The following is a 144,179-nucleotide window of genomic DNA, read 5'->3' on the forward strand; positions in this document are numbered from 1 at the left end:
GAGAGGAACCAGACTCAAAAGGGAACCCATCCTCATTTGGGCAACAACAGACAGCCTGACTATAATATTAACAGTTTTAACAGGTATAACCATCAACTGTCCTCATGGGGCCGTCCTTCACAGGAGTGGGGCGATAAAACTCCGACCAGACACAGGGCACCAGGATGGATCAAGCAGGTCCGAGGGGCAGAAGAGGCCAGCATCTCAATCCCAGGATCAACATGTAACTCAGAGGGACAGATGGGGGGGAGTTCATAAATTGTTTCTTGTAAGGCACTTTAAATCCAGCAGAACATTGAGAGGGAGTCAGTATTAGTCTTTCACTCTAAACATATTTATTACTATTATATCAGTCTTTTTCCCCCAGTCCCTGTAGGTTTGTTCATTTATTCAGAATAGTGAATTGAGCTTCAGAGACTATTTATGAGTTTTAATTGTGCTCCAAAAAGCTTGACCTGTCAAAGAACTGTCAAGAGTACAGCAATATTCTTCAACTGTATACAACAGGAAGGAACGAAGAAAATAACCAAAGTAGGGTATGAGGTGGGTTTTTTTTTTTATGTTGCAATCCTTTCATCAGAACTTCTGGTATATACATTTACAGTGTGACACTTTGAGGGTCCTGAAACCTAAACTGTGATAACACCTATTTGCACTCAAGTTAAGCATTTATGTTATTAAGTATGAGCTAAAAGTAGATTTTAAAATTTCCTAAATCTACCCCTTTGTGGGCGGCACGGTGCTGTAGTGGTTAGTGCTGTCGCCTCACAGCAAGAGGGTCCGGGTTCGAGTCCTGTGGCCGGCGAGGGCCTTTCTGTGCGGAGTTTGCATGTTGTCCGTGTGGGTTTCCTCCGGGTGCTCCGGTTTCCCCCACAGTCCAAAGACATGCAGGTTAGGTTAACTGGTGACTCTAAATTGACTGTAGGTGTGAGTGTGAATGGTTGTCTGTGTCTATGTGTCAGCCCTGTGATGACCTGGCAACTTGTCCAGGGTGTACCCCGCCTTTCGCCCGTAGTCAGCTGGGATAGGCTCCAGCTTGCTTGCGACCCTGTAGAACAGGATAAAGTGGCTAGAGATAATAAGATGAGATACCCCTTTGCTTCAATCTGTACATATTTCCTTTCCTTCATATTTTTTGTACTAACCCTATAACCCTAACACTGCCATTGCTAAAGAATGATAAATTAATTAGTTAGTTCAAGTCCTTCCCGCGCCATGAGGCGCATCGGGTGGTGCTGATCTCCGTTTCCACAGCCCTCAGCCTCTCGCCTATTACATAGCTAGGGTTACAGTGGGGGGCTAGTCCTCTGGTAACCACGAGAGTTTAACTCCCCACTCGCATCTGTATTGCAACGTGCCTTGCCAGATGGTAGTAGGTACCATTTTTATGATGGTCTTTGGTATGACCCGGCCGTGAATAGAACTCACGATCTCCCGATCGAGAGGCGGACACGCTACCACTAGGCGGTCAAAGAATGATAAATTACTACAATAAAAAAGACTATAAAATGGCCAATGGAAAAAAAAATGATTAGAATATGATTTAGTTTTAAAAGTAAAGGGTTAAAGGTGCACTACACTGTTTTATTTTGCTACAAGGACAATAAAACAGGCGGCACGGTGGTGTAGTGGTTAGCACTGTCACCTCACAGCAAGAAGGTTCTGGGTTTGAGCCCAGCAGCCAACGGGGGTCTTCCTGTGTGGAGTTTGCATGTTCTCCCCGTGTCTGTGTGGGTTTCCTCTGGGTACTCCGGTTTCCCCTCAGTCCAAAGACGTGCAGTTAGGTTAACATGGAGGTGGCCTTAGGCTGAGGTGCCCTTGAGCAAGGCACCTAACCCCCAACTGCTCCCCGGGTGCTGTAGCATGGCTGCCTGCTGCTCTGGGTATGTGTGCGCTCATTGCTCACTTGTGTGTGCATGTGTGTGTTCACTGCTTCATATGGGTTAAATACAGAAAGGAATTTCACAAGTGTATGTGTAATGAATAAAGTTATTGTTGTTGTTACTGTTCTTCTTCTTCTTCAAACTTTACATACCCTTAAGGTTACCATAATATGTAGTGACAAGAAAAGGTCACATTTAGAATCCGTTTTCCAACTTCAAACCAAGTAGCATCTATATACACTCACCAGCCACTTTATTAGGAACACCTATACACCTGCTGTTATCTAATCAGCCAATCCCTTGACAGCAGTACAATACATAAAATCATGCGGATACAAATCAAGAGCTTCAGTTAATGTTCACTTCAAACATCAGAATCGGAAAAATTGTGATCTCAAAATGTGACTTTCACTGTGGCATGGGTGTTGGTTTGAGTATTTCAGAAACTGCTGATCTTCTGGGGTTTTCACACAACAGTCTCTAGAGTTTCCACAGAATGGTGCAAAAAAACAAAAAACATCGAGTTGAATGAGCTACAGTTTTGTGGGTGGAAGCAAATGCCTTGTTGATAAGAGAGGTCAGAGGAAAATGGCCATCTTGGTTCGAGCTGCCAGGAAGGATATAGAACTCATATAAACACTCTGTACAACTATGGTGAACAGAAAAGCATCTCAGCATGCAACAGCAGAATACCACATTGGGTTCCACTCCTGCAGCCAAGAACAGGAACCTTAGAATCAAGAACAAGTTCCTATTAAAGTGGCCGGTGAGTGTATAACTCATATCCTAGATTGTATTTTGCATGATATTTAAAATTCTGGACAAACTGACAATGCATAATATATTGCCTAAAGATAGTTGACAAAGCTCTTAGTTTTTTTTGTATTTTTGAAACATCTAATCCTATCGTGAGTTTTTTTTGTTTGTTTTTGTTTTTTTATACACCTGGCTTTAAAGGAGACAGACACATGGACAATGTCACTTATCATGTCATATAACATGAGCAATTTAAGAGCATTAGTCCACTGCCTACTTCCATGATTACACAAACAGGTAAGTGTATAATGTGATGATTAACTTCATGCTTGCATTTTTTTTTCATTTATTCATCTTCAGTAACACTATATCCTGGTCAGGGTCACAGTCAATCCAGGAGCTTATCCTGTCCAGCGTGAAGCAGGAATAACACACCCTGGATGGGATGCATAACCATTGCAGGGCTGCATATTTACTGGAAATTTTGATATTTCCTTTCATAAGATAAAGTATTATTTGTTCACCAGAATGTGTGTCCAATATTTAAACACTGGCCTTTGTATACAGGTCACATTTACTATGAAGATTAAGGGCCATATTCAGAGTTGAGCAAGGAATTAATACTAAAAAGGACACATCGTTATCCAGACCTCAGACATACAGTGAACACAGACTTAACCACTACTCAGAGAGTTGCATGGGAGTTGCTGTGCTGCAGAGTTATCAGTGTGCCTCTATTACATGCAGTTATTATCTTAGACTTAAGCTCAGTTTTCTTACTTGATATTAACTCAAGTGTTGACCAGTATTAAGTCCAGCGCTGCTGTCTGACAGTTTGATGTAATCCCAGTATGTCACATTGAAATTCATGTTTTGGACAGTAACTACTCTCAGAAAGCTATGGAATACCATTCAAGGACGAAATGAATGAATCACATTTTTGTCCTTATTTTATTAATATGACAACCCAAAATAGAGAATTAGAAGTGGGATAAAAATTACCCACATCCTGCATATAAATTATGAATATCAGTATGATTATTGTACTGTTGGAGCACAACATGAACAAATAAAATGCAAAAAATAATTGCATTTTAATAATATTTGCAAAAATGTATGTGCTGAATCAAGTGCTATTTTATAAACTGGAAGGAATTTGGTTTTATATATGATATAAAACCAAATTTGAAGTGATTATTGGCAATAAACTGGACGCTTTTTCAGTGTTTTATTTATTTGCTATGTTCTTTTCATACAGTATATCATTGAATTAGCCTTTTTTATTTTAACTTCATCTTTAAGTTGTTTCTTGCTTTTCTTTTTCTTTCCACTGCTTCCATACATTCGAGGTTGCCACAGTGGATCTGTTCCACACATTTGATTGGGCATAGGTTTTACACCGGATGCCCTTCCTGACGCAACTCTCCCCAATCTATCCAGGCTTGGGACTGGAACTAATTATGCACTGGCTTGTGCAACCCCAGTGGCTGGGTATTTTACCTAATCTGCATGTCTTTGAACTGTGGGAGAAACCACGGCACCCAGAAGAAACCCATGCAGACATGGGGAGAACATGCAAACTCTACACAAAAGGCCTCTGTTAGCCATGAGATTCGAAACCAGAACCTTCTTGCTGTGAGGTGACAGTAGTAACCATAACACCACTGTACCACCTGTTTCTTGCTTTTACTTTACATCATATCATCATATTACATTCGACAGCAAAGGAAAAAAGTGATCTGCTTTTTACCTCCGCCAGCTTTGTTGTTGGAGAAGGTTATGTTTTCACCTCCATTTGTTTACTGGTTCCCATGTAACTCAAAAAGTAATAAGCAGATGTTGATGAAATTTGTGCCATGGACCAAGGAACAATTTATTAATTTTTTTTTTTTTTTTGGGAGGGGGGGGGCTTTTTCACCTTTATTGGATAGGACAGTGTAGAGACAGGAAATGAGTGGGAGAGAGAGACGGGGAGGGATCGGGAAATGACCTCATGTCAGAATCAAACCCAGGTCCCTGGATTTATGGCATGGCACCTTATCCACCTGAGCCACGATGCCCCCAATTTATTAGCTTTTGATGCAAATCTGGATATGTACGTGAATCCAAGATCCAGATATATATGTGGATCCAGGATTTTTTTTTTTGCCTGTTCCTAATGCAACTCAAACATAAATGAATGGATTTTGATGAAATTTGGGTGAAAGGTGCCAAGAAACAATTGTTTAGATTTTGATGCAAATCCGGATATGTATGCAGATCCAGGATCCAGATATGTACAGTGGTGCTTGAAAGTTTGTGAACCCTTTAGAATTTTCTATATTTCTGCATAAATATGACCTAAAACATCATCAGATTTTCCCACAAGTCCTAAAAGTAGATAAAGGGAACCCAGTTAAACAAATGAGGCAAAAATATTATACTTGGTTATTTATTTATTGAGGAAAATGATCCAATATTACATATCTGTGAGTGGCAAAAGTATGTGAACCTCTAGGATTAGCAGTTAATTTGAAGGTGAAATCAGAGTCAGGTGTTTTCAATCAATGGGATGACAATCAGGTGTGAGTGGGCACCCTGTTTTATTCAAAGAACAGGGATCTATCAAAGTCTGATATTCACAACACATGTTTGTGGAAGTGTATCATGGCACGAACAAAGGAGATTTCTGAGGACCTCAGAAAAAGCGTTGTTGATGCTCATCAGGCTGGAAAAGGTTACAAAACCATCTCTAAAGAGTTTGGACTCCACCAATCCACAGTCAGACAGATTGTGTACAAATGGAGGAAATTCAAGACCATTGTTACCCTCCCCAGGAGTGGTCGACCAACAAAGATCACTCCTAGAGCAAGGCATGTAATGGTCGACGAGGTCACAAAGGACCCCAGGATAACTTCTAAGCAGCCGAAGGCCTCTTTCACATTGGCTAATGTTAATGTTCATGAGTCCACCATCAGGAGAACACTGAACAACAATAGTGTGCATGGCAGACTTGCAAGGAGAAAGCCACTGCTCTCCAAAAAGAACATTGCTGGTCATCTTGTTAGGACTTGGACTGTTTTGGCCTCTAGAGGCCGCTGTTATTTCCTTTTCGTGTCATATTTATTTTGGCCTCTAGAGGCCGCCACTGTTCCTGTGTTTTGTGGTTTTTTTTGTTAATTGCCTGTTAGTCCTAATTATCTTCACCTGTGTCCTTAATTAGTTTGTGTATTTATACCCCTGAGTTCAGTCCTCTTGTCACGGAGTCTTTGTGCTGTTATGTTTATCTCCAGTTTCCTTTGTACTGTGTTTTGTGGATCTTCTGAGCTTTTGCATTTTTGCCTTTTTCTTTTTGAATTATACTCTTTGTTTTTGTTTTTTTTTGTTTTGCCCTGGATTGTATATAGTGTACATAGTATAAATAAACCTTTTGTTACTTTTTCTACTTCCGCCTCACGCCTCTGCATTTGAGTCATTCCCCTGGTGGCCTAGTGGGGGTTTGCTGGATCATCACACCAACGAACCAGGTTTGAATCCCAGCAAAACCCTAACAGAAAGACTCTGTCATGACCGACTCAGCAGAGGCTGCTTCAACTGTCTACCCGGCCAACCTTCAGGGAATTATGGCAGCTTTGACACGCTTCGGAGCGACCATGGACGCTCATGGACGTACGCTCACCAGCCAACGTGAGGCCCTTGCTCGCCACGAGGAACTGCTTCAGCAAATTGGGAAAACCCTGGAACAGCTGACATCTCTGCCTGCATCTCCTGATCCAGTTCCTGCTCCTGATCCAGCTCCCACTCCTGCTCCAGTGCCTCCTGCCATGCTGCCTTCTTCACCTCGCGAACCCAGCCTTCCTGCACCACAGAGGTATGACGGCAAGCACAGTGAGTGCCGAGAGTTCCTTACCCAGTGTCAACTCACCTTTGAGCTTCAGCCTACCACCTACACTACGGATCGCCGCAAGATTGCCTTTGTGATCACCTTATTAGCTGGTAAGGCGCGAGCCTGGGCTACTGCTATCTGGCAAAGACAGGGACCTGAGTGCTTTGATTTCCAGCTGTTTTCTGAAGAGATGCTTCGGGTCTTCGATCAGGCAGACATCAGTACCGACGCAGCCCGAAAGCTCATGTCCATCCGGCAAGGAGGAAGCGTCGCAGATTACGCCATCTCGTTCCGAACACTCGCAGCAGTAAGTGGATGGAACGAGACTGCCCTGGTGTCAGCCTTCCACCATGGTCTGTCTGACCCCATCAAGGACGGTCTGGCCTCTATTGGATGCCCAAGTGACCTCGAAACCCTCATCTCACATGCTATTCGTCTGGACAACAGGATGAGAGAACGCCACCAAGCCTTGAGCCCCCCCAGCCTCCCTACCTCTACCTGGAGACCGTCTACCTCCTTCAGTGACTGTCCAGAACCCATGCAAGTGGGTCGTACTCGCCTCTCCGCATCTGAGAGGGAGCGCAGAAGGAGGGACAAGTGCTGCATCTACTGTGGCAAGCCTGGTCACTTCCGAGCATCATGTCCCGAACTCTTGGGAAAAGGACCGCCCCGTCCAGCTGAGGGAGGGTTGTGACGGGGCCTACCCTCTCTCCCGGACTCCCTGGCCAAGGAATCTACATCCCGGTCTCCTGGGGTGAGTCTGTCCACTCTTGTCAAGCTTTGATAGACTCAGGGGCGGCTGGGAACTTTATGGATATTCACTTCGCCCAAGGCATCAATATACCTACTGCACCTCTTGAAGTCCCTCTGTCTGTGTCTGCCCTCGATGGCCAAGCGTTAGGTGATGGAAGAGTCACTCAAGTTACTTCTCCAGTCTTCCTCCAGTCTCAAGGTCACAAGGAAGAAATATCCCTGCACCTGATTCCTTCACCTGAGTTCCCAGTTATTCTAGGCCTTCCTTGGCTTACTCGCCACAACCCTCGCATAGACTGGGTAACAAGCCAGGTTGTGGAATGGGGCCCTGCATGCCATGCCTCTTGTTTGCTCTCTAGCTCTCCTGTGTCTCCTGCCGAGCCCCCTGATCTCACCGAGTTATCTCAAGTTCCCACAGAGTACTGGGATCTCAAGGAGGTATTCAGCAAGAGCAGGGCCGCCGTTCTTCCTCCGCACCGGGCCTACGACTGTGCCATCGACTTGCTCCCTGGGACTACCCCTCCTCGTGGCAGACTGTTTTCCCTCTCTCAGCCAGAACGCAAGGCTATGGAGGAATACCTCAAAGACGCCCTGGTCTCTGGGTTCATTCGACCCTCCACCTCACCTCCTGGTGCCGGCTTCTTCTTTGTCGGCAAGAAGGATGGGGGGCTTCGACCATGTATTGACTACAGGGGCCTGAACAAGATCACTGTGCGCAACCGATATCCCCTTCCGCTGATGTCCACTGCTTTCGACCTGCTCCAAGGCGCCACCGTCTTCACCAAGTTGGACCTACGGAACGCATACCACCTCATCCGTATCCGACAGGGAGACGAGTGGAAGACTGCCTTTAACACCCCGTCTGGGCACTACGAATACCAGGTGATGCCCTTCGGACTCACCAACGCACCAGCTGTTTTTCAGGCCCTAATCAACGACGTCTTAAGGGACATGATTAACCTGTACGTCTTTGTCTACCTCGATGACATCCTTATCTTTTCCAAGACCATGCAGGAGCACCGCCACCATGTCCGCCAGATTCTCCAGAGGCTGCTACAGAACATTCTGTTCGCCAAGGCCCAGAAATGCGAATTTCATGTTCCCGAGGTCTCCTTTCTGGGATTTATTGTACGGACAGGCCAACTCCAAATGGACCCTGCCAAGACCCTGGCCATCCGGGACTGGCCTACTCCCAAGTCCGTTAAGGAGGTTCAGCGGTTCTTAGGATTCGCTAACTTCTACCGCAAGTTCATCAGGAACTTCAGTTCTGTGGCAGCACCCATGTCAGACCTCACCAAAGGGACAGGTGGATCTTATGGCTGGTCTCCTCAGGCAGAAAAGGCGTTCAAAGACCTCAAGGACCGCTTCTGCACGGCACCCATTCTGGTCCTCCCGGACACCTCCCAACCATTCATCGTGGAGGTGGACGCCTCGGACAGTGGTGTCGGCGCGGTGCTCTCTCAACGTTCGGAAGGAAAGCTGCACCCCTGCGCTTACTTCTCCCACCGCCTGAGTCCTGCGGAGTCCCGGTACGATGTGGGGGATCGAGAACTGCTAGCGGTCAAACTGGCCCTTGAGGAGTGGAGGCACTGGCTGGAGGGAGCGCAACATCCATTCCTGGTTTGGACTGACCACAAGAACCTGGAGTACCTCCAGCAAGCTAAGAGACTGAACCCTCGACAGGCTAGGTGGGCCCTGTTTTTCAGTCGGTTTGACTTCACCCTCTCGTACCGCCCTGGCTCCAAGAACACCAAACCTGACGCACTGTCCAGGCTATTCTCTGCCACTAACAGGAAGAATGAAGTCGGGCCTATTATCCCGGTGTCCCGGATTGTGGCCCCTGTCCGCTGGGGTATTGAGGAGGCTGTTCGACGAGCCCAACGCCAGGACCCCGGTCCTGGGACGGGGCCACCGGGCCTCTTGTACATCCCACATCAAGCCCGGGCCAAGGTTCTCCAGTGGGGTCACTCTTCCCCTCTCACCGCCCACCCGGGAGCTCGGAGGACCCTGGACTTTCTGAAAAGACGCTTCTGGTGGCCTAACATGGAGCAGGAAGTAAGGTCATTTGTCCTGTCCTGTGAGGTTTGCACCAGAACCAAGAACCCACGACAGCGTCCCCAGGGTCTCCTGCATCCTCTGACCATTCCCCGGCGTCCCTGGTCCCACGTGGCAGTCGACTTCATCACGGGTCTCCCTGAGTCACAAGGTAACATGGTCATTTTGGTCATTGTTGACAGATTCTCCAAGGCCTGCCGCTTCATACCTCTGTGCAAACTCCCCTCTGCTCTTGAAACAGCGAAACTTATATTTAATCATGTCTTCCGAGTCTTTGGTCTTCCACAGGACATCGTCTCAGACTGAGGGCCCCAGTTCTCCTCCCGAGTGTGGCACGGGTTCTGCAAGGTCATCGGAGCCACTGCCAGCCTCTCCTCTGGGTTTCACCCACAGTCCAATGGTCAGACGGAGAGGCTCAACCAGGACCTGGAAACCACCCTGCGAGGCCTGGCTATGGATAACCCGACATCATGGAGCACCTGGCTGCCATGGGCAGAGTACGCCCACAACACCCTGCAGTCATCGGCCACCAAGCTGTCGCCATTCCAGTGCCAATTCGGGTTCCAGCCACCTCTGTTCCCGGACCAGGAGGAGGACACGGGGGTGCCCTCGGTCAACCAATATGTGAGACAGTGTCGCAAGACCTGGAGCAAGGTCAGGAAGACCCTCATACAGAGCTCCAGAACCAACCAGACTCAGGCCAACCGCCATAGAAGACCTGCACACACTTTCCGCCCTGGGCAGCGGGTTTGGCTGTCCACTAAGGACCTTCCGCTGCGGGTGGAGAACCGCAAGCTTGCTCCTCGCTACATTGGCCCCTTCAAGGTGGTGCGCAGGGTGAACCCTGTCTCCTACCGGCTCCAGTTGCCCCGGACTCTGAGGATCAACCCCACTTTCCATGTTTCCCTGTTGCGGCCTGTACTGACGTCTACGTATGCCCCTGCCCCTAGGAACCCCCCACCCCCCCGCATCTTCCAGGGGCAGACTGTGTTCACTGTGCATCGCCTGCTTGACTCCCGCCGGGTCCGCGGCGGGTTGCAATATCTGGTGGACTGGGAGGGCTATGGTCCTGAGGAGCGCTGCTGGGTTCCTGCTCGGGATGTCCTAGATAAAGAACTGTGTCGGGACTTCCATTCGGCCCATCCGGATCGCCCTGGGAACGTCAGGAGACGCTCCTGGGGGGGGGGGGGGTCCTGTTAGGACTTGGACTGTTTTGGCCTCTAGAGGCCGCTGTTATTTCCTTTTCGTGTCATATTTATTTTGGCCTCTAGAGGCCGCCACTGTTCCTGTGTTTTGTGTTTTTTTTTGTTAATTGCCTGTTAGTCCTAATTATCTTCACCTGTGTCCTTAATTAGTTTGTGTATTTATACCCCTGAGTTCAGTCCTCTTGTCACGGAGTCTTTGTGCTGTTATGTTTATCTCCAGTTTCCTTTGTACTGTGTTTTGTGGATCTTCTGAGCTTTTGCATTTTTGCCTTTTTCTTTTTGAATTATACTCTTTGTTTTTGTTTTTTTTTTGTTTTGCCCTGGATTGTATATAGTGTACATAGTATAAATAAACCTTTTGTTACTTTTTCTACTTCCGCCTCACACCTCTGCATTTGAGTCATTCCCCTGGTGGCCTAGTGGGGGTTTGCTGGATCATCACACCAACGAACCAGGTTTGAATCCCAGCAAAACCCTAACACATCTGCAGTTTGCTAAAGATCACGTGGACAAGCCAGAAGGCTATTGGAAAAATGTTTGTGGACGGATGAGACCAAAATAGAACTTTTTGGTTTAAATGAGAAGCATTATGTTTGGAGAAAGGAAAACACTGCATTCCAGCACAAGAACCTTATCCCATCTGTGAAACATGGCGGTGGTAGTATCATGGTTTGGGCCTGTTTTGCTGCATCTGGGCCAGGACAGGTTGCCATCATTGATGGAACAATGAATTCTGAATTATACCAGCGAATTCTAAAGGAAAATGTCAGGACATCTGTCCATGAACTGAATCTCAAGAGAAGGTGGGTCATGCAGCAAGACAACGACCCTAAGCACACAAGTCGTTCTACCAAAGAATGGTTAAAGAAGAATAAAGTTAATGTATTGGAATGGCCAAGTCAAAGTCCTGACCTTAATCCAATCGAAATGTTGTGGAAAGACCTGAAGCGAGCAGTTCATGTGAGGAAACCCACCAACATCCCAGAGTTGAAGCTGTTCTGTACGGAGGAACGGGCTAAAATTCCTCCAAGCCGATGTGCAGGACTGATCAACAGTTACCGCAAACGTTTAGTTGCAGTTATTGCTGCACAAGGGGATCACACCAGATAGTGAAAGCAAAGGTTCACATACTTTTGCCACTCACAGATATGTAATATTGGATCATTTTCCTCAATAAATAAATGACCAAGTATAATATTTTTGTCTCATTGGTTTAACTGGGTTCCCTTTATCTACTTTTAGGAGTTGCGTGAAAATCTGATGATGTTTTAGGCCATATTTATGCAGAAATATAGAAAATTCTAAAGGGTTCACAAACTTTCAAGCACCACTGTATGTGGATCCAGGATTTTTCCAAGATTTTTTTGCCTGTTCCTAATGTAACTCAAAAAGTAGTGAATGGATTTTGATGAAATTTGGAGGAAAGGTGGGACATGGGCCAAGAAACAATTGCTTAGATTTTGATGCAAATCCAGATATGTATGCAGAGCCAGGATCCAGATTTGTATCCAGGATTTTTTGCCTGTTTCTGACGTAACTCAAAAAGTAGTGAATGGATTTTGATGAACAGTTGATTAGATTTTGATGCAAATCTGAAGCTGTGGCTTGGCGGAGGTATGCACTCTCCCGAGCCCCTTCTCGTTCAATTTGCATTTTCTTTTGCCTACTTTTTTTTTTTCAGGGGCATGTAGGCCTATAGTGCACATGGTTCAGCTTGACCTGAATGAGGTGCGGAGGAAGTAAACTTTCCCTGCATAAACACTGACGTAAGTTTTGAATTTTAGTCACTGACTCTGGATATAGCCCTTAAGTTATGAAGTTCTAATTAGGTAATTGTATACTATGAGTTATTTACTTTTTAAAAATCTAATCTACAACACCAAATCTAAACAGCTACAGTTAGTAGGTTTGTCTGATTTTTCCATAACGTGTTCCTGATCAATACATATCAAATGAGTGAAATGTATTGTTATGGCAACTAATTAAATAAAAACAGTTCTTGGAAATTGGCTCAGACTTTTGGACGTGCTTGTGTGTGCACCGCTAATTGAGATGACTGACAGGTTGCTACAATCGTCTGGTTTAAATTACACAAGATCAGATGGATTAAGATTGAAGAAGTAGATAATGGGAGCTAATTAGGAACTAATGGTGAATAATGAATTAGTTTTGGTATTTGAGACACTTGATAAGCTCAGTTTGTATGAAGGTTTAATTTATTATTATTAATTATTACATCAAGTATGGGGGCAGCACGGTGGTGTAGTGTTTAGCGCTGTCGCCTCACAGCAAGAAGGTCCGGGTTCAAGCCCCGTGGCCAGCGAGGGCCTTTCTGTGTGGAGTTTGCATGTTCTCCCCATGTCCGTGTGGGTTTCCTCCAGGTGCTCCGGTTTCCCCCAAAGACATGCAGGTTAGGTTAACTGGTGACTCTAAATTGACTGCGAGTGTGAATGGTTGTCTGTGTCTATGTGTCAGCCCTGTGATGACCTGGCAACTTGCCCAGGGTGTACCCCGCCTTTTGCCCGTAGTCAGCTGGGATAGGCTCCAGCTTGCCTGCAACCCTGTAGAACAGGATAAAGCAGCTAGAGATAATGAGATGAGATATCAAGTATGCTTGACAAAGATAAACAAAATTTTGTAGTCTTGATAATTTACATGCTTGCTGTAACATTCCTGGTGTGAGTTTTATGTGACATTCTTGTGCAGTCACCATCCACTCAAATAGCATGACATCATGCAACAAGGCCATGGTGCAAAGCCAGACAATCTGAATGGAGTTCAGCTTATACAAGGACATCAACTTCAACAAAGTCATACTGTATATTGAAAGAAAATGTGAGTCAAAGCTAGACAGCCTTTTGATTTCATAAAATCGGTCAAATTTAGTTCCCGGTCATTGTGATATGTTTATTTCTGTAATATCTCAAAAAAAAAACAACAGGCCATTCTGTGGCTGGGAAGTTATTTATTTTGAGGGGATTCCCTAGCAAATAATGTGCATGAAATCGCTCGCTTCACACAGTCAAGCAGACAGAGGAAGTCTGTTTGTGCATGTGCAGGTTTACCTTCTTCTTCTTTTGGGTTTTACGGCAGCTGACATCCACAGTGTTGCATTACTGCCATCTACAGGTTTATCTTTGACCATGCACTGACAGTTACATCATTCTGTCGCTAAACAAACAGCTGATCACACCGAGGTGCTCTCTGACTGCCAATATTTATTAGTTTGGTCCTACATTTCCTTTCCTTCACAACAATGTCTTTTCTTCTCACTTTCCATTACTGTAGTTGGTCTTTCACATTTCATTCACACTCTCACGTCCTCCATTTTTCCTCTCCTGTTTCAAATTTGTATCCCACAATGCCTTGCGCGAACAGGGAAAGCCCACCACATGATGCATGATGTAGTATCTTGAACTGGGTCATGGTGAAGAAGGAAAAAATAGCGGATAATTTAGGGCCGTGTGGCCTTAAATTCATTGTCCTATTAAAAAAAAAACCCTAATAAAATTGGAATTCTATGATTCGAATTCAGTAGCTTTTGGTCCAATAAACAAAAATAATTGGGTGTCAGGGAAAATTCATTTTATTACCTACACTTGAAAAATCTGAAAGGCAGTCTACCTTTAAGGCCTAGTAGAACCATCCATCCATCCATCCATCCATTATCTATAGCTGCTTATCCTGTCCTATAGGGTCGCAGGCAAGCTGGAGTCTACCCCAGCTGACTATGGGCGAGAGGCAGGGTATACCCTGGACAAGTCGCCAGGTTATTGCAGGGCTGACACAGAGACAAACAACCATTCACACCTATGGTCAATTTAGAGCCACCAATTAACCTAACCTGCATGTCTGACTGTGGGGGAAACCAGAGCACCCAGAGGAAACTCACGCAGACACGGGGAGAACATGCAAACTCCACACAGAAAGGTCCTCCTCGACCGCTGGGCTCGAACCCAGGACCTTCTTGCTGTAAGGCAACAGTGCTAACCACTACACCACCATGCCGCCCCCCTAATAGAACCAAACGTTCATTAAAAGGTTATTATTAGATAATTTGTTTTACAGTATTTTAGAGTATCTTGCTGTTTTATGGCTCTTGCCTTGCCTTGCTGAATATCCATTTTTAGGCTACCCTTAGATTCAAAATACATGGCAAATAGATTAATTTAGCACAAGCTGGTCTGATATGCTAAGCTTGAAAATTACTTCAGAATTGCAATTCCATGTCTAAATTAATACAGCCTGTCTCTGCCATTTGAAGGGACAACAAACCCATTTGTTTTTTACTATATGCTAATTTCATTTTGTGTCCTGAAATTGTCTTGTTTCTGAGATTATTAAAACCAGAAGTTGCCATGGTGACTAAGAACATAACAAAGAGCAGTATTTCATTTATTCATTAATTTGTCATCAGTAAGTGCTTTATCCTGATCAGGGTCATGATAAATCTGGAGCCTAACCTGTTAACACCATGTGTATGACTGGAGAATACACCTTTTTTGGGACACCACTCCATCACAGGGCACCATGCACACAAACATTCACACACTTATTGACACTTACGGGAAATTTAGTAGAAGCAAATCACCCAGAATTTATCAACTGCAAGACATCCACTAAGCACTCTAATTAAGGATGCCAATTAATCTTTATTTGGGGTCTTAATTTAATACATTAGTGGAGGCAGAGTCTAATAATAAACAACAAATCTTCAAAAATGTGCTAGAAATTGTGCTGAATTTGACTGAGCTTCATTCATGCATCTTCCTCTTCCACAGTTTGTCCTGATTTTAGTTTCAAAATCACCTAGGAAGACATATGAGAGCCAGAAAGAAAGACATGATGGTTAAAATCTTAATGAAACATAGTAAAGGAGTAGAAGTGTCATGAAATGTAGTAGAACAGACCTCTTTGAGTTGAGCAATCTCTTTGCTCTCCATGTTCCTCTGTGCATGATTGGTGATGGCCTTTACTCGGGAGGCATATCTGAGTTGGGAGTGAAATTATTTACTTATTTATTTATTTACATTACTTTACATTGTAAAACATTGTAAACCGTCTTACATTAATGTCAGTGATTCATAATGCAAGCTCCTTTTTATTTGTTTATAGCCGAGCATATATTCTGCCACTTTAAAGACTTGATAATGAGAAAAACAGTGTAACTAAAGAGTCAAATTCAGTGGTTCTCAAAGTGGAATCCGGGGACCCCTAGGGGTCCAAGAAAAGAAAAAAAATTCATCTAGTGCTTAAAAATCACAACCCAATTTATCAAGAGGTCTTTGTATTGTTTTGTTTTGGTATGTTCTCTAACAAATTCTGTGGCCTTTTAGGAACAAGTGTATTTGTACTGAGATCATAGACACTTCAATTACAGTACGTACAGGTGGACTCTATTTCCTGATGGAACTAAATTAGAGGTTTGACACCAATGGGGTGAATACTTATGCAATTTTTTTGTTTGTTTGTTTGCGTTTCCGGTTGAGAGTACGTCGTGCGCGTTCTGGCTGCCGCTTCTCACCGGAGCTTTTTTTGTTTTATTTTATTTATTTTTCTATTTTTTTTTCCTGTGTGTTTGTGTAGTTTGATGTTTGAGTGTTTTCTCCACCGGTGGTGGTGTAGCTCCGGACCTAGTTTTGGGCGTCGGTTCCCTCCAGGCCTTGGTTCACCGTGGGTGATGCCTGTGCTCCCAGCTGTGGACTGCAGTGAGCTCGTTGCTCATTTTACATCGTGGTTGTCCAGTGCTCTGCGCTTTAACGCTTGGCGTGATGTTCCGAACGATGTTGCTTGGTGGTGTCGCGGCGGCTGTGCAGGCGGTTTGGGACACACCAGCGCTTTGCGTGGCGGAGCTTCTCTGCTCGCTTTGTGGATCCATGGCGTGATGTTCTGAGCGATGTTGCTGATGGCGTTGCGGCGGCGGTGCTGGAGATGTGGGACTTGTTTTCGTGCGCCTTTTGGTGGGACTGTGGCTGCTACACCACAGGAATTACATCCTGACCCCTACTTGGTGGACTTTTTACTTTTTATTTTTTTTCTTATTATATTTTTTATTTTTTTTTCTTTCTTTGTCTACTATTGTAAAGCGTCCTTGGGTTTCTTGAAAGGTGCTATATAAATTTAACTTATTATTATTATTATTATTATTATTATTAATTTCATCTTTCACACAATCACAACTCAGTATTTCCTCTCTTCAATGTTATGGATTATTGTGTGTACATTCATAACATATACCCCCAATTAAGTTCATTTCCAGGTTGTAATACTAGAAAATGCAAGGTAGTTCCAAATAGAGCCCTCTTAGAAAGCTAAAAGCACCCAAAGAACCTTTGAGGAAGGGTAATTGGAAATACAGGCATATTTGTGTTTGTGTCTTACATGAGTGAGGTAAGGGTCTCATCCAGGTTGCAGTCAGAAGGAGAGATATTGAGAAACATCAGAGTCTTGGCATTGCCCCCCAGTGAGTCCTGCATAAGCTGTGTCAGCTTGTTGTTGCGGTAGGGAACATGAGCTTGCTCCATAGCTAGAGCTGAGATCACGTCACCCAGAGCACTCAAAGACTTATTAATAGAATTAGCCTCCTGCACAAAACACACACACACACAAAAACAATATTGCATAAATTACTGGCCATGACATACTCAGGAGTAGATCTACTCTGTATTAGAGCCCTGCACTCCCGTGGGACCCGAAGCAAAGCAGTGCGGCGCGGGACAAATTTTGAAAGCTCATTGCATGTGCGGGTGGGAGGGGGAGTGCACAATGCGGGAGCGGGCGGGAGAGGTGATAAGCTGCAGTTCCGCTAACTAAAAACATGTTTAAAATAAAATTTATAAATTATTAATTTATGTCTATCATATATAATTTGTGCTGGATATTTTATTTGGCATTAATAAAAACATTTTAAGATGCCTAAATTTGCGGATGTGGTCTAATGTCGCGTACGTTTCCGATTCCTTTCCGCTCTTCCGCGTTTGAGATCTCCGATCATGGCAGAAGAGCAGAGCTCCTCTAGTGAAGCTCACAGTGCTTAGTTTCACCTAACCAACTTTGTCTGAAGGTGTCAACTGCATTCAACATGGCGGACGGAATGTCTCAATGTTTAAATATCTCAGTTGTTTGACGGTGTATCGCACAGATTGTTCAATTTAAAGCGAGAAATAGACAGTGTATAATCTGAGGAGCTGGTTGTGGTTGCGCAACACTTCATATGAGAGGAGAATGAAATCGCGGTTGGAATCATAACGCCACAGACTCGGAAGTGGGAGTGCGAGTACGCAAAGCGAGAGCTGTCATGGTGGTGCAGTGGTTAGCACTGTTGCCTCATGGCAAGAAGGTTCCAGGTTCAAATCTCATGGCTAACTGGGGCCTTTCTGTGTGGAGTTTGCATGTTCTCCCTGTATCTATGTGGGCTTCCTCCCACAGTTCAAAGATATGCAGATTAGGTCAAAATACCCAGCCACTGGGGTTACATACTTGGTGCCGGTCCCAAGCCCGGATAGATTGGGGAGGGTTGTGTCGTGTCAGGACGGACTTGTAAAAACCTATGCCAAATCAAATATGCAGATCATAATGATCTACTGTGGTGACCCCTAATGGGAGCAGCTGAAAGAAGAAGAAGAAGATCTACAATAAGTGGACCAGTTGGCAGGCACTGTGTTATTCAGGGGTTTCTGCAACCAATTAATTGCATATGAAGTGACCAATAAATATCTTCCTACACTTTCAGAGATGCAAAATGAGGCACATAAACAAGAGTTAGCCAAGCCTGAGGGCCAAGGCCTGGCTGGGAGTCAAGGAGGCCATGTAGCTAAACCTGCAGAAGGCAAAAAGGATATAAATACACCAACCATTGGAGTAATCAAAACTGACAGTTAAAGGCCAAATGATATGATGGGTACCTCTGTGGAGTATGATATGACAAGAGATGAAACCCTGGAAACCAGCTATGATTCCTGGTCACAAGGTGAGGAAAGTCTTGACCACATTAATACAAGCAGAAAGATGTATGCTCCTCCAATGGTCAGTGCCTAAAGTTCCTTAGAAAAGTGCCTTTCCTTCTTCAAGGGTTAGTCACATCTGCAAGTGAGCAGCAAGAAGAACTCTTCTGTTTACTACTAAATTATCAGTCAATAGTTGGCACCAGTGACCTATCCACCCTCTTCTGCATACATGAACTCATTCATGAGTGTTGTTATTGAATAGGGTGTGGGCAGTCTGCCTATTGCCACAGGGAAGCCCAGCTTGCAGCCCAACGGCTCCCCATTAGCAAACTGCTGGAGTACCTGGACCTCAAACAATGGTCAGCCTTACCCTGGCTTGGCTTGGCATTTAGGACAGGTCAAAACACTGAATGAGAAAGGACTCAGAAAGAGCCACACCATAGTGTGCTCTATGATCAAAGGGAAAATGATGCTGGAACTCCTGCTTGGCTTCACCTGCCCAAAGACCTTGCAAGGGAGATTTCAGATTATTCTCACAGCCTATCCTTCCCTCTATGCCACTCAGTTTGGGGTTTCACAGGTATCTCTTACTGAGTTTGTGGAAACTTTGGTTAAAAAATTATTGCCAGACCTCATTTATGGACAGTGCAAATATGGCAGGAGAAATTATATGATCTCCTCAGGAGAAACAAACCTATAAGGGTGACAGATCTTGCCCATGTAAGGGATAACATGAAGAAAAGAAGACTGAGCCCCAAATTCCAAGCACAGTGGAAAGGTGCCAGCTTTGTATCTGAGCACTTGGGCCCAGTCCTATATCAGGTCAAAGAGCTTAGGAGCACTAAATCTATGACAACCATCTGCCTCATGGTCTGTGGCACACTGATGCCACCACAGTTCTACATCTGGGAAGGCATCATTCCAGTGCAAACCACCCAGAGAAGATGGGTGGTGAATAGGCTCTTACCCTATCCTATCCAAGACTTGAGACTCAAGAGTGTTAACAGTTTAAATTTAGTAATTTTGCTAAGATAGGTGTTTTTTTTCCCAGTTATAATTTATTACCATTTCACTTCTTGTTTAAATGCTTCCAGTCTTCATGTGAGCTGTTATTTTAACCTTAAGATCCATGCTAATATATATTTTTTAAATTATATTAATTCATTTAGCATCATCACCTTCAGCTGGTCATCTTTAGCTCCTGTCTTCGCTGCTCTCTCGCTTCCTGCCAGGTCAACAAGGCTCAGCTTGCCAAATGTCATGCTGCCATTGGCCAGGTTGCGACTTTCCAGCATGATGCTGATGATCAGATGAGAGCGAGAGCTTTCTATATTCATCTCTGTAAGGTCAACCACACAGCGAAGTCACCATTTAAAATTCATGACACTGTTGAGTTCATATAGTCAGTATGATCACAGCCTAGCAGAGTGTGATCAGGGGTGTTAGGGTAGCTAGTGTGCAGCTGTGTGATCACATTTCCATTAATTCAGGGTACCATAACTCTGCTATGCACAACACTCAGAACAATATTTATATTGTCATATTAACAATATTAAAGATGGAAAGCAGACAATACTGTATTGCACAAATAACAGAAAAAAACTTGCTGCTCTTAAGTTTTGTCATGAACACAATCAGTTTGTTTTAGATACAAGTTGTGAAAACAATACAAATGGAAAAATAAATGCCATAGAATACAACCCCGATTCCAAAAAAGTTGGGACAAAGTACAAATTGTAAATAAAAACGGAATGCAATGATGTGGAAGTTTCAAAATTCCATATTTTATTCAGAATAGAACATAGATGACATATCAAATGTTTAAACTGAGAAAATGTATAATTTAAAGAGAAAAATTAGGTGATTTTAAATTTCATGACAACAACATCTCAAAAAAGTTGGGACAAGGCCATGTTTACCACTGTGAGACATCCCCTTTTCTCTTTATAACAGTCTGTAAACGTCTGGGGACTGAGGAGACAAGTTGCTCAAGTTTAGGGATAGGAATGTTAACCCATTCTTGTCTAATGTAGGATTCTAGTTGCTCAACTGTCTTAGGTCTTTTTTGTCGTATCTTTCATTTATATGATGCGCCAAATGTTTTCTATGGGTGAAAGATCTGGACTGCAGGCTGGCCAGTTCAGTACCCGGACCCTTCTTCTACGCAGCCATGATGCTGTAATTGATGCAGTATGTGGTTTGGCATTGTCATGTTGGAAAATGCAAGGTCTTCCCTGAAAGAGACATCATCTGGGTGGGAGCATATGTTGCTCTAGAACCTGGATATACCTTTCAGCATTGATGGTGTCTTTCCAGATGTGTAAGCTGCCCATGCCACATGCACTAATGCAACCCCATACCATCAGAGATGCAGGCTTCTGAACTGAGCGCTGATAACAACTTGGGTCATCCTTCTCCTCTTTAGTCTGAATGACACGGCGTCCCTGATTTCCATAAAGAACTTCAATTTTTAATTTGTCTGACCACAGAACAGTTTTCCACTTTGCCACATTCCATTTTAAATGAGCCTTGGCCAAGAGAAGACGTCTGCGCTTCTGGATCATGTTTAGATACGGCTTCTTCTTTGAACTATAGAGGTTTAGCTGGCAACGGCAGATGGCACGGTGAATTGTGTTCATAGATAATGTTCTCTGGAAATATTCCTGAGCCCATTTTGTGATTTCCAATACAGACGCATGCCTGTATGTGATGCAGTGCTGTCTAAGGGCCCGAAGATCACGGGCACCCAGTATGGTTTTCTGGCCTTGACCCTTACACACAGAGATTCTTCCAGATTCTCTGAATCTTTTGATGATATTATGCACTGTAGATGATGATATGTTCAAACTCTTTGCAATTTTACATTGTCGAACTCCTTTCTGATATTGCGCCACTATTTGTTGGTGCAGAATTAGGGGGATTGGTGATCCTCTTCCCATCTTTACTTCTCAGAGCCACTGCCACTCCAAGATGCTCTTTTTATACCCAGTCATGTTAATGACCTATTGCCAATTGACCTAATGAGTTGCAATTTGGTCCTCCAGCTGTTCCTTTTTTGTACCTTTAACTTTTCCAGCCTCTTATTGCCCCTGTCCCAACTTTTTTGAGATGTGTTGCTGTCATGAAATTTCAAATGAGCCAATATTTGGCATGAAATTTCAAAATATCTCACTTTCGAAATTTGATATGTTGTCTATGTTCTATTGTGAATACAATATCAGTTTTTGAGATCTGTAAATTATTGCATTCCGTTTTTATTTACAATTTGTACTCTGTCCCAACTTTTTTGGAATCGGGGTTGTAGATTATCTTACTATGATTGGCCCACCAATGATTATATCATGCTATGTGGTGGCTAATGATGGAAAAAGATTTGTCCAGTAGCGTTTGACAAACTATAGGGTCCTATACATTTGTAGCAACTTTGACTAAAACATACTGGTAGCTGCAATATGGCGGTTGGCAGAGCCCAGTTCGAAGACAGCAAAGAGCTCGCCAGCACTAGTTACTTCTTTTGCCTCTGCTCCTTGAGCAAACATGAGTCCCTTTTTGTCCTTTTTAATCTCGATGCGTTTTGATAGTGCCTCAGATGGGCTCACAAAGAGGTCCTGGAGCCGATCATTATACAACTCCAACATAGAAGCCAAGACCTGGACAAGACATAGAAAGAGAAGAGAGTTGAGAATTATGATTATTTAAGTGCTATGATACTTCAAATGCATTAAAGCTTAAAAGAACAGATATTCCCAAACTCATGCCTTAAAACCCTGATTCACATTTTCTTCTAGTTTAGAGCTCTTTAATACATGCAAGTAAACAGACATCACATGAGAAGAGAAGAGAAGAGAAGAGAAGAGAAGAGAAGAGAAGAGAAGAGAAGAGAAGAGAAGAGAAGAGAAGAGAAGAGAAGAGAGGCAAATCCATGTTTCAGCCTGATGCTACTCAACTCTACCCTTAGAAGTGTACAGTGGTGCTTGAAAGTTTGTGAACCTTTTAGAATTTTCTATATTTCTGCATAAATATGACAGAAAACCTCAGATTTTCACTTAAGTCCTAAAAGTAGATAAAGAGAACCCAGTTAAACAAATGAGACAAAAATATTATACTTGGTCATTTATTTATTGAGGAAAATGATCCAATATTACATATCTGTGAGTGGCAAAAGTATGTGAATCTCTAGGATTAGCGGTTCATTTGAAGGTGAAATTAGAGTCAGGTGTTTTCAATCAATGGGATGACAATCAGGTGTGAGTGGGCACCCTGTTTTATTCTATCAAAGTCTGATCTTCACAACACATGTTTGTGGAAGTGTATCATGGCACGAGCAAAGGAGATTTCTGAGGACCTCAGAAAAAGCGTTGTTGATGCTCATCAGGCTGGAAAAGGTTACAAAACCATCTCTAAATAGTTTGGACTCCACCAATCTACAGTCAGACAGATTGTGTACAAATGGAGGAAATTCAAGACCATTGTTACCCTCCCCAGGAGTGGTCGACCAACAAAGATCACTCCAAGAGCAAGGCGTGTAATAGTCGGTGAGGTCACAAAGGAACCCAGGGTAACTTCTAAGCAACTGAAGGCCTCTCTCACGTTGGCTAATGTTAAAGGTCACAGGCAAGGGTCAGAGGTGGAACGTAGAATATCAACTTTATTTTCTAGATGAACAACCCAAAAAGCGAATTCAATCTTCCTGGTGTCTAATTTGCACCCTAAAATTGAATAAAACGGTTAAAATATACTGGTTTGCACAAGTTCCGAAGGTTTGTTTACATCTCACTTATGCACACTTTTACCGCTGGGGACAGTCGTCATGACATCATTCAAGGCAAACAGACTGGGAGCAGTCCTGTGTTTACTTGTGAACCGAGCACACGTGTACGGACTTTGGTCATGAAAGGTTGTGTAAAATGTCTGAAAGCGATAGCGATTTTGAAATAGGAAGTCTCCAAATTGAATATTGAGAAGTGAAACCATATTATGTATGAACCTATGGCCATTGCAAAGCAATCGGTGAATATGGCTCACTGCTTTGACTGTGCAGCCTCGGAATCGGACAGTGACTCAGCCGACTCTGATCGTAGTGACCCCGGACCTCAACAAGACTCACGCCCAAATGATTTATCCTGGTAGTTATGATAAATTCTTACTTTCCTCAGAATACTAAATAAGAGCCCTTTTGAAGAATAATTAAACTGTCCTCCCTAGTGGATATAGGTAACGATTACTTGACAGTGCGCCGGTAGGCCACATTAGCCTGCCATCCACGGCATTATACTATTTATAGCCTACTCTAAGTGAGGAAATATCCCTTTGTCTCATTTCCACAATGATTGTACAGGATCCCTCAGGATTCTTGACTTGTCAATTGCAAGCAAAGGTAAAAATATTTACCTCCAATCTTCTCCTTTTTGCTTGAGCATTGCTGGTCCATTTCTTCTTTGAATGCTTGATTTTGTGTTTGAATTTTGTTGGAACAGCATCAGGTTTGAGCCTTCTCTGTCCGACACTGACACCTAAACTCTCCAATAGATGGGGATTCTTCAAAAAGTGATTGGAGCACAGAGTGGCGTATTTACCCGGCTGCCAACCTTCTCGCTTCACGCGCACAATCTACTCTCTCTGCCTCTCCTCCTCTCTCAGAAAAATCCAATCCTCTCACTTCACGCACAAAATCCACTCTCTCCGCCTCTTCTCCTTTCTCAGAAAAAGCCAACCCTCTCACTTCATGCACACAATCCACTCTCTCCGCCTCTTCTCCTCTCTCGGAAAAAGCCAACCCTCTCGCTTCACACGCACAGTCCACTCTCTCTGCCTCTTCTCCTCTCTCGGAAAAAGCCAACCCTCTCGCTTCACACACACAGTCCACTCTCTCCGCCTCTTCACCTCTCTTGGAAAAAGGTAAAAACTTCTTCCTGAACCAGTCCTGTTGTTACAGTTCACTGCACAACCATAAGGCATGTTTTTTCTTTGGAAATTACCAAACGCACATCTGCACTCTAGCCGAACGGCAATGCAATTAAATGGAAGTGGACTCAACTCAAGCGATTTGTTTGTCTTGAATGACATCACGTGCTGAGTGGTCACGAAAATCGCCTAGCAGAAATTTGCCGCGATCCGCACTAACTTATTCTAATTTATTTTAATTATTACTTATTAACAATACTTCTTGGGACCAGAAGAAAATTACAGAGGGTTTTTTAACATATAAAGTTTCAAATGTGCATAAATTGAAAATGTTTGCCTATGACCTTTAATGTTTATGAGTCCACCATCAGGAGAACACTGAACAACAATGGTGTGCATGGCAGGGTTGCAAGGAGAAAGCCACTGCTCTCCAGAAAGAACATTGCTACTCATCTGCAGTTTGCCAAAGATCATGTGGACAAGCCAGAAAGCTATTGGAAAAATGTTTTGTTGATGGAGGAGACCAAAATAGAACTTTTTGGTTTAAATGAGAAGCATTATGTTTAGAGAAAGGAAAACACTGCATTTCAGCATAAGAACTTTATCCCATCTGTGAAACATGGAGGTGGTAGTATCATGGTTTGGGCCTGTTTTGCTGCATCTGGGCCAGGACAGCTTGCCATGATGGGCCAATAAATTCTGAATTATACCAGCGAATTCTAAAGGAAAATGTCAGGACATCTGTCCATGAACTGAATCTCAAGAGAAGGTAGGTCATGCAGCAAGACAACGACCCTAAGCACACAAGTCGTTCTACCAAAGAATGGTTAAAGAAGAATAAAGTTAATGTTTTGGAATGGCCAAGTCAAAGTCCTGACCTTAATCCAATCAAAATGTTGTGGAAGGACCTGAAGCGAGCAGTTCATGTGAGGAAACCCACCAACATCCCAGAGTTGAAGCTGTTCTGTATGGAGGAATGGGCTAAAATTCCTCCAAGCCAGTGTGCAGGACTGATCAACAGTTCCTGGAAACGTTTAGTTGCAGTTATTGCTGCACAAGGGGGTCACACCAGATACCGAAAGCAAAGGTTCACATACTTTTGCCACTCACAGATATGTACTATTGGATCATTTTCCTCAATGAATAAATGACCAAGTATATTTTTGTCTCATTTGTTTAACTGGGTTCTCTTTATCTACTTTTAGGACTTGTGTGAAAATCTGATGTTTCCGGTAATATTTATGCAGAAATATAGAAAATTCTAAAGTTTTCACAAACTTTCAAGCACCATTGTACATCCAATGCTCTGATTTGATTGATTATTAACAGCTGGCAGTGCTGGAGTGGTCACATCCCAAGACCATCCATAACTCCAGAGGTCCCTTTGATTCATTAATTCATTAATTACTCTTGGCAATTCAGCAGGAACCTCAGCACTGCAGCCTCACCTCTCACCTCTCTCCTTCACAACTCATTTACATTCATGGCATTTCACAAAATGTCCTTATCCAGACCGACTTACAGAATCGCATTGTAGTCTTCTTTCAGCTGATCCTGTTCATTTGGGGTCACCACAGCGGATCTGTTCCGCATATTTGATTTGGTATAGGTTTTACACCGGATACCCTTCCTGATGCAACCCTCCCCACTCTATCCAGGCTTGGGACTGGCACTAAGTACGCATTGTTTTGTACAACCCCAGTGGCTGGGTATTTTACCTAACCTGCATGTCTTTGAACTGTGGCGGAAACTGGAGCACCCAGAGGAAACCCATGCAGACACGGGGGGAAACATGCAAACTCCACACAGAAAGGCCCTGTCAGTTGTGAGGTTTGAACTCTTGCTGTCAGATGACAGTGCAAACCACTACACCACCGTGCCATCCACAGAATCACATTGTAGTCTCTATCGAAAACACATCCTTATGCCTCCAGTGTTCATTTGAAGTCAGAGATTAAAAGTACAATTATTCTTAAAATTCTGTTTGTGCGACAAGGATTTTTTTTTAAATAAAAAAGTTCAAAAAGTATTCGGGCTTCTAATTTAAGTCCTAGACCCAACTTAGTCTTCATTTGATGACACAGTGACTCAGATGTAGAAGTTCATTTCACCACCTGGGTTACCTGCTGCAGAAGAGGCATTCAACTCCCTCAATCATGGCTTACCTACCACACCTGTTTTCTAGTCGAATTCATCACTGCCCTTTCTTGTAGAGCTCAAGGGTGGGACCTTCTTACTTCTTTAAGAAGCTGCCCATCAAGTTGACCCTTGAGGTGTGACAAAATGTGTGTGTATTGGTCCCTGTATCCCTTTGTCATCTGCACTGACCACTAAAACCTGAAGTACATCAAAAGAGTCCAAGACTGGTCTCCTCAACCAAACCAGGTGGACTCACCCGCTTTTCTCTCAATATTTCCTTTTGGCATAGATCCAAGAACGTCAAAGCAGATGTCACAAGTTCACCATCAAGCCCCAGTTCACCCATTGCCAACACCCAACTTCAAGCCTGCCTGCTTGGTTGCTCATAACTCCTGGGAGACAAGATTGGGGATGCCAGGAGAGGCAGTTTATATTATTCCCTCATCCATGTCTTTACCTGCCCCTTGATCAACCTGCACAATGTGGGCATGGCCCAACAGTGACTTGTGTTGCTGTCATCTGAGGAGTGGCTACGAGGAAAAGGGCTTATGTAACAGTCTCCTAGCATGGCTCCACATTGACCCTGCCCTTGGCAATAAAGATCCAGCAGTCCGTTTCATATTTATTCATACCTGTAGCCTGTTTCCCAGCCAATTAAGACTCTATAAAAGCACTCTCTGTCTTTTCCAAGACTGATTGCTAGTATGCCACTTTATTATGGTGTTCTATGTTTGTATCTTTCAACTCCATAGTGTTACAGTTTGTGCTTGCTCTTGGTTGTGTACTCTTTTTGTTTTTCTATGTAAAATATTCCCAGTGCCTTTTTGTTACAAGCCATGAAAAGGAGTAAGAGAAAATTTACATGGTTAAGCATAGAAAAAAAGACTTGTAAAAATGAAGCTGAAGATGTGGAAAAATGTTTGCAAGTCAAACTGCAGATCACCTTGAACTCAAATTTGGTCTCATTCTCTTGGATGATCTCAAAGATCCTAGTAAAAGTCCTAGGAATGATTCCAGGGTTTTTCTGCTCTCTATCCCCCAACATAGTAAAAGTTTTTCCTGAGCCAGTCTGTCCATATGCAAAGATGCATACATTGAAGCCATCGATTGCTGATTGAATTAGCCTTTGGAGAGGGTAGACAATCTCAGAGCACAGAATATCCTTTTAATCACAACTTTTCTACATTCCTGAACCAGTAATCTGATTGATTCTGAATGTGATTTAAAAAAAATATTGTGGTATGTTTATGTGTTTGCTTGCCTACCTGCAGGACTCCTGAAACACATCGTCCTGTGTGTGCTCTTCAGTGAAGATCTTGTCAAATTGAAACTCTCGAGGTCCTCGTGGAGTTTCCAGGATCACCGAGTAATCATCCAAACATGACACAATGGTGCTGCTGCCCCTCTGCAACTCTGCCCGGGTCTGAGGCCTTATACGGCAGAACACCCGGATCTTGCCTGTTTAGAATGCATGCATATAAAGGCTTTAACTAATTTTAAGTTTACATATTATTACAGACTGCATGGTTTGGTATAAAAGCAAATTTGCTTCAAAGTAGAACTACACTGCCTGGCCAAAAATAGTAATAATAAAATGGAATTTTTTTTGTCCTGCCTTTAGCTTTGATTACAGTGCACATTCATAATGGCATTGTTTTGACAAACTTAAGCAACATCAAAACATTTATTTCTGTTCAGAGTTGCATTCACTGAAATCTTGTATTGACAACGGGAGAATCAAATCATTCCGTAAAGTTGTCTCCAGCACATCCCAAAGACTTTCAATGGGGTTACAGTCAGGACTCTGTGGTAGCCAATTCATGATTCTTCACACTTCACCACACTTTCACAATCTGAGCTTGATGAATCCTGCCATTGTCATCCTGGAATATGCCTGTGCCATTAGACAAGAAAAAAAATCCCATTAATGGGATAAACTGGCCATTCAGTACTTTCAGCTGACTTCATTTTATTGCCCCATAATGTTGTTGAGCCTCGACCTGATCAACTGAAGCAATCCCAGATCATAACACTGCTTCCAGAGGCTTGTACAATGGACACTATGCATGATGGGTGCACCGCTTCATGTGCTTCCCTTCTTACCCTGACATGCCCATTACTCATGAATAGGGTTAATCTGGACTCATCAGACCACATGACCTTTTTCAGTTGCTCCAGAGTCCCATCTTTATGCTCCATAGCAAATTGAAGCCTTTTCTCTTGATCAGTCTCACTAACAAGGGGTTTTCTTATGGACACACAGTGGTTTAGTCCCAATCCTGTGAGTTCTTGTTGCATTGTGTGTATGGAAATCCTCTGACTTTCACTATTAAACATAGCTGTGAGTTCTACTGTCAATTTTTTTTTTTTTTACAATTCAGTTTCACTAAGCATTTAATTGATCTCTGATCATGGTCAGTCAAGATTTTTTCCAAACACATTTCTTCCGTGAAGTTGATGGTTCACCACTATCCTGCCAGGTTTTAATAATGCCTTGGACAGTTTTTAACCAAATTCCAATCATTTCAGCAATCTCCTTAGTTGTTTTCTTTGCTTAATGCAGACCAATAATTTGACTCTTCCAGAACATAGTAACATCTTTTCCATGACCAGGGGATATATTTTCCGACATGTTTGTTTAAGAAATGAGAAGCTACTCACTGCATCAGTTCAGGTTAAAAGAATAGTTGCAGCTGAAAGATATTAATCACTGCAGTAATTATCCAATCAAGTGCTCTTAAATATTTGCTATAATCCAAACAGTGACTTTTTTTGGCCAGGCAGAGTATAATCTAGCCTTTATATTCACAAATATTATGTCTAAAATGTGCCTATAATGAAGTTTTACAGAATATTATGGTGAGCCATATTTCAAACAATCACAACAAGTTGTATCTAGTTCTTTTGAACCTTGTTGATCCAAAATGATAAGGAATGCATGAAAGTTTTCAATTTTTAGAAAGTTAAACAAAATTTCCAGTGAAAATGAACGTTCTTCTCACATTAGTCTGATGTTTATATGATATGTGCATCAAAAATTATGCCTTTCATATCCTCCACCATATTGTAGTATTTCTTTCTTAGGGTCCTCTCAGCTGTGTAGTGCTCAGTCATTTTCTTGTTCTCTTCTTTGACCTGTTTCAGCTGGAGAAAAACACAAAAGCAAATTAACAGGAGGAAATTAATCAGACTTGGTCATTCTTCTCTTAACTAAGTTTGCTACATTACAGTATATTAAAGTGACTGTGCATCATCATTCACAATGAACATTAGGCGTCAAGCCATTCATGCATTTACACACCTGACATAGCACATAAGCTAATGAACAACTCGTTGATGAAAATATGTTTAGAATAGGACAATAAAAATTTCACACAAATCCCTTGTGTTCATTGAATGCATACCATGGCAAATTAAATATTACAGCATTGAATTAACATGTGCAGTGTTTTAGTTGGGATGAAATAAAATATTGTAAGGGATAATTCAGTTTGGGGATTTTGGAAAACAATGTTCTTTTGGACGTTTTTGGTGTATCATGAATTTTACACTAACCAGCGTTCTCACCTCAGCTTGCAGGAGGAGCAGTTGCTGGCGCATGTGCTTCCCAAGCGCTGAGTTTAGGACATCACCATTTTTGAACTTTTCCTCAAAGTTCTGGGGAATCAAATGAAAATGTGTAACTGAAACAGAAGCTCCATCTAGATTGCTTCAAACTACACAATTTTCAATTGAATTATTAACTTGATACCATGATTGACTGACGTTTTAGAACAAGGGTTTACAAGTGTGCCAGTAAGGTCTACACGTTACAGTACTTACTTAAAATTTACATTATCAACATTCTAAGACAATTAGAAAGAGAATTTTGCACAGCATTATTCTCTCAGATCAAAAACTGCTGGTCAAAAGGTTCTGCATGATCATTTCTCATAAAGCAATCTCAGTCTCATTATATAATTGATATTATTCTATCCACATTCACTGGATATGAGCAATCGCATGCCCTGATTGGTTACTCTACTACTAGGATATCAGCTCATATACCTTGAGTAGAGAAAAACAAAATGGTGGAGCATGTTGCTGAACCAACCGAAGATGAAATAAAAACTCTACTTGAAAACACCCCCCCCCCCCCCCCAAAAAAAAAAAAAGCAACAAAATATGGAATGAAAGTATTTGATGGTAAGAACATATCTTTTTAATTTTTTTATTTTTCAAGAATTATAATTATAGCATTTTCACAAATTGCTCCTGTCATTTCACTGGTTTGTTTACATTTTAAGTGGAAATGATTTTGTCAGACATTTTGTATAAAGTTTTTATTTATTGAATTTGCAAAAAATAAAAATGCTTCATTTCTCAAAATCCAGTGAATGTGGATAGAATAAAAGTTATTCCACTCAATCTTGCCATACATGGCTTATAGTCAACTCTGTGCTACGCGCCTCATCAGCTATCTGCTCATGTGCAACTCTGTTTCGTGGAATATCTGTTAAATAAACTAGGCAAAGAAGACATTTTGAGTCTCATGGAGCCTGTGCAGAACCTCTATAGCTGAAAGTTGCTTTCTTCTCTTTATTAATGTTTGATGGCAGCACGTTCAGATGCAGTGGCCCAGTGCTCTTCATGTTTTGGCAGCTACTTTGTTTTTACTTTGTTATTTATCGTGTTTTTCTTGCGGGGTTTTTGTAACTATGTGCATACAGTACAGCAGAGCTGAGCTGTTTTCAGTTTTGAATGATATTCCCTGCAAGTTTGAGGCTGACAACTGGGATTTCATCTGTCCGGAGAGTCAGCGCTCTCCTGACAGTGAGGGCCTCAACATCCCCCTGCTGAGGTGGAGAAGACGGTGGTGACACAGAAAGCAGAAGAGATGGAAGAGAGGGGGGCTACAGGCAAAGCTAAAAGCTAACCCTCACAAACTGGTGGTCCCAAGTCTTTTTCTCGCTAACTCCTGGTCGCTAAACAACAAAGTGGATGAGCGATGACTACGCATCATGTTGCACAGCCTGAACTACTATGTGATGATAATTACAGAGACTTGGCTTGACCAAAACATCCCAGACACTGCTATTGAGTTAACGGACTACGCCATTGTCAAATCTGAGCAGGTAGGTGGAGCACAGAAGCACGGCAGGCCAGAACTGAGTTCTTATAAAACTCTTTATTTTCTCACTTTTCAGTGTTCAACATTCACTCTCCCAGCCACACACGCACGCACACCAGTGTTCGGGTTGGGGAAGAGCTCCCTTTCTCTGCTCTCCCTCTCCTCTTATAGGGCATGGTCACTGGGGAAGACACACAAACACAGGTTAATTCCCATCAGGTGCAGTGATTCTACCACTTACCTTCCCTGACTCTGCCCTCCATTCACAGACCGACGCTTGACCACGCCCCCGCTGCCACATACCCCCACCACCCGACTCAGGCAGGGGAGCCGTCCGGCCTGCAGCCGACCCCCCCCCAGGGGAAAGGAAACTCGCCACAACCATCTGCGTCCCCGGCTTGTGGACCACCTCGAACTTAAACGGCTGGAGTGCCAGATACCAACGGGTGATCCGCGCATTGGCATCCTTCATGTGGTGGAGCCACTGCAGGGGCGCGTGGTCTGAACAGAGGGTGAAAGGGCGCCCCAGCAGGTAGTAGCAGAGAGCGAGGACCGCCCACTTGATGGCGAGGCATTTCTTCTCTATTGTGCTGTACCTGCCCTCGCGCACTGACAGCTTCCGGCTGATGTACAGCACGGGATGTTCCTCCCCCTCCCGGGACAGAACCGCCCCCAGCCCTCTGTCCGACGCATCTGTCTGCAAAATAAAGGGGAGAGAAAAGTCAGGGGAGTGTAACAGTGGTCCCCCACACAGTGCAGCCTTTACCTCAGAGAAAATCCGCTGGCATTGCTCTGTCCACTGGATCAGATCTGGTGCTCCCTTTTTAGTGAGATCAGTCAGCGGGCTGGCGACGTCCGAATAATTAGGTATAAACCTATGAAAGTAGCCGGCCAGCCCCAGGAACTGTCTCACCTCCTTTTTGGTCTTGGGCCTCGGGCAGGCCGCAATCACTGCTGTCTTATTAATTTGGGGACGCACCTGCCCATTGCCCAAGTGGAAACCCAGATACCCGTACTTCCACCCGCCCAATGGCACACTTCTTCAGGTTGGCTGTGAGACCAGCTCGCCACAGCAACCTAAGGATGGCCCTTAGGTGTTCTAGGTGCCGCGGCCAGTCATTACTGTAAATAATGATATCGTTTAAGTAGGCGGCCGCGTAGGTGGTATGGGGGCGGAGGACCTTGTCCATAAGCTGCTGGAATGTAGTGGGCACCCCAAACAGCCCAAAAGGAAGTGTGATGAACTGGTGTAAGCCAAACGGTGTGGAAAAGGTGGTTTTCTCTCGGGATAGAGGAGTCAAGGGGATCTGCCAATATCCCTTTGTCAAATCCAGTGTCAAATAAAAACAAGCCGTGCCTAGTCGATTGAGCAACTCGTCAATACGAGGCATTGGGTACACGTCAAATTTAGACACTGTGTTGACTTTTCTATAGTCCACACAGAACCGGACCGACCCGTCGGCCTTGGGAACCAAGACCACCGGGCTGCTCCAGTCACTTTGGGACTCCTCGACGAAGCCCATTTCGAGCATGGCCTCGAGTTCTTCCCGAACTACCTTTTTTTTGTGTTCGGGCAGTCGGTAAGGGCGGCTGCGCACTACTACCCCCAGGGGCATCTCAATGTGGTGTTCTATGAGGTGGGTATGGCCAGGCAGGGGCGAGAACACATCAGAAAATTCTGTCTGCAACTGGGCGACCTCCGTGAGCTGAGTCGGGGAGAGGTGGTCTCCACAGGGGACCAGAGCGGTGGGCAATGTCAATTTTCTTTTTTGAACCTTCGGCCCTAGCTCCGCCTTCTCTGGAACCACCGACACCAACGCCACGGGGACCTACTTGTTCCAACGTTTTAGCAGATTGAGGTGGCAAATCTGTAATGCCCCACCCCTGTCTGTTTGCCTCACCTCATAGTCGACGTCCCTGACTTGCCATGTGACCTCAAAGGGTCCTTGCCACCTGGCGATCAATTTGGAGCTCGACGTGGGCAACAACACGAGTACCTTATCTCCTGGTGTGAACGTCCTAAGGCGCATGCCCCTGTCGTACAGATGGACTTGACATTCTTGGGCCTACCACAAATTCTCCTGGGTTAGGTGCGTGAGTGTGTGGAGTTTGGCGCGCAGGTCAAGAACGTATTGAATTTTGTTTTTACTGGTTGAAGGTCCCTCCTCCCAATTTTCACATAGCACATCCAAAATGCCACGCAACTTACGCCCGTATAATAATTCGAATGGGGAGAACCCCTTAGAGGCTTGCAGGACCTCTCGCATTACAAATAACAGGAGCTTGAGCCATTTATCCCAGTTACGTGCATCTTCACTTACAAATTTTCTAATTATATTCTTGAGGGTGCGATTAAACCGTTCAACTAAGCCATCCATTTGTGGGTGAAAAACGCTGGTGCGAATAGGCTTAATTCCCAGTAACCCATACAGTTCGCACAGTGTGCGTGACATAAATGTAGTGCCTTGATCAGTCAGAATCTCTTTGGGGATTCCAACTCGGGAGATGACATGGAAGAGCGCTTCTGCAATACTATGTGCTGAGATATTGCGAGGAGGCAGTGCTTCCAGATATCACGTTGCATAGTCCACCAGAACTAAAATAAAGCAATATCCTCATGCTGACCAATCTAATCGCCCGACGAGATCCATCCCAATTCTTTTGAATGGGGTCTCGATTAACGGCAGAGGGCGCAAAGGCGCTTTTGGAATGGCCACGGGATTTACTAACTGGCATTCGCAGCATGCCGTACACCACCTACGGACATCGCCGTGAATCCCTGGCCAATAAAACCAGGCCATTATTCGAGCTAGTGTCTTATCCTGCCCCAAGTGTCCGGCCATAGGATTAAAGTGAGCCACCTGGAATATGAATTCCCGGCGGCTCTTTGGGATTAAAAGCTGTGTTATTGGGTCCTTAATCTAAGTGTCCTGCGTCACTCGGTATAATCTATCCTTAATAATGGAAAAATAGGGGAAGGACGGTGTGGCATTTGGCTGGAGAGTTTGACCATCGATTATTCTCACTTGGTCAAACGCATGCCGCAGAGTCTCGTCTCGCGACTGCTCTAACGGGAAATCCGCAAAGGAATCCCAGAGAGAGGGAGGAGGAGCAAGCTGCTCCTCACTCTGACGTGGTGATGTAGACAGCTCTATGACAGCCGCTCCTGCCAATGCCACTCCAGGACCTCCCCTCACTAAACTATGGCAGGCCCCACTCTTCACTAAATGCGCCATTAATTCCCTAAAACCCAGCCAATCAGTCCCCAGAATTATCGAGTGGGTAAGGCGAGGATTAACCACCGCCTTTACTCTAAATTTTTCCCCTCAAAATAGAATGTGGACCGACACTAAAGGGTAGTTGAGAACATCCCCGTGCACACACAACACCTCATCAATTGTGCTCTCCCCAATGCCTCATCTTGCACCAGGCTTTGGTAGATTGAGGTCTGATTACAGCCAGAGTCCACCAAAGCCTGATACGTATCCCCTTGGATACTCACTGGTATGCGATACGCTCCAGCCCAATCGAGGGCGGTCTCTGGCGCATCGGGGATCTGGACCACCGCGCCCACCTCCATCGCTGAGCACTGATGCTGGAGGTGCCCTGGTTCCCTGCAGCACCAGCATACTGGCCCAGGCTCTCCCTCTGCACCGGTGTTCTAGACATCACTCACCTGAGGGGGAGAAGACACAGACAAGGAAGTAGGAAACAGTAGGGCACTGTGGATGCAGTGGGCCGGCTGGGGTGGAGCCGGCCCCCGCCTCCGCGGTGGGGGAATGGGGTGAGGACGGGGAGCAGAGGGAGAGAGAGAGAAGAGAGGGGAGAAGAGGAGACACGCTGTCCTGCCGTGGGAATGGCCGCCATATGGTCCTCTGCCAGCTCGGTTGCCTGATCCAGCGACGCCAGGCGATGGCACTGGACCCACTCCGCTGTTCCTTACAGAAGTCGGGCGGTGAATTGCTCCAGCGCCACCAGGTCGATGATTCCCTCGGCATTGCGGTTGTCGACCTTCAGCCCTGGCAGGCGTCCCGGAGTTGCTGGCCAAACGCGAATGGCTGGCTGACCTCCTCTAGGTGCAGCATGCGGAAGCATTGCCGTTGCTGTTCCGGGGTGCGACCAACACGTTGGAGGACGGCCCTGCGGAGGTCCGCGTAGACCAGCCGGCTGTCAGCGGGGAGCTGCAGCGCGGCCAGCTGCGCCTCACCCGTTAGCAGGGGGAGGAGGCACACCGCGCGCTGTTCCACCAGCCAACCCCACGCCTCTGCTGCCTGCTCAAAGAGAGCAAGGAAGGCCTCGGGGTCGTCATGCGGACCCATCTTCATTAGGGTGAGGTGGGGAGGGTCCGCGGCGGTGGTGGTGGACCCCGCCAACATGAGCAGGTGCCAGAATGCCTGGCGGACTTCCTGCTGCACCAGCACCAGGGCGTCGAACCATTGTTCCTGCTCCTTCCGGAGGGCGATCAACACCTGGTGCTAGCTCTGTTGGGCTGTGGCTAGGGCATGGGCCAGGTCCTTGAAGGGGGAGGAATCCATGGGGCTGTTCTCTTCTGCACTCCGAATCCTGGGTTTCGGCACCACTGTCAAATCTGAGCAGGTGGGTGGAGCACAGAAGCACAGCAGGCCAGAACTGAGTTCTTATAAAACTCTTTATTTTCTTACTTTTCAGCGTTCAACATTCACTCTCCCAGCCACACACGCACGCACACCAGTGTTCGGGTTGGGGGAGAGCTCCCTTTCTCTGCTCTCCCTCTCCTCTTATAGGGCGCGGTCACTGGGGAAGACACACAAACACAGGTTAATTCCCATCAGGTGCAGTGATTCTACCACTTATCTTCCCTGACTCCGCTCTCCATTCACAGACCAACACTTGACCACGCCCCCGCTGCCACAGCCATCTTCAAAGCGGATAGCACCATTCATTCCTGTAAGAGTAGAGGAGAAGGACTTTATATTTATTTAAACAACAGCTGGGGCACAAACGCTACAGTTAAAGACACTTACTGCTTGCTGGACATAGAGTATCTAATGCTGCTGTGTAGACCTTTCTACTTGCTGAGGGAGTTTACATCATTGTTATAATAGCTGTGTATGTGCTGCCACAAGCTAATGCTATGCTAGCTATGGAGAAGTTGTACCACTCCATTAGCCAGCATTTGTTGGCACAACCAGACAGCACTGTTATAGTGGCAGAAGACTTTAATCATGCCAACTTGAGGTCAGTTCTGCCCAAATTCCACAAGTATGTAAACTTCCCAACAAGAGAAAAGAAAACTTTAGATCAAGTCTACTGCAACATATCAGATGCTTTCAAAGCCAGCCCTCAGCCACACCTGGGACTCTCAGATCATCTCTCTCTGTCTCTGATCCCAACATATAAACCATTCAGCTGTAGACAGAAACCGTCCATAAAGACAGTCAAAGTGTGGACTAAGGAAGCCACCTCAGCCCTGCAGGACTGTTTTGAAGATACAGACTGGAGAGTTTTTGCTGAGGAGGCAGACCTGGAGAGATATGCAACAACTGTCCTCTCATACATTAACTTCTGTGCTGAGAGTGTGACTGAGACAAAAACTGTTAGAGTGTTCCCCAATCATAAACCGTGGCTCAACAGGAAGGTGCGAGCCCTGCTCAAAACATGTGACTCTGTGTTTAAATTTGGGGATCTGCAGACCTACAAAACAGCACAGAGAAATCTGAAGAGGGGCATTAGATAGGCCAAGCGCAGGTACAAGCAGCGCATAGAGGAACACTGACAGCAATAACTCCAAAGGTATGTGGCAAGGGATAAAAACTCTGACTGGCTACAAGGACGGCAACAGACTCACAAACCCCATGGACCACACTCTGCCGGACACCCTGAACCACTTCTTTTCTCACTTCGATCGATGAAACAGGGAGGCCAACATCCACGCAGCACCAGCAGGGAAGGATGACCCCATACAGCTGCATCAACACCAGATCAGATCCACCCTGCAGAGAGTCAACACGAGGAAAGCAGCTGGTCCAGATGGAGTCACTGGCAGGATCCTTAGAGACTGTGCAGATCAGCTAGCAGAGTTATTTACAACCATCTTTAACCTATCATTACAGCAGTCCACAGTTCCCATTTATTTGAAATCAGCTACCATCATTCCAGTACCGAAGAAAAGCACAGTGAATGGCCTTAATGACTATTGCCCAGTTGCCTTAACCCCCATCATCACAAACGCTACAGTTAAAGACACTTACTGCTTGCTGGACATAGAGTATCTAATGCTGCTGTGTAGACCTTTCTACTTGCTGAGGGAGTTTACATCATTGTTATAACAGCTGTGTATGTGCTGCCACAAGCTAATGCTATGCTAGCTATGGAGAAGTTGTACCACTCCATTAGCCAGCATTTGTTGGCACAACCAGACAGCACTGTTATAGCACTAAATGTTTCGAGAGACTCATCCTCTCTCACATTAAAACAGTCTTCCCTGCTGACCTCAACCAACATCAGTATGCTTACAGAGCAAATACTGTAGGTCAACAGAGGATACAATTATCACAGCTCTCCACACAGATCTCACACACCTGGATCAGAAAAACACCTACGTGAGAATGCTGTTTGTGGATTTCAGCTCTGCCTTTAATACAGTTATTCCCCACAGGTTGGTTCATAAACTGAGGGACTTGGGCTTAGGCAGTTCACTGTGCACTTGGATATTGGATTTCCTAAGTAACAGACCACAGAATGTCAGGATTGGACTTTACACATCGTCCACTCTCATCTTGAACACAGGCACACCACAGGGGTGTGTCCTCAGACCCCTCCTCTACTCCCTCTTCACCTATGACTGTTCCCCTATCCACACCTGTAACACCATTGTCAAATTTGCTGATGATACCACCATAGTGGGAATGATAAATAACAACAACGAGACAGCCTACAGGGAGGAGGTTCAGCATTTGAAAAAATGGTGTTCAGATAAAAGAACCAGACAGCACTGTTATAGCACTAAATGTTTCGAGAGACTCATCCTCTCTCACATTAAAACAGTCTTCCCTGCTGACCTCAACCAACATCAGTGCACAACTTTATTCATCACACACTTGTGAAATTTCCTCTCTGCATTTAACCCATCTGAAGCAGTGAACACACACATACAGAGCAGTGGGCAGCCATGCTAACAGTGCCCAGGGAGCAGTTGGGAGTTAGGTGCCTCACTCAAGGGCACCTCAGCCCAAGGCCATCCCATATTAACCTAACCGCATGTCTTTGAACTGTGGGGGAAACCAGAGCACCTGGAGGAAACCCACACAGACACGGGGAGAACATGCAAACTCCACACAGAAAGGCCTTCACTGGCCGCTGGGTTTGAACCCAGAACCTTCTTGCTGTGAGGCAACCATGCTAACCACTTACACCACTGTGCCACCCTGGACTTAAACATTTCAAAGACTAAGGAAATAATAGTGGACTTTAGGAGATCGAGGTGCACCAAACACTCTACTTTCTGCATATACAGTGAGGAAGTGGAGAGGGTGGAGACCTTCAAGTTTCTCGGCATCCATATCTCAGCTGATCTCACCTGGACCACAAACATCTCTTACCAGGTGGGGAAAACCAACAAAGGCTTTACTTCCTTAGGAAGTTAAAACAAGCTCACCTCCCTCACCACCTACTGATCGATTTTTATCGATCTGCAATAGAGAGCCTCCTGACCTACTGTTGTACAGTGTGGTTTTCCAGCTGCACTGCGGAGGACAGGAAGGATCTGCAGCGGGTGGTGAGGGTGGCAGAGCGCATAAATGATACACCACTACCTCCCCTCAAAGACATTTACACTGACCGACTACAAAAGAAGGTCAGCTGTATTTTAAAGGACCATACCCACCCTGGACATCATCTGTTCTCCCTACTGCCTTCTGGAGGGAGATAGAGACTTATCAGAACTGCATCAAACAGACTAAAAAACAGCTTCTACCCTCAAGCTGTCAGATGCGCAACCCCACCTCCCCTGCCTCAACTCCACCAGTGAGGGGCAACAAACACCCTCCCCCAAGGAAAATGCCTATTTATTGTTTTTATGTCTCTTTATTGTGTTTCTAATTTGTGTTATTTTGTTCGTATGTGTCTATTTTATTCCCTGTTCTTTGCACTGCCAGCACCAAGAGCTGATAAACTGTTTTGTTGTTTTTTAAAACAATGACCATAAAGTTCTATCTATCTATCTATCTATCTATCTATCTATCTATCTATCTATCTATCTATCTATCTATCTATCTATCTATCTTACATAATACTGTAATTAGCTGATTAGTTAGCTCAGATGTGTCAGAAGAATAGGAAACTTTAAACTTGTGCATGTCAGTGGATCCCCAAGTCTGGTGTGAAGAACACCTGAGGTAACATAAATACTGCTCAGTGTACAGGTGTCATTCTTTGAATTTCTTTTTGTCTAATGTGTTTGTGCGTGCATACTTTCACACTCTCATCCAATGCTGCCAAATCATCCTCGCTGAGAGGACCTGGAAATGTAATAGCAGATATTAAAGAAAATTCCAGCAAGACAAGTCATTTGCAAAGACATTTTCATGGATTGGTTAATTTGTTGTTGATTTGTTTACCAGTGATGGTGGGTGTAACCCCTGCTTTAATGCACTCCAGTGCTACCTGTAAAACTTTGTGCTTCTGCAGGTGAGTCTCAGCTTGAGTCACCTGATCACTCTGACTGATTTCTGATTGGTCCATTCTATTATGACACATGACACATTCTATTCAAGCTTATTTCATAAAGTAAGGCTGTATTTTATTCTGCGACATACTGCATGCTCTTCAGTCTTTGGATTTATGTATGTTTGTACTGTACCCCAGACGTCTCAGTTCTATGTTTTCCATATCTGTTTGGTTGTCCTGGAAGGCAGTCAGTCTGTCTCTAGCCTCAGCAACAGCTTTGTAGTTCTCCTCTGCCATCTGGTCAAACTGCTGCTTCACCTCAGTCACTTCTACATAGATGAGATGAGCCTGAGGAAGAGGTTTAATCATAAACTGCAGGTTTTCATAAATTGAGGTTTAAATCATAAATCTATTTTAATGATAGCGAGGTACCATTTTTCAAAATACCACCATGAACTGGCATGATGCAGGGTTCTACAACTCCGATTCCAAAAAAGTTGGGACAAAGTACAAATTGTAAATAAAAACGGAATGCAATAATTTACAAATCTCAAAAACTGATATTGTATTCACAATAGAACATAGACAACATATCAAATGTCGAAAGTGAGACATTTTGAAATTTCATGCCAAATATTGGCTCATTTGAAATTTCATGACAGCAACACATCTCAAAAAAGTTGGGACAGGGGCAATAAGAGGCTGGAAAAGTTAAAGATACAAAAAAGGAACAGCTGGAGGACCAAATTGCAACTCATTAGGTCAACTGGCAATAGGTCATTAACATGACTGGGTATAAAAAGAGCATCTTGGAGTGGCAGCGGCTCTCAGAAGTAAAGATGGGAAGAGGATCACCAATCCCCCTAATTCTGCGCCGACAAACAGTGGAGCAATATCAGAAAGGAGTTTGACAGTGTAAAATTGCAAAGAGTTTGAACATATCATCATCTACAGTGCATAATATCATCAAAAGATTCAGAAAATCTGGAAGAATCTCTGTGCGTAAGGGTCAAGGCCGGAAAACCATACTGGGTGCCCATGATCTTCAGGCCCTTAGACGGCACTGCATCACATACTGTACAGGCATGCTTCTGTATTGGAAATCACAAAATGGGCTCAGGAATATTTCCAGAGAACATTATCTGTGAACACAATTCACCGTGCCATCCGCCGTTGCCAGCTAAAACTCTATAGTTCAAAGAAGAAGCCGTATCTAAACATGATCCAGAAGCGCAGACGTCTTCTCTGGGCCAAGGCTCATTTAAAATGGACTGTGGCAAAGTGGAAAACTGTTCCGTGGTCAGACGAATCAAAATTTGAAGTTCTTTATGGAAATCAGGGACGCCGTGTCATTCGGACTAAAAAGGAGAAAGACGACCCAAGTTGTTATCAGCGCTCGGTTCAGAAGCCTGCATCTCTGATGGTATGGGGTTGCATTAGTGCGTGTGGCATGGGCAGCTTACACATCTGGAAAGACACCATCAATGCTGAAAGGTATATCCAGGTTCTAGAGCGACATATGCTCCCATCCAGACGACGTCTCTTTCAGGGAAGACCTTGTATTTTCCAACATGACAATGCCAAACCACATACTGCATCAATTACAGCATCATGACTGCGTAGAAGAAGGGTCCGGGTACTGAACTGGCCAGCCTGCAGTCCAGATCTTTCACCCATAGAAAACATTTGGCGCATCATAAAACAGAAGATACGACAAAAAAGACCTAAGACAGTTGAGCAACTAGAACCCTACATTAGACAAGAATGGGTTAACATTCCTATCCCTAAACTTGAGCAACTTGTCTCCTCAGTCCCCAGACGTTTACAGACTGTTGTAAAGAGAAAAGGGGATGTCTCACAGTAGTAAACATGGCCTTGTCCCAACTTTTTTGAGATGTGTTGTTGTCATGAAATTTAAGATCACCTAATTTTTCTCTTTAAATGATACATTTTCTCAGTTTAAACATTTGATATGTTATCTATGCTCTATTCTGAATAAAATCTGGAATTCTGAAACTTCCACATCATTGCATTCTGTTTTTATTTGCAATTTGTACTTTGTCCCAACAATTTTTTGGAATCGGGGTTGTACATAGAACCCGTAAGAGTTCTAGATTCAGCCTATTTTATAAGAATGTAGAGCATAACAATTTCCCAAACAGTGATTTCAGTATTTAACTCTTTGGTGCCTGCCCAAAATTCCCCTATTTTCACCAATGTCTATTCAAACAAAAATAGCTTGAGGTTGGACTTCAGGATACCCATCATGCTATGTACCAATTTAAAGCTTAATAAATAAGCTAAACAACTGCACTACATTTGGTAGCATTTATAGATATTTATTTATTCATACCTTGGTCCAAATCGAACTCTGCTTGAAAGACCGCCAATTTTACTATCTATGCTACTTTCATCACCACTACCATCATTCATAAGAAATTCCGCCACTTGTTCTGCTGAAATCATGCATGTGGTCACTTACTTGAAGACGTCATTTTGAATCTGACTGAGGTAGTTGCGTTACTTACAAATACAAAGCAGTAAAAGGCAACCAATTAAAAGAAAGGATTAATTCTTACCAGAATCTGATTGGTAATGATACAATAAATATTGTAAGACAATTTTTTTCAAGGTATTTTTATTTAGTCATAGCAACCGTTATGTCATCGTTCCTGGAGGAACAATATTTAAAGGGTCCGGCACTGAAGGGTTAAAATGGTTGACTGGGTATTTGAGTACTTGAATGCTATCTAACTGAGTAAAATTGGCATTGAACTTGTTTCTAGAAGTTAGGGTTAGGGTTTCTGTGCCAGGAAACATCAACCAGCTCTTTAGGATAAATGGATAATTTACAAATAGAGCAGCAGCTACAATCATCAACAGTCCATAATTGTCGACACCTTTTCAGATTTACCAATGAAAAACAATTTTACAAAGGTGAGTTTCAGTTACAACAATTATTGTTTAATTAATCAACCAACCAGAAGACCCCCCTCCCACCCTTTGATCTTGTCATCTGATGGCACAGCTCGTGACCTGAGACGGAATTTTTTTTAGCACGATCAGCAATTTGAGGAAAACCCAGATGTTATCGCAGATAAGCATGGTGGAAAGATCATGGACATTTTTACTGATCAAATTCACAGATATTTCATGATATCCTTGTCGAAACGTACTTTGTTTCTTACTCTGTCATTTGACAGTCACCATTTTGTATCTAAACACACATTTGAGAAGTCACGTGAGGTGTCAATAATAGTGATCACTTTCACTGGTGTCCACCATTATCGACACCCTGTAGAATTAAGTGACATTTACAACTGTTATGGATCGTTCTTTGTGCAAGATTATTGAAGGAGATGAAGTATTTTAAAAAAACCTGCTGTGATTTATAATAATTTTTCTGATTCATAACAGAATAGAATGCTTATAGAGTATTAGGAATCCTATTGCAATAAATAGAATTAGACCAAAATTAAATTCCTAGCATATAAAAAATTACATGCTTGAAATATTCAGATTTTTCTATTCCATTCAGAGAAATGTTTGCAGTTTGGTGTAAGTATCTACCACATATTACAATATCAGTCGACATTTTATATTTTGATTTGAAGAATGACATGCAACCATTTGACCTGGATTTTCATGTGGTTACAACATGAAATTGCCTGTTGACATTTATTGGTAAACTACAAAATTAGAAATTGTAATACAAACAACAACAAATGATTAACAAAATGTGATCTACGAAAATACTTAGAAAGTGGGTAGAAAGTGGAACAAAAAGATTTTCTGACAGAGGTTAAACATTATCAGTTCATTTGTTTACAAACATTAGAATTACTTCCTCATTTACGTAAACACCAACATCGATATATTTATATAAAATATATTTTGTACTAAATATAAGTTTATGTCAAACAAATTTTAAATAAAAACTGTTTTGTTAACTTAATACCACATACCGTTTTTTTAAAATAAATAATCAACTGGATGTCAGTAATTGTGAAATGGTGTCGATAATTCTGGACAAAGGTATCGATAATTGTGGAACAGTGTCACGTGATCTAATTCGCTAAGTAATCGGGAATCAACTCTTTTTTTTTTCCAGTGGAAGTTTGAGTAATTATTCATGCACAATTTATGTATTGAAAGTCTTTTCTACTTTTGCAACGGCCAAAAGATCATGAAGGTGTCGATAATTGTAGCCACCGCTCTAGTAATTCACTACAGATAATGACATTTATAACGACTCTAGTTAGTAAACAGTGTCATATGGCTGTGTTATTTGTGTGTTACTCTGCACTGGCTGACTCATGTTTGTGATGTTTACTGCCATCCCACCTGGCGCACTACAGCAGCGAGCAGACGAGCATAAGCTGATGGCACCACACCATTCTGCACTCCTCCATCAATCAGTATTGAGATCTCACGCTCTCGTTTATACAAACTCTCCCTCAACACCTCCAGACGTGCTTTGGCGCCATCTAAAGGTGCACCTGTGGCACTACTTTCCTGTAAGATAATGAAAGTACAGAAGATGCACAGATAGATAACTGTGATGAAAGGTAATAGCTATGCTTACTTAAATCATAATGGTGTACTTTACTTATCTGTCCCTATCCTGTTGATTTAACTCATGGAGTGTAAGTATGTACTCATTTTTCCTTAAAGGGATAGTTCGAGATTTTTGACATGAATCTGTATGGCATCCCCATCAATAGTGTCGTGCAAACACACTGACTTACCCCCGACAGCATCCTGTGAGTCCAGTTCTTGTCCAGTTTTGGTCCAGACGAAAGTAGTCCGGCAAGTTTGTTGGGGTCACGAAAGTAAAACGTTTTTCGTCTCAAAACAGTATATGTTCAAAAGAGTGATATATTTGCATCACAAAACCGTTGTCAAATAAAAAGTCAGACCTCGAAATCGCTTGGCACTATTTTCTCTCCCTTCTTATCACTGCGCGCTGCCGCCAGGTGACAGCGAAACGCAGACCCACTAAGCTGGTGGGAGACCAAGGCTGCACTCTATCCACGGCTTACACACGTGATGGCACGGAGGATGTGTATAGTGGCAGCATCTGTCCCCCCAGAGAGGATCTTTTCAAAAGCAGGACAGATTATAACAGAGGAGAAATAGAATCAGAATTAACTAGTTAATTGCAGCAATTAAAGGAATAGGTAGGAAAAGGAGGGCGGCACGGTGGTGTAGTGGTTAGCGCTGTCGCCTCACAGCAAGAAGGTCCTGGGTTCGAGCCCCGGGGCCGGCGAGGGCCTTTCTGTGTGGAGTTTGCATGTTCTCCCCGTGTCCGCGTGGGTTTCCTCCGGGTGCTCCGGTTTCCCCCACAGTCCAAAGACATGCAGGTTAGGTTAACTGGTGACTCTAAATTGACCGTAGGTGTGAATGTGAGTGTGAATGGTTGTCTGTGTCTATGTGTCAGCCCTGTGATGACCTGGCGACTTGTCCAGGGTGTACCCCGCCTTTCGCCCGTAGTCAGCTGGGATAGGCTCCAGCTTGCCTGCGACCCTGTAGAAGGATAAAGCGGCTAGAGATAATGAGATGAGATGAGGTAGGAAAAGGAAGGCGCAAAGACACCGCGCCGCGCCTGAAAACGGGTTTTCAGGCGCTGCGCACCTGTTTTCAGGCGCTGTGCGGTGTCTTTGCGCCTGCAGCGGTGCTTTGCCTGTGCTGTGGCTGAAAATAGTTCCAGATATAAATTGGTCTAGTAAATCCCTTCGTGTTAATTTGCATTGATATGTGTACTCGATGTGATTGTACAAGTCATGAGAAATAATTATAAACAATCTTGAGTTATTTAATTCACTTTTGCAACGACAATGCTAGCTGGACACGCCGGATTACAGCGACTACGCTAAACTAAGCTAACCGGGGCGTTTATAGATCAGGACAATGGCTGGGTCGGCTACAAAACGCTTTGGCTCACTTATCCAACTCTAGGGACTGACTCAATTTCATCTGGGGGTGGCGTATTCCTTTAAATCAAAAATAAAATCTCAGGAGCCGAAAGAGCCGGCTCCTTATAGTAAGAAGAGCCAAAAGAGCCGGCTCCTGAAAAAGAGCCGAAATTCCCATCACTAGTAAACAATGAATGAAACAGCCGTGGCTGTCACCTGGCGGCAGCGCGCAGTGATAAGAAGGGAGAGAAAATAGTGCCAAGCGATTTCGAGGTCTGACTTTTTATTTGACAACGGTTTTGTGATGCAAATATATCACTCTTTTGAACACATACTATTTTGAGATGAAAAACGTTTTACTTTCGTGACCCCAACAAACTTGCCAGACTACTTTCGTCTGGACCAAAACTGGACAAGAACTGGACTCACAGGATGCTGTCAGGGGTAAGTCAGTGTGTTTGCACGACACTATTGATGGGGATGCCATACAGATTCATGTCAAAAATCCCGAACTATCCTTTTAAATGCATAATGAATAGTCAGTGAGGGACACTCTTATTTTTGCAACAGTTATTAAAAACTTAACATTTAGTTTCAATTCAGAAGGTGTTTAGGCTTAGCTGATGAAATATTTTCAAACATGAACTTGCCTTTAAATCTGAAACACAGGTCTATAGGGCTACAGGAACATTGGCAGTCATCTGTAGTTTTCTAGTGTGGGGGCTTTTAAGCCAAAACTTGGTGCTTTTGTTGGCCACAAGCTGAAGGCCTGGCAAGTCAGGGTGTGTAAGAATGTAGGTATGGCACAGCAGGCCACTCCAGAAATCCACCAGAATGCAGGAACATCTACTAAATCCAAAATCTCAACACTTCCCCCCCATTGTCCATCTCCAGCTGGACGACCCACAAACAAAACACCAGAATGCAGGGGGACAAGTGAATATCAAACTGAATACAAAATTCCCACTTACTGCGTGGTGTGCGGAAAAATTTTGCCGTCGACCCCCCCCCAAAAAAAAAAAAAAAATCTCACTCCAAGGAATTTTGAAAAGTTGGCAGCCCTGATTATCATGTCATTCACATGATAATTTATACTGTTAGCTATAGTACATAAATGATGTGATCATGATGCAAATGCTAATTTGAAGCAAAATTACAAAATAAAAGAGGTTGATTAGGCTACTTTTAAAAGGAGTAATAAGTAATGTTAAAACAGTGACAGGGAAAGAAAAATGTAAAGGAGAGAAAAGCGGCGACAGTGAGTCAATGTGCCATGGCTTGTGCTAATTTATAAATTAATTGTAATGTACATTTAAATTATAATGCAACTTAAACATGATGCTGCAAATCATAATTGACTACCCCTCCCATAACTCTTTCATTTTGTTATTCTGCTTCAAAGTAGCATTTACAAATTTGGTAAATGAATTTGGGCAGAGTATGCAGGGCAGAATGGCCACAGCTAGAACCAACTGAGCAACAACCTGACTTACATGTGTATTGCTCAGAACTGTTTAGCTGTGGTCATTCTGGCTCTTAGAATGAGCAAAAATGCCAATAAGAGATGCCCTGCTTGATCTGCCAAAATTCATTGACCTGAAGTGTCTTCACTTAAAGTAGTTGCTGCCATTTTTGTGACTTTATTTATTTATTTTTACAGCTTGAAGACAGACAACCTTTCTTTATATCTGCAGGACACTGATACCATCGCAGATGTCACACAAGTTCCTGTTGGGGTATTGACTGTTATACCTGAAGACAGCCAGCAGCCAGGTCCACATGCCCTGCACCTTGAACCCTCCAGCATGGCTATCATACTGGAAGGTAATATCATCATGGATGACATTGGAAGCCACGCACAAGCATTTTGTGTTACATTTGGACTAATGTACGCTCTTCATTTGGATTATCCAAAAAGACTAAATGGCACCTTTGACTTCGGTGATGCTCAACCTGGGTGTAGGTAACCTGAGACCAAAACTTCAGAGCTTGAAAAATGCTCTTTTGCAGTAGGTGGGTGTACTGCCAGCAGGTCCTTAAAATAGCAAGGGATCCTGAAGCATAGATACTTAATTTGAGTGTTAAACTCATATATTTGCAACTAACCCCTGCAAAGTTCTTAGTAAGTTACAGTCAGTCACAGATGGATGATTTTGGTTACTTGTTATACTGAAGTTCCTATAGTGTCCCGGTCTGTGGGATATAGGTTGGAGGTTTAATCCCATCTTGATTAATCCAAACTAGTTTGTGAAATAAAAGCTTGATTGAGTGTAAGTGGCATTAGAAGTCTTTTGAAAATAGAGCAGAGTTGTTTTGAGAAGTCAGGGAATGAGTCAGATGATTGCAAAGAACCTCTTTGTGTACTTATCCAAATGTTTGTTTTAAAATGTTGGAACATACCACCCCTAAATGTTATAGATGTTACAGAAAGATTTGATGGCAGTCAACATGAAAATAGAAAAGTGAGAAGATATGTCTTTTCTCATGGAAAGTTTACTTCCACTTTCATATTACAACAGTGAACTAAACAACAGATTTCCTGGGTAACTGAATAGTACTAGTGTTATATTATGGCCATGGGTTAGGAGATATCTTTTGTGTCTTTGTTTTGGCATGGAGAATGGCTCTAAATACTGAGTGAGACTTAACTACCAATTAAGTTGTACTAGATGCACCACTTTTCTGTGTTTGTGAAAAATATACATTTGAAATTATTTGTTGAATTGGTTGGAGTTGCTTAAATTATCTTGCATTCTAGATAACTCAGACCATACCAGCATTAATACACCCAGTTTTAAATACTGGATTGTGACCACAAAATCTTAAGGGATACTTCTATAGTGGCCATGGAACATTGGGAAATTCAAATACCCAGATTGCCTGTATAAATCCACCTATTTTTGCATTTTGTTTTGTTTATTACAGTTCAAAGCATATGCATTGTTTGTGATTCATTTAACCTGAAAGCTGGCTAAAGCTTAATTGAATATTGGTATTGTGATAAAAGGAGCCTTGTTGAAGTCTTAAGTAATGTCAGAGAAAAAGATATGTTTCTACATTTGTTTAGAAAGATTTGCATATAAAAGATTATTTTACAAGGCTTACATATTTGTTTTTATTGTGTCATTTCATTTGTTTCCACAAACAGTGGCCTTGGCTTAAGATGCACAGAATTACATTTTGTTCTAATAATAAAATAAGCCTGCAAACTATCATTCTTTGTTCTGCTTACTTGATTTTTTTAGCGTAATCAGTTTCCTAGATTCTACTGAGTAAACACAACTGTTTAGTTAAGTCAGAACTTAAGACTATTAGTTATATTTACTTATCTTTTTTAGTGTAATCGGTTTCCTAGATTCTTTTAAGTAAGCTCAACTTGTCACATTTTAGAGTGTAGTTGTTTGCAGGTTTGAGATTTTTAGCCCAGATTTTGTAAATATACAAAATGTGGTTAACTAGCATCCAGTCTGAGGATAATAAGAAAATTCTAATGATTTACTTCATTTTCTTCTTATTATTATTATTACTTTATTAACAATAATTTACTTTCAATCTATACAGTTATTTGGGTAACAGCATACTTTCAGGGTATTTTGTACTTTCAAAGTGACAATCATAATATCATTGAAGATAGAGGGGGGGGGGGGGATTTAATTTCTTCTTCCCATAATCGTCAGGAAATTCAAAAGATGCCATTAAATGCAAATTACAAACTTCATCTGAAAAACTAAGTCTTGCGTTACTTTTAATCAAATATTTAAAACCACACAGGCAATAAAAGAGAGGTGAAAGACAGTCAGGAGGTGATTTTTACCGTTTCCTTTGCTTCAGGCTCTTTGGCGTCTTTTGAGGTCTGCAGCATTTCCTGCACCCGTCCCATCTCCATCCTGGCCATCTGCAGCTCCTGGAGTGCTAATCATGAATTTAATCAATTAAATAAGCAATATTATTTTCATTCCATTTCATACAATGAAATTGAATTTTATTCTTTAAGACTGCAAAAAAATTATGTAAAAGTATCACAACATAGGATAACAGTAAGGAATCAGGAAGAAATAAGTAGCAATATAACTAAAATTATTTTAATTTCTTTAGATCAATAAATACAAATTACTGGACACTTGGTGGTTGTGGAGCTGATCTAAACGTGAAGAGAAGATCTCCATCATCTTGCTCTGAAAGAGAGAGGAACATAGCTTTGACATTCATACTTTTATTTCAAATAATTTTCTGTTTTCTCCATCAAACATGCTCTGCCCATACTGAACAAAAGTGTACATACATACTATACTATATTTCCTACACTGCCTGGCCAAAAAAAAGTTTTTATTTGGATTCAAACAAGCAAATACTTAAGAGCCCCATGGAGTCCTCCCCGTTCAAGGGCCTGATCTATGGCCTCGCCACAGACCAGCAGAACCAGCACAAAGCGCTGGTCGCCCTCCGAAAGGAGCAAGAACAACAGTTCGAAGCCTTGGTGCTGGCCCAATAGGAAGACCGCCAGGCGTTCCGACACCTGCTCACGTCAGTGGGGTCCACGACTGCCACCGGAGCGGACCCTCCCCACCTCACCCTAACAAAGATGGGCCCACACAATGATCCGGAAGCCTTCCTCATGCTCTTTGAGCAAGCAGCGGAGGTATGGGGTTGGCCGGTCAACCAGCACACAGTGCGCCTCCTCCCCCTGTTGACGGGCGAGGCGCAGCTGGCCGCACTGCAGCTCCCTGCCGACAGCCGGCTCGTGTACGCAGACCTCCGATAAGCTATCCTCTCCAGAGCAACAACGGCAGCGCTTCCACTCGCTGCGCTTGGAGGAGGTCGGTCGACCATTCGCATTCGGGCAACAACTCCGGGACGCCTGCTGGTGGTAGCTGAGGGCAGACGACCACGACGTCAAGGGAGTGATCGACCTGGTGACAGTGGAGCAATTCGTTGCGCGATTTCCAGAAGGAACAGCGGAGTGGGTCCAGTGTCATTCCCCGGCGTTGCTGGACCAAGCTATCGAGCTGGCAGAGGACCACATGGCAGCAGTTCCAATGGCAGGAAGGCATGTCTCCTCTTCTCCTCTCTTCTCTCTCTCTCTCTCCCTCTGCTTCCCGTCCTCGCCCCATTCCCCCACCGTGGAGGTGGGGGCTGGCTCCCCCCCAGCTGGCCTGGCGCACCTGTGGTGTCCTCCCATTTTCCCCTTCCTTGTCTGTGTCTCCTCCCCCCAGGCAAGTGGTGTCCATAACACTGGTGCAGAGGGAGAGCCTGTGCTGGCACTGCGGGAAGCCGGGACATCTCCAACATCAGCGCTCCGCGATGGTGGGTGCAGTGGTCTGGGTCCCCGACGCACCGGAAACCACCCTCGAACGGGCCGGAGCGTATCATATAACGGTAAGTGTCCAAGGGGATACGTACCAGGCTTTGGTGGATTCCGGCTGTAACCAGACCTCAATCCACCAAAGCCTGGTGCAAGGTGAGGCACTGGAGAGAGCACAATTGGTGAAGATGTTGTGTGTGCACGGGGATGTTCACAACCACCCTTTAGTGTCGGTCCACATTCTATTTTGAGGGGAAAAGCATAGTGTAAAGGCGGCGGTTAACCCTCGTCTCACCCACTAGCTGATTTTGGGGACTGATTGGCTGGGTTTTAAGGAGTTAATGACACACATAGTAAGGAATGGGTCCTGCAGTAATCCATCTGGGGAAAGCCCCGGAGTAGCATTAGCGGGAGTAGCTGTCACAGAGCCATCTACGTCAGCACCACGTCAGGGCAATACGCGGAGTGAGGAGTGCCCCGCCCCTCCTCCCTCTCTCAGGGATTCCCTTGGGGATTTCCCATTAGACCAGTCACGAGACGGGGCTCTGTGGCATGCATTTGACCAAGTGAGAGTAATCGATGGTCAAATTCTCCAGCCAAATGCGATGCTGGCCTTCCCCTACCTTGCTATTACTCAGGATAGGTTATACCGAGTGATGCAGGACACTCAAACTGGCGAAAAGATAACACAGTTATTAATTCCAAAGAGCCGCTGGGAACTCATATTCCAGGTGGCTCACTTTAATCCCATGGCCAGACACTTAGGGCAGGATAAGACACTAGCCCGAATAATGGCCTGGTTCTATTGGCCAGGGATTCGCGGGGATGTCTGTCGGTGGTGTGCGGCGTGCCGCGAATGCCAATTAGTAAATCTCGCGGCCAATCCAAAAGTGCCTTTGCACCCTCTCCCCTTAATTGAGACCCCTTTTAAAGAATTGGGATGGATCTCATCGGGCCATTAGATCGGTCAGCATGGGGGTATCGCTTTATTTTAGTTCTGGTGGACTATGCAGTGCGATACCCAGAAGCAGTGCCTCTGCGCAATATCTCAGCACGCAGTATTGCAGAAGCGCTCTTCTGCTTTACTGTATTTCCCGGGTTGGGATTCCAAAAGAAATCCTGACAGACCAAGGCACTACATTCATGTCACACACACTGTGCGAGCTTTATGGGTTACTGGGGATTAAACATGTCCGCACTAGCATCTATCACCCACAAACTGATGGCTTAGTGGAACGTTTTAATCGAACTCTCAAAAATATAATTCGGAAGTCCGTAAGCGAAGATGCATGTAATTGGGATAAGTGGCTTCAGCCCCTGCTATTTGCAGTACAAGAGGTCCCACAAGCCTCCACAGGTTTTTCACCGTTTGAATTATTATATGTGCATAAGCCGCGTGGCATTTTGGACATGCTCCATGAAAATTGGGAGGAGGGACCTTCACCTAGTAAGAACAAAATTCAATACATTCTCAACCTGCACGCCAAACTCCACACATTCTTGCACTTAACCCAGGAGAATTTGAGGCAGGCTCAAGAACGTCAAGTCCGACTGTATGACAGGGGCACGCACCTTAGGGAGTTCACACTGGGAGACAAAGTACTCATATTATTGCCCATGTCGAGCTCCAAACTGATCGCCAAGTGACAAGGGCCCTTCGAGGTCACACAGCGAGTTGGGGACTTCGACTATGAGGTGAGGCGAACGGACAGGGGTGGGGCATTGTAAATTTACCACCTCAATCTATTAAAATGCTGGAATGAGGAGGTCACTGTGGCGTTGGCGTCAGTAATCCCGGAGAAGGCGGAGCTGTAGCCAGAGGTTCAAAAAAGAAAATTGACATTGCCCACCACTCTGGTCCCCTGTGGAGACCACCTCTCCCCAGCCCAACTCATGGAGGTAGCCCAGTTGCAGAAAGAATTTTCCGATGTGTTTTTGCCCCTGCCCGGCCACACCCACCTCATAGAACACCACATTGAGATGCCCCTGGGGGTGGTAGTGTGCAGAGACTCCATAGTTACCACCCTTACCACCTGCCTGAACACAAAAAAAGGTGGTCCAGGATGAACTCGAGGCAATGCTCGAAATGGGCATAATCGAGGAGTCCCACAGTGACTGGAGCAGCTCAGTGGTCCTGGTCCCCAAGACCAATGGGTCGCTCCGGTTCTGTGTGGACTATAGGAAAGTCAATGCGGTGTCTAAATTTGATGCATACCCAATGCCTTGCATTGACGAGCTGATTGATCGATGAGGCACTGCTCGTTTTTATTCAACACTGGATTTAACAAAGGGATATTGGCAGATCCCCTTGACTCCTCTGTCCTGAGAGAAAATGGCCTTTTCCACACCGTTTGGCTTACACCAATTCGTCACACTTCCTTTTGGGTTGTTTGGGGTGCCTGCTATGTTCCAGCGGCTTATGGACAGGGTCCTCCGCCCCCACACCACCTACGCAGCTGCATATCTCGATAATATTATCATCTACAGCAATGACTGGCCACGGCACCTCAAACACTTTAGGGCCTTCCTAAAGTCGTTGAGGCAGGTGGGTCTCACAGGTAACCCAAAGAAGTGTGCAATTGGGCAGGTGAGAGTATGGTATCTGGGTTTCCACTTAGGCCATGGGCAGGTGCGTCCCCAAATTAATAAGAAGGCAGGGATTGTGGCCTGCCTGAGGCCCAAGACCAAAAAGGAGGTGAGACGGTTCCTGGGGCTGGCTGGCTATTATCATAGGTTTATACCTAATTATTTGGATGTCACCAGCCCGCTGACTGATCTCATTAAAAAGGGAGCACCAAATCCAGTCCAGTGGATGGAGCAATGCCAACAGTCTTTCTCTAGGGTAAAGGCTGCACTGTGTGGGGGGCCACTGTTACAATCCCCTGACTTTTCTCTCCCCTTTATTTTACAGACAGACGTGTCGGACAGAGGGCTGGGGGCCGTTCTGTCCCAGAAGGTGTGGGGGGGGGTGTCCTGTGCTGTACCTTAGCTGAAAGCTGTCAATGTGGGAAGGCAGGTACAGCACGATAAAGAGTGCCTAGCCATCAAGTGGGCAGTCCTCGCCCTCCGGTACTACCTACTGGGATGCTCTTTCACCCTCTGTTCGGACCACGCGCCCCTCCAGTGGCTCCACCGCATGAAGGATGCCAACGCGCGGATCACCCTTTGGTATCTTGCCCTCCAGCCATTTAAATTTGAGGTGGTCCACAGGCCGGGGGCGCAGATGGTCGTGGCGGACTTCCTGTCCCATCAAGGGGGGGGAGTCCACTGCAGGCCAGATGGCTCCCCGGCCTGAGTCGGGCAGTGGGGGTATGTGGCAGCGGGGGCGTGGCCGAGCGTCAGTCTGTGGAGTCAGGGAAGATGAGTGGTCATATTGCTACACCTGTTGTCAATTAACGTGTGTTTGTGTGTCTCCTCCAGTGGCCGCGCCCTATAAAAGGAGAGTGAGAAGGGGAGGTTGGCGCCAAGGGCTTGATAGTAGCCTGTGTGTGTGTGTGAGAAGAGAGAGTTTTGAGTTGTGTGCTGAAAAGCAGCAATAAAGAAAATAATTAAGATGCAAACAACCGCTTGCTGTGCTTCTGTGCTTCACCCACATCAGGGTCTCTCTACAATTGGATAATTACTGCAGTGATTAATATGTTTCAACTGTGACAATTCTTTTAACTCGAACTGATGCAGTGAGTAGCTTCTCATTTCTTAAACAAACGTCAGAAGGTGTATCCCATATTCATGGAAAAGATGTTACTGTGTTCCAGAAGGGTCAAATTATTGGCCTGGATCAAGCAAAGAAAACAACTAAGGAGATTGCTGAAATGACTGAAATTGGGTTAAGAATTGTCCAAGGCATTATTAAAACCTGGAAGGATAGTGGTGAACTGTCAACTTCACCGAAGAAACGTGGTTGAAAAAAAAATTCCTGACTGACCATGATCAGAGATCATTTAAATGCTTGATGAAATCAAATAATTAAAAAAAAAAAACGACAGTAGAACTCACAGCTATGTTTAATAGTGAAAGTAAGATAATTTCTGTACTCACAATGTGATGAGAACTCACAGGATTGGGACTAAACAGTTGTGGGTCCATAAGAAAACCACTTGTTAGTGAGCCTGATCAGGAGAAAAGGCTTCAATTTGCTAGTTAGCATAAAGATTGGACTCTGGAGCAATGGAAAAGGTCATGTGGTCTGATGAGTCCAGATTGACCCTATTACTGAGTAGTGGATATGTCAAAGTAAGAAGGGAAGCTCATGAAGCAATGCATCCATCATGCATAGTGGTCACTGTACAAGCCTCTGGAGGCAGTATTATGATCTGGGGTTGATTCAGTTGGTCAGGTTGAGGCTCAGCAACATTATGGGGTAATAAAATGAAGTCACCTGAATGACCAGGTTATCATCACATCAATGGGATTTTTCTTCCCTGATGGCACAGGCATAAAATTAGGGCTCAGATTGTGAAAGAGTGGTTCAGGAAGCATGAGGACTCATTTTCACACATGAATTAACCACCACAGAGTGCTGATCTTGAAAGTCTTTGAGATGTGCTGGGGAAGACGAAGTGGTTCGACTCTCCCATTGTCAGTACAAGATCTCGGCGAAAAAAAATGAATGCAACTCTGGATAGAAATAAATATTGTGACATCATATAATGTTGATGAAACAACGCTACAGCGAGTGCACAACTTTTTTTTTTTGGCCAGCCAGCATATATAAACTTTAATAAAACTCCCTTACAATCCACCTATAACGACATTTTATCTTGAAATCTTGACAAATGTTACATACTGTACATTTTAGTGTCCTACATTTTAATTGTTCACTCAACCCCATTGCCTGAACCCATTAAACCTTGTGAAATATTTGGAACATTCCAATATTCATTTCTACATGTTCAATGGGGGCAGCACAATGGTGTAGTGGTGAGCACTGTCGTCTCACAGCAAGAAGGTTCTGGGTTCTAGCCCAGTGGCTGATGGGGGCCTTTCTGTGTGGAGTTTGCATTTTGTCCCCATGTCTGTGTGGGGGTGCTCCAGTTTCCTCCATAGTCCAAAGACATGCAGGTTAGGCTAATTGGTGGCTCTAAATTGACCGTGAGTGTGAATGGTTGTTTGTCTCTATGTGTCAGCCCTGCGATGATCTGGCGACTTATCCAGGGTATACCCCACCTCTCATCCATAGTCAGCTGGGATAGGCTCCAGCTTTCCTACAACCCTGCACAGGATAAGCGGTTACAGATAATGGATGGATGTTCAGTGGGAAGTTCCATCAGCCAAATTTCTTGAAGATCATTAAGAGAAGAAAATCAAATTCTCTCATCCTTTTGTTCCTTATCCACAGTGGTATTGTGATATTGTCTAATGAGGTCATTGAAAGTACAACACTATCAGGAAACGTCATAGAAAGTAACCTATTATTAAAAAAAAAACATTTTATTTAAATCATTATAATGGCATTAATTTCCTTTAAGGTTTACTAAAAATGCAAACCTGTTACTCAAGGTGTAAATCTTCCAGTATTTAAATAATGTTGGCTGGCTTTGAGTGGCATATCAGATATATTCCATTCAGCTAGCATGATATTGAACGAGTCGAAGCTGAGTAGCTGAATGGAATATATCTGATAGACCACAAAAAACCCAGCCAATATTATTATTATTATAGATACACATTCGATGGAACAATTATAGATTTTACAAAAAGTTAAGAACACAGGTGTAACTTACCAATATTGAATGCTGATTCTGATCGAATGTAATTCAATGTTCTGTCAATCCAATGTACAAAGTCAAAGTTCTAACAATAAAAATGGTATAAGTCCCAAAAGCCTGAACAACAACCCAACTTACATACAAGCTATATCCAGGTAGACAGTTCAAGTTCAAAGTTACTTTTGGTCGTAGTTCATTGTTACATTGCAGTTGTTCAAAACAAAAGGGCTTTGCTGAGTGAAGTCCACGAGTGAAGTCCTCTTGTAAAAGTCTTCATCACTTTTCCTCACCTCCAAGTAGAACTTTGACAATATTTCCACTATTACTCTCTTTTCCAGTTTTTTAATGTCCATTGGTATGTTTTTCTCTTGAAAATATGTGTGAAGGATTTGCAGTGAAGTTTTGTCAGCCTTTCGGGTGTCCAGAGTGTCTGCCTCTTTAAATCTTCCGCTTTTAATGAAGTAAACCTCACTGCCATGTTTGTCTACAAACTGTCACAGTCACTTGCTAGCTTGGAAGTTTTGCATCTCTGGCGTGTCTCTTTTCCAGTTTTTCGATGTCCGTTGATATGTTTTTCTCTTGAAAATATGTGTGAAGAATATACAGTGAAGTTTTGGTAGCCTTTCGGGTGTTCAGCATGTCTTCGGTTTCAGTTTTCATTTTATTTATTGCGTGCTTAAACCGAGTGCTGAATTAACCCCGTCTTCTCTCTTTCCCGGCTGACAAATAAATAATTGTACGCATGTGCAGCAGAAAAGTTTTGTCATTGGATATTCGCATGAGCTCTGACATTTGACGTTGTGTTGTCTTGACAACGTGCAATATCATAACAATATTGCATGCTCATTTTCCATTGGGGAGAGTGGCGTAATGCATGGAGGATAAGCGATATGATAATAATATTGCATGGCATCAATAAACCCACTAGAAGGGAATATAATACGTTTTTATTCTATGGAAAAAGTGGCCTGTATGTATAATAATGAATTATATTTAATATTGCGATATACTTCAATTTCAAAAATATATACCTTTTTTTGTAAAACCTAGTTTTATTTTGTCTTTAAGAGCAAAAATGACCTTGTATGCAAATGTAATACTTGCCCTTCATTTGTATTCATTTGTGTATGTGACTGCCATCCCTGAAGTGACTTTCTGGTTGCAGTGAATCACGAAATTAACTCGTTAAATCTTTTTACAATGCTGTCTCCCTGCCATGGCCTAATGGTTAGAGAAGCAGCTTTGGGACCAAAAGGTTGCCGGTTTGATTCCCTGAACCAGCAGGAATGGCTAAAGTGTCCTTGAGCAAGGCACCTAACCCCCCCCAACTGATCTCCAGGCTGCTCTGGGTACATTGTACGTCGATCTGGATAAGAGCATCTGCTAAATACCTGTAATGTAATGTTTTTTCCTGATGCAGATCAGAGTCACGGGGTTTAGTTTGAGCCCTCACACTAGCTTCAGAAGCCTCTGAGGTTTACCCAATCTGTGCTGGATTATGATGGTTACAGAATCAGAATCAGAGGTTAAAGGTCACTGGTGCATGTTGTTTAACATAGTCTTACCTTCTCTCTCTGCCATGTTGCTGAGTCATGTCTGTTTCTCTCCTGTAAGGCCTTCTGCTCATCTTGTAGTCTCTCGTTCACACTTTGCAGACTCTGAGATGAAACACAGCAGGTAATTATATTGATGAATAAGGTCATATTGCCCAAGAGATAGACTATTGCAATGAATTTAAATATCCATCCAATGTACTAATATCAAGAAATTATAAAGGAGCCATGTTTAAACCCACCTTGAGCTTCTCCTCCCACAGGGCACTTCTCCTCTCCACCTTCTCCTGATAGATATCCAAGACCCTCTTCAGAGCATTCAGCTTGTTCTGGTAATAGTTTCTGATTTTGTTCACTGTCCGTTCCTACTCAGGAACAGACAGGTACGCTATAACCACACAGCAGACCTGTGTGCTTAAACATGTTCATGTGCGGTACATGTTCTTGCTATGACGGTGCGAGCATTGTATAACAACCTAGTAAACATTATTTAAATTAGAGAGAAATCAGAACTGAGATTTCCACCAAGGTTTCACTGTTCAGATTTAATACTGAAGCAATAGCATTTACAGTCATTTCTCATGGATACATTTGCTCTGACATTGAACAATGTATATTTGTATGTAATTTAATCCTAATCCTAATTCAGGCACAGAAAATTCTGATAGATAGTTTTGACATTCAGAAGAAATGAAAATGTAGACTTGTGTATTATTATGCTGTGAAGTAATTGTTTCTCCAAGTTGAATGAAATAATTAGAAATCATTGCTTTGTAATTTTTTTTTTAAAAACAAATTATGATTTTTACAAAAGTTCCAATCATTAGATCCTTTGTTCTGAAAGTGGCGTCTGGGGACCTGCAGGGGTTTGTAAAGCATAACAAGGGGGTCTGCGAATTTGTCTTTGGCAGTAGTAGACATAAAAAAAAATCCAACATTATTAAAATTAAAACATAATTATCATTGTAATGGGTAGAAATTTTATATATATATATATATATATATATATATATGAGTGATTCCACGCTTATGGGTACTGAAATGGGGACATGAACTTATTTTTAAAAATTCACCTAAAACCATTTCTTTTTTTTTACCATCAGGTCACAAAACATGTAATCTTTAATGAATGATATGTTAAAAGATAACTTTAATTTTCTGAGATGTAATAAAAACATATTTATATGCCAAAGTCAGAACGTAACAGAAGTGTTGTGGACATATATATTCTCAATTTTAACAATGTAGAATTACTTTTTGAAACATAGGAAGGTGATGTTTTAGCAAATATAATTAATAAACATGTGTAGCAGAATAAACATACACATTCTTTCAATAAGATTAACATGGTATATAGCTAGATTGTAATTAATTTGTAACAGACGCGAGATGGACAATCGTAACAGAAGTAATGTAACAGACATCATTTTGGAACTCATAGGCTTGACTTTGGCATATAAATATGTTTTTATTACATCTCAGAAAATTAAAGTTATCTTTTAACATATCATTCATTAAAGATTACATGTTTTGTGACCTGATGGTAAAAAAAGAAATGGTTTTAGGTGAATAAGTTCATGTCCCCATTTCAGTACCCATAAGCGTGGAATCACTCTCTATATATATATCCAGCACCCTCCACAGTTATTGGCACCCCTTGTTAAGATATGTTCCTAGGCTTCTAATAATTTTTTTTTTCAAATAATATAGGACAACAATGCAAAGAAAGAGAAAAATCCAGCCTTTAATTCAAGTGCATTTATTCAGTGGGAAAAAAAATCCCACATTAAGAAATAATTCTTTTACATGAAATCATGTGTGCCATAATTATTGGCACCCCTGATGTTAATACTTTGTACAACTCCCTTTTGCCAACAAGACAGCACTTAATATTCTCCTATAACATTTCACAAGATGGGAGAATGCAGAAAGAGGGATATTTGACCATTCCTCTTTGCACAATCTCTCTAAATCATCCAGAGTCCTGGGTCCTCTACTATGTACTCTCCTCTTCAGCTTACCCCACAGGTTTTCAATTGGGTTGAGGTCTGGGGACTGAGATGGCCATGGGAGGAGCTTGATTTTGTGTCTGGTGAACCATTTTTGTGTAGATTTGGCCACATGTTTAGGGTCATTATCTTGCTGAAAGACCCAGTGACGACCCATCTTCAGCTTTCGGGCAGAGGCCACCAGATTTTGATTTGAAATGTCCTGGTATTTCAGAGTTCATGATGCCATGCACCCTAACAAGGTTCCCGGGGCCTTTGGAAGAGAAACAGGTCCACAGCATCACCGATCCTCCCCCATACTTCACAGTGGGCATGAGGTGCTTTTCCGCATACTCATCTTTTGTGATGTATTTGAATGTTTTTTGCCAAAAAGCTCTATCTTGGTCTCATCTGACCAAAGCACACAGTCCCAGTTGAAGTCCCAGTACCGCTTAGCGAACTCCAGACATTTACGTTTATGCTTGTAAGTGAGAAAAGGCTTTTTGCATGCATGCCTCCCAAACAGCCTGTTGGCATGTAGATAGCACCTGATAGTTGTTATGGAGACTTTGTGACCCCAAGATGCTACTCTTTGATGCAATTTTCTAAAAGTGAGCTTTGGAGAACTTTTTACTTTTCTTACCATCCTCCTCACTGTGCGTGATGGCAAGATAAACTTGCATCCTTGTCCAGGCTTGTTTGCCACTGTTCCAGTTGTTTTAAACTTCTTGATGATTCCTCTGACTGTAGATATGGGCAGGTGTAGGCGAGTGGCTATTTTCTTGTAGCCATTGCCTGACTTATGAAGGTCGACACACATCTGCCTTACTTGAATGGTGTGTTCTCTTGTCTTTCCCATGTTGAAGAGTGGATAAGAGAAATAGGTCTCTGTGTAACATCATATTTATACCCCAGGGAAACAGGATGTGATGAATTACTAATTAAAGGTTCCTAGATAGTCTGATCAACTTTATAAACTACAGTAGAAATGACAGAAATGCTTCAATTACATAATTTTCTAGGAATTGTTATGGGTGCCAATAATTGTGGAACATGTGATTTTATGAAAAATAATTATTTCTTACTCAGGGATTTTTTATTTTTATTTTTTAATTCACTTGAGTTAAGGGTTACATTTTTCTACAATTTTCAGTGTGAGATTATGCTTCTGCAATAAAAATTGAATTTATTTTAAGGCTTTTAACACATCTTAACCAGGGGTGCCAATAATTGTGGAGGGCGCTGTATATACTGTACATTAGTGTGTATATATATATATATATATATATATATATATATATATATATATATATATATAATGTGTATGTATAGTGGTGCTTGAAAGTTTGTGAACCCATTAGAATTTTCTATATTTCTGCATAAATATGACCTAAAACATCATCAGATTTTCACACAAGTCCTAAAAGTAGATAAAGAGAACCCAGTTAAACAAATGAGACAAAAATATTATACTTGTTCATTTATTTATTGAGGAAAATGATCCAATATTACATATCTTTGAGTGGCAAAAGTATGTGAACCTCTAGGATTAGCAGTTAATTTGAAGGTGAAATTAGAGTCAGGTGTTTTCAATCAATGGGATGACAATCAGGTGTGAGTGAGCACCCTGTTTTATTTAAAGAACAGGGATCTATCAAAGTCTGATCTTCACAACACATGTTTGTGGAAGTGTATCATGGAACGAACAAAGGAGATTTCTGAAGACCTCAGAAAAACCGTTGCTGATACTCATCAGGCTGGAAAAGGTTACAGAACCATCTCTAAAGAGTTTGGACTCCACCAATCCACAGTCAGACAGATTGTGTACAAATGGAGGAAATTTAAGACCACTGTTACCCTCCCCAGAAATGGTTGACCAACAAAGATCACTCCAAGAGCAAGGCATGTAATAGTCGGCGAGGTCACAAAGGACCCCAGGGTAACTTCTGAGCAACTGGAGGCTTCTCTCACATTGGCTAATGCTACTGTTCATGAGTCCACCATCAGGAGAACACTGAACAACAAGTGTGCACGGCAGGGTTGCAAGGAGAAAGCCACTGCTCTCCAAAAAGAACACTGCTGCTCATCTGCAGTTTGCTAAAGATCATGTGGACAAGCCAGAAGGCTATTGGAAAAATGTTTCATGGACAGATGAGACCAAAATAGAACTTTTTGGTTTAAATGAGAAGCGTTATGTTTGGAGAAAGGAAAACACTGCATTCCAGCATAAGAACCTTATCCCATCTGTGAAACATGGTGGTGGTATCATCATGGTTTGGGCCTGTTTTGCTGCATCTGGGCCAGGACGGCTTGCCATCATTGATGAAACAATGAATTCTGAATTACACCAGCAAATTCTAAAGGAAAACGTCAGGACCTCTGTCCATGAACTGAATCTCAAGAGAAGGTGGGTCATGCAGCAAGACAATGACCCTAAGCACACAAGTCGTTCTACCAAAGAATGGTTAAAAAAGAATAAAGTTAATGTTTTAGAATGACCAAGTCAATGTCCTGACCTTAATCCAATCAAAATGTTGTGGAAGGACCTGAAGCGAGCAGTTCATGTGAGGAAACCCACCAACATCCCAGAGTTGAAGCTGTTTTCTACGGAGGAATGGGCTAAAATTCCTCCAAGCTGGTGTGCAGGACTGATCAACAGTTACCGGAAACGTTTAGTTGCAGTTATTGCTGCACAAGGGGGTCACACCAGATACTGACAGCAAAGGTTCACATACTTTTGCCACTCACAGATATGTAATATTGGAACATTTTCCTCAATAAATAAATGACCAAATATAATATTTTTGTCTCATTTGTTTAACTGGGTTTTCTTTATCTACTTTTAGGACTTGTGTGAAAATCTGATGATGTTTTAGGTCATATTTATGCAGAAATATAGAAAATTCTAAAGGGTTCACAAACTTTCAAGCACCACTGTATGTGTGTGTGTGTGTGTGTGTGTGTGTGTGTGTGTGTGTGTGTGTGTACAACCCTGATTCCAAAAAAGTTGGGATAAAGTACAAATTGTAAATAAAAACGGAATGCAATAATTTACAAATCTCAAAAACTGATATTGTATTCACAACAGAACATAGACAACATACAGTATGTTCTATTCTGAATAAAATATGGAATTTTGAAATTTCCACATCATTGCATTCCGTTTTTATTTACAATTTGTACTTTGTCCAAACTTTTTTGGAATCAGGGTTGTATATACAGTGCCTTGCAAAAGTATTCATACCCCTTGAACTTTTTCACATTTTTCCACCTTACAACCACAAACTTAAAAGTTTTTTATTGAGATTTTATGTGATAGACCAACACAGAGTAGCCCATAATTGTGAAGTGAAATGAAAATGATAAATGGTCTTCAAAATTTTAAACAAACAAAAATCTGAAAAATGTGGTGTGCGTTAGTGTTCAGCCCCCTGTACTCTGATACCTCTCAATACAATCCAGTGCAATCAATTGCCTTCAGAAGTCATCTAATTAGTTAATAGAGTCCTACTGTGTGAAATTTACTCTCAGCATAAATACACTTGTTCTGTGAAGGCCTCAGTGGTTTGTTAGAGAACACTGAAGAACAAACAGCATCATGAAGACCAAAGAACTCACCAGACAGGTATGAATACTTTTGCAAGGCACTGTATATGTATGTATGTGTATGTATATACAGTATACACACACAGATAGATAGATAGATAGATAGATAGATAGATAGATAGATAGATAGATAGATAGATAGATAGATAGATAGATAATTAACAGTTATTCCATGAAATCGAATTGTACATGAGCTGATATGGCTATAAGCCATGTACGACGAGATTGAGTGGAATAACTGTTTTATCCTATCCACATTCACTGGATTTTGAGAAACACAGCATTTTTATTTTTTGCAAATTTGATCAAAACTTTTTACAAAATGTCCGACAAAATAATTTTTGCTTTGACGGACTTCTTAAAAACCCATCGATGGCTGCACAAATTGACTTTAGTGTTGTGTTTTTGTAGAAATTGCCTTCTTGCTGTCATGCTGAGGTATAGAATAGCTTTAGATATTTATTTCATTCTTCCTTGGACATTTCAGTTATGTCATTTTCAAACTTCTTTGAGCTTTTGAACCAGTCTAAAAAATTCAACAAATTTTAATGCATAAAGATGAAGAATGTAAACAAACCGGCAAAATGACAAGAACAATTTTTGAAAAATGCTATAATAATAATTTTTGAAAAATAAAAAAGTTACGTTCTTACCATCCAATACTTTTATTTGTTGTTCCACTCTATGTAAAGGGTCATTGTGTTACCTGGTTCTCTTGTGATGCAATAAGGAAGTTCTCCTCCAGTTCCTGAACCATGTCAAGATGCCTGCTCTTCATAGCCACCATGTCATCAGCTATCTGGCAGAGCAGTAGAGAATAGTGGTTGGCCTGGGCTATTTCTGAACTACACTGACTACTGGTTTACCAAAAACATACAGTATAATGCTGTAGACATCACTGAATATCTAATTTGTCTGTCTAAAGTCTGTGTTGACACTCATTCCATGAAAGATTGTGTAGTACATACTGCTTAATAACTTTGAGTCATACATTAAACTGCATCTTAGCACAGAAATTTGGGATCAATGGAGAAAGTCTGACACTTCTTAATTTTAGGAGTAAAATAATATTGAAAACAATTATTTTGTTTATAAATGAACACTTTCAAAGGTTTTATCTTTTTATTTGAAGGCTATTGAGTAAAATATCTGGGTACATGTGGGTATATCTCTGTTTACTTTTATTTTCACATAAAATGCTACATTTAGAAAGCATGAAACATCAGGATTATCATCCACCCATTATCCATAACCGCTTATCCTGTGCAGGGCCGCAGGCAAGCTGGAGCCTATCTCGGCTGACTATAGGCAAGAGGCGGGTTACACCCCGGACAAGTCGCCAGGTCATCACAGGGCTGACACATAGAGACACACCATCATTCACACTCACATTCATACCTACGGTTAACTTAGAGTCTTTGGACTGTGAGGGAAACTAGAGCACCCAGAGGAAACCCACGCAGATATGGGGAGAACATGCAAACTCCACACAGAAAGGCTCCTGTAGGCCACTGAGCTCGAACCCAGAACCTTCTTGCTGTGAGGCGACTGTGCTAACCACTACATCACTGTGCTGCCAGGATTATCATGTGAAAATCAAAAAAAGAAGAACTGTAGGGAATCACAAGCCCTCAAACAATGAAGCATGTGTTCCCCATCATAACATTGCCCTTTTTTGAGATGCATTTTGCCTCTGGTAAAGTTGACACTGCAAAAAGATTTCATTTTAGTTTAAAACATGTTATATGGGGCGGCACGGTGGTGTAGTGGTTAGCGCTGTTGCCTCACAGCAAGAAGGTCCGGGTTCGAGCCCCGTGGCCGGCAAGGGCCTTTCTGTGCGGAGTTTGCATGTTCTCCCCGTGTCCGCGTGGGTTTCCTCTGGGTGCTCCGGTTTCCCCCACAGTCCAAAGACATGCAGGTTAGGTTAACTGGTGACTCTAAATTGACCGTAGGTGTGAATGTGAGTGTGAATGGTTGTCTGTGTCTATGTGTCAGCCCTGTGATGACCTGGCGACTTGTCCAGGGTGTACCCCGCCTTTCGCCCGTAGTCAGCTGGGATAGGCTCCAGCTTGCCTGCGACCCTGTAGAACAGGATAAAGCGGCTAGAGATAATGAGATGAGATGAGACATGTTATATGGTCTTTGATATGAGATTACTCAGTGGAGACAGGAAATGTAATAAGTCTTCGTACTTGGGTTATACACAGTTTGGCAGAATCATAAGGGATGAAAATCTTCAAGTCTGCTGGTACATCATCCTCTCGTCTCACTCTAGTGCTAACTGGGGTGACATTGGGGTCTGGGAATGAAATCATAAAATCATGACAAAGGAAACATATAACTTCTACCCAGTAGATCACACCTGAGAAAATGATGCAAAAATAACAGAAAGAGAAAATGACCTTTGGCTGGAGGATTTCTGGGCTCAGCGCAGTGGCCTGAACTCATCCAATGCTTGAAGGTTTTCCACTTGATTCTGCTTTTCCTCAGCAATGAAACACCACCACGTTTCCAGACACCTCCACATATCAAACAGGCTTTTATATATTGTTTTTTCTTTTAAAGTTATTATTCAAGGTTCTTCTTGCTGTCTGTTAATAAATCATTTTTTGCAAACTGTCACACCATGTATTTACAACAAAATGATCACAGGTACTAAACAGTGTCATGACAACCAAGAGGCTTTTTCCATCAAATTACTTTTTATTTCTGCAAAAACATCCAAGAATTGTATTTTCTATGCAGGTAACAAATGAAGCCATTTATACACTCACTGGCCACTTTATTAGGAACACCCATCCACCTGCTGTTTTATGCAGTTCTCTAATCAGCCAATCCCTTGACAGCAGCACAATGCATAAAATCATGCAGATACAAATCAAGAGCTTCGGTTAATGTTCACAATGTTAACAAGTGTTTCCAGGCAAAACAAACCTCACCCAGCAGCACTTATTTTATACCTATATGTTGATGATGGTTATATTTCTCAATCATCAGCTGTCAGGTTATTGTCCTATGAAAACCCATGACCTTGAGTTTGACATTTCAAAGTCATTCAAGGTCAAAGGTCATGGCAACAACTGAAAGCCCATATGGGACTAATTAAATGTTGATAATGGTAAACATCTGGCTATCATGAACCATTTTAAAGTTATAGCCCTTTGAAAACCCATGACCTTCAATTTGACCTTTCAAGGTTACTCAAGGTGATCATGGTGCCAAATGAAAGCCCATATGGCCCTTTCTATAAGTTGCTAATGGTAAATATCTGTCTACCATCAACCGTTTTCAAGTTACAGCCCTCTGAAAATCCGTGACCTTGAGTTCGACCTTTCAGGGTCACTCAAGGTCAAAGCTCATGGTGCCAAATGAAAGGCCATATGGGAGTTCCTATATGCTCATAATAGTAAACATCTGTCTATCGGCAACCGTTTTTGTAATAATGGAAAATATGTTATTTTGACCGAAAGGTTGACCTTTCCGGTGACCTTGACATGATTACCCCCAAAATTTAATCAGGTAATCTATGGACCATTGCCCACCTATCTTGAAAATTTGAAGTCAATCAGTGCAACCATCTAGAAGCTAGATTGTTAACAGACAGACACACAAACAAACAAATGAAAAGTGGTGCAGAGCACGATACTTGCGAAAATCACAAAGAAATGGAAGTTATGGCCAATTAGATGTTTTTACAAGATTTGACCTTGGTGACCGTGACCTTTGACCCACCAAAAACTAATGATGTCTTTGTGTGACCCTAGTGAGCTGTCCTGTGCAATTTGGTGAAGATTGGTCAAGAAATGACGATGCTAAAGCACCAACAAACAAACGGACAGATCAACATGCAAAAATCTCCGATTTTCGCAAGTAGCAAACAAACCGCACTGATTACAATACCTCACTCCACTTACTCCATCGCAGGTGAGATAAACATCAGAATGGGAAACATTGTGATCTCAAAGTGTGACTTTCACTGTGGCATATCGGTGCCAGATGGACTGGTTTGAGTATTTCAGAAACTGCTGATCTCCTGGGGTTTTCACACACAACAGTCTCTAGAGTTTACATAGAATGGTGCGGAAAAAAAATTGAGTTGAGTGAGCAACAGTTCTGTGGGTAGAAACAAATGCCTTGTTTATAAGAAAGAGGAAAATGGTCAGACAGGTTCGAGCTGCCAGGAAGGAAACAGCAACTCATCGCAACTCTTTACAACCATGGTGAGCAGAAAAGCATCTCAGCATGCAACAGCAGAAGACTACATTGGGTTCCACTCCTGCAGCCAAGAACAGGAATCTTAGAATCAAGAACAAGTTCTTATTAAAGTGACCAGTGAGTGTATAGACACATGTCAAAACTTGCTCACAGCAGGGGGTTTGCATACATCAAATCAAGTCAAAGTCCCTCTCACACCAGAATCTGGTCTTCCCAGGCAGTCTCCTGTCCCAGCATTAACCAACACTTTAAGGCATATGGGTGCAGCGCCAATCTCCATTTCAATAGTCCTCGGCCTCTCACCTATACAGCTAGGGTTACAGTGGGGGGCTAGTCCTCTGGTAACCACGAGAGTTTGACTTCCCCACTTGCATCTGTATTGCAGCATGCCTTGCCAGACGGTATGCTAGGCCATTTTTATGATGGTCTTTGGTATGACCCAACCGTGAGTAGAACTCATGAGCTTCCGGTTGAGAGGCGGATACACTAACCACTAGGCCAACTCGTGGTGTTTGCATACATAATGACATAATATTATTTAATTATATATTTGTTTGTTTCTTTGTTTCATTTATATTAAAATGTATTGTATGTATGTGAGCTGTAGTCATGTTTGGATGGAGTCAATTAAAAGGGAAACTGAGTATCACGAGTAATAAGGTACTGTCACTATATATATATATATATATATATATATATATATATATATGTATACATATACCGTATATATCTCATTTCGTCTCATTATCTCTAGCCGCTTTTATCCTGTTCTACAGGGTTGCAGGCAAGTTGGAGCCTATCCCAGCTGACTATGGGCAAAAGGCGGGGTACACCCTGGACAAGTCGCCAGGTCATCACAGGGCTGACACATGGACACAGACAACCATTCACACTCACACCTACAGTCAATTTAGAGTCACCAGTTAACCTAACCTGCATGTCTTTGGACTGTGGGGGAAACCGGAACACCCGGAGGAAACCCACGCGGACACGGGGAGAACATGCAAACTCCGCACAGAAAGGCCCTCGCTGGTCACAGGGCTCGAACCCAGACCTTCTTGCTGTGAGGTGACAGCGCTGACCACTACACCACCGTGCCGCCCCATGTAAAGCGTTCAAGTAAATATAAACAAGTAGAGCTCTCCAACAATGTAGACAGTGACGCCTCCACCACCAATAAGTCTACTCCTTCACATTTTTAATTTGTGTGCCTCAAATACTACTGAAAAACTATTTTAAACCTTTGACCTTGCTGTGACCTTGCCCATGTTTGGCTCAATTGCAAAACGTAATCAGTTCATCCATCCATCCATCCATCCATCCATCCATTATCTGTAGCCGCTTGTCCTGTTCTACAGGGTCGCAGGCAAGCTGAAGCCTATCTCAGCTGACTATGGGCGAGAGGCGAGGTACACCCTGGACAAGTTGCCAGGTGTAATCAGTTCATCTGCTGGTCTATTCTCATAGATACTCTTTATATGTGACAAGATACAGTATACAATAACACAAATCTATTTTAGGACCTTGGTGAAAGTGTTGCATGTAAACTTGTATGATGTTACATTGAAATATTACAATATAACTCAGAACAGCAGCCATAATTGATTATGGAGTTCAGTGTGGAATTTGGGATTTTTGAGTTTTGGTACTGGGTTGGTGTTTGGACTGGTGGTTGCCATCCAAATCTTGCTATTCAATGACAAGTTGATGGGGACTTAGGTAAGTATATGCTTGCATGCAAGACAAAAGAAATATATACAGTGCCCTCCACAGTTATTGGCACTTCTTGTAAAGATTAGTAAAAAGTGTTAGAAAAAATCCACCTTTTGGTGAAGTCACTTCATCTCTCACCAAAAAAAAGAGAAAAATCCAACCTTTAATTGAAATTAATTTATTCAGAGAAAAACAAATCCTTCATCAAGAAATAATTATTTTCAACAAAAACGCATGTGCCACTATTATAGACACCCCTGCATTTAATACTTTGTACCACCTCCTTTTGCCAGTAAAACAGCACTGAGTCTTTCCTATAACATTTTATAAGGGTGAAGATACAGAGCGGGGCGGCACGGTGGTGTAGTGGTTAGCGCTGTCGCCTCACAGCAAGAAGGTCCAGGTTCGAGCCCTGTGGCCGGCGAGGGCCTTTCTGTGCGGAGTTTGCATGTTCTCCCCATGTCCGTGTGAGTTTTCTCCGGGTGCTCTGGTTTCCCCCAAAGACATGCAGGTTAGGTTAACTGGTGACTCTAAAATTGACCATAGGTGTGAATGGTTGTGTCTATGTGTCAGCCCTGTGATGACCTGGCAACTTGTCCAGGGTGTACCCCACCTTTTGCCCATAGTCAGCTGGGATAGGCTCCAGCTTGCCTGCGACCCTGTAGAACAGGATAAAGCGGCTACAGATAATGAGATGAGATGAGATGAGATACAGAGCAGGGCATCTGAACCCATTCCCCTTTACACACTCTCTCCAGATCATCCAGGGTCCTCGGCCCTCTCTTGTGCTCTCTCCTCTTCAGCTCACCCCACAGGTTTTCACTGGGGTTCAGCTCAGGGGACTGAGATGGCCAGGGCAGAAGCTTGATTCTGTGTTCAGCGAACCATTTTTGGTTTTGATTTGGATATATGCTTTGGATCATTGTCCTGCTGGAAGATCCATTGATGACCCAGTTTTAGTTTCCTGGCAGAAGCAGCCAGATTGTGATTTAAAATGTCCTGGTATTTCATGGAGTCCATGATGCTATGTACCCTAATGAGGTTTCCAGGGCCTTTGGAGGAAAAACAGCCCCAAAACAAACATCACAGAACTTCCACCATATTTTACACTTGGGATCGGGTTCTTTTCATTATAGCCATCCTTCTTTTTACACCAAACCCACCTTGAGTGTTTACTGCCAAAAAGCTCAATTTTTGTTCCATCAGACCACAACACAGTTCCAGTCAAAGTTTTAGTAGCATTATGTTTGTGATTAACTGAAAGAAAAGTCTTTTTTCTGGAACCTTCCAAATAACCTGTTGGCATGGAGGTGGGGTCTGATGGTGGTTTTGGAGATTTGGAAACTGCAAGATTTTACTTTTTGTTGTATGTCACCAACAGTGATCCTTGGGGATTTTTTTCCTCTCTTACCCTCCTCCTCATTGTACGTGGGGGTGAAATAAACTTGGCTCCTCTTCCAGGTGAGTTTGTAACAGTTTCAGTTGGTGTCCACTTTTTTATTATTGCCCTAACAGTAGAAACGGACTTTTTCAGGCAATTAGCTATTTTTTATAACCATTCCCTGACTTATGAAGGTCAACACACTTCTCCCTCATTTGGTTTGTGTGTTCTCTTATCTTTACCATGTTGATGGATGATTAAGGAATTTGGCCTCTGTGTTGCCTCATATTTGTTCCCCAGTTAATCAGGAAGTCATGGATTACAGCTTGAAAATTCCTACACACTGCAATCAACTCAAACATGTCCAATTTAAATGGGAAACATGCTTCAGTTACAGTGTGTTTACTATAATGTCCAGAGGAGCCAGTAATAGTGGCACATGTGTTTTTTGTTGAAGATAATTATTTCTTGATGAGGGATTTGTTTTTCTCTGAATACATTTATTTTAATTAAAGGTTGGATTTTTCTCATTTTTTCAGTGTGAGATGAAGCGACTTCACCAAAAGGGGAAGGGAAATAATCATGCACTGTACATTGAATATACAACTCCGATTCCAAAAAAGTTGGGACAAAGTACAAATTGTAAATAAAAACGGAATGCAATGATGTGGAAGTTTCAAAATTCCATATTTTATTCAGAATAGAACATAGATGACATATCAAATGTTTAAACTGAGAAAATGTATCATTTAAAGAGAAAAATTAGGTGATTTTAAATTTCATGACAACACATCTCAAAAAAGTTGGGACAAGGCCATGTTTACCACTGTGAGACATCCCCTTTTCTCTTTACAACAGTCTGTAAACGTCTGGGGACTAAGGAGACAAGTTGCTCAAGTTTAGGGATAGGAATGTTAACCCATTCTTGTCTAATGTAGGATTCTAGTTGCTCAACTGTCTTAGGTCTTTTTTGTCGTATCTTCTGTTTTATGATGCGCCAAATGTTTTCTATGGGTGAAAGATCTGGACTGCAGGCTGGCCAGTTCAGTACCCGGACCCTTCTTGTACGCAGCCATGATGCTGTAATTGATGCAGTATGTGGTTTGGCATTGTCATGTTGGAAAATGCAAGGTCTTCTCTGAAAGAGATGTCATCTGGATGGGAGCATATGTTGCTCTAGAACCTGGATATACCTTTCAACATTGATGGTGTCTTTCCAGATGTGTAAGCTGCCCATGCCACACACACTAATGCAACCCCATACCATCAGAGATGCAGGCTTCTGAACTGAGTGCTGATAACAACTTGGGTTGTCCTTCTCCTCTTTAGTCCGAATGACACGGCGTCCCTGATTTCCATAAAGAACTTCAAATTTTGATTTGTCTGACCACAGAACAGTTTTCCACTTTGCCACAGTCCATTTGAAATGAGCCTTGGCCCAGAGAAGACATCTGCACTTCTGGATCATGTTTAGATACAGCTTCTTCGAACTATAGAGTTTTGGAGAAGACGAAGGAGATTGTTGTGGACTTCAGGAGAGAGCACACCCAGCATGCTCCACTATCTATCGATGGTGCTGCAGTGGAGAGGGTGAGCAGCACCAAGTTTCTGGGTGTGCACATCTCTGAAGACCTGTCCTGGAGCAACAACACCGCATCACTGGCCAAAAAAGCCCAACAGCGTCTGTACTTCCTCCGCAAACTGAGGAGAGCAAGAGCCCCGGCCCCCATCATGCACACTTTCTACAGAGGCACCATCGAGAACATCCTGACCAGCTGCATCACCATGTGGTACGGCGCCTGCACCGTGTCCTGCTGCAAGTCTCTGCGGCGCATCGTGAGAGCAGCTGAGAGGATCATTGGTGTCTCTCTCCCTTCTCTAATGGATATTTATAACTCCCGCCTCACCCACAAAGCCATCAGGATTGCAGGTGACCCCACCCACCCTTCTCACAGCCTCTTCAGCCTGCTGCCGTCGGGGAGGAGACTGCGGAGTCTCCGGGACAAAACCAGCAGGCTCAAGAACAGTTTCTTTCACCAGGCAGTCAGGAAGCTCAACTCCCTCCCTGTTTTGCCCCTCCTCCCCCCTCTGCCCCCTGCCACAGATTCTGTTCGCACATCCCCCTGGCCCCCCTTCAGCATCTGACATGTCATCCTCACAGTTCCCCCCCCAACACACACACACACACACACACACACACACACACACACACACACACACACACACCTCATCGTTCATTAACACACTGAACTCAGGGACCGCACATCTCACTTTACCTCGCTCATTTGCACTATTCCGCACTACCTCATCTTAACAGCTGCTAGTTTGTTTATACTGCTTATTTCATGTTTCATGTTTACCTGCTATACCTCAAGTGCCCTTGACTGTTTGGTTATTTGAACCAATTTATGTGTGTGTTTGTGTATATATATATATATATATATATATATATATATATATATATATATATATATATATATATATATATATGTATGTATGTATATGAGTGTTTAGTCTACGTCTAGTTCATATCTACAGTGTTTATACTGTTTATATTGTCTGTCTGAGTGTTTAGTCTGTGTGTAGCTCTTATCTAGTGTTTACACTGTTTATATTGTCTGAGTGTTTAGTCTATGTCTTGTTCTTATCTAGTGTTTATACTGTTTATTTATACTGTTTATATTGTTTGAGTGTTTAGTCTATGTCTAGTTCCTATCTAGAGTGTTTATACTGTTTATTTTGTTGTTGTTTTTTTTCAATTATTCTATTTTTATTTATTGCATTGCCTGTTTGCACCGTGGGTCAGAGAGGACTGATATTTCATCTGTGCTGTATGTCAAGCATGTATAGCATATTTGACAATAAAGTTGACTTGACTTTTAGCTGGCAACGGCGGATGGCACAGTGAATTGTGTTCACAGATAATGTTCTCTGGAAATATTCCTGAGCCCATTTTGTGATTTCCAATACAGAAGCATGCCTGTATGTGATGCAGTGCCGTCTAAGGGCCCGAAGATCACGGGCACCCAGTATGGTTTTCCGGCCTTGACCCTTACGCACAGAGATTCTTCCAGATTCTCTGAATCTTTTGATGATATTATGCACTGTAGATGATGATATGTTCAAACTCTTTGCAATTTTACACTGTCGAACTCCTTTCTGATATTGCTCCACTATTTGTCGGCACAGAATTAGGGGGATTGGTGATCCTCTTCCCATCTTTACTTTTGAGAGCCGCTGCCACTCCAAGATGCTCTTTTTATACCCAGTCATGTTAATGACCTATTGCCAATTGACCTAATGAGTTGCAATTTGGTCCTCCAGCTGTTCCTTTTTTGTACCTTTAACTTTTCCAGCCTCTTATTGCCCCTGTCCCAACTTTTTTGAGATGTGTTGCTGTCATGAAATTTCAAATGAGCCAATATTTGGCATGAAATTTCAAAATGTCTCACTTTCGACATTTGATATGTTGTCTGTGTTCTATTGTGAATACAATATCAATTTTTGAGATTTGTAAATTATTGCATTCCGTTTTTATTTACAATTTGTACTTTGTCCCAACTTTTTTGGAATCGGGGTTGTATATTCCAATGGTCATTTTCTTTCTTTCTTTCTTTCTTTCTTTCTTTCTTTCTTTCTTTCTTTCTTTCTTTCTTTCTTTTTGTTGCTTTCATTCCCAGTATTCAAGGTGGTGCAAGAATTTACCATTTCTGTCTGACTCATGCTGCAGATTGACGTTTGGCTTTGAGACAGCATTGTCTGAACATGGAGTGAACAGCGAGAGAACGGGAACAGCTTAGTGTGTAGGATGTGGAACAAGGAAATAAATTATATCCTAACCGGAAAGAAATAAATCAAGTTGATCAGGACTAGCTGATTTTCCATAAAGGATAAATTCAGTGAAGTTGTTTATATCTAATGGACAAAAAGTTTATATATATATTATTTGTAGGGATGGATTGCCATGCCGTAGCCATAGTAACCATTTATGAACCATCTTCCCCCTTACACTGAACACATCAATCCCTATACTTGATGCCATGTTCTATCTCCACCCATTCTTCTGACTCCCTGTAATGGTATAGAGGATGTGCAGTCACGTGACCCGCACGTGTGTACTCCACCCACTCCGCCACATTGGATGGCATCAGGATAGTTTACCTTGTGCGAGCGTAATGGATCCAGGCAGTAATCCCCAAGAAAATTCGGAAAATACCCCACCTACATCGCGCGATTACTTGTCTAAGTTTGTTCAGCATCTTGAAGGTGACATGAGGCAGCGTTATGTAGAAAAGTGTTCCAGGTTGGGGATTGCAGATCTGTACAACTTGCCGCAATCCTTGTTCAGGGAAACTTGGAGCTGCGGTGCTGGCGATTTGCCCGATCTGGCCTACCACGACATTTACAATTTTCTCATTAATCGTGAATCGTGTTACACTGGCATAGCCCTCAAAGCTTACAAGAGACTGGAAGCTTACCGTATAAATATTTTGTTGCGGGATGGGTATCTCAACTATACCTCTGGAAGGTTCCGAAGAAGAATGTCTACTTGATAACCTCACGGGTAAGTGGCATTAAGACGTTTATCATAAAGAGACTATGCAGGACGTTTTATCGTAAGAATGTTCGAAATCTAAACTCAGTTCCAGATAATGACAGGGTTGTAAATATGTATGTTTTTGTCTGAAAAACAGCCGCGCACGCTTGCGCGGAAGCTGCGCAAATGTGCGCAGCTTTCTAACCAACTGCCTTCTTCTCATACTAATACTTCCTATGTTTCATGGACTGTAACAGCATTTGCTCATTTAGTAATTTTAATACATAATTTACTTTGATAAAATTATTCAGACACTCCAACGCCCCCCCCCTAAAAAAAAATCGGATCTGCGCGATTCAGCCGTGAAAAAGGCGCATCCGCCATTTGCATCCCTGTTTAAACTCATAGGTTAACTGACTTTAACCAGCTAATGAGGCTCGGTGGTCGGTCAAGATGTTTTTTAGTTTTCGCCATCCCTACTATGGATTGGCCTTTCAAAGGCATATATGAGCCAAAAAGATAAAACATTGTCATAGACTAGGCCAGGGTAGTAGGGCTAGGCATAGCCATTTTAAACGTTAGAGACTGTCTAGTTTCTAAGTATGCAGTTATCATTCAATCCAAAAATCAACTTAACAGATGTACTAGGAGTGTTGAATTAGAAGATTACACCTACCTGATATGAAGTGTTCACTACAAATTCGGCTGGTAGAACTGGGGTACCAGTTTTCTCTTCGCACAGCGGACACCCATTTTGCGCGTCTCTCCTCGTCTGCGGGGAATCTATAAAATGACAGGCCCTCCTTTTGGCCCTGTCTATTGGTACAACCAAATGCTGAACAAGATATAACCATTCTCGAAAGATCTACTCCCACACACTTGATAATTAGAACGGGTTCGTCTAAGTTCTATGTGCGACCTTGCCATCCAAAATGGTGGATAAACAAATATCACATGACCTCGTGACGTCACGTGCACGCTCTCTATTGGATACAGAGATGATACTGGATACCAAATACAGTGACATCACAACTGTGCATTAAACCCGCGGCAGAATCGAAATTCCTTCCCTCTGGAGGGGGGTTCCACGCATGAAAGAGACATCGTGCATCTGTGCTAAAGAACAAAAAACAGAGAACAAAGAACGAGCTATTGACACCAGACCTTTAGCCAAAGTTCAATATATTTGATCTTCGCATAGTTGTAATAATAACTGAACCGGTTAGTTACTGCAGCTCACGCAGTATTTTAAAGAGAAAAGGCGACCGGATCCCTTTTCCCTTTTGCAACGTCGACGAACTACAAAAAAGATTCCTTCCAGATCATCGGGCGACCGACGGGACACCGAAGATCTTCAGCTGACAAGCTGTGAAAGTAAAAGGAACAGAACTGTTTTCTCCCTGGACCTGCACTCCACGCTGTCTTCAGATAACAGACGACGCACCTGCGGTCGCCAAGCAAGAGCGATCTCAAGTAAGGCTGGCATCTGGGCAATTGTTAGTCTTAGTTGTGGCTAGTTAATGTGAAGAGTGCTGTTTATTTGAATTCATTCATGGTTTAAATGTATGCATTTTGATTCACATGAAAGTCGGTCTTCAACCGCGTGTTGTTTGATTTGCTTTGTTTACTATCTGTATTTAGTGAGATCGTGCATGTGTTTCTCTCTCTCTCTCTCTCTCTCTCTCTCTCTTTTTAACTCCCTCCATTGCACGACACCCCTCAACACTGGGATTTCAGGAGTAGCTAAGGGTTGAGTAGAAGTTGGGTTTAAGGCCTAGCTGGACTAGTTTTTAAACTACAGATCCTTTGTCTCTCCCTCCCTCATGCGCTCTCCTTGTTGCCCATCCCCTTTTAGGCGAGGCCTAGCACAAGGCTCGCACATTACATTCACACACACACACACACACACACACACACACACACGTGATTTCCCTCTCACATTTTAACATCCACTTGCCCCTACACTGTAAACTTGCATATAGCTTATTACTTCTGATCACCATTAGTGCCTTAGTTATCATCATATACAGTTAGGTCCATATATATTTGGACACTGACACAAATTTAGTTTTTTTTACCTGTTTACTGAAACATATTCAAGTTATAGTTATATAATGGACATGGACATAAAGTCCAGACATTCAGCTTTCATTTGAGGGTATCCACATTAAAATTGGATGAAGGGTTTAGGAGTTTCAGCTCCTTAACATGTGCCACCCTGTTTTTAAAGGGACCAAAAGTAATTGGACAGTTGACTCAAAGGCTATTTCATGGGCAGGTGTGGGAAATTCCTTCATTATGTCATTCTCAATTAAGCAGATAAAAGGCCTGGAGTTGATTTGAGGTGTGGTGCTTGCATTTGGAAGATTTTGCTGTGAAGAAAACATGCGGTCAAAGGAGCTCTCCATGCAGGTGAAACAAACCATCCTTAAGCTGCGAAAACAGAAAAAAACCATCCGAGAAATTGCTACAATATTAGGAGTGGCAAAATCTACAGTTTGGTACATCCTGAGAAAGAAAGAAAGCACTGGTGAACTCATCAATGCAAAAAGACCTGGACACTCACAGAAGACAACAGTAGTGGATGATCACAGAATAATTTCCATGGTGAAGAGAAACCCCTTCACAACAGCCAACCAAGTGAACAACACTCTCCAGGAGGTAGACGTATCAATATCCAAATCTACCATAAAGAGAAGACTGCATGAAAGTAAATACAGAGGGTTCACTGCACGGTGCAACCCACTCATAAGCCTCAAGAATAAAAAGGCTAGATTGGACTTTGTTAAAAAACATCTAAAAAAGCCAGCACAGTTCTGGAAGAACATTCTTTGGACAGATGAAACCAAGATCAACCTTGACCAGAATGATGGAAAGAAAAAAGTATGGCGAAGGCGTGGTACAGCTCATGATCCAAAGCATACCACATCATCTGTAAAACACGGTGGAGGCAGTGTGATGGCTAGGGCATGCATGGCTGCCAGTGGCACTGGGTCACTAGTGTTTATTGATGATGTGACACAGGACAGAAGCAGCCGGATGAATTCTGAGGTATTCAGAGACACACTGTGTGCTCAAATCTAGCCAAACTGGTCGGCGTTTCATAATACAGATGGACAATGACCCAAAACATAAAGCCAAAGCAACCCAGGAGTTTATTAAAGCAAAGAAGTGGAATATTCTTGAATGGCCAAGTCAGTCACCTGATCTCAACCCAATTGAGCATGCATTTCACTTGTTAAAGACTAAATTTCAGACAGAAAGGCCCACAAACAAACAGCAACTGAAAACCACTGTAGTAAAGGCCTGGCAGAGCATTAAAAAGGAGGAAAAACAGCATCTGGTGATGTCCATGAGTTCAAGACTTCAGGCAGTCATTGCCAACAAAGGGTTTTCAACCAAGTATTAGAAATGAACATTTTATTTACAATTATTTAATTTGTCCAATTACTTTTGAGCCCCTGAAATGAAGGGCTTGTGTTTAAAAAAAATGCTTTAGTTCCTCACATTTTTATGCAATCATTTTGTTCAACCCACTGAATTAAAGCTGAAAGTCTGAACTTCAACTGCATCTGAATTGTTTTGTTCACAATTCATTGTGGTAATGTATAGAACCAAAATTAGAAAAATGTTGCCTCTGTCCAAATATTTATGGACCTAACTGTACACTACTGATTATTACCTATATACATTGTATCACCATTTATATTGAATTATTCCTTGGCTGCTATTGTTGCTATATCTGACCAGTATTAGTTTGCTAATTCATGTCAGCTATTTCAATAAATGGTATCTTTGGAATAAACTGTGTCCTGTCTATTGCTACAACATTCACTGAGTGCCAACCTCTGCCAAACAAGTATTCTAATTGCCTTCGCCCATTTGGTTGTTATATGAATGTTATAGATCTAAAGTAAACGTATTACATTAGAGCTACAATACTCACTAAAACTATAGCAACATCACCACTAAGTTATTCCATTGATTTTAATAGTTTAGCTATAAACTATTACACTTGAATTAATGATTAATGAATTTATGAGACTGATCCCTTTTTATATGAGACTGATTTGATAAGCCTATTGCACCTACATATTTAAATAGATTTAAATAATCTAGCACTTATTTTATACTTATTATACAACCCCGATTCCAAAAAAGTTGGGACAAAGTACAAATTGTAAATAAAAACGGAATGCAATGATGTGGAAGTTTCAAAATTCCATATTTTATTCAGAATAGAACATAGATGACATATCAAATGTATAAACTGAGAAAATGTATCATTTAAAGAGAAAAATTAGGTGATTTTAAATTTCATGACAACAACACATCTCAAAAAAGTTGGGACAAGGCCATGTTTACCACTGTGAGACATCCCCTTTTCTCTTTACAACAGTCTGTAAATGTCTGGGGACTGAGACAAGTTGCTCAAGTTTAGGGATAGGAACGTGAACCCATTCTTGTCTAATGTAGGAATCTAGTTGGTCAACTGTCTTAGATCTTTTTTGTCGTATCTTCCGTTTTATGATGTGCCAAATGTTTTCTATGGGTGAAAGATCTGGACTGCAGGCTGGCCAGTTCAGTACCTGGACCCTTTATCTACGCAGCCATGATGCTGTAATTGATGCAGTATGTGGTTTGGCATTGTCATGTTGGAAAATGCAAGGTCTTCCCTGAAAGAGACGTCGTCTGGATGGGAGCATATGTTGCTCTAGAACCTGAATATACCTTTCAGCATTGATGGTGTCTTTCCAGATGTGTAAGCTGCCCATGCCACACGCACTAATGCAACCCCATACCATCAGAGATGCAGGCTTCTGAACTGAGCGCTGATAACAACTTGGGTCGTCCTTCTCCTCTTTAGTCCGAATGACACGGCGTCCCTGATTTCCATAAAGAACTTCAAATTTGGATTCGTCTGACCACAGAGCAGTTTTCCACTTTGCCACAGTCCATTTTAAATGAGCCTTGGCCCAGAGAAGACGTCTGCGCTTCTGGATCATGTTTAGATACGGCTTCTTCTTTGAACTTTAGAGTTTTAGCTGGCAACGGCGGATGGCACGGTGAATTGTGTTCACAGATAATGTTCTCTGGAAATATTCCTGAGCCCATTTTGTGATTTCCAATACAGAAGCATGCCTGTATGTGATGCAGTGCCGTCTAAGGGCCCGAAGATCACGGGCACCCAGTATGGTTTTCCGGCCTTGACCCTTACGCACAGAGATTCTTCCAGATTCTCTGAATCTTTTGATAATATTATGCACTGTAGATGATGATATGTTCAAAGTCTTTGCAATTTTACACTGTCAAACTCCTTTCTGATATTGCTCCACTATTTGTGGGCGCAGAATTAGGGGGATTGGTGATCCTCTTCCCATCTTTACTTCTGAGAGCCGCTGCCACTCCAAGATGCTCTTTTTATACCCAGTCATGTTAATGACCTATTGCCAATTGACCTAATGAGTTGCAATTTGGTCCTCCAGCTGTTCCTTTTTTGTACCTTTAACTTTTCCAGCCTCTTATTGCCCCTGTCCCAACTTTTTTGAGATGTGTTGCTGTCATGAAATTTCAAATGAGCCAATATTTGGCACGAACTTTCAAAATGTCTCACTTTCAACATTTGATATGTTGTCTATGTTCTATTGTGAATACAATATCAGTTTTTGAGATTTGTAAATTATTGCATTCCGTTTTTATTTACAATTTGTACTTTGTCCCAACTTTTTTGGAATCGGGGCTGTATCTGTACTTGCACTAAGGTGTCATTGGCTGTTGTAACTATACAATTATTATTATTTTTTTGGCATATTGTCATTAAAGTATCAAATCAGTTGTGTAGAAGTGACACCTGACGTCTGTAGTGTCTCAGGTCTTACTCAGTAGTTAAGTACTTGATTGGTTTCAAATAAACCCTTACCTGTGTCAAGTCACTCAGCTGCCCGAACTCATTTATTTGTGCGCTTTGTACTCCTTAACAACAAAATTACAGTTTGTGTTTTGCATCTCACAATAAAACACACTGCAACTCAACTGCGAGTTTCACAGTTTAGCAGTGATATATGGAGGGGCTTGATGCATCTTCACACGAAACTGTGGGTTTTATCAAAGTGGATTTTGGAGATTTAGAAGTTATTAAATCTTTGAGCCCAACTTTTCTTCATCTTTAAGTAAAATGTGTAAATGTTTTCAGAGGCCAAAAACAAATACTTCCTACCAGATTTACCACTTTGGTAACTTCAAGCACAGTCAAGGCACAGCAAATACACATCAAGTGACACCCAAAAAATTACAAAAGGCAAAGATTACTGAGGCTGAAAACAAGAAAATCATAATGCAAGAGTGCTTCTTAAGTGTGCTGTGGGCTAAATATTCCAATTACCTAGCTCAGACATTGTAGTGCATCGACGATTGTAGACACACTTCCTCCTTCCACAGGCATCATTTTATTTGTCCTATTTGAATAGCTAGTATTATTTGTTTTAATTTATGTATTTGTTATGGATAACTTTCTTTCAATTTTCATAACATTTTCATTAAATTCATGCAGACAAGTGAAGTAAATAAACTATTTAAACTTGACAATGTAATCTCAATATACAATTATGGTAATTCATTACCAATAATATGATTTGATCACGATATGATCACATTGGTGAGTCTTTTTATACATAAATATATGACCCCAAATCAGAAAAAGTTGGGATGGTATATTGAAATTGAAATTAAAACTGAAAGCAATACAACAGCACATTATTTGATGTTTTACTTCATGATTGTTTTTTTTTTTCATAGTAAACACTTATTTCAATTTTGATTCTTGTGACACATTTCAAAAAAAGTTGGGACAGTAAAAACTTTACCACTTTATAATGTTGCCATTCCTTCTCACAACACTTAAAATATGTTTATGGATTGAAGACACCAATTGGTGAAGCGTTTCAGGTGTTATTTTGTCTCATTCTTCCTGCAAACAGGTCTTAAGGTGTGCAACAGTGCAGGGTCGTCATTGTCGTATTTTTTTGCTTCAAAATTATCCACGCATTCTCTATTGGGAACAGAGGGGACACACCCTCTTCTTCCACAGCCATGCCTTTGTAATGTGTGCAGAATGTGGTTTTGCATTATATTTTTGAAATTTCCCTGGAAAAGATGTCTTGAAGGCAGCATATGTTGCTCCAAAATCTCAGTGTACTTTTCTGCATTAATACTCCATCACAGAAGTGTAAGTTACCTTTGCCAATGGCACTGACACAACCCCATACCATGACACACCCTAGCTTTTGGACTTGTTGCTGGTAACAGTCTGGATGGTCCATTTTGGCTTTGCACTGGAGCACACAACATGCATTTCTTACAAAAAGACCTGGAAATGATTCATTTGACCACAATACATGTTTCCACTGTGTGATGGTCCATCCCAGATGCCTCTAAGCAGTCGACAGCGCTTCTGGACACAGTTAAAATAAGGCTTCCTTTTTGTACAGTAAAGTTTTAACTAGCATTTGTGGATGTAACTCTGTACTGTAGCTTGACAAAGGTTTGCCAAAGTAATCCTGAGCCCATGTGGTTCTATCAGCTATAGGTGAATAATGGTTCTTGATGCAGTGCCGTCTGAAGGATCAGAGATCATGGGTGTTCAGATTAGGCTTGTGCCCTTACCTTATACACACCGAAATTCCTCCAGATTCCTTGAATCATTTCATGATATTATGCGCCATAGAGGGTGAAATATCCAAATCCCTTCCTATCTTTCTTTGAGGAACATTATTTTTAAACATTTCAATTATTTTCTCACACATTTGTTCACAAACTGGAGATCCTCGGCCCATCTTTGCTCCTCAAAGATGAGGCCTTTCCTGGATACTGATTTTGTACTTAATCATGATTATAATCACTTGTTGACATCACCTGTTTCAAATCACATCATTACTTAATTGTTTTACCTCATTACTAGCCCTAAATTGCCCACATCCTAACTTTTTTGGACTGTGTTGCAGGCCTGAAATGCAGGAATGGATGGATATTAGTAAAATTAGTATGGGGCTGAGTAAAATTAAGGATTAATTTCATGAGTGATTTCGAAGTTTTGAAAATTGCCCTTTGAAACTTTGAAATCACAAGTGAAATTGATCTTTAATTTTACAAGGAACCATATGATTGCTTGTTTATAATATCTCATCTCATCTCATCTCATCTCATCTCATTATCTGTAGCCGCTTTATCCTGATCTACAGGGTCACAGGCAAGCTGGAGCCTATCCCAGCTGACTACGGGCGAAAGGCGGGGTACACCCTGGACAAGTCGCCAGGTCATCACAGGGCTGACACATAGACACAGACAACCATTCACACTCCTACGGTCAATTTAGAGTCACCAGTTAACCTAACCTGCATGTCTTTGGACTGTGGGGGAAACCAGAGCACCCAGAGGAAACCCACGCGGACACGGGGAGAACATGCAAACTCCACACAGAAAGGCCCTCGCCGGCCACGGGGCTCGAACCCGGACCTTCTTGCTGTGAGGCGATAGCGCTAACCACTACACCACCGTGCCGCCCCCATTTATAATATATAGGGCCAAATTCATACTTCGGAAGCCATTCAAGTTCACAACATTTGTCATTCACGTTTTCTGAACCAATCAGGGTGCAAGACTATCTTGCACATTTGAATCAGTTTCTAAAGTGTCTTTCATCATGACACGGCAACATGACATGAGAATTTTGAAAGTGGTTTACAAAATTTTATTGGAACTTCTTTACAAAAGCTGATTGCTAAATGCAAGAAAACTGACCAATCAGAATTGAGTAATTTGACCCTATGTATTATAAACAAATGAAATTAAGTTGACCAGACAAAACATGAAATATCTTGGGTTCATTCTGCCTGCAATGAAATACAAGTCAAAGTCAATTTACAAATCATTTCTTTCTTTCTTTTTTTTTTTTGCATTTTCAGCACTGTCCTAATTTTTTCTGATTTGGGGTTGTACACAATCTCTGAGTTTACCTGTGTTTTTCCAAACCAGATTTTCATAAATACCACATTTCTTGTGTAAATGCCTCTGTGAATGATTTCTGAATAATTTTATTTGCATCCAGCTTAATAACCGAGACCCAATATGTCTGCAAATAACATGACAGTTTTATCTCATGATTTACTTGTTAATCTATTTAGGATAGTTTGGAAAGTTAAAGATGAATGAAAAAAAATTCTTTATACATGTTTGCACTTTATTTTAATCAAATCATTTATCTGGAGCTCCATTTAACTACATCAATAGTTGAGAGGTTCTTGTTACACCAATGAATTAGTGCAAGTTAAACAATTTAAACTGTACAAGCTGATTATGCAAATTTACAAGAATTTATCAACACAAGAGTTCCTATTTAAATGTAATTTAAAACAATAATTTTCAATATTTGTTTTGCATGAGACACAATGTATTTGGGGCAGTACATTCCATATCACACGATATCTTGCTCTGTGGTTTTTATGTGTATTTACTAATTTAGCAGAAATTATCTGAAATTTATCGGAAACTCAGAATACAAAGGTAGCTTGGTTTGGTCCAGTAGCACTCTTTCACTTTCCCATCCTCCCTCTCTTTTTCTCTTTTGCTTTTTTCAGATGCAAGGCAAGTCACATCGCTACTTTCATCCCAGAGTGTTTGACATACAAGACAAAAAGAAAGAGAAGTCAAAAGCCACAATCCCTAAAAAAGAAACTCTGTTAGTTTTTTTTATTGTGAAAGTTGACAATTCACTTTAAAGATTCAGATTTGATAAAATACTATACTATACTAATTAGTACAGCCCAATTCCAAAAAAAGTTGGGATGCTGTGTAAACTGTAAATAAAAACAGAATGTGATAATTTGTAAATCATGGAAACCCTATATTTCATTGCAAATATTACAAAGACAACATATCAAATGTTGAAATTGGGAACTTTTATTGTTTTCTGAAAAATATACGCTCATTTTAAATTTGACGTCAGCAACACATTTCAAAAAAGTTGGGACAGGGGCATGTTTACCACTGTGTTGCATCACCTCTACTTTTAACAACACACTGTAAACATTTGGGAACTGAGGAGACAAATTACCATAGTTTTGAAAGAGAAATGTTGTCCCATTCTTGCCTGATGTACAGTTTCAGTTGCTCAACAGTTTGGGGTTTCCTTTGTCGTATTTTGCGCTTCATAATGCACCAAATGTTTTAAATGGGAGACAGGTCTGGACTGCAGGCAAGCCAGTTTAGCACCCAGGCTCTTTTACTACAGAGCCATGTAGTTTTAATATGTGCAGAAAGCAGTTTGGCATTGTCTTGTTGAAAGAAGGAAGGCCTTCCCTGAAAAAGATTTTCTCTGGATGGCAGCATATTGCTCTGCCTCAAATTCTTTGCAATTTTACAGTGAGCAACATTATTCTTAAATTGCTGCACTGTTTGCCCACACAGTCTTTCACAGAGGGGTGAACCCCACCCCATCTTTACTTCTGAGAGATTCAGCCTCTCTGGGATGCTCTTTTTATACCCAATCATGTTACTGACCTGTTGCCAATTAACCTAATTAGAACCTAATTTTTTTTTAGCATTACACAACTTTTTCAGTCTTTTTGCCCCATCCCAACTTTTCTGAAACGTGTTGCTGACATCAAATTCAAAATGAGCATATTTTTCAAAAAACAAAATTTCTCAGTTTCAACATTTGATGTTGTCTTTGTACTATTTTCAGTGAAATATAGGGCCTCCATGATTTGCAAATTATCACATTCTGTTTTTTTTTAACAGTTTACTCAGCGTCCCAATTTTTTTTAAATTGTGGTTGTAGTTCAATAATAGAAACTCAAATCAGGTCAATGGTTCTTGGTTCCCATTCTATGTATATGAAATTCAGTATGAAATCTCTAGAACCACTGCAATCTAATAATATGCTTTACTTTTAAAAATGTTATTTTCTGGGACAACAGCCTTTGTTCTGTAAATTACAGCCACATAGGATGCTGTCATTTAACCTCAGTGGGCCTAGTCAGTTATTATAGTCGTAGACCTAGAGTAACACTATATTGCGGCTAGCTTTGTTTGTGAATCTTAGCTAGCTAAAGTAATTTCAATGGCCTCAACAATGGCACAAATACTTATCAGTAAGGCTCACTGTGGTATTTATTAATGCTGCCCATTATGGTACATCATTTGGACAAAATCTATTACAATATGTTGTGTGGTTTCCTAAATGTGCCGCTTTCTTTGCAGTTTTTGAGCATGATTATAACTTTTCCAACATAGTTCTGAACTACTACTACTACTCAATATTCCAAATTCCCTGTACTACTGAAATCCTTCATAGACATACAGTACATACATACAGTTTCATATGTATGTATATTTAGATGTTAAATTATATACTTGATAATTGATGCTAGAAATGTTGATTGTGCAGCTGGCTCACCTGCTTTGTTCTCCTGGTCAAGGCGCGTGTTATGGACATTGCAGGGCTGACGTTGCACTTCCTCCCTCAGGTCCTGTATGCTTCCTGGTAACTCGTTCTGCATACACATCAGTGGTTGAGCTCGCACAACTCTGGACAGACCTGCTCTATTCTCATCAGCACACTGGGATGGATTAGTTCTCTCCCATGCTCCTGCAACACAATGCATTCTTCCAAATTTCTTTGAATCACCATAATGCTTTCTTTAACATAATTTTATTTGCAGGTTAAATAAAATTTTCATGGAAAATGCAGGCTTAACAAAAGGCTTGTCCTTTTGTAGGCTACAGAAATTATAATTATTTTAAAATACCCAGTATATCTAATCCACATTTTAATTATTAGAGGTATTCACAAAGATTATAGAAGTAGACACATACCATGGTTAGGAATCCTTCTCAAGTTTATGAATAGACATAAAAGATTAAAGTATACTGTATTAATTGATATTTGTAAAATGAAGCCATTGACACTTTACCTTTCACCTTGCTCCTCTTAAGTCCAAATGAATGGAACACAATTTATGTATAAATCAGGTTTTTTTTAACTATATGCTCACAAAATGTTCCTGTGTGACTTTCTCTTTTCATCACTCTAGCACCACACCCTTGGATTATTTCTTGACACTTTGTCAACAGAGATGGTACAATGAAAACAAACACTGGAGTTTCAGTCTGTCAATAATCCTATCCCAGGGTAAAAAGCCATCCCGCTACAAAGTGGGAGATCTCTGAAACTGATCTTGTCTCAGAAATCCAGGCATGCCTCCAGAAGTGTACATCCATGTCTTCCATGCTGCTTCTGTCCCTGCCTCGACCACAACCAGCTTTTGCTTCAGCTTTTGTCTCAACCATTAACCTTTCTCCTGCCCCTGTATCAAATCCAGGCCCTGTATCTGCCCCGTATTAAATCTGGATCCTGCTCAACAACCAAGCCTTCTCCTGCCCCATGTCCTGTCTCAGATTCAGGTCCTATTATTGCCATATCTCAGATTTAGACATGGCTACTGCCCTGTCTCAAATGCCTTGCTACTATTCCTATCTCAAATTCATGCCCTCTGAAAGCCCTTGTCTCTGATACAAGTCATGCACCTACCCCATCTGATATCCACCTTGCTACTGCCACTAACTCAGATTCAGGCTCTACTACTACTCAAGGACGCGTTATCCTAATGGGCTTCATGGGCAGCTGCCCAGGGCCTCGGCCACTAGGGGGCCTCGGAGGTAGTGAGATCGGAAAATATGAAACGATATTTTCAGAAGTTTTGATCATATTGATAACATTTTTGATGCATTTCGCCACCCGTAAAGAAGCCCACCTTGTCCCGTCGCATAAATCACCCGTCATTGTCAATATGATCACTGTCCACCATGTCTTCACACACTACGCCAGCTTGAGTTCAATGATTTAATTAATGACTTCGCTTTCCAGAAAAGTAGGAAAATGCCCTTGTAAGTTGACCCATGGCTGTCAAACTGAATGTGCAAAGCTGTGTGCCACTGCTGTTTGGGACATTACGTGTGTGAAAGGATGAAATGTTTCACATAGCCTAACATTTTGAGATTTATTTCTGAGAAGCAAGATATTTTTTTTTCTTTGTTATCGCTCTTTGTTTTCACAAGTTAAAAGTCGCCTGGATTCCAAAATGAAAACGAACGGTTATATACCAAATGAATGTTCTTGTTCTGAATACTAAAGAAACTGTTGTAGGCCTAGGTTTTCTTGACATGTTGTTCATTGACTCACTCATTCAAAGGCTTCTTGAGGCTAAACTTTAGTTAACCAGACTTGTTAACCGTGATATCTGATGGATTTTTTCACCATGCAATTGCCTATTTCACCATTGCTTTTTCTCGATTAAATAGGTGTTGATGGATATAAAGTTTTATCGTTCAATAGTATTTCTAATTGTGCCACTGTCATTATTTAAGTTTCTGTGTCTAGTTAGACAGGCACGTCTGAGGGGGTGAATTTGCTGAGCGCAGTTGACAACAGGCGGGGGTGGGGCCTCGGGGGGGTGTCTGCCCAGGGCCTCAGCAAGGGTTAACGCGGCCCTGCTACTACTGGCCTGACTTCAGGTTCAGTCCCAGCTACTTCATCTGTCTCTGCCCCTGCCTCGGATCCAAGTTCTGTTACTGATTCTAATTCAGATCCAGGACTTGCCCCGTCCACGTCTCAGATTCAGGATGTATTAATGCCCCTTTCTCAAATCCAGACCCTGTTACTGCTCTTATTTGAGATTCACATCCCACTCCCACACCTGTCTCAAATTCAGGCCCAGCTACTACTCCGATCTCTAATTTCAGCCCTGTGAATACCCCACTGAGATTCAAGTCCTGATACTGCTCCTATTTTAGGGCCCAGTCCCACAACACTGATAACTATAACTACAACTATAATGATAACTATAAATAAATCAGTCCCCTGCAGTTTATGTAGTTGGTGGTCACACCAGACCGATAATGATACCTATAGCCCAGGCCTGGGTTTATCCATATCAATGAGATTTTTCCACTCCTGGACCCGATCCGACAAAACATCTGACCAATCAGGTCATTGTTTACATGTGATGTTGTTTGAGCATGTGCTGTTTAGATCCTACCTAGCAGACAGAAGTTTTTCTGTCTGCCTGGATGGATCGGTATCCCCCTCTGCACCTCTCCCTTGTGGTGTTCCTCAAGGGTCCATTCTGGGGCCTATATTGTTTTCCTTATACATGCTTCCCTTGGGATCCATCCTTAGAAAATACAACATCTCCTTCCGTTGCTATGCAGATGATATGCAGATTTACATGCCATTAAAACATAATGACCCCTACTCCTTTAAACATTTATTAGACTGTCTAGAGGACATCAAAGCCTGGATGGCTCTAAATTTTTAAAACTTTAATGAAAATAAAACTGAGGTCTTAGTCTTTCGGCCCAGTGCTGCTTGTGATACACATGGAGACTTAGGCCCCCTTGAACCATACAGTGGGGCAAAAAAGTATTTAGTCAGCCACCAATTGTGCAAGTTCTCCCACTTAAAAAGATGAGTGAGGCCTGTAATTTTCATCATAGGTACACTTCAACTATGAGAGACAGAATGGGGGGAAAGAATCCAGGAAATCACATTGTAGGATTTTTAATGAATTAATTGGTAAATTCCTCAGTAAAATAAGTATTTGGTCACCGACAAACAAGCAAGATTTCTGGCTCTCACAGACCTGTAACAACTTCTTTAAGAGGCTTCTCTGTCCTCCACTCGTTACCTGTATTAATGGCACCTGTTTGAACTCGTTATCAGTATAAAAGACACCTGTCCACAACCTCAAACAGTCACAGTCCAAACTCCACTATGGCCAAGACCAAAGAGCTGTAAAACGAAACCAGAAACAAAATTGTAGACCTGCACCAGGCTGGGAAGACTGAATCTGCAATAGGTAAGCAGCTTGGTGTGAAGAAATCAACTGTGGGAGCAATTATTAGAAAATGGAAGACATACAAGACCACTGATAATCTCCCTCGATCTGGGGCTCCACACAAGATCTCACCCCGTGGGGTCAAAATGATCACAAGAACGGTGAGCAAAAATCCCAGAACCACACGGGGGGACCTAGTGAATGACCTGCAGAGAGCTGGGACCAAAGTAACAAAGGCTACCATCAGTAACACACTACGCCGCCAGGGACTCAAATCCTGCAGTGCCAGACGTGTCCCCCTGCTTAAGCCAGTACATGTCCAGGCCCGTCTGAAGTTTGCTAGAGAGCATTTGGATGATCCAGAAGAGGATTGGGAGAATGTCATGTGGTCAGATGAAACCAAAATAGAACTTTTTGGTAAAAACTCAACTTGTCATGTTTGGAGGAGAAAGAATGCTGAGTTGCATCCAAAGAACACCATACCTACTGTGAAGCATGGGGGTGGAAACATCATGCTTTGGGGCTGTTTTTCTGCAAAGGGACCAGGACGACTGATCCGTGTAAAGGAAAGAATGAATGGGGCCATGTATAGTGAGATTTTGAGTGAAAACCTCCTTCCATCAGCAAGGGCATTGAAGATGAAACGTGGCTGGGTCTTTCAGCATGACAATGATCCCAAACACACCGCCCGGGCAACGAAGGAGTGGCTTCGTAAGAAGCATTTCAAGGTCCTGGAGTGGCCTAGCCAGTCTCCAGATCTCAACCCCATAGAAAATCTTTGGAGGGAGTTGAAAGTCCGTGTTGCCCAGCGACAGCCCCAAAGCATCACTGCTCTAGAGATGATCTGCATGGAGGAATGGGCCAAAATACCAGCAACAGTGTGTGAAAACCTTGTGAAGACTTACAGAAAACGTTTGACCTCTGTCATTGCCAACAAAGGGTATATAACAAAGTATTGAAATGAACTTTTGTCATTGACCAAATACTAATTTTCCACCATAATTTGCAAATTAATTCATTAAAAATCCTACAATGTGATTTTCTGGATTCTTTCCCCCCATTCTGTCTCTCATAGTTGAAGTGTACCTATGATGAAAATTACAGACCTCTCTCATCTTTTTAAGTGGGAGAACTTGCACAATTGGTGACTGACTAAATACTTTTTTGCCCCACTGTATGTCAAAGACACTGTAAAAAACCTTGGTGTAACTTTAGACTGTAATTTTAAATTGGAGAAACAAATAAATAGAGTTGTAAAATCTAGTTTTTTCCAGTTAAGGCTTTTATCCAAGGTTAAGCCCTTCTTATCCCTCAAAAACTTTGAGATGGCTATTCATGCCTTTGTCTCTTCCCGCCTAGACTACTGCAATGCCCTATATGTGGGCATTAGCTGTTCCTCCTTATTCCGTCTTCAACTAGTTCAGAATGCTGCAGCCTGCCTTCTAACCAGAACATGAAGGTGGGAGCATATTACACCTGTGCTTGCAGCCCTTCACTAGCTCCCTGTCCATTATAGAATAAATTTAAAAATTATTTTATTTGTTTTCAAATCTTTACATGGTCTGGCTCCACTTTATATATCAGATCTTCTAAAGGTTCAGACAACATCTAGGGCATGTAGGTCAGCCGACCAACTCCGTCTTGTTGTTCCTCGCTCTAGGCTAAAAAGCAGAGGGGACCGGGCTTTTGCAGTGATTGCACCTAAGCTCTGGAACGAGCTGCCACTGCACATATGCCTGGCTCCTTCCTTGGGTGTTTTTAAATCTCATCTAAAAACCCATTTTTATGCCCTGGCGTTCAATACAGCATGAATTATTTATCTGTATGTATGTACATATTGTTATGCTCACTTTTTGTTGTCTTTTCTGTTGTCTATCAAGTTGTACTACTTTGCCTGTCCAGCACTTTGGTCAGCTGTTGTTGTTGTTGTTTTTAAAGTGCTTTATAAATAAACGTGACTTGACTTGACTTGTTTTCCCCGGGCATCTTTGTACTGTACATCCTTGTTCCATCATGAAGTCATGGAATACGGATTCACAGAAAATAAAAAAAACATAATAATAATACAAAGCACAGATCTTTTATTCACAAATATGTGATTTTCCATGAAATATAAATAGTAAATTAATAAAGTAAACATATAAATGCAGGTAAGATATTTTAATTATAAACTTCGGCAGTAGCCCTGTGATGACCTGGCGACTTGTCCAGGGTGTACCCCGCCTCTCACCCGTAGTCAGCTGGGATAGGCTCCAGCTTGCCTGTGACCCTGTAGAACAGGATAAAGCAGCTACAGATAATGAGATGAGATGAGATGAGATGAGATGAGATGAGATGAGATGAGATGAGATGAGAACTTCGGCAGTCCAAACATTTAATTGTTTTAGACTTCTTAATTTTTTTGTCCATGATGCATCATCCATATGAAATCAGTAACCAGTCTGTAATATACTGAAACATCCATGACCAATCCATAAATTATTAGCATCCATGATGCATCCATATTAAAATCCATAATCACTCCATATTTTGTATCCTTTTTTATTATATTTCCGTAGTCTGTGACCTATCCATTTTATATCAACCACTGGAGTATGTACATGGGTTGTTTTGAAGTCCAAGCTGTACAGTATGACCCAGAATAATGTGCTAGTACTTGGGAAAAAAAATTCCATGACTATTCCTAAGTTAAATGCATTTATTTCCTTGAGTGTCAGGACCAACTGATATTATAGTCGGGATTATAGTTGTGGTGTGACTGCTCCAGACTGGAACTAAAGTCAGGAGAGGGATAGTCGTAGTCGTAGTTATAGTTATCAGTGTTGTGGGACTAGTCCCTTGGAGCCAGGCTAAGCTCCTACCCCTGCTACATGCTACACACCCTGCTACTGTCTTCATCTTAGATACAGACCTTGCTCCTGCCCTTATCCCAACAACTGGCACTGCTACTGCCCCCATCTCAGATCCAGCCCTGATACTGCCCCAGTTCCTCACTCGCTCCCTGACTGACTCTGACTCTCTGTTTCAGGTTTTGACATTATCTCAAGCCATGGTTCTATCACCCTAGCCCAACATTAGCTTGGATTATGAATCCATCTCATCAGTAATTCAGCTGTTCTACCCTTCAATTACTCTGACCCCTGAAATGACATCACAGCCTTTTTGATGTTTTTCATTCTTGTAAGCTGCACTTAAATGGGAGAGCCATTCCCACAGTTACCGAACTTTCCTTTCTAGAGATTTCCTTCCTGTTCCTCATCTATACCTCAGTCATTGTTTACACATAAACCTCATTATTCATCTCAAGTCGTAAAACTGGTGCTCTTGTTTGTTTCATCACAAAGTAATATTACTAGACTGTAGCTAAGCCATGTTTCCTGCCTTTCTGGTTTTGACTTTGTCCTGCCTGTCCTGCTTTGAATTTTAATCCAAATATAATAATAAGAAGAATAAAAAAATTTGCTCATGCTGGTTGAGAACCTGACACATACACAAACACACCCTAATCAAAATAAAATACTTAAACATCTTTTAGCTCACATCAAAGTATCTTGTAGAAACTTGCATTCCTGATAGTTACCCAATACCTGAAATTCTGACTCAAGACCTCTAATTTAAAAATCTTTGTCTGATGACACATCGAGGAGCGTTTATTTGTGCAAAACTTACGTTGCTTAGCAGCTGGGGCCACTGTGTGATTTCGTAACTTCCTCCCCATGAAGTTCAGAGACAGTGTGACGTTCTCTGCCCTGGAGCTTAAATGCATCTTGCGTGTGTGTGTGTGTGTGTGTGTGTGTGTGTGTGTACTTGTCTGCAGACAGAAACGCAGAAAACACAAGTGTTACATTTGAAATAATATCATCCTGTACCTATGATGGATGATGGATGTCATGGCTGATTCACAAGGTGTAAACTAATCACAAGCTATGCGCATTGATGATGAATAGTGATTAGTGATGATTACACAATGTACTGTACACTGAGACAGGCGTGGCAGAATTCTTGTGCACAGTTAAATTGTTTCATAATAGTAATAGTGAAAATGACAGAAGAAAACCAAAAAGCAAATGAGAAAGAGAACAGAGCGTGAAGTGAATAGTAAAGAAAAATAATTACTGATGAGAGACATAGATAGATAGATAGATAGATAGATAGATAGATAGATAGATAGATAGATAGATAGATAGATAGATAGATAGATAGATAGATAGATAAACAACAATCAGTACATCAACAACAGGCTGTCTGTATAGATGCATGATTTCTGTGTAATATGAAATAAAATGTGAATAGTAAAGAAAAATAATTACTGACGATAGATAGATAGATAGATAGATAGATAGATAGATAGATAGATAGATAGATAGATAGATAGATAGATAGATAGATAGATAGATAACAATCAGTACATTAACAACAGGCTGTCTGTATGGAGGCATGATTTCTGTGTAATATGAAATAAAATAAAATGAAAAATTTAGTTACCTGTTTGCAAAACGTAGATAGTCCTCAATTAGGCAAAAATGCAAGAGAAGAAGTGGAAAAGCTGTTTGTTTCAGCCAGACGCTAAATTCTCACCACTTGTAAAATATTAAAGCAGAAGGATGAGGTTTCATTTGGGATTAGTTTTCCGGCCAATGCAGACTCCTGACTATCATCAAGTTTCTGATGTGTGTGATACAGATTGCAACCTGATGCATAAATATTTTTCTCTTCTGAGGCATTGCTATTTCTCTCTCTCCTGTCACACATACACTCAGGTCATCGGCCATGTTTATGATTTAACAATGAATTCAATTTAGATTTGAATAAATATTTAACACAGATATACAGCACTGTCACCTCACAGCAAGAAGGTCCTGGGTTCGAGCCCAGCAGCCGACGAGAGCCTTTCTGTGAGGAGTTTGCATGCTCTCCCCGTGTCCGCGTGGGTTTCCTCCGGGTGCTCCGGATCCCCCACGGTCCAAAGACATGCAGGTTAGGTTAACTGGTGACTCTAAATTGACCGTAGGTGTGAATGTGAGTGTGAATGGTTGTCTGTGTCTATGTGTCAGCCCTGTGATGACCTGGCGACTTGTCCAGGGTGTACCCCGCCTCTCTCCCATAGTTAGTTGGGATAGGCTCCAGCTTGCCTGCAACCCTGTAGGACAGGATAAGCAGCTACAGTTAATGGGTGGATGGATGAATATACAGTGCTGTGCAAAAGTCTTAGACAGCTCCTCTCATTATCTCTAGCCATTTTATCCTGTTCTACAGGGTCGCAGGCAAGCTGGAGCCTATCCCAGCTGACTACGGGCGAAAGGCGGGGTACACCCTGGACAAGTTGCCAGGTAAGTCTTAGACATATGTAAAGGAATGCTGTAGATCAGGGGTGTCAAACCTGATCCATAAAGGGCCGTGTGGCTGCAGGTTTTCATTCCAGCCATGCAGCAGCACCCTGATTTGGCTTATTCAATCAACTGACACACCCACCCTTTAATCAAGGGTGGGTGTGGCTGCAAGTATTTGACTGTGTGAAGACAGTTCAGTTGACTGAATGAGCCAAGTCAGGTGTGCTGCTGCATGGCTGGAATGAAAACCTGCAGCCACAAGGCCCTTTATGGATCAGGTTTGACACCCCTGCTGTAGATCAAAAATTGCTTAAAAATAATGAAATGAAATGTTTCAACATTAAAAAAAAATACTATAAGCAGTAATCAGTAAGCCATAATAAATGAAACAAAGTCAATATTTGGTGTGAGACAACCCTTTGTTTAAAAAAAAATAGTCGTCATAGGTACAATGAGTGGCGCTTTATAAAGAAATGAGCTGTAGGTTTTACTGAGCATCTTGCAGAACCAGCCACAGTTCTTCTGGACACTTTGACTGTCATACTTGCGTCTTAATTTTACACCAAAACCCAGTAGCCTTCATCATGTTTTCTTTTTTAATCTGAAAAGTGCTCTCTTATGGAATATGCTGCTCAGATACAAACTTTTTATTCTGTAACATTTAATTTTGTGCTGGAAAAACCGCCACTAACGTTTGAAACTCTAAAATGTTTTTGTACTGATTCGATAATGTAGAAGTCATAAAACAGAAATCTGTAACAAAAGTTTATAAGAAAAAAAATAATAGGGTGCCTAAGACTTTTGCACAGTACTGTATATTTTTGCATTAAATGGATAGTTAAAGAAATACGTCTTGCATACGTCTTGCATAGGGGTGACATGGTGGTGTAGTGGTTAGCACTGTTGCCTCACAACAAGAAGGTTCTGGGTTTGAGCCCAGCAGCCTATGGGGGCCTTTCTGTGTGGAGTTTGCGTGTTCCTCCCGTGTCTGTGTGGGTTTCCTCCAGGTGCTCTGGCTTCCCCCACAGTCCAAAGACATATGGTGAGGTTAGCATGGGGTGGCCTTGGGCTGAAGTGCCCTTGAGTAAGGCACCTAACCTCCAACTGCTCCCCGGGTGCTGTTGAATAGCTTCCCACTCATTGCTCACTTGTGTTTGTGCATGTGTGTGTTCACTGCTTCAGAGGGATTAAATGCAGAGGACGAATTTCACTGTGCTTGAGTGCACATGTGACAAATAAAGCTTCTTTTTCTTCTCTTTAATAGCCGCTAATTACAAGGAGATGAAAAGACAAAACATGAGACAATGATAATACTAATTAATGCTATTATAGAACAATTATCAACAATGAGGTGTCCCAATAAAGGCACAATCGGAAGTGTTTTATTCCCTTTATACTACAGCATTTTGCCAAAGATAACAGTTTTTATTTATTAAAAGAACGTCACATTTTATCTATGTCTAGTTATAGTTAATGTTGTGGAAAGTCAAAAAACATGTTACTTACATTATAACAGCTATAAACATTCGCTCACTCACTATGTCTTAATTAGTTACTTAAAAATAAAAAATGCCCCTTGTTACCAAGACACCATAAAGGCTGGAAAACTGACAGCTACTTCAGACTCACAGCTTAAGCCCCAAAATTGGAGACTCCTCTCCTCATGGAGAACTCAACAATCATATGGTTTTCACTGATAAATAACAACACAGCTCTTTACTGTCAGAAATCGGGCTACGGTAGGAGTCCATTTCTGTCCCCCAAGGTACAATCTACACTAATGTACCGTCTAGGGTTTATTATTGGACCTCATGTGTTCCTTTTAGGGCCAAAAAGGTACACATATGTTCCCAAGCAGTATATAAAAGGTACAAATAAGTACTTTAGAGGGAACTGCCCCAATGACAAATTGTACAAAAAAGTACTGTATGACCATAGGTTACATGAAGCATCTGCCATATACATAAGACCATTTCACATCCTGATATTATCCCTACCAAATGCATGTTTAATGCCAGGAATTGAAGCTATCAGAAGGAGATGCATTTGCGGGGGGGGAGCACACTGTATGTTGACTTTAGACCAGTTGGTAGCACGTTATTTGTTTTGGTTAATTTTTTGGAAAGGCTCAGCATTTCCATCAGTTTCAAATTTGGAAGATGAAAAGATCTAGGGTTAAGAGGACTGGGTTTGTAGCATTTTTGAAACTTCATTAATACATAAACTATACAACGGAATTTCTGATTAGATGTTTTTGAACTGGTGGAACTGAAGAGCTTGATTCATGATTCCTTGGGCAGATAAGGTTAAAAAAAAAAAAGTACTGTAGAGTAAAATCTAAGGACTGGGAATCATACCCATTGGGCAGGTGTGGCAGTAAAGGTTGTGTGCTAACAAAAGGTATTGTGTCCTATTGTGTAAACTTCATTAATACATAAACTATACAACGGAATTTCTGATTAGATGTTTTTGAACTGGTGGAACTGCAGAGCTTGATTCATGATTCCTTGGGCAGATAAGGTTAAAAAAAAAAGGTACTGTAGAGTAAAATCTAAGGACTGGGAATCATACCCATTGGGCAGGTGTGGCAGTAAAGGTTGTGTGCTAACAAAAGGTATTGTGTACCACGTCGGTTACAGAGCCAGCCCTGATAACAAAGGAGCAGTGGTGTAATGCTGGCTCGCACCTACCCATTCTTCTCACCCACACACCGTCATGAGTGAAATGAAATCTTGAAAAACTTGTATCTCGCACATGACATGATGGAGCAGAGGTTACCACATAGCAAATGAAGAAATCAATGCAGGCAGTTTGCCAAATGATGTCAAAATGGATGCTAGCTTTTGCCAATTTCCTCACACTGTGAGCCAATCGTTAAATGCAATTTATTTTCTCAATTTTTAAGGAAAATGTATTGCAATACACACATTCAAAATGAAATCCTAGGTTTACTCTTCTGTTTTGAATTTAGACAACTATATCTCATCTCATCTCATCTCATCTCATTATCTGTAGCCGCTTTATCCTGTTCTACAGGGTCGCAGGCAAGCTGGAGCCTATCCCAGCTGACTACGGGCGAAAGGCGGGGTACACCCTGGACAAGTCGCCAGGTCATCACAGAGCTGACACATAGACACAGACAACCATTCACACTCACATTCACACCTACGGTCAATTTAGAGTCACCAGTCAACCTAACCTGCATGTCTTTGGACTGTGGGGGAAACCGGAGCACCCGGAGGACACCCACGCGGACACGGGGAGAACATGCAAACTCCACACAGAAAGGCCCTCGCCGGCCACGGGACTCGAACCCGGACCTTCTTGCTGTGAGGCGACAGCGCTATAGACAACTATATATGATACAATAATACCTCTGATACTATATTAACATTAATAAGCCACAATATGTTTCAAACACTTTCATAGTGTCCTATATATGTATGTATAGGAAAGCCATTAGCTCATGGCTAAAATCAAGCTAGCCAAAATTCATTAACTCAGCTGTTGTTGCTAGCGAGCAATTAGCATAGTCTGTAATAATTTTAATAATGAATTCATGTTTGGACACAAACATTTTGTTTGGCTCTCTTTTGTTACCAGCCTTTATTTAAAGTGCCCCTTTTTGGATGCTATTTATTATTACATGTATTATTATTATTATTATTATTATTATTTAAAGGTAGACTGCCTTTCAGATTTTTCAAGTTTAGGTCATAAAAATAATTTTCCCTGACACCCAATTATTTTTGTTTAGGGGACCAAAAGCCACTGAATTCGAATCACAGACTTCCAATTTTATTCCTTTTTTTTTAAAAAATAGAATAACTAATGAATTTAGGGTCACATGGCCCTAAATTCTCCATTTTTTTCCTGCTTCACCATGATCCAATTCAAGATACTATGTCATGCATCACATGGTAGGCTTTCCCTGTTCGCACAAGGCATTGTGGGATACAAATTTGAAACAGGAGAGATAAAGGGAGGACGTGAGTGTGCAAATAAAACGTGAAAGACTGACTACAGTAACAGAAAGCGAGAAGATGTTATGTTGCAAAGGAAAGGAAACGCAGGACCAAACGAATAAATATCGGCAGTCAGCAAGCACTTCGGTGTGATCAGCTGTTTGTTTAGCGACAGAATGATGCAACTGTCAGTGCACGGTCAAGGTAAACCTGTAGATGGCAGTAATGCAACACTGAATGCCAGCTGCTGTAAAACCCAAAAGAAGAAGAAGGTAAACCTGCGCATGTGCACATGGACTTCCTCTGTCTGCTTGACTGTGCGAAGTGAGCGATTTTATGCACATTATTTGCTCGGGAATCACCTCAAATGAAATAACTTCCCAACCACAGGGTGGCTTTTTTTTAAGATATTACAGAAATAAACACATCACAATGACCAAAGTTCAGAGGAAACTAAATTTCACTGATTTTATGAAATCGAAAGGCCGTATAGCTTTAAAGGTTGCTTGCACTTTGACCTTCAGGGACACCTTGCATTCCCAACAGCTCTTACTGCTCCGTTTCAGCCAGTGACGTCTTTGTGACATCATTAACTCTGCAGTTTTCATGGTCCTAATTAAAATGCTTTTAAAATTCTTTCCCTTTCACCTTTAATGCATTGTCTCCAGTTTTCATTAAAGGTGACTGCAATCAGGACCATAAAAAAAACTGCAGAGTTAATGATGTCACAAAGACGTCACTGGCTGAAACGGAGCGGTGATTGATATATATGTGTGTGTGTGTATATATATATATATATATATATATATATATATATATATACACACACACATACATACACACACACAGTACACACACACACACGGGCAAAAAAGTATTTAGTCAGTCACCAATTGTGCAAGTTCTCCCACTTAAAAAGATGAGAGAGGCCTGTAATTTTCATCATAGGTATGCCTCAACTATGAGAGACAAAATGAGAAAAAAAAAATCCAGAAAATCACATTGTCTGATTTTTAAAGAATTTATTTGCAAATTATAGTGGAAAATAAGTATTTGGTCAATAACAAAAGTTCATCTCAATACTTTGTTATACAGTAGACCCCCGCCTATTCGCGGTTCAGTATTCGCGAATTCACATATTCGCGGGATTTTATATAGAACATATCTCCTATACATTCGTGGAAATCTCAGCGATTCGCGGTCATTTGCGGTGAACATATCGAACATTTATGCACTGTGAACGTTTACGCACTGCTACATTCTCGGAGCCGAATGCTCGCTCACTATTGGCTGAAGTTTGAATGGCGGGCTGCTGCTCATTGGCTGATACGAATGAGCGCATTGTACAGCACAGTCTCGCGGTTCCCGTAGTTCAGACTTGTTCACGTGTTGTGCGTTCTTAGTATTTTTGAACAATTTTCACGCCCTACAATGGCTCCTAAACGCTCTGCATCTTCTAAGGCTCCTGCCAAGGAACCTAAGCGCCAGAAGAAGGTAATGATGCTGCAGGAGAAGGTAGGACTTCTCAATATGCTAAAGGAAGGGAAGACTTTTGCGGCAGTGGCTCGTCACTACGGGGGGGGGGGGGGGGGGGGGGGTTTACAAGTATTCGCGATTTTGGTTTATTCGCGGCCATGTTCGGTCCCTAACCCCCGCGAATACTGAGGGCTTACTGTATACCTTTTGTTGGCAATGACAGAGGTCAAACATTTTCTGTAAATCTTCACAAAGTTTTCACACACTGTTGCTGGTATTTTGGCCCATTCCTCCATGCAGATCTCCTCTAGAGCAGTGATGTTTTGGGGCTGTCGCTGGGCAACACAGACTTTCAACTCCCTCCAAAGATTTTCTATGGGGTTGAGATCTGGAGACTGGCTAGGCTACTCCAGGACCTTGAAATGCTTCTTACGAAGCCACTCCTTCATTGCCCGGGCGGTGTGTTTGGGATCATTGTCATGCTGAAAGACCCAGCCACGTTTCATCTTCAATGCCCTTGCTGATGGAAGGAGGTTTTCACTCAAAATCTCATGATACATGGCCCCATTCATTCTTTCCTTTACACGGATCAGTCATCCTGGTCCCTTTGCAGAAAAACAGCCCCAAAGCATGATGTTTCCACCCCCATGCCTCACAGTAGGTATGGTGTTCTTTGGATGCAACTCAGCATTCTTTCTCCTCCAAACATGACAAGTTGAGTTTTTACCAAAAAGTTCTATTTTGGTTTCATCTGACCATATGACATTCTCCCAATCCTCTTCTGGATCATCCAAATGCTCTCTAGCAAACTTCAGACGGGCCTGGACATGTACTGGCTTAAGCAGGGGACACGTCTGGCACTGCAGGATTTGAGTCCCTGGCGGCGTAGTGTGTTACTGATGGTAGCCTTTGTTACTTTGGTCCCAGCTCTCTGCAGGTCATTCACTAGGTCCCCCCCATGTGGTTCTGGTACTTTTGCTCACCGTTCTTGGGATCATTTTGAGCCCACGGGGTGAGATCTTGCGTGGAGCCCCAGATCGAGGGAGATTATCAGTGGTCTTGTATGTCTTCCATTTTCTAATAATTGCTCCCACAGTTGATTTCTTCACACCAAGCTGCTTACCTATTGCAGATTCAGTCTTCCCAGCCTGGTGCAGGTCTACAATTTTGTTTCTTGTGTCCTTTGACAGCTCTTTGGTCTTGGCCATAGTGGAGTTTGGAGTGTGACTGTTTGAGGTTGTGGACAGGTGTCTTTTATACTGATAACGAGTTCAAACAGGTGCCATTAATACAGGTAACGAGTGGAGGACAGAGGAGCCTCTTAAAGAAGTTGTTACAGGTCTGTGAGAGCCAGAAATCTTGCTTGTTTGTAGGTGACCAAATACTTATTTTACCGAGGAATTTACCAATTAATTCATTAAAAATCCTACAGTGTGATTTCCTGGATTCTTTCCTCCCATTCTGTCTCTCATAGTTGAAGTGTACCTATGATGAAAATTACAGGCCTCTCTCATCTTTTTAAATGGGAGAACTTGCACAATTGGTGGCTGACTAAATACTTTTTTGCCCCACTGTATATAAATTCTTGTCATTCCAAACATGTGTGCTGTCAAAAATGGTAAGAGGAAATAAGGAATAAAGAAGTAATTATCAAACATTGGTTTTCGTCCAGATTAAACAATTGAAATTGCAAAGAAAAAAACATTGCATGAGAACCAATAAATAATAGTTCACGTGCATTCTGACTCTGCTGTGCTCTCTGAGCAGCGTACTGTTACAATCATGATCGGTTTGTTTCTGACATCACAGATTCGTGCAGTGGAGTAGAAGGGAAAAAAAACCTTAAGAATTTACTGAGGGTGCCAGATCACCATTCCGGATTGCCATTCTGGATCACCATTCCAGATCACGCTGGCTCACATTAACCCCTGATGTAGAGCTCAGGTCAACACCAGAATCAGCAAGAAACTCTATTTCCCAGAACATACAACTTCATACGAATATGGCAGCCATGGACTATACTTCCCAAGACCCATGGACTATCACTTTCAGCTTTCTAATCACACAAACCTGAACACAGTTACAACCCACAGTATATAAGGACTCCATTTCCACATTGACTTTCTGAAGTAACATTCAGTGTATCCTTGTCTGAATTTTACACTTAACATGATGCATGATGATCGCCTGACTTTTTGCTCGTTTTTTGGACTGTGTTTCTTGGATCTTGTTTTGGATTCGTTTGCCAGGTTCTTTAATAAACTCTAAACTGCACTGGAATCTATCTTCATCTCCCTTCTCTGACAGTAGAAGAATAAATAAACCCAAACCTACTTAGCCTCAAATCTTCTGCTATCTGGGATTGTTGGGGCCTTGAAGAAGGTTCTCCTTCACTCATTCAGTAGCTGCTTTATCCTGGTGAGTGTTGGAGCCACTGGGCATGAGGCATGAATACACCCTAGATGAGACTCCAGTCTTTCACAGGGTACCATGAATACACACATTCACACACTCGTTCATACCTAGGGGTAATTTTGTTTTGCCAATTCACTGAGTTGCATGTTTTTCAGTGGTAAGAATAAACCAGAGAACCTGGAGGAAATCCATGCAGATACATAGACAACATGAAAAACTTCAAACATATGAATCTGAATTCTATGAAGATTAAAAAAAGAAGAAAAATGTGGGTATTCTATAACAAGAAGTCAGCTTGAGGCAAAATTATGGTGTGGATATTGATATACAAACTACTGAAGTGACATTTCTACACTATTAATATGACATCTTTCATAATTCATGAACCTAATTATCGAGTGGGAGAAATACACGTTTTCCCCCACGTTTTACATGTTTAAGATAATCAAGCCATGCTGCTGTTCTCTTTAACATGCTTTGATGTGCATGTACTGGTGACTGAAATTCAAAGCATTATTGGTATGTGTTACAGAGAAAAAACGGAAAAAATAATGTGCACAGATATTCAAGAAGGCAGGATGTTGAAAGAACATGTGCAAATATGTGAAGAGCTGGGTGTGTTTGTAGAGTTCATGGATGTGTAGTTGTAAAGCATTTTATGATCTGCACTAAAGATAAACCAGTGTATGAATATGCATAATAGAATAGAATGCCTTTACTGTCACTGCACAAAGTAATTTAGTTCATCATAGGAAAGCAAAGCCACTGCGTACGTGTATGCCACCACTCTTGGGTACTTCAGCCCAAGGCCATCCCATGTTAACCTAACTGCATATCTTTGGGGGAAACTGGAGCACCCAGAGGAAACCCATGCAGACACGGGGAGAACATGCAAACTCCACACAGAAAGGCCCCCATCAGCCGCTGGGTTCGAACCCAGAACCTTCTTGCTGTGAGGCGACAGTGTTCACCACTTACACCACTGTGCTGCCCTAATATTAATAATATTAGCTGAAGAGGTTTAAGCACTTTTTCGCTCTTGACCAAATACATAGAGTTTACAGGTTATTATTAGCTACACCTTCCTTAAGTAGAAATGCATTTTTTTCAGGTCAGCCTATCATATAGACCACTTTGTATGTTTACAATTACAGACTCTGTTGCTGTGCAAAATGTTTTAGCCCCCCTCTCTTGCAAACTGACCAACTACTAGTCACAAATTCAGTACATGTTGCACTGTATATTGTTGTTTATTGCTAATTAGATCACAGCATTGTTGAATTCTTGAATCTGATTGCTCTGAAAGTGTGGATTCATTTTCTCAAACAGCAGCTCTAACAACAGTGTTTATATTGATGCGCTTGGATGGCAGACAACTGACAGAATTTAAACCTAATACAGTAATAAACATATTTAATATGTTATTTACCAGATAAATTGTTCACATGGAGACATTTCCTGAAAGGAGGCGACTGTTTCACATTTATGGAAGAAGTCTCCAGTGTCACTGCTTTGTAACAGTCAGTAAGTTTTCAGGACAGATGAGTTTGTGCTTTTCTCAGTAACATGACAAAACTAGAAGGGCACGCAGTAGAGCGCATACCTCCACCAAGCCAGATATTATCAACATCAAAAGACTTTAACCTAGGATGATACTAAAGCTGTACACCAAATTTCATCCAAAGCCATTCACTACTTTTGGAGTTGCGTTGGAAAGAGACAAAAAATTTGCATCCACATACATATTCAAGTTTGAATCAAAATCTAAACAATTGTTCCTGTTTTGATGTACTAAAACAGTGAGCCCATGGCTCACTTTTCCTCCAAATTTCATCAAAATCTGCTCACTGCTTTTTGAATTACATTGGGAACAGCCAATCTACTCTAAATTGTCCATAGGTGTGAATGGTGTGTGAGAATGGTTGTTTCCCAAGCCCAGAAATGGGAGGGTTGTGGCAAGAAGGGCATCTGGCATAAAACTATGCTCCCTATATACTAGTGCATCTCAAAAAATTAGAATATTGTGAAAAAGTTGAATATTTTCCATCAGTTATTTAAGAAAGTGAAAGTTATATATTATAGACTCATTACACATAAACTAAAATGTTTCAAGCATTTTTCTATTTTAATCAGTATGGCATACAGTACAAAAACATAAAAAAAACCCCGTCTCAAAATATTAGAATATTTCATTTCGAGTTTGAGTAAAACAGTATGAACACAGTGTATCTCTCGGTCTAGTTCAGTACACACAACCACAATCATGGGGAAGACTGCTGACTTGACTGTTGTCCAGAAGATGATCACTGATGCCCTCCACAAGGAGGGTAAGCCACAAAAGGTCATTGCTGAAAAGGGTGGCTGGAAAAGGTGCACAAGCAACAGGGATGGCCGCAGTCTTGAGAAGATTGTCAAGAAAAGTTGATTCAAGAACTTGGGAGAGCTTCACAAGGAGTGGACTGAGGCTGGTGTCAGTGTATCAAGACCCATCACGAACAGACAGCTTCAAGAAAGGGGATACAACTTTCGCATTCCTAATATCAAGCTACTCCTGAGCCAGAGACAATGTCAGAAGTGTCTTATCTGGGCTAAGGAGAGAAAGAAATTGACTGTTGCTCAGTGGTCCAAAGTCCTTTTTTCAGATGAAAGTACATTTTGCATTTAATTTGGAAATCACGGTTCTAGAGTCTGGAGGAAGAGTGGAGAGGCACAGAATCCAAGGTGTTTGAAGCCCAGTGTGAAGTTTCCACAGTCTGTGATGATTTGGGGTGCCATGTCATCTGCTGGTGTTGGTCCACTGTATTTTATCAAGTCCAAAGTCAACACAGCCATCTACCAGGAGATTTTAGAGCACTTCATGCTTCCATCTGCTGACGAGCTTTTTGGAGATGCTGATTTCCTTTTCCAGCAGGACTTAGCACCTACCCACAGTGCCAAAACTACTACCAAATGGTTTGTTGACCATGATATTACTGTGTTTGATTGGCCAGCCAACTTGCCTGACCTGAACCCCATAGAGAACCTATGGTATTGTCAAGAGGAAGATGAGAAACACCCGACCCAAAAATACAGATACGCTGAAGGTTGCTATCAAAGCAACCTGGGCTTCAATAACACCTCAGCAGTGCCACAGACTGATCACCTCCATGCCACACCGCATTGATACAGTAATTCATGGTAAAGGAGCCCCAACCAAGTATTGAGTGTAGAAATGAATATACTTTTCAGAAGTTGGACATTTCTGTATTCTAAATCCTTTTTTTAATTGATCTTAGGGAATATTCTAATAATTTGAGATACCGGATTTCTGATTTTCATGAGCTATAAGCCATAATCATCACAATTAAAACAAAAAAGGCTTTAAATATTTCACTTTACATGTAATGAATATAGAATATATGAAAGTTTACCTTTTTGAATTAAATTATGAAAAAAAAGGAACTTTTTCATGGTATTCTAATTTTTTGAGATGCACTAGTATACTCCTTATACAGGGCTGCCAACTTTTCAAAATTCCTTGGAGTGAGATTTTTTTTTTTTTTGGGGGGGGGGGGGGGGTCGACAGCAAAATTTTTTCACACACCACACAGCAAGTGGGAATTTTGTATTCGATTTGATATTTCACTTGTCCCCCTGCACTCTGGTGTTTTGTTTGTGGGTCATCCAGCTGGAGATGGACAATGAAAGTGGGATTGAGATTTTGGGTTTAGTAGATGTGATTTCCTACATTCTGGTGGATTTTTGGAGTGGCCTGCTGGAGATGTGCCATACCTACATTCCTACACACCCTGACTTGCCAGGCCTTCAGCTTGTGGCCAACAAAAGCACCAAGTTTTGGCTTAAAAGCCCCCACACTAGAAAACTACAGATGACTGCCAATGTTCCTGTAGCCCTATAGACCTGTGTTTCAGATTTAAAGGCAAGTTCATGTTTGAAAATATTTCATCAGCTAAGCCTAAACACCTTCTTAATTGAAACTAAATGTTATTTTTGCAACAGTTATTAAAAACATAAGATTGTCCCTCACTGACTATTCATTATGCATTTAAGGGCTTTCCACACCATTGGGTTCAGCAGAAGATTAGCATGGGGAAAAATATCAACAGCAGAAGAACAAATAAAATGCTTAAACAGTAAGCAAAATGTGCATGTGCTACAAGAAACATTAAAATGATTAAGTTTGAACAGTATTGAAACACAAAAAGCTGGACCTTGGCCATAGGTGGGAATGTGCACACAAAGTTGGGCTTAAAAATTTTGGTCATACTTAAATAAGCTATATTAATATATTTCTTATTAGTTTATTTATTATCTATATTTCTTATTAGTAACAGAGCATTCATCAGGGCCTGTTATCTGACAAATATTCTCTACCTGTCTTGCCCTCTTTGAAACCCTGTCTCCTCAGTATATTGTTCTCTCTGTCTTTTTTTTTTTTTAATTATTCACAACAGCCTATATAAGTCAATGATTTAATAACCTACATGTTTTTGGTAGGGCGGCACGGTGGTGTAGTGGTTAGCGCTGTCGCCTCACAGCAAGAAGGTCCTGGGTTCGAGCCCCGGGGCCGGCGAGGGCCTTTCTGTGTGGAGTTTGCATGTTCTCCCCGTGTCCGCGTGGGTTTCCTCCGGGTGCTCCGGTTTCCCCCACAGTCCAAAGACATGCAGGTTAGGTTAACTGGTGACTCTAAATTGACCGTAGGTGTGAATGTGAATGGTTGTCTGTGTCTATGTGTCAGCCCTGTGATGACCTGGCGACTTGTCCAGGGTGTACCCTGCCTTTCGCCCGTAGTCAGCTGGGATAGGCTCCAGCTTGCCTGCGACCCTGTAGAAGGATAAAGCGGCTAGAGATAATGAGATGAGATGTTTTTGGTAATGTTCATGAAAAAAGACACTAGCAAATATGTCCATTAATGCATTTAGGACAAATTGAGTGTGGCATATAATTTGTGCAAACTTATGTTTCTTAACTGACACCTCAATCTTTCTGGATTGACTTGAATTGAAGGAGACTATGCAATGTCAATTTCTGGCTGAATTAGACCACTTATTTGTACCAAAATGTGTTTCCCTGCATTTTCACTGCCTATGTGCCTATTGCATACTGTCCTTGATTGATGTTTTGAATAACTGTTGCATTCTGAAGAGCATTAGGTTGTGTCAAAAAAATTATACAAGATTAGTCTTTCAGAGACATCCATCCTTCATTCAAGTCATTTTCACACCACTGGGTTTAGCAGAACATTTACATAAACAGCATAATCAAATAAAGTGCTTAAACAGTGAGCAGATGTGCTGCAAAAAAACTGAATTTGAACAGTGTTTCAACAGCATGTTCACAAAAAGCTAGAGAAGTCCTAAGTTTTGTGCGCTTGATTGTACAGGCCTGTGGCCTTCTTGGAGGCCTTGATGATCATGGGCGAGGGCTCCCACTTAAAGCAGGGCTCCAAGTCTGCCATCTTTACAGTCATGATTGAGGAGAGGGTACCATCTAGGGCCAAACTGTTTCTTGTCTTTGTTTTGTTGAGGCCCACCACAGAAAACACCCTTTCTGCATCTGCACTGGAATGTGGGAGGATGAGGACCAGCTTTGAAATCGCAGCAAGCCTCTGAAATTGGTTTACTCCTGTCACCTGTGCCAAATGAACCAAGAACACAATGGAAATATGCACTCATGTGATGTTTCCTTTTATCTCTTTTGACAAATGAGTATAGGTTGATGCACAGACAAAATACATGCATCTACAATGATGCTTTATATGTACTGCTATCAATAATGCTCAAGAGGTTGTTTCTACTGTGTTCTTGGTGTACAAAAATAAGCTTTATCTTATCTTTCCGTGTAGCCATTTCAGCCCAGAAGCTTTCGATTTCAAATTCCTCTGGGTGCTGCAGTGGTGGCAACAGCATTGTCTGGTACTCCAGAAACTCCTCTGCCAGTAGATCATGCTCCGCTGGTCCATGGTATGGGAGCAGGTGGGGAAACCTATTTATGAAAGTACAGTTACAAGTTACTTGTTTTTGATATATGGTCATCAACCAACAGCAGTAAATACATACAAACATTTAAAAAGAGATGCCACTTAGGGACAGCTCATTCTAAGAGGCAAAATTCTATGGTTAAAATGCCTTTTCATTAGCCTGGCCACAAATTCAAGATATTTTAGATAACAAGTAGTAATTACTGAAAGATCCTAACCTCTCAACAAAGTAAAGGACATCTTCTATGTCACATTCAGACCTCTGCTGGACATCTACAAATTTGGCATGCTTGCACAGTGGCTCTTGGAGGGGCAGCTTCTTCAAAGCGTCGTCCACAACGTTGATCAGAAATGCCAAAGCAGCCTCATAGAATTTCTCCATCTGCTGTGGTGTGATGTCTCCATCATCCAGTAACCTGTTGAGCTTAGCCCTGGTGGTGAAGCCAATGTTCAGCTTTCTTCCTGCCAAAGATACAACAAATCAGGTTAACAGAAATGCTGAGTTATGCTGATGATCTGCAAGAAGCTCAGTGGCTTTGGGCTAACCAGAAGCTCATTGTCAATACAAGAACTAGGACAACCTTACCAGGTTTCTCCTTATGAGGCAAAAAAACGGCTAGGTTCAAGGCAAAGCATCACATGAGGTTCCCCGATAGTCTGGCCTCATCACTTTGATATTAGAAACTTCAATTTTATTGATAAGAATAATAATGATTAATAATTAAACACTGACCTGGTAAATGGATGGCCTTTTCTTTATAGGGAATTTCATGAACCGGTTCGCAGCCCTGCAGCGCTGCTGACACCATGAACTTCGCACACAGCTTGCGAATGAATTTTAGCATCTACAACACAGATGTTTATAGCTATAAAACACTGGGTGAAACCTGCTGTACAAGCTCCCAGCAGATAGCAGCAACAAAACCCAGAATGGAAAAAAAGACAGCAGAATCATATTCCACTCTCCCATTGTACCTCAACATGTAACAAAAATATTGATGACTGCTCTCGCTAGAGGAGGAGGTTAAATGTGGTGAATGTTGGTATGCTGGCCTGGAAGAACAGTAGGTACACCTCAGTCATGGGGTCAGTGAACACTGCCTGAAGTCTCCTGAATCTCACCTGCTTTTCATCTTGAATAGAACAAGCAACAAAAAAACCAGGTTGTCAGTAACACAAGTGTACAGTTAACTATTCAGTGGCATTTGTAACTGCATAACGAAATGATGTAAGGCACCATACTAGCAGATTTGAAGTAGCTGGCCAATGGTTCATAAAGTCTCAGGATCTGTGTTACACAGTGCTCAAGACTTAACCAACGAACGGAGACGTGCATGAGGATCTCCATGTACTCTTGTTTCATGGAGCTCACAAAACTCTGTTATAGACATTTCATTATAAATCATATGTATTCTAATGCTCTGTATTTTCAATATTATAATTTGGTACTACCAAATGCACACCTGTCAAGTACCCTTTGGGTCATTCCATGCCAAATCAACAAATATCTGACAAATTTATGCTCAACCATCTCAGATTTCAATGAAATTTGGAGGGCTCAGAGATACTATTAAAAGAAGTTAATCCCCAAAAGTTGAGCTTCCTAGCTCCAACGGTTTCAGAGATACAGGCATTTGAATTTTTCGATTTTTTTGCATTTTGCTCAAAACATACATATTTCAAAGTGTAATATAATCTTTATTATGCAAGATAGAAACCTAAAATTTTGCACAGAGAGACTCAATGTCTTGTACTACAAGCTTCAACTTAGAATTTCAATGGTCATTGTATATTAGATGGAGATTTTAACAAGGAAATTAAAAAGACAAATTTGCATTTTTTTGCATTTTTAACTCATTCTGGAAGCTTGCCTGTGGCAGTAATGCTTAAACTAAGAATGTTATTCAAATCTACACAGAAATATCTACCAATTTCAGTTTTACCAAGTCTCCACTATTCCTAGTTTGTCTGTAATAGGGTTTTGAAATTCGCCGATTTCTAAAACATGCCATTTTCAGTAGCATGGATTCCAATGTGAGATAGCAGTTAGGAACTTGTAAATTTTTTTCAGTAATTTCCTAGACCCATATTTTATATTTCCAAGTTTTTGTTCTGTGTCTCTCAAGTATTTCTGAGCTACAGGTGTTTAAAAAATCCATTTTTTCCAAATTCGAATTTTTGATATTATTTCCATTTTATTGATGATTAAGGACTGATAAATACAACTAAATGATTTGTATAGATAAGGAAACATTTTACTTGTGTTCATGTCACAGAAATATGGTTTTAAAAATATTATCATTTTGAAATAAGCTAAATAATATATGAACATTTCACATTTTTCAGTATATATATATATATATATATATATATATATATATATATATATATATATATAAACTAAAGAAGTCAGTCATTTTTCATATAAATCACTTAACTTACAATTTCTGTTGTATGTTAGTTTATGGCAGTCAGAATCTTTCTTTAGTCCAATTCCTATAGAACAGGGAGGAAGTTCAGCCATTTCTAGATGTCTTAGAACAAACTCATTTATACTGATCTCAAATTGAAAGCAACTACAATTAAATTCCCTAGTCAACTATTCAAAATATCCAATCCTTGCAAAGAAACACATTCAGTTAATAACATTGGTAAATTTTCTCAGTGCTCTGTATTACAATGTATTTAATATAATCCAAACAATATAATGTTATCTGAACAAGTATGCAGTTTACAGACTCTAAAACTATAAGATATGAGCCACCTGTTCTGGTATCAAAGGTCACCTATTGTGCTGTGTTGATATTGATAAGGCTGGCTGTTGACTGGTACACAATAGCTGGTCACTGATTGCTAATGTTACACAGTCTTAGATTAAAATCAATTTACAAATAATTAATACAAATAATTAATACATTAATTGAAATTTTATGTAAAATTGAGGAAGAAACATGTCTCCTAACCTACTTGAGCCTTATTGAAGCATTTATTAACCCTCAAATATCAGTTATATGAAAATATATCAAAAATTCGAATTTGGTGAAAATGGATTTTTTTAAACCCCTGTAGTTTAAAAATACTTGAGAGACACAGAACAAAAATTTGGAAATATAAAATATGGGTCTTGGGGATTACTGAAAAAAATTTACAAGTTCCTAACTGCTATCCCACATTGGATTTCTTGCTACTGAAAATGGCATGTTTTAGAAATCGGCAAATTTCAAAACCCTATTACAGACAAACTAGGAATAGTGGAGACTTGGTAAAACTGAAATTGGTAGATATTTCTGTGTAGATTTGAATAACATTCTTAGTTTAAGCATTACTGACACAAGCAAGCTTCCAGAATGAGTTAAAAATGCAAAAAATGCAAATTTGTCTTTTTAATTTCCTTGTTAAAATCACCATCTAATATACAATGACAATTGAAATTCTAAGTTGAAGCTTGTAGTACAAGACATTGAGTCTCTCTGTGCAAAATGTTAGGTTTCTATCTTGCATAATAAAGATTATATTGCACTTTGAAATATGTATGTTTTGAGCAAAAAACAAAAAAAATCGAAAAATCCAAATGCCTGTATCTCTGAAACTATTGGTGATAGGAAGCTCAAGTTTTTGGGGATTAACTTCTTTTAATAGTATCTCTGAGCCCTCCAAATTGCATTGAAATCTGAGATGGTCGAGCATAACCTCTTGTTGATTTGGCATGGAATGACCCTGTAGCGCGGACAATGAGTGGGTGGAGCACAGAGGACGGCAGGACAACGTTTGGAGGTAGTGACAACGTATTTATTAGTAAACTTTTCAGTCTAAATATTCGCAGCACACAGACACACACTCAGCCTCCAATCCCGGGTCGCGCTCCCTCCGCTCTCTCTCAGCCTCCTAAAATAGGGAGCGGTTTACTGGGGAAACACACACAAAACACAGGTTAATTACAGTCAGGTGTAGCGAATCTGCCACTCACCTTCCCCGGCTCCACCCTCCTGTCACAGACCGATGCTTGACCACGCCCCCGCTGCCACAGACCCCTTTTCAATTTGTACTACCCTTGAACCAGTATCCGATATCGACTACCAGGTCCTCCAAATCAAAACTGGACACCTGCAATACATGAATTAAACTGTAAAAACATTGCATGTCAATGCATGTAATCAGTACAGTGAAATAAAAGTTACATCCAAAGTTCCATCAGGCCAATACTCACGTCAAAAAAGCCTACCCCTGCTGTTTTTGCAGTGTTATGAACTACGTGACACAGGCAGCCATGGATGTAAATGCCTGGGTGCTTCTCTCGGACTCTGGAGGCGATGGAGTTGTGTGGACCAATGTTCACGGCAGCATTGTCTACCGACAGACCCACACAGTACCGCCAAGGAATATCCTTCTCTTCTAGGGTGGCATTTATTTTTGAGAAAATCATGTCAGCTGTCCCACAGCTCTTCCCGCTGGTTGTGCACATACTGAGAAAGCGATGGACAACTTTGTTGTTCATAAATATGCGGACAGTTAATGGGTTCATCTTCTCTACTCCTGTAATGACAGCATGAAAGCATAAAATGCTTGCATTTTCATAGATGTTTAAAAACTAAAATCAGGCAAGATCATTATGGAAGAAAAAAATATCATATCCAACAGTTTAGGAAATACCTGTGTCATTAGAGCCATCTGTTATCAAGGTGTAGGGTGCTTCCTTCATTTTTGCCACTAACTCCTCTGTAAAGTATGGGGCCAGTGCTTCATTGACTATACACGAAGCTTTTGTTCGAGCATACCTAAATTCTTGAGCTGTTTTGGAGTCTTTGAAACACTCTCTCAGTGCAGGCCCCAGGTGGTCGGAAAATGCCAGTAGGACATTGTGCTCAACTAAAGTTGCAGTCATTTTGACCTCAGCCCTCCTTGTCTGTAAGAAAATAAGTTATTAGCACTCCTAAAAGAACATAGTTAAGTTTAAAGAGACACCAGAAAAAAATAGAGCACAGGTGCCCTATTGAGCGCTTAAGACATAGAACTAAGAAAACTCAACTGTAAAACATAATGCAGAGATTAAAAAAAAAACAGAACTAGTCAAAACTATCAATCATGACGATACCATGATCAACCTGACACAAAAACTCTTTAACCTTGACAGGACCATGACACATAGCATACCTTAACCTCTTGGTCGGACATCCCCCCAACAGAGGGAGCAGATATTGCATATTGGGATATTGAGGCTGTGGACTGAAGAGCCCGTTGCTTGTCCTGATGGCTTTTGCTTTTTATGTGGCGCACTACATCCGCCACACCCTGGTGGCAATACGTGTTCTCCACATGGCATACTGCACACCAGTAGTGCGTGTTGAGGCTCCCTCTGGTAATGAATGGCCATGTAGAGGTCCACTCATTTTTAAAAGCACACGGACATGATGCTGCCCCAGACAATGTGCGACTCTTCGGGCCATGTCTGGGCTGCTGTCTGTTGCTGCTCTTCTGTCTGTCCTATCTCCTGCTCTTCTGCGTGTTCTTCTGTCTGTCCTGTTTGATGTTCTTCTGTCTGTCCCGTCTGATGTTCTTCTGTCTGTCCTGTCTGATGTTCTTCTGTCTGTCCTGTCCTGTCAAATAAAATATTCCGCTTTTGTCCTGCCAGTGGTCTTACCCTTCGGGACATCTTACCTTTGAAAGAATTCAAAAATAGTCATGTTGGTTTAATAAATCTACTCAGTCACAACAACATGCCTTTTCCTGGAGGACAAGTTTCTTGTGCTTATTCTGAATCTTGTGGTAGGCAGGCCTACAGCAAAACGGTCAAGTTCTTTGATATTACAGGTGACTATGCTTTATTTACTTTAACTGAGCAATTATATACATCATAAATAATTAAAAATAAATACCCTGTAAATAAACAATAGGCATGGTGGCTAATGGCTCTTCTTGCATTTGTAATATTATCTCTTACTTGCTTTATTTTACAACATTTCCAGTATGGCTTCAAATAAAGTCATAAAGTATGATAACATACAGTAAACAAACTAAAAATGCGCCTTAATAAACGTGTGCTAAGGAGGTGCTCTCCTGTGCTGCTTGTTGGGGAAGATAGAGGCTGTGGCACGGCAGTAGGCCTATAATGATTTAGCATGCCTAGTATACAGCTCTCGATGTAAGGCATAATTGATCGATCGCAAGTGGTTGGCGCGACGCAATGGGTAGCCGAGATCAGATAGATAAACTAGATTTTTTCCAGCGTGAAAAATCGGAGGTATGGCGTGTGAAGTCAGTCAAATGCGTGTGTCTCATGCTCATTGCGTGAGAGTTGGCAACCCAGCTTATATCTAAAGCGAGCAGTGGCTTCTGGATTACAAGCATAATCTGATAAATGATCACTAGTTGTTTGCACTACAGCAGCCATTTTGGTTTGCTTAACCACGAGCAGTGAAATCGCTAAGAAAAGTCACATGATTGAAACCCAAGAATTAATATAAGGGTTGTTTTACAATCAGGGTACGCAAGCTAAAAATCACATTTAACACTTATCTTCAATATCAAAAGGCTTGACTAAATAAACTTGGTTGTTTATTGTAGCCCTGTGATAGCTCTATTTACCATGCAAAAAAATTTGGTGAATGTATGGCAATATATATCATATTTAGCAAAATTACTCATGTCATTTAGAAAAAGTGCTTTTTTGACCACAGGTAGCTCCAAAAGGGATGCACTTCAATCATTCTTTATACCATAAAACAAATATTTGGTTCCATATCATTGGAAACATAGTTAAGTTTTAATATTGAATGCCAGTAAGTTTTCAGACTATTTTGATCAAATTAGTATGTAACTGTGTAAAAAAAAAAAGTCCTCTCCGAGACAGCTAATTTTTAGTATAAAATAACATATCTAAAATGATTATTTTCATCCTAAAATGTGGTCAAGATATTGGGACATAAATATTAGAGACAACTAACACAAAGCTTACAGCCTTATATTTAAAAGCACTATGGAAGTAGTGGAGTCTGAATTGTCCAAAAAAAAAAAAAATGTCCTCTCCGAGAATCACTTCATTTGTTTCTCCCAGCCCTGCTTAAAGCTACACTTAATCTTCTTTATCTTATAGCAGATTACACAAAACTACCATACACCTATGTCAAAAAATGACCTGAAATCTGCTCTTTAACTTGTCCTTCACTTAAAAACTGATACAAGAACCAGTTTGAATCAATTTGAATTTTGGACCCCTGTGACACAAACTTTGTACCCTGATTGTAAAACAACCCATATGTGGATCAACAGGGTTCACATGGCAGTGACCCCACCCACATAATTGGGACAAGCTGGAAGAAGTGAGTTGGGAAAAGCAAAATAAATAAATAAAAATCCTGGATCCATATACATATCTAGATTTGCATCAAAATTGAAGTAATTGTTCCTTGGCCCACCTTTCCACCAAATTTCATCAAAATCCATTCATTTTATTTTGAGTAATGTTGAAAACAAACAGTGGCAAATACAATACCTCCTCCAAGAACATTGGTGGAAGCAGGAAGTAACTAATCTCACATTGAATTGTAGCTATAAACATCATTCACATTAAAGTTTGTCTTTTTTATCTTTTTTATTATTATAGTTTGATCTCAAACCAAGCTATAATAATAATAATAATAATATGTCTGAAAATGTTAAAGATGTCAAATTTCTGAATAATTCTGCACATTAATGTTAGATAACTACTTAACAATGTTTAATAGGAAAAACAATCCGGGTTTTCACGGTTTGCTAGGTTGTTTATATGCTTCTAAATCTCGAAAAGACCTCATTTCTACGATGAACAAAAACAGTAAAGGGTGTGGTGCTCCGTTTTTTCTTTCTTTCACTTCCTGGATTTCTGAGGCACGCGGCAGATAGCCACGCCCACAAGGAACTCAAACATCAAGGCGACTGAAAAACTCGCCACACCTGTTACGTCAGAGCCTGGATATAAAGCACGGGCGTGTGTGCAGCATTTTCTGCTTCTCCATCGTGTGAGAGATCTGAACTCTTGGTAAGTTAAGAGTTTAGGTTGGTATTGTGATGCTTTTGGGTATTTGTTGAGTTATGGTTTGTAGATGTGATACTGGAAAACTTTCTCTAGTGCATTGCTGTTAAATAATTAAAAAAATATATATAATATATAGCTGATGTCTTGAGGCATAATGTATTCAAAACTAGGTTGTGTACTACTTATGCAGACTTTAGGGGGGGAGAAGCTTTGCTTTTTTTTTTAACTTGTTTTAAGCATATATGCCTGAAGTGAGCCATCAGTCTCACACTAAATCACTTTTTTGTCCAAATGAACTCGTGTCTTTCTGTACTCTGCCTGATTAATAACTGATCACTCCTAATCCTGCTATGGTTTTCTTAAAGTAACTTGATATACATCTCTCTTAAATCCTAGGATTTAAATCCCTGCCACGTTTGTCACTTCCTGCAGATCCATCCAACATGTCGTTCATTTCTTCATTTCTTCAGCAGACGGTGTATCTGGGTGTGGATGACCTTGTAAGTTTCAGATATTGTAGGAATGCATGAAAAAAACACTTCCCCCCCCCCCCCCCCCCCCCCCCATTGGATGGAAAACTTCTCCAGAGAGAGAAGGGGAGGGGGTGAAAGGGAAGGAAAGGAGGCAAGAGAACAGGGAGAGGAGTTTATGAGTCAGATGTGGGCATGTCCTCTCTGACCACTGGATTAAATCACCTCCTTCTGCAAGAATGGAAAGTTTAACTGTTTCTGTGCTTTGGTCATGCTTTCTTTTGGGAGGATGAAAGCTAATCCAAATCTGTAGATTCATTTTGCTTGAATAGCAAGAAGTTTACTAGGGTGTTGTCTTTGATGCAGTTGTGGGTAAATGTTTGCAGATGTTAAATATTGGTTTAATTTTCTGCTATGAGAATTTTAATCTGCCAAAACATTTGGTTTGCATCCTTACTTTTGCACTGGTGTTACAAAGCTGATGAGGAGTGAGATGTTTATGGTTACCTGTTTGGCTTGAATAAATCATTGCATGTGTATTGTGACCTGACACTATGATCCATATTTGTATAAATGGACATGAGCTGTTCATGAAGCTGAATCACTTTACCATCTGAACTTTGCCCTTTGTATATTGTGTTCTCTACATTTAACATGCAAATCATGTGTGGTTTTAACACTGTGTAGGGTTGTCAGGGGACTGTGAGACCATACCTCCATTTTAACCCAGCTGGAGATGCAGACCGTCTAGACAAAGCAATCAAAACAAAGGGTAACACCCTCTTCATGTGACACTTGTTACTTATGTCTGTTAGCTCTGCGTGAACAACAGGATTTAATCAGCACTGACTCAGACCAAATACACTGACTCATGAATTGTATAAACTGTAGATATACTGTGTAGTTTGGAAACTGCTGGTAGTCACATGCAAAAGGAAAATGTAACCTGGACTGTGTAGGCTACTTTTTTGTTGACTTAAGTGTTTAAACCTGTATTTGGGTGCTCTCAGGTGTAGATGAGGACACCATCATTGAAGTTCTTGTGAAGAGGTCCAATGAACAGAGGCAGCACATCAAAGCTGCATTTGAGAAGGCAACTGGCAAGGTGACTGCTCAAACTCTTCAGGTTCAAGTGTATACATTGGCTTAAGTCTCAACCACAAATTGTCTATCACAAAAGGGTAATTGTTGGTATACTGATGGAGGGAACATGAAGTATAATAAAAGCAGATTTCAAATGTACTTTTTTTTTTTTTGGAAGTGCCTAAAACTGGTGAAAAATTTTGCCCCTTTGTGTGCAGCCCCTTGATTTAGCTCTGAAGTCAGCACTGAAGGGTGAACTGGAGACTGTGGTTCTGGGTTTGCTCAGGACTCCTGCTCAGTATGATGCCCAGCAGCTCAAACTGGCCTTGAAGGTACATAATGTCTGGAATCCCTATGAACTTTCAGAGGTGCTGTTCTTACCAGTGGTGGTGTTGAGTCACTAAAACCTCTAGTCCAAGTCTGGGCTCATATCTCCAGTGTTCAAGTCCTTAAAGGAAAATTTCACTCAGGGTTGAGTCTGTGCACAAACTCCAACTGTGGCTGTTGCTGCCTCTATGTGAAACTCTGCTACTGTGTTGGACTAATGTTACTGCTTGACTGCCCCATTTCAGTTAATGGGCTAAAGATAAAGCTTGTTCATCACTTGGCAAGTCCCACATCAACAGGGCAATGAACATGGTGTCATTTACGTCTCTAGTTGGAGTCTTGTGAAGTGACTTGAAGGTCAAGGCTGTCCCGGTCATCTCCTTAGTGGTTCTTCCAACATATGGAGCACATAGCAGTGCATTTCCCCCCCCCCCCCCCCCCGCATGTGAAGTCTGTATAAGCAAAGTGGACAATCCTAGGGGTATTCTCTCCAGGCATTTTAGTGCCATTAATGTTAGTTTGTTCCTGAACAGGTGAATGTGCATTCTCTTGCATTAAGTAGATAATCTTGTGGCATGTTATGAAAAATGAATCCTTGTCTCCAGTTTACAAGTCTGAATGCATGACTTGGTCATGAGCCCTTAAAACTGGGGTACAAGTACAGCAAATTTGGTTCTTTCTCAACTCTGTATTTAAGTCATGAGGGAGAAGGATGTTGAATATCCTATAAAAGCATGGTGTAAATTTGGATACTGCAGCTCTTTCAGCCAGAACACATTGAATGTAACCTGTACTCATAGAACTTCTGGCTTTCTTGATCTTTAGCACTTGCTTGCTTTCTAGGGCTTGGGCACAGATGAGGACACCTTGATTGAGATTTTGGCCTCCAGAAACAATCAGCAGATCAGAGACCTCAAAATTGCCTACAAGGAGGGTAAGCTGGACTTGTCATTTATTGGTGCATGATGGCTTGCTCTTCAGTGCAAAGCACCACACTGACTTGTTTCTGCCATAGTGTACTTTTAAACATGTTAATTTAAAGTTTACCATGTTATAAGCTAGCTAGCTAACCATGCTTGCTACAGTGGCTTACTCACTTCCTAAATTGCAGTAGGAATGAGCAACCAAAATGCATGTTCCTTTCTACAGAATTCAAGAAGGAGCTGGAGGCGGACATCAAGAGTGACACAAGTGGGCACTTCAGGGATGGCCTTCTGGCTCTTTGCAAGGTGTGCATGACTAAACTGAGTGAATAGGATGTGAGTGATTTGTCAGCAACTGAATATTGTTTTGCTCCTTCTGCAGGCTAACAGGAGTGAGGACAGGCTTGTGCAAGAGGATCTGGCAGACAAAGATGCCAGGGTAAGGAGATGTGCAGGTGTATGGAACTTGGTGTTTTATGCTTTTAACATTGGCTTGCTTTTTTTTTTTTAGGACCTCTATGAGGCTGGAGAGAAGAGGAAGGGCACAGACTGCTCAGTGTTCATCAACATCCTGACCAGCAGGAGTGCCCCTCAGCTCCGAAAAGGTACCATCTTTGGAGTTGCCCACTTCATGGAAAGATGCTATGAATGCTAAACATGTTTAATTTGTCTGCCTTCTAGCATTTCAATGCTATTCCAAGTACAGCAAAGTGGATGTGGCCAAAGCAATTGACCTGGAGCTGAAGGGAGACATCGAGAGCCTTTTGGATGCTGTTGGTAAGATGGTCATGCTTGCTGCTTCTAGCATTCTGTAGTGATGTCTGGGTAATATTCAGGGTTGGGTTGTAGGATAATACTGTAATGCCTCAACTGAGGTCAAGGTTCAGAGCAAGTTGGTTGCAGGTTTGGACAAAGTGTTCATGGAACATAACAGGTGTAGCATGTTAAAATTCAGTGAGGTGTGTTCCACTTTCAGTCCCTTGTTTGCCACTCATGTTCTTTTCAGCAAAACTATGGCAAGAATGAGGTGGTGCATGTTTGTTCTGACGTGCAATATAATCTTTACATGGCAATGAGGACTCAAGATCAACTCACTTCTGTGATCTGTTACTCATAAATTGTGAAATCAGATGGTCTGGAATCATCTTGTAGATATGAATTGAATATTTTGGCTGCTCATGTTCCAAGTTCATATTTGAGAACCTGTTCCAAGATGAACATGCTGAGGCTTTAAATTGCAGCCCACACTTATGATGGAATCCTCTCTGCTTTGTGTCCTAGTGAGATGTGCTGGAAGCAGACCCGCTTACTTTGCTGACAGACTCAACCTGGCAATGAAGGTAAATGCATTTTTAGGCTTAATATACCCACTCCAGTCCCCTGAGCAGGGGTTGTGTAATCCATACACTAACAAGTGATTGCAGATTGAAATGGCTGTTTGTATTACCTGTGTATAGGGCTCTGGCTATAAAGCAAAGATCCTGACCCGTATCATGGTGTCGCGCTCAGAGATCGACATGGTACAGATCAAGCATGAGTACAAGAAGAAATATGGCAAGACTCTGTACAAGGACATCCTGGTAGGTTCTCATTACATAATGGCTAGGAATTGACTAGTGCTGGTTCCTGGTGTTTCCATCTGCTTGCCTAATCTCACTGCTACAAGATAAATGAATAGAAAAGTGAGGTCAGTGCTTGTGTACCTGCATGGGCAGCTCTTTGAACTCTTGAGCCAAATTTGGAAGGTATCTTCTGCCTAATTTGAAGGCAGCACACTGGGAAGGACCCCTGTAGTGGGTTTCCCATGGCTGAATCGACCCAACCAAGTTGTTAGCAACAGGACTTGACCATTTTGGTTAATGGTTATTTGTGGTTTTAACTTCCAGCAATATTTAAAAGGGACTAGCAACACTCGTGCAGCTATGACTGTCTTGTTGGGTTCCACCAGTATTTGGTGAGCAGCTCCAAATGTAATTGCTGGAATGTGTAACTTCTAAGGTTCTTTGTGTTAATCCAGCTTAAGACTAGTACCTCCTGACAGATGCAGCTCCAAGCTTGGTTTTGGAACAGTTATAGCATGTCACAAAAAATGGTGCACAGCTTTTGATTGTCTTGTACAGCAGTACTTTGAAGAGTATAAACAAGGCACTTGTGCAAAAATTGAGGTGTCATTAGGTGGTACTACTAGCAACCTCAATGCACACCCATGGTAATGCATATGGTCTTGGGGGGGCAAGTCTTTGTCTGGTGTGGCATATCTTGATTTTTTTTTTTTAAAACCTGTGTAGTAACACTTGCATTTAAGTTGTACACTATGCTGAGCTCTCATCTCATTGCCCTGATGTGTTCTTTTCAGGATGACACAAAGGCTGATTATGAGAAGATCCTGCTGGCGTTGTGTGGAAGCGATGAGTAAACTGTGGTGCTAGTTTTGGTTCATCATGGAGATCCCCCCCCCCCCCCCCCCACAGCATTAAAAAAAAGGAATGAAAAATGTGAAGTGCATTCGTGTGGTTTTTTTTTTTTCTTTGTTCTTGTGAGTTTGCTTGCTGGAATAACTTGACACTGAACCGGAGTTCAGTGGGAAAGCAGTGGGTGTAAAGTGAGTGGGTGTGGTTTATGATACTTGGCTTGACTTCATCAGAATGTTAACAATGCAGGCACCACCCTGCTCTTAGTGATCTTGACATACCATGAAATGATGGGAACAGAGATGTAGTCTTGGAAACCAAGCTCCCCACCTGTCTGTCCCTACTTATCAAGCCTGGTCATGGTTTCTGGAATAATGGAACAGGGGCCTGAAACAAAGTAACACTAAGCTGAGAGGTGCTTTTTTTTATTTTTTTTTTTTAAAACCTAACATGCAGCCTACTATAAATGTATCAGTGCTGTTTAAACTTAATCTGATCACACCACCTGGTCATTGATTACACATCCCAAGTGTAGTCCTTCCATAACTTAAATGCTCACTTGAAGTGTTGCAAGCACCAATACTGAAGCAGCTGTTGTAGTGGCTGCTGCTTTATTACTGAAGTTGAACTGAACAATCTGCATGACTTGTATTTGCCATTTAGGATGATGAGGCTAGACAGCCTTTTGATTTCAAACTCTGAAATTTTAGGTTCCTCTAAAATTTGGTCATTGTGATGTTTATTTCTGTAATCTCACATCAAGCCATTCTGTGGCTGGGAAGTTACTTAATTTGAAGGGATTCCCAAGCAAATGTGCATGAAACTTGTTCATGGCATGCAGACAGTCCATGTGTGTATGCACAGGTTTACCTTGACTGTGACATCATTCTGTCACTAAACAGTTGGTCTCACTGATGGTTTGGTCCTGCATTTCCTTTTCTTTGCAACATGCTTTGTTACTATAGTCAGTCTCTCATTTGCACACCTTCCATTTTTCTCTCCTGTTTCAAATTTGTATCCTACAATGCCTTGTGCAAATAGGGAAAGCCCACCCTGTGATGCATGACATGGTATCTTGAATTGGGTCCTAGTGAAGCAGGAAAAAATGGACAGTTTGGGGCTATGTGGCCCTAAATTAATTGTTCTATTAAAAAAAAAAAACTTGGAACTCTTTCATATTCAGTGGCTTTTGGTCCACTAAACAAAAATAATTGGGTATCAGGGAAAATTAATTTTATGAACTTTAAATCTGAAAGGCAGTCTACCTTTTTAAACTGGAAACATTTCATAAAATATTTGAAAGCCTTCACACCACCAGGAAGTGCTTTGTCACATAGCTTGCTAGGAAATTTAGTTCTTAGCCCTGGCATGTTGCTTCTGGAGAAGGGCCCAGCAATGGCAGCTTGCTGGGGCTTGAACCACCAACCTTCTGATCAGGTAGGGTGTGTTATCCTACTGAAAGATATTACTACTATTAAGGAGTGTACTTGGTCTGCATCAATGTTTAGGTAGGTGGTACAGGTCAAAGTACCATCCATATGAGTGCCAGGACCAAAGCTTTCCCAGCAGAACTTTGCCCAGAGCGTCACACTGCTTCCACTGGCTTGTCTTCCCATAATGCAACCTCGTGCTATTGCTTTCTCAGGTAAGTGGCACACAGGCACAAAAAAAGTGGTTCATCAGACCAGGCCACCTTCCATTGCTCCATGGTCCAGTTCTGATACTTGCATGCCCATTGTAGATTCTTTCTGTGGTGGACAGGGGCCAGCATGGACACACTGACAGATCTGTGGCTAAACAGCCCCATATGTCACAAGCTGTGATGCACTGTGTTTTCTGACTCCTTTTTATCAAAGCCAGCATTACATTTTTCAGCAATTTGTCCTATGCACATCGGTGGAATCGGACCAGACAGGCTAGCCTTCATTCACTATGTGAATCAGTGAGCCTTGAGTGCCCATGACCCTGCCACCGATTCAGTGGTTGTCCTTTCTTGGACCACTTTTGGTAGGTACTAACTCCTGTGCACCAGGAACACCCCAAAAGACCTACCATTTTGGAGAAATGACCCAGTCCTCTAACCATCATGATTTGGCCCATTGTTAAAGTCGCTCAGATCCTTACACTTACCCATTTTTCCTTCTTCCAACACATCAACTCTGTTTTCCAGCTGCTTAATATATCCCACTCCTTGAAGGGTGCCACTGTAATGAGAATGTTATTCACGTCACCTGTCAGTTGTTTTAACATTATGGATGATTGGTATATGGCTGGAAATGGGACAAACCAGGGTATTATTGTTCTAGGTATTGTGATGCAATACACTATTTCTAATCACATTTTTTTCCCATCCAAAGCGGCAGGTTTGTGAGTTAATCTCTTCACTGATGCATTGAAAAATCATTGTTGATCAACAGGGCTGTTTATGACCTTTCATGTGGGCTATGCACAACACTTCCATTATCAAACACTGATCTAATTAAAGCTTTGTACAATATATGGTTACAGGAACATTTGCCTTACAGTCAAATCCACGTAAACACTTAGAGATATTGGTCAACCTTTCTGGCATGTTTTCATGTCAGCTTCAAGTCTATCCGCATTCCATGAAACCTAACTGGCACCATTGCTTATCTTCTAGTATAAACTGTGATGTGGTTCTTAGACAATCTTTTTTTGTGTTTTTAGAGTTTAACAGTTCCCCTTAATCCGCTCAAGTTAATGTATCTTCTTTATCTTTCCAGCTCTCGTTTGCTTTTGGGTATTATTTAGATGTCTTCCTCGATGTTCTTTACCCTATATCTAACATACTTTTTTATTTGTGAAGAATTATTTAAGCTCCAGGACTCCTTTCAGTGTTTATTTTAAGGGCCTGTTTTGTTAACTTACCTGCACATGCATTGCCTTCTGTCCCTATATCAGCACGCCTGGCACTCAAAGGAAGCTGACAGATGTGAGTACTGTGTTCTGAGCAGGTCCTGAAGGATTGCATAAATAATATCTTGTCTGGATGTTGAAACTAGTTAATGTTGCAAAGGTATCAGAACAAACTACTCTACTCACCAAGGTTATAATAGTTTTGGATTTTTCATTATAGTTTAGTTTTATTTCATTTTGACCTTTTTTCCTCTAATTTAGTTAGTTTTAATTAGTTTTTAGAGCAGGTTTGCTAGTTTTAGTTAGTTTTCATTTTTTCTAAATGCTTAGTTTTAGTTTAGTTTTTATTAGTTTTAGTATTAGTTTTTGTTTTTTCATACTTTGGGTTATTTGTCAGGTGCAGGATTCAAAAAGGTCAGGAAGTATTGTATAATAAAACTTGACAAAAGATACCATTAAAAAAAAAATGTATTCAGTTACTCCCCTCCTAGAACTGCCACCTTATTGTGGTGGAGGGGTTTGTGTGCTTGAATGATCCTAGGAGCTATGTTGTCGGGGGCATTATGCCCCTGTCAGGGTTTCCCAAGGCAGACAGGTCCTAGGTGACAGGCCAGACCAAGAGCAGTTCACCAAAACCCTTATGGAGAAACCATCGAGGACCGTGATGTCGCCCGGTATGGCGCAGCCGGGGCCCCACCCTGGAGCCAGGCCTGGGGTTGGGGCTCGTATGCGAGCGCTTGGTGGCTGGGCCTTTGCCAATGGGGCCCGGCCGGGCTCAGCCCGAAGAGGTAACGTGGGCCCGACCTCCTGTGGGTTCACCACCCACAGAGGTAACAGTAAGGGACTGGTGCAGTGTGGATTGGGTGGCAGTCAAAGGCAGGGGCCTCGACGACCTGATCCCCGGACACAGCGGCTAGCTGTTGGGATATGGAATGTCACTTCGCTGGGGGGGGGAGAGCCTGAGCTTGTGCGGGAGGTTGAGAGGTACCGGCTAGAGATAGTCGGGCTCACCTCCACGCACAGCTCGGGCTCTGGAACCCAGCTCCTCGAGAGGGGCTGGACTCTCCACTTCTCTGGCATCACCCAGGGTGAGCGGCGGCGGGCTGGTGTGGGCTTGCTTATAGCTCCCCAGCTCAGCCACCATGTGTTGGAGTTTACCCCAGTGAACGAGAGGGTCACCTCTCTGCACCTTCAGATTGGGGAGAGGGCTCTTGCTGTTGTTTGTGCCTACGGGCCGAATAGCAGTATAGAGTATCCGGCCTTCTTGGAGTCCCTGGGAGAGGTACTGAGGGGTGCTCAGACTGGGGACTCCATTGTGTTACTGGGGGACTTCAATGCTCACGTGGGCGACGACAGTGACACCTGGAGGGGCGTGGTTGGAAGGAACGGCCTCCCCGATCTGAAGCCGAGTGGTGTTTTGTTATTGGACTTCTGTGCTAGTCACGGTTTGTCCATAACGAACACCATGTTCAAGCATAGGGGTGTCCATAAGTGCACGGGGCACCAGGACACCTTAGGTCGGAGGTCGATGATAGACTTTGTTGTTGTTTCATCTGATCTCCGGCCCTATGTCTTGGACACTCGGGTGAAGAGAGGGGCTGAGCTGTCAACTGATCACCACCTGGTGGTGAGTTGGATCCGCTGGCAGAGGAGGAAGCTGGACAGACCTGGCAGGCCCAAAACGTATGGTGAGGGTCTGCTGGGAACGTCTGGCCGAGCACTCTGTTGGGGATGTCTTTAACTCCCACCTCCGGGAGAGCTTTTCCCAGCTTCCGAGGGAGGCGGGGGACATTGAGTCTGAGTGGACCATGTTCTCTACCTCCATTGTGGATGCAGCTGTTCAGAGCTGTGGCCGCAAGGTCTCCAGTGCCTGTCGTGGCGGCAATCCCCGAACCCGGTGGTGGACACCGGAAGTAAGGGATGCCGTCAAGCTGAAGGAGTCCTATCGGGCCATGTTGACCTCCGGGACTCCTGAGGCAGCTGACGGGTATCAGCAGGCCAGGCTTGCTGCAGCTTGGGCAGTTGCGGAGGCAAAAACTCGGAACTGGGAGGAGTTCGGGGAGGCCATGGAGAAGGACTATCGGTCAGCCTCGAAGAAATTCTGGCAAACCGTCCGGCGCCTCAGGAGGGGAAAGCAGTACTCTGCCAACACTGTTTACAGTGCAGGTGGGGAGCTGTTGACCTCAACTGGGGACATTGTCAGGCGGTGGAAGGAATACTTTGAGGATCTCCTCAATCCCACCGTCATGTCTTCCATGTAGGAGACTGAGGCTGATGACTCAGAGGTGGACTTGTCCATTACCCAAGCCGAAGTTACTGAGGTGGTTTGCAAGCTCCTCGGTGGCAAGGCACCGGGGGTGGATGAGATCCGCCCTGAGTATCTCAAGTCTCTGGATGTTGTGGGGCTGTCTTGGTTGACACGCCTCTGCAACATCGCGTGGCGGTTGGGGACAGTGCCTCTGGAGTGGCAGACTGGGGTGGTGGTCCCTCTTTTTGAGAAAGGGGACTGAGAGTGTGCTCCAATTATAGGGGAATCACACTTCTCAGCCTCCCGGGGAAGGTTTACTCCAGGGTACTGGAGAGGAGAATTCGACCAATAGTCGAACCTCGGATCCAGGAGGAACGATGCGGTTTTCGTCCTGGTCGCAGAACACTGGACCAGCTCTATACCCTTCAAGTCCGAGGCCATGGTTCTCGACTGGAAAAGGGTGGCTTGCCCTCTCCAGGTTGGTGGAGAAGTCCTGCCTCAAGTGGAGGAGTTTAAGTATCTCGGGATCTTGTTCATGAGTGAGGGAAGGATAGAGTGTGAGACCGACAGGCGGATCAGTGCGGCTTCCGCAGTGATGTGGTCACTTTACCGGTCTGTCGTGGTGAAGAATGAGCTGAGCCAAAAGGTGAAGCTCTTGATTTACCGGTCGATCTACGTTCCGACTCTCACCTATGGTCATGAGCTTTGGGTAATGACCGAAAGAACAAGATCGCGGATACAAGCAGCCGAAATGAGTTTCCTTCGCAGGGTGGCTGGGTGCTCCCTTAGAGAGGGTGAGAAGCACAGTCACTCAGGAGGAGCTCAGAGTAGAGCCGCTGCTCCTCCACATCGAGAGGAATCAGCTGAGGTGGCTCGGTCATCTTTTTCGGATGCCTCCTGGACGCCTCCCTGGGGAGGTGTTCCCGGGAGGAGGCCCCGGGGAAGACCCAGGACACACTGGAGGGACTATGTCTCTCGGCTGGCCTGGGAACGCCTCGGTGTTCTTCCCAAGGAGCTGGCCGAGGTGTCTGGGGAAAGGGAAGTTTGGGTTTCCATGCTTAGACTGCTGCCTCCGCGACCCAGTCCCGGATAAAGCAGAAGAAGACGAGACGAGTATTCAGTTACTTTTGAACAACCAACCATCCACCACAACCATAACAGTCTACAAGATAGCAGCCTTAAGTGCAAAATATGTGTAATACTGCTTCTGAGGTTGGATAGAGGTAGTATTCCGGCTACAAATCAAAATAGCCAATAGACTAAAGACATACATGAACATAAGAATATAAACAGATTCATAAGGCACACGTCACATTTCTTGACAGCCAGGAGTCTCAGGGAGCTCAATCTGAGAAAAACATGAACAAACTAAAAAAATAAAAACATTTCCACAACAGGACTGATTAATTTTTTTTTACCAAAATTACCTACTCAAAAAAAACAAAAAACAAAATGTCTTCTCAGCACTAGATCAGGTGCAGCTTTTTGACACATCAGTGCAGTAGACAATAGTAACAATAACAGACTAACAATACAGTACCTCACGTTGTACTGTATTTAACATTATAAAGTGAACACAGTAAATGTTTTGGACACTTAACGTGCGCAGAGCCAGGCAGCTATAAAGATACTTCTACACCTCAGCTTGATCCTGATGTGCTTTGCCTTTCTATGTTAATCTTATGTCAAATATTGTAAACAAAAAGGAAATGAATTCTTTGCATTTTAGGGAATCAGCTGTCTGAAATACAGCTTTTCAGGATTGTGTTATTTCTTGGTTCTAAGTCTAGCTCTGGTATCTAGCTCTTGGTTATACATCAAGTGTTAAGTTTTCTTGGCCAGTTTTCCTGGTCATGACCAGGTTCTTTGGCAGCTAAAGAACTGGTGTGTGTGTGTGTGTGTGTGTGAGAGAGAGAGAGAGAGAGCAATGGGTGTACTTCAGTCAAGCAACAATTTCTTGTTGATCTTGAGGAAAACACGCTGCTCCAGAGATGTGGTTGTTCTGTTCCTCAGGCCAGATGACAACAGTCCACACACAGAGAAGATGCGCTCCACAAAGGCTTGTGAGGCAAGGGCACTAACGAGATCCAGTGCCACAGGGGCAAGTTTTGGATAGACAGCCTCTCTTGATCTCCAGAACTGCAACAGTGTCTCATTAAACACACCCTGTTTGACGTCATCACCATACTTCTTCATTTTGGTCAACAGACTATCAGCTCCATCAGGCTCGTTTGTCAATGACACATTGACCTCCATAAGGGAGGCAAGGAAGCGGTATTTCTGAAGGACAGTAGGAGGGGAGTATGCTGCAGTTTGAGTGGCAATGACATTATCCTGAGAAGGAGTTGCTGGGTTATACTGAGCTGCCAGGTTCTGCACTAAAGACTGTGCTGCCCTCCTCAGTGGCACCATGTCTGGTGTTTGAAGAATCAGTGAAACACTTGGATCGAGTAGGCAGGCTGCTGCTGGTGTAGCATCAAACTGTGGGGAATCAGGACTAAGAATGGCAGCAAAACGTTCTCGCAAGGACTTCAGCAGCACTTGAGCTAACTGCTTCCCAGCAGCAGTAGTTGTCAGCAGGTGTGCCTCAAGGTTGAGCAGACATGGCACTACTTGTGAGAGTGACTGACTGTCACTCTGAAGCTGGTCTGTGTGAATGGCAAAGGGCTCAAGCAGCTTGACCAGGTTCTCCAGCTTAGCCCAATCGCTCATGAGAAGTGTGTCCATGCCCAACTCCTCAAGTACTTGGTTTAGTTCAGTTCTGATCTCCAGCAGTCTTCTCAGCATATCAAAAGTGCTGTTCCATCATGTGCTACAATCTCGGACCAGAGTTTTGCCACACTTTTTGATCATTGCTTCATTTGCCACTGATGATTTCCTCACTGTGTGTACCAGCTTTCTTGCTCTTGATATGATCAAATCAGCATTTGGGTGCTTAATGGCATCTTTCAGGGTGAGCTGAAGGGTGTGGGCCAGGCATGGCATTCTCTGGAACTTGTTGTTCTCCCCATCATCTGGCAGGTCAAGTTCTTAGCAGAGAGAACAGACAAACACATAGATAATTATCCATCATCAAATGTAAAATACACATAGGAATGGTACAGTTTAATAAAAAGTTATTTATGAACTAAGACTTTGTCTGTATTAGAGCATGACACGGGAGTGGATTTTCACTCCCATCCCATCCCGCTCCCAGAGAAAAAAATCCCATCCCGTCCCAATCCCGTGGTGGAGTAAAAAGACAAATCCCATCCCGTCCCACTCCTGTAGAATGATTCCCAATCCCATCCCGCTCCCACTCAAAATGACTCCCACTCCCATCCCACTCCCGTTTTTTTTTTTAAATAAGTTAAGTCATTCAGACAGTTAATGGCTTTTGTTTTTAGATGTTTTTCATCCAGTTTCATCAGTTTATCATGGGTGTAATCCATGGTTACATATCCAAACAAAAATAGGCAGCCGTGGGCTAGGGAGTTGGTCTTTAGATCAGAGGGTTGCTGGTTCAAATCCTGCCCTTACCATGGCTTAAGTGCCCTTGAACAAAGCACTTAACCCCACATTGCTCCAGGTTGTAATCAATACCATGTAGTAACTAAGTTGCTTTGGATAAAAAAAGCATCGGCTTAGTGTAATGTAATAATGCAATGTAAATACCTGTAGTCGTTTGAGATGGAGGCCAGTTAAACCAACACAGTACATTGGTCACACCGTATCTACTTATGGCCATCTTAATTAAATTAATCCCAACATGTTGCAAAAATGTAGCATTTTTATTTGGTTCCCTTAAAGCATTAACATTGAAGTACCAATCTTAGATTGGTGTAATAAAAAGTGCAAAGTGACAACTTTTTGCCCAATGAATTCTAACATGTGTGAACCTAAAGAATCACATCACTTAAAGGACATGGGACATGAAACATAAATGCACGCTATATCAGTTTCTTTCCATTAAAAATATGAAATAATTGCATCAACAAATACAAAATTATCTATTAAATTCAGCAAAATCGTTATATTCGTGATGATTATATGGCATTTCTGCTTGAGCTCCGATATGCATATTTTACAACCGGAAGAGCTGCTGTCACGTGATCATACGTCACAAAAACTTTCGGGTACAGCACAAGCAGGTAGATGAATATGGAGAAGTGTGAATCGTGATGATGACAAATGCGACAAAATAGTTTTTGTGTCTTGGATGACAAGAAAATTGTTTCGTTTTTAGAGTGTTTAACGTACATTGAACATCATGGTGTATTGCGACCTCCCAGTCAGTCAGACGCGCTGTTACTCCTGTTAGCAATGTAGCTAGGCTCAGCATGGCCAATGGTATTTTTGGGGGCTGTAGTTAGATGCGACCAAACTCTTCCACGTTTTTCCTGTTTACATAGGTTTATATGACCAGTGACATGAAACAAAGTTCAGTTACACAAATTGAAACGTGGCGATTTTCTATGCTATGGAAAGTCCGCACTATAATGACAGGCGTACTAACACCTTCTGCGCGCTTCGACAGCGCATTGATACCTTCACTCGGAGTTGTACCATTATTTTTTAGACAGGGCGGACAGACCAGGGCATTCGCCCGCCTGGCCATGCCCGACGAGGAGCGCTCTCGGCCGGCTTGGGAGGCAGACGGCAGCCCCTCCTGGAGGTGTGGTTTTACCATGGGCCTCATGCGGTAAGGATTAGTATTATAATTTTGTGTGTATCAATTATTGATTATCATAATTCTGACTCGTTTCGCCATTTTGAATGTTTTCATCTTGGACTCTGGAAGCATTGTATCTCAATCAATCTCGAAAAATATCAGCAAAAAAAAACCTAGCTTGCAACGGACTTTAGCTAGATCTATGATGAACTTTCAATGTATGATACAAAAATAATACTTCTTTCAACAGATCATTAGCCTTTGAGCAGAATTGTTTTTAACTTACCAGGATGTGTTATCGAGCCGACCGCTTTCAGTTTCATGGGGATTGAATGAACTCTCACTCTCAGAATCATCTGACCCGTCAGAGTAAAGACAAGATCTATGTTCATGTGAATTTCCAGCTATCGGTTCGAATTGATAGGGTCTAACTTCACATCTCTGTGAAACATCGGGAATGTCACTGTCGATGGTGTCCATTTCGGTAACCTGTTTACATTAGATACCCAAGTGCTGGCTCCTTGAAAAGTTTTTGTGATGTCACGGGTCACGTGACCGCTTAGCTAATTAACGAATCATTGTTTTATGCTGATGTATAAAAAAGTTGAATAATGTGATGATTTTCACATTTTTGACGCCCTGCAGTGATTTAGATGGCATTTCTTATGTCCTTTATACATAATTATACCCAGAAAAAAATCCATGTCCCATGTCCTTTAACTTTGATTAGGTTTGCAAAATGTGTATTTTTTTTATTTCTTTCAGTCAATTTAAAATAGATTTTTAACCATTTTTAAGACACTGGTTGTTACACCTAGGATAGGTCACAAACAAAAAATAAGCGCCCATCACTATTGATATGTTGTCCTGCCCTTTAATGTCTGTCTACGCATAGGATAACTGAGAAACTTCCTTTTTATGAACAGGGCATGTGAAGAAATTGACAAAACTGAATTTGACTTTGCCCCTGAAAACATCAAATGGTACAACCACAACAAAAGTAAAAAAAAAAAAATATATATATATATATATATATAATGTGTGTGTATATATATAGCACATTATGTACAGGATGTCCCAAAAATGTATACACACTTTAAATCATTGTAAAGTAGGTGTTTAGAATGTACAGACCTTAATTTAGTATTTTGTCATCACTTATTCTCAAAAACTGACATTCAGTCTGGTCAAGGCACTGCTGAGTATGTGAAATCACAATTCTCTTGGAATTACTGCACTGACCTTCAGTGACTCTTGCAGGTCTCATAACAAATTTTAAACATCAGTTTGAGAATAGGTGGTGACAAAACAATAAAATGATGTCTGTAAATTAAACTTTGAATTTTATGTACATTTTATTAAAGACCAACATTACAGTGATTTAAAGTGTGTATGCATTTTTTCGGAACACCCTGTATTTACTATACAGTGTGCAAGTGTATGTGTGAAAAACTGTTACTTAATGCCATTACATGTTACTGTGAAGAAACAGAAGTGCATTAACATTCTCTGGGTCAAGGGAGGTACGCCTTGTACCTACGAGTTGTACTGAGGTGTCTTTGTTTTTCACCTTACTTTGCAGGTCACTCTTCATTTTTTCTCCGTTGCATCAGAGACCAACTTTGGTTGCATCTCGTGTTCTTCATTTGATTTCGTGCCGCCTTTACAGCATGCAAGTTCTGGTAGCGGAAGTCAAAGCATTGTTGGAAGTGTAGTTCTTTAGACTGTTTTTGGTTCATTGAAAGAGGACTCTGTATTGCCCTAAATTTGTTTCCACGGGATAACACATTTAATATTGCATCTTTGTAACGAATCTCAATATTAGATAATGAAATCATGACAACAATAACTATGATGTCAATGTGACAATTGTACATTTTATTTTTTAAGAGATGTATACCATTTAGGATGGACATTTTAGATTTTGAATAGGAGTGAGTAAATGAGAGCAGGTAAATTATTTTCCTCTCTCTTTTTATTTGAACTCTATGGAGTTAATATCAATTAAAGCTTACAATGCTGGTTATATCATTGATATTTTATATATATATATAAATAAATAAATAAATAAATAAATAAATAGGACTAATGTATTTGGCACTATAACCTCACTCACCAAGGTCTCCAATCTCCTCATCTGTCTCCTCCAACTCTGATTCGATCCACAATTCATCCAGACCATCTCCAGCACCTCCTGGCTGAGGCCGTGAACCATCTGTGGACTCCTCACTTTGTTCTTGGCCTCTGTCCCTAAGCAGCCGCACAGCTTTGATGATGTTGGAGCCGTTATCTGTCACAATGAGCAGCACCTTGTCTTCTCCTATACCCCATGCATCCAATGTCTCATCAATGCAGTGAGCAATGGTCTCTCCAGTGTGTGGGTACTCGATTCGGTGCAGGTTAAGCAGAGCATGGTAAACCTGGCCTCTGGGTGGATGATAAAAACATGCTGACACACCCATGAAAGACGCTGTTAATCCTCTCTTGCTCCAACCATCTACACAGAGGGTCAGCTTCCTCGCGTCCTTTATGATCTCTTTCAATTTGTACTTTGCCTCATCCATCTTAGCTCCAATAAGATTATTCATTCTTGCAGCACTGGGTGATTTGAATTTTGGTTCGAGAGAAAAGTTGAACTTCTTGAAAGCAATTGAGTCACATAGTCGTGTAGACATCCCAGTCTCAATAAACATATTTACCAGTGCATCCTCCCACTTGTGGTGTTCCTGCGTATTTACTAACCAGCAGCTGTTTGGTCGTCAGTGAAAGCAGTTCATTATGGTTGTCTCCTCCTTCCTGGTGCTACTTGGCCATGATGTTGCTTGTCTTTCAGGGGAGCTAATCAGAGAGGCTACTTGGTCAAGGTACTCGTGATTAGCCGTCTTATGTGAGCTTCTCAAATGGACTTTAAGATTTGTGGGGGGGTTTCCCTTGAGAAGTATCTCACAAATTCTGTCACCTGTTTCTACAATGCACTTGCTCTTATCTGTCTCTCTGTCATAGTCAAAAAAAATTCCATATAGGACTCTGCCACTTTCTCCCAACTTTAGTCATCGCCATTTTGCCAGGTAATGCGGTGAGCACAAGCTGACTGAACAAAAAGTGATGGACCATGAGGTGCCGTACGGTGCCACCAGCTCATGTAAAACTGCTAGAGCGAAATAAATCGATTTCATATTAATCCAAAAGGCTTATAAAGACGAAAACAAAGGACATTTTATCTATAATTTCAGTACGTTTTAGTTAGTTTTGTAAATGCACAATACAGTTTCAGTTAGTTATCATTTTTTCTTTTAATTTTCGTTTTTATTTCAGTTAACGAAAATGTTTTTTCAATTTTAGCTTTCGTTATTTCGTTCATTTTCATTGACAATAATAACCTTGCTACTCACTGGATTGAGGTCTATACCCAGTGAAGTGCAAGCAAGATGGCCGCAACCTCAGCAGGAAAAACTGAAATATAATCTGATGTTGTGAGTGTGTCCAGAGATGCAGAGACAGTGTGACAGGCTCACTTAGACATCAGGGGACAGGCAGTGATATTCAACAAACTGAATTGTTCACAGTCATTCACTGTCCAGAGAAGGAGGACAGGTAGATAGTTAAAATACATAAAACTAATTAGAGAAGAAGCCTTTATTTTTGTCACATGTACACTCAAGCACAGCGAAATTCCTCCTCTGCATTTAACCCATCTGAAGCAGTGAATACATGCACATGTGAGCACATGCATATACCCAGAGCAGCTATACTACAGCCCCCATAGAGCAAGTGGGGGTTAGGTGCCTTGCTGAAGGGCACTTCAGCCATTCCTGCTGGTCCAGGGAATCGAACCGGTGACCTTTTAGTCCCAAAGCTGCTTCTCTAACCTTTAGGCCACAGCTTCCTCACTCATAATTTAAAAACTCATTTGAGCCAAATAAATAAAGCAAGCAAGCAAAGTGAGGTGGCATGGTGGTGTAGCGGTTAGCACTGTCGCCTCACAGCAAGAAGGTTCTGGGTTTGAGCCCAGTGGCCGATGGAGGCCTTTCTGTTTGGAGTTTGCATGTTCTCCCTGTGTCCGTGTAGGTTTCCTCAAGGTGCTCCGGTTTCCCTCACAGTTCAAAGACATGCAGGTTAGGCTAATTGGTGGCTCTAAATTGACCATGAATGTGAATGGTTGTTTGTGTCTATGTATCAGCCCTGTGATGATTTGGTGACTTTTCCAGCGTGTACCCTGCCTCTCGGCCATAGTCAGTTGGGATAGGCTTTAGCTTTCCCACGAGCCTGCACAGGATAAATGGTTATGGATAAAGTAATGCATCAGTCTGAAAGCTATGGAAACCCATGTCTGCCACAATAATAATTAGAAGATTCCTCATAATTATGACTTAATATCTCATAATAATTAGATGATTTTCTGATGATTATGAATTTCTATCTCCGAGATCTTATCTCATAATTATGACTAAATAATAATGAGAATTTTCTCATGATTGAGTTTCTATCTCATACCTGCTATAAAGACCTTATCTGATAATTATGACTCAGTATCTTATAACAATGAGAATTTTATCATTATTATGAGTTTCTATCTCATAGCTCTGATATAAATCTTATTTCACAGTTATGACTGTCTCTCATAATCATGACTTGTCTCATTATAATGACTTAATAGCTCCTAATAATCAGATAATTTTCTCATGATTATGAGTTTCTATCTCATAACTATTAGAGATCTTACCTCATAATTATGACTATTTCATAATAATTACTTAATATCTCATAAGAATTTTTTCATGATTGTGAGTTTCTATCTCATAGCTCTTATCTCATAAAGATCTTATTTCATAATTATGACTGTATCTCATAATGATGACTTAGTATATCATAATAATGAGAGAATTTTCTCATGATTTATGAGTTTCTATCTCATAGCTCTTATATAAATCTTATCTCACAATTATGACTATCTCATAATAATGCCTTAGTGTCTCATAACAATGACTTAATAGCACATACTAATCAGATAATTTTCTCATGATTATGAGTTTCTATTTCATAGCTGTTACAGAGATCTTATCTCATAATTATGACTGTATTTCATAATAATGAATTAATATCTCATAATGAGAATTTTCTCATGATTATGAATTTCTATCTCATAGCTCTTCTCTCATGATCATGACTAAATATCTCATAATATAATTTTCTCATGATTGAGTTTCTATCTCCTAGCTCTTATAGAGATCTTATCTCATGACTGTATCTTACAGTGGATATAAAAAGTGTACACACCCCATTAAAATGATAGGTTTTTCTGATGTAAAAAAAATAAAAATAAAAATGAGACCACGATAAATAATTTCAAAACTTTTCCCACCTTTAATGTGACCTATAACCTGTATGATTCAATTGAAAAACAAACAAATCTGTTTGGGAGGAAAACATAAAAAAACGTACAATAAGCTGGTTGCATAAGTGTGCACACCCTTAAACTAATACTCTGTTGAAGCACCTTTTGATTTAATTACAGCATTCTGTCTTTTTGTCTACACAACTGCCCTCAATTAAACTTACTCTGATTAACCCCAAATAAAGTTCAGACCTTTACTCAGTTGCATCCTCCAGCAAAAGCCATGGTTCGCAGAGAGCTTACAAAGCATCAAAGGGATCTCATTGTTGAAAGGTATCAGTCAGGAGAAGGGGACAAAAAAGTTTCCACGGCATTAAATATACCATGGAGCACAGTGAAGACAGTCATCAAGAAGTGGAGAAAATATGGGACACCAGTGACATTACCGAGAACTGGACATCCCTCCAAAATTGATGAAAAGACAAGACGAAAACTGGTCAGGGAGGCTGCCAAGAGGCCTACAGCAACACTGAAGGAGCTGCAGGAATTTCTGGCAAGTACTGGTTGTGTACTACATGTGACAACAATCTCCCGTATTCTCCATATGTCTGGATTATGAGGTAGGGTCAAAGAAAAACATCCAGACCCAGCTAAATTTTGCAAAAAAATACATCAACTCTCCCAAAAGCATGTGGGAAAATGTGTTATGGTCTGATGAAACTAAGGTTTAACTTTTTGGCCACAATTCCAAAAGGTATGTTTGGCGCAAAAACAAAACCGAGCATCACCAAAAGAACACCACACCCACGGTGAAGCATGGTGGTGGCAGCATCATGTTTTGGGATTGTTTTTCTTCAGCTGGAACAGGGGCTTTAGTCAAGGTGGAGGGAATTATGAACAGTTCTAAATACCAGTCAATTTTGGCCCCAAACCTTCAGGTGTCTGCTAGAAAGCTGAAGATCAAGAGGAATTTCATCTTTCAGCATGACAATGACCCCAAAAAAGTTTTGGAACGGCCTAGCCAGAGCTCAGACCTAAATCCAATTGAAAATCTGTGGGGTGACCTGAAGAGGGCTGTGCACAAGAGATGTCCTCACAATCTGACAGATTTGGAGCGCTTTTGCAAGGAAGAGTGCTTAGGTGTCAACCCTCCTGGTTTGACCGGGAATCTCCCGGTACAGGAACCCAGGGGCGCATATAGGATTTTTGAACTGGGGGGGACTGAGCTGTCAGCAAATGATTCCATTTTGTGTGTATGTATATGTATATATATATATATATATATATATATATATATATATATATATATATATATATATATATACTACCGTTCAAAAGTTTGGGGTCACTTTGAAATGTCCTTATTTTTGAAAGAAAAGCACTGTTCTTTTCAATGAAGATCACTTTAAACTAATCAGAAATACACTCTATACATTGCTAATGTGGTAAATGACTATTCTAGCTGCAAATGTCTGGTTTTTGGTGCAATATCTACATAGGTGTATAGCGGCCCATTTCCGGCAACTATCACTCCTGTGTTCTAATGGTACAATGTGTTTGCTCATTGCCTCAGAAGGCTAATGGATGATTAGAAAACCCTTGTACAATCATGTTAGCACAGCTGAAAACAGTTTAGCTCTTTAGAGAAGCTATAAAACTGACCTTCCTTTGAGCAGATTGAGTTTCTGGAGCATCACATTTGTGGGGTCGATTAAATGCTCAAAATGGCCAGAAAAATGTCTTGACTATATTTTCTATTCATTTTACAACTTATGGTGGTAAATAAAAGTGTGACTTTTCATGGAAAACACAAAATTGTCTGGGTGACCCCGAACTTCTGAACGGTAGTGTGCATACATGTTATTTCACCTCCCTCACTGCCATCACCAGGAAGTACCTGCAGGCTAGGACAATGATAACATTTTAACATAGCCTATGGAAATCCAAAGTTTACACATTATCATCATGCACAGAAATTGCAAAACTGCAAAACTAGTTTTAAAACCGCTAAGTTCCAACTGTTAAACATAGCGAGAGGCTGGGCTACGTGTGTGTGTGTAAAGTGTAAACCAGTGTATCCTGACTTTCTAACTATGCCTGTGTGTTGCGTGAGCGGCAGTCAGTCAACAACTCTTCGCAAAGTTTCCTTATGAAACAATATGCTCGCTGAAATTATGGCAGGGAACGCCAGATTAAACATTAAAACTGCCTTCTGAGCACTGTATCTACAGGCTACCACCGAAAGAAGGAGGCTACCAGAAAGGCATCTCTACTCCGTATGATTTTACTTTTACTACGACATTACTTTGAACAGACTATCAAAAAATTGCAAGCTGATATGATAAAGTAAGGCACAGTTTACTTACAGTCGTTTTTTTTTTTTAAAAACGATGCAATCGTTTTCTGCCTTTTGGCACCCTTCATCATGCCGTGTTGGGGTCCTGAACTAGGAGGAGCTGTCTCCGATATGCCTGTCAAACTTGTTGTGGGTAACCATAGCAACCAAGCTCGAGCTCGCAACCTGTGCAGTCTGCGCAGTTGCAACCATGTATGTACTGCTGTGCACCTCAATAAACCGAATGGTAATTAGTCTTTTGATTTTTCCGTGAGGTTTGCCTTATGCAAAGAAAGACAGCATAGATGTTTTTTCCTCCCTATAAGTGGGGGGGACCGAATGAGGTGAATTTAAATCTGGGTGGGATGAATCCCCCCCCCCGTTCGTCCCCTCTATCTGCGCCCGTGCAGGAACCTGCCTCCTGGTCACCAAAATAACCCTGGTAATCTCCCGGTTCAGCTCTGATCCTGTACTAAAAAATTTTTTAAACCACTTTTAAAGTTTTTTTTTTTTATGTTGCTGCTTCACTAAGCGATACGCGGTGGTAAAAAGCGGTAAAACTTGCCACCGGTAAAATAAGTTACCAGTGGCTCATGCATGGTGTGCACACTTGATCAGAACTGTGAAAATAAAAGTGTTATGTACTTTTTGGTAAACTATCCAAGTTGCTGTTTATTTGAATATTGATTTGATATTAGTGTCAATGTGCTGTTATTTTATATGAACTTTGAATTTATATAAATTTGAAATGCCATGATATCTTTTTTTGGTAAACTTTGAAAAGTACTGTTTGTATGATTTTTTAACATTGGATTGGTGTGTAAATGTGAAGTCATGATATACTTTTGGATATATTTTGCTAGGTGCTGACATCTCCCTCAAGTTTATTTGAATGTCAAGGTGCTGCTTGCTTATTTGAGCACTGATATACAAATGTGCAATGTAATGACATATATTTACTTTTTATTTACTTTGCAAGGTGCTGTTTATTTGAAAATTTAGTTGATAAAAATATCAGGGTGCTTTTGTGCTTATATGATGAGCATTGAATTAAAGTATAAATTTGAAATGTCATGATACATTGTAATATTTTGCAAGGTGCTGTTGTTTATTTGGGGCGGCACGGTGGTGTAGTGGTTAGCGCTGTCGCCTCACAGCAAGAAGGTCCTGGGTTCGAGCCCCGGGGCCGGCGAGGGCCTTTCTGTGCGGAGTTTGCATGTTCTCCCCGTGTCCGCGTGGGTTTCCTCCGGGTGCTCCGGTTTCCCCCACAGTCCAAAGACATGCAGGTTAGGTTAACTGGTGACTCTAAATTGACCGTAGGTGTGAATGTGAGTGTGAATGGTTGTCTGTGTCTATGTGTCAGCCCTGTGATGACCTGGCGACTTGTCCAGGGTGTACCCCGCCTTTCGCCCGTAGTCAGCTGGGATAGGCTCCAGCTTGCCTGCGACCCTGTAGAAGGATAAAGCGGCTAGAGATAATGTGATGTGTGTGATGTGTGTGTGTTGTTTATTTGAAAATTTGAGTGATATACTGTAAATGTGAAAATTGTAGCATAGAAACTTTTTAAAGGTGTTGTGTAGTTATTAAAGGGACATCTTTGGAATAGTTACTTGACCCAATTTATGACAGTCATGATTTTTAAATAAGATAGTGAGAACTAGATCATGTTCATCACAATGGAAGTAATACTTCAGATTAGCCTGAATGTTGTGAGGTGCTGCCTGTCTCAGGTGGAAATAAAATATGCAGGCGTTATTCAAGTTTCCCTTTAATGTTGCTTGTTTTGCTTGAGTTTAAACATGTGACAATTACATATTGATGTGATAGTAAGTTACAAAAAACAGCTTTCACTATGCCAGAATGCACCATTTTACACCTTACTGATGCCAAAATGGGCGGCACGGTGGTGTAGTGGTTAGCACTGTCGCCTCACAGCAAGCAGGTCCGGGTTCGAGCCCCGTGGCTGGCGAGGGCCTTTCTGTGTGGAGTTTGCATGTTCTCCCCGTGTCCGCGTGGGTTTCCTCCGGGTGCTCCGGTTTCCCCCACAGTCCAAAGACATGCAGGTTAGGTTAACTGGTGACTCTAAATTGACCGTGAGTGTGAATGTGAGTGTGAATGGTTGTCTGTGTCTATGTGTCAGCCCTGTGATGACCTGGCGACTTGTCCAGGGTGTACCCCGCCTTTCGCCCGTAGTCAGCTGGGATAGGCTCCAGCTTGCCTGCGACCCTGTAGAACAGGATAAAGCGGCTAGAGATAATGAGATGAGATGATGTCAAAATTTCAAAAAATTTCGGCCTGCGGGGGGATACCCCCCGCAACCCCCCTCCGGAGTCCATATATCCCTGTCAGAAATCCTTGGGGGTTGACACCTATGCTCAGAGTGGGCAAATATGGCCAAGTCTAGATGTGGCAGGCTGATAGACTCTGACCCCAAAAGACTGAATGCTGTAATAGCTTTCTTTCATCTCAGAAATATTGCAAGGATAAGAAATTTAATGTCATTACATGACCCGGAAAAAACTAGTCCATGCTTTCGTTACCTCCAGGTTGGATTATTGTAATGCCTTACTGTCTGGATGTTACAATAAGTGCATAAACAAGCTCCAGTTAGTTCAAAATGCAGCAGCAAGAGTCTTTACTAGAACTAGAAAATATGACCACATCACGCCTGTCTTATCCACACTGCATTGGCTCCCAATCAAATTTCGTATTGATTATAAAATACTACTATTGACCTTTAAAGCATTAAATGGTCTCGCACCACAGTACCTGAGTGAACTTCTGCTCCTCTATGACCCACCATACCTACTTAGATCAAAGGGTGCAGGCTATCTGCTGGTACCTCGTATAGTGAAGGCTACATCAGTGGGCAGAGCCTTTTCTTACAAAGCTCCACAGTTATGGAACAGCCTTCCAAGTAATGTTCAGGAATCAGACACAGTCTCAGCATTTAAGTCTAGGCTGAAAACATATCTGTTTAGTCAAGCCTTTTGTTAATGGTGTTTATGAGGTAAAGGTGTAGATCTAGAGGGTCCTCAGACATAGTGTTTTGGTAAACTGGGATGTATGGATGCTGTCAGTCCCCACTTGCTTGCTCACTCAAGTTTGTTGATGATGTAGTGGCTGGCTGCTTTATGTCCCGGGGCTCCCTCATGCCTGTGTTACCTTCTGGCTCTCCCCTTTTAGTTATGCCGTCATAGTTAGTTGCCGGAGTCCATGCTTGTACTCGGTGCAATATGTATACTGTTCCTACTTATTCAGGTGACATTGG

At 41.8% G+C, this 144,179-nt stretch overlaps 2 protein-coding genes across 2 annotated transcripts; one reads left to right on the forward strand and one right to left on the reverse strand.

Annotated features, from left to right (window-relative positions):
- Nucleotides 1–15,244: 15,244 nt before the first annotated feature.
- si:dkey-96l17.6 (uncharacterized) lies at nt 15,245–95,690 on the reverse strand. The gene is made up of 10 exons (XM_060907609.1): nt 95,557–95,690; nt 94,741–94,882; nt 87,633–87,824; nt 27,772–27,964; nt 27,450–27,630; nt 21,903–22,113; nt 19,642–19,802; nt 16,899–17,101; nt 15,428–15,506; nt 15,245–15,326 (listed from the first exon to the last, which is right to left on the reverse strand). The coding sequence occupies exons 2-10, from the start codon at nt 94,835–94,837 to the stop codon at nt 15,276–15,278; spliced, it is 1,368 nt and encodes a 455-aa protein (XP_060763592.1). The 5' UTR covers nt 94,838–94,882; nt 95,557–95,690; the 3' UTR covers nt 15,245–15,275.
- Nucleotides 95,691–118,145: 22,455 nt separating this feature from the next.
- anxa1a (annexin A1a) lies at nt 118,146–123,551 on the forward strand. Its single transcript, XM_060906748.1, has 13 exons — nt 118,146–118,251; nt 118,645–118,748; nt 119,406–119,490; nt 119,729–119,823; nt 120,020–120,133; nt 120,972–121,062; nt 121,278–121,357; nt 121,434–121,490; nt 121,563–121,656; nt 121,733–121,828; nt 122,333–122,391; nt 122,509–122,631; nt 123,408–123,551. Exons 2-13 carry the CDS (start codon nt 118,692–118,694, stop codon nt 123,465–123,467), a joined length of 1,011 nt encoding a protein of 336 aa, XP_060762731.1. The 5' UTR covers nt 118,146–118,251; nt 118,645–118,691; the 3' UTR covers nt 123,468–123,551.
- The last annotated feature ends 20,628 nt before the right edge of the window (nt 123,552–144,179 follow it).

This window comes from Neoarius graeffei, chromosome 24 (assembly GCF_027579695.1).
Source record: "Neoarius graeffei isolate fNeoGra1 chromosome 24, fNeoGra1.pri, whole genome shotgun sequence".
In the NCBI taxonomy this organism is placed as follows: Eukaryota; Metazoa; Chordata; class Actinopteri; order Siluriformes; family Ariidae; genus Neoarius; species Neoarius graeffei.

What these genes read in the sequence shown, in the direction of transcription:
- si:dkey-96l17.6 (XM_060907609.1), bottom strand. Translation starts at nt 94,837, where the DNA reads ATGCATTTAAGCTCCAGGGCAGAGAACGTCACACTGTCTCTGAACTTC. An exon ending in GGCCCCAGCTGCTAAGCAAC is followed by an intron (nt 87,825 to 94,740) that starts GTAAGTTTTGCA and finishes ATTGTGTTGCAG; the next exon opens with GAGCATGGGAGAGAACTAAT. An exon ending in CCGCCATATTGCAGCTACCA is followed by an intron (nt 19,803 to 21,902) that starts GTATGTTTTAGT and finishes TTGACCTTACAG; the next exon opens with AGATGAATATAGAAAGCTCT.
- anxa1a (XM_060906748.1), top strand. Translation starts at nt 118,692, where the DNA reads ATGTCGTTCATTTCTTCATTTCTTCAGCAGACGGTGTATCTGGGTGTG. An exon ending in TGGCAGACAAAGATGCCAGG is followed by an intron (nt 121,491 to 121,562) that starts GTAAGGAGATGT and finishes TTTTTTTTTTAG; the next exon opens with GACCTCTATGAGGCTGGAGA. An exon ending in GAGCCTTTTGGATGCTGTTG is followed by an intron (nt 121,829 to 122,332) that starts GTAAGATGGTCA and finishes TTTGTGTCCTAG; the next exon opens with TGAGATGTGCTGGAAGCAGA.